Raw genomic sequence first — 115,291 nt, 5'->3', positions numbered from 1 at the left:
ATGTATCTCCCCCAAGTTGAATAATGCAAAGTAAGTTTGAATTTAGAAATAATTTGAGTTGGGATCAAATATCCTCTGAATCCTACATATCTGAGGTTAGAAAAAGCCAAATCATTTGAAAAGAATAAGTGCTGGGTAAATTCTTACTTCATTGAATAAGTTTTCCCTTGAGAAGCCCCCTCCCCCATCTTGGCCCCTTCTTGTTTACCTATCTCATACACAGCCTTCAGAATTGACCAGGTGTCATCCCCCAAGTCAATTAGGTTTCACCCTTCTGTGCTGACATAGCTTCCCACACATATCTCTAACCCCTAGTAAGCTGTAAGCTCTTTGGTTTCAGGTTTAGGTCTTTACTGTGTATCTTCAAAAGCAGATGCAACGTGAGGTTTTATAGAATGACAACACAAATGCCATCACATTCCCGATGGCTGCTTATCTTTGTACCATCATGATCAAGATTCTGCAGCCACATAACAAAGTCAAAAGAATAAAATAGGTGAAACTTGTATGGATTATAGGATTTCTGAGTAGAGTAAACGAGAACGATCCCCGGTTGCGTTTGCATCATTTGCCAATGAATAAATTTTTCTTCTAACAGTTTAAGCCAATAGCTTCAATGGTTTAATGAATATAAAAGGAACTAAAAAAGATCAGTGTGTTCCCATAGATTGACTCAAAGCTTGGCTCTAAAAGACACACGTAATAGAAGAATAGTAGATAAGGTTGAATGACCTAAGCTAAGAGTGATCTCAGGACCAGACACAGTGATGGGCAAAGATAAGAAACAAGTTCCAGTTGTGTTCAAGCACAACTGGTTAGGAGACATTGTGCAAGGCATAAGAAGTATCATTGGTTGGCAGATCACAGAAGTTTAGAGCCAGAGGGAACTTTGGAAATGATCTGGTCCAACCTCTTTGTAGGAATGCACTCCATGGAGGGAAAATGACTTCCCCCAGACCACATGTGGTCTGTGACAGAACCAAGGCTACCAATACCATCTTCCGGTTCCCCACTTTGTACTCATTCCATTACAACATTGTCTCCCGTTTCCTCAGATGTTGACTTTTTAAAATAACATTTAATGTTTTGTTTTGTTTTTTAAATCTTGGAATGTCCTACCCTGGTCCTCCAACTGCTTTCTTCCAAGGCTAAAAAATAGATGCTCTTGAACAGATGGATGCTCCATAGTCTAGCTGGCAATCAAGAGAAAGCTTTCCTGCTTATAAAATGGAGGCTCTGAGCATGTCTCCTACTTTTTGATCCAAAGGGATGACTCAGAGGAGATATAAGTGAGACAGATATAAAATGAAAACGTAAGCACGCACACCTTTCATCCCCAGGGTATCCAGGGTTGCCTCTCAGAGTTTACAAAGTGGGTCACGTAGGTGGAGAAACCGCTGTACTACCAAATATGGCCACATGGTGTCAGGCTTTTCCAACCAACTAATGACTACCTTCGTAACGGATGGAGTACAATAGTGAGTCAAGGATTAGCACAGAGTCAAATTTTAAGTCCCGACATATTGGTGAGAAGTGACTCTTCCCATCAATCACTTTTCCACTTTTCTTAGTTAGCCAAAGGCATTAGAATCCTGAAGTTACGGAAACCAATAAACAGAAAGAAGTGCCTCAAAAAATATAAGGAATTTGAAAGTGGGTCACGTCCAGTTTTTGCAAGCCATATATATATCCATGGGGAAGAGGGTAGAGCGATTTTCAAAGCGTAAAATGACCTCTCAGACACTGTTCTCCTTCTTGATTCTGGGTCTCTGGAATTTTGAAACTGAATATTGCAAATTAGAAGCTCTTGAGTGAAAAAATGTTGTACTTCATTTTAAAAAATTCCATTGATTGGCTTTGAGCAACAACAACAACAAAAAAAAAACAGAAACAAAATCTATCCAGTGTCATTACACTAAAGTTAACTTCCAAGTTCGGATTGAGAAAGCACATCTGCTTCAGTCCTCCTTCACCTTAACAATCAAACCACAAACTTACCTAATTGATCCTGGAAGAAAGAACAAAGAAAAGATAAATTCTAACAGAGAATGTTAAACTTCAGTTCTTTCCTAAATATGTTTATGTTCCATTCTCTCTGCTTTTTACTACTTTCAGTAGTGCAATTATTGGCAAAATCAAGGAAGTCTCTTTTTCAATTCAACTTTTAAGGAGCTGACTGATGTTACAAATCCAGTAAACTACCAATGATTTCAGTTTTAGGTTAAGTTGCCATCTTGAAAGAGTATAATTGCCGATTGAAGTTTTCATATAACCATGCTTACCTGTTTTTGTCACATTTCAGTGATTGGTGAATAAGGGTCGTGGAAAAATGGGATTGTTCTGAGAGTGAACCGTAGGTCTCAGAAACACTGTTCTTCACATTGCGAAATGGCCGGCTCTCCTGGTTTCAGGTTTCTTTTTATTGAACACTTGTCAAACACCTGAAGGCCCTCACTTTTGGTTTCTTGTCTATGTGAAGATGGCAGAATTATGGCAATTTGTCACATACATCTTATTTGCCCCATCTAAAGTTGAAATAGGCTAGCAATGTAAATTATCATTTTACCATTGAAGCAAATGCAACCACGAACAGTGATTTGGCTGGTCTGTCCTTGAGCTAGGATCACCCATGAGCACACTTGGTCTCAAAATCTGAGCCCTGGACAGGACTTTAAAGACCCTCGCATACAGTGGGGCTCTACTCCTGTGTGGAGAGGTCTCCAGAGTTGAAGGTCCCATTCCTACATTGAACAGTTCTCAGTTCTTCCTTCGCTGCTTTGTTTTGCAATTGTCCACCTCATTTTATGGAATGCAAGTTTTATAGCGATTTCTTTAAAATTTCACCTATTCTTCCTTGGAGGTAAATTGTGAATCGGGTCATTTTCTATCATATTCTTTCTCAGGCCTAGAGACTGTCCATTGTCTGTCTAGTTTTCCTGTGATGAGAATAGCACTTGAGTTGTCACCAAGAGTTCCATGTTGTGTACACGTGCTATCTGGGGCACAATTGGGAGAAGATTTCTGTATATTAATCACTGTGGATGATAGAAAGATGTGCACTTTATTTGTGCTGATAGAAGAAAAAGGCAACCTAGAGCAATACCACTATTACAGTAGCTTCTAAAGTACCGTATTCCGTGAATCAGTTAATCATTGATAGCTTGTTATTTGGAAGGTTGAGATAACTAATTTGTCTTTCATAGATAACTAACTGTACAAGAACAGTTTGAAATATGGAACGGGAAAATGAAGTCCATGTTCTCCTTGTTTAGTTAACTCTTAGGTATCATACCAGAATTTATGTTCAAGGGGGGAAATGCTATTATTTAACCCCTGCCACCTTTTTTGAGAGATGTGTTGTTTATTTTTTGCCTTACCATGCTTCCACTATTGGCCATTTATAAAGCATTCATCTTCCATCCAGAGGCTTTGTCCCATCCTGACTGTCACCCAGTGTCAGAGTGTGATTTTGGTTAGGAGGATTCTAGAGGATTCTCAAGGAGAAGACAGCAGTGGTTGCTAGAGATGGGAATCTGATACCCAGCACGCCCTCAGCAAATCCATCACCCATGTTCCAAGCTGTGTATTACCCACCACCAAACTCATTTCAGCTTATCTCCTGACCTAGCTCAGGTGCTCTCCTCACTGACCACGACAGGTCTGATTGTCCACTGAAGTAAAGGAACCCATCTACTCTGTCTTCTCCTATTCTGGGTTTCTTCTTAGATCTTTACCCAGATGTAGTCCAAATTCCACATTTCCCTGAATTCCTCTTTTGTTCTCTTCATCTAGTTCCAGTTAGCTCATTATGATGCTTTAGAACATTCTCTAGCCTGCTTTTCCTAAATGTGCTCTTACTTACAGCCAGCGACCCACCAGGCAAACAACACTGGAGAGAGTGGACTGATCTCATAGACAGATGGAAGAGGGCAGGGCCGCTGGTATGCAGTTCCATGGGTTCATTAATTAAAGTAATTTGGGGGAAAGGCCTACCATCATTTCCAAGCAGTAAAAAGTTGCCTTTTTAATACGAGATGCATGAATGCTAAAGACAGGCTTGAAGTTGCGTATCAATAAAATATCAGCCAGCCCCTTTGGCATTCCCCTAGAAGACCTTCCCAGGACGTTTAGGGGCAGGTGTGTCTGATTTGCTCCTAGGTTGACCCACACTCAGTTATTCTCTGATTCTCAGCCCTGGCCACCACACCAGCCCTGCCATGACTACAGGGTCCACTTCTTGTTTCTCATCACCACCTGAGTCTCCTGGGCATGGCCTCCGGTTAGACAGCTGCTCCTGCACGCAAGCACCACTTTAGATGTTCTTATAGGCATTTCCTGTCCTCCACTGTCCCTTCCTGCCCCCAGTATAAAGATTCTGTGAGCAGCTGCTCCATCAGGTGAGTTACAAATGTGCTTTCTTATCATCCCAGGTGTCTGGCAGATATATGCACATACACACGCCCACACATATGTTACAGACAAACGTTCTCTCAAAGACTCACAGTCTAAACGCACAAGGAACAATGGACCTCTTCATAACTGCACCGTCAGCTAATAAACACCCAGTGAAGCTTTGCAATACCACCCATTGAGGCATGATTGTGCTTTTGCATGTGCTTCCGTCCTCCTTGTCAGGATGTATCCTCAGGGAGGGTTTATTTCTCTGTTGAGAATAATTTAACACGTTTGGAATCAGCCAGGCCTGGATTTGGATCAGAGCTCTGTTGCTGGTCGTCACTGTGACTATGGCCTCATTTTCTTACCTATAAAATGGGAATACTGACAACTGCCTCTTAGAATGGTTACGAAAATTAAAGAGTTGATATATGCGAAGCTCTTAACATAGGACTTTGTTCAAAGTAAAACTTAATGCTGTTTTGAAATAGAACTAAACCCCTTTAGAAATGAGAGATGAGGTAGTGGTGGGAATAACTCACATATTCCTTCTATCTGTCCATTTATTCAGCAAGTGCTTTGGGGACATATATTAAGTTTTCAGCACAGACCTGAGGCCTAAAGCCACTCCACATGAATAAGACACATTCTCTGTGTGCAAGCTGATGGTTTACAGACAGTAATAAAATCATTTATTGAGTGCCTACTGTGTTTGATTCATTGGAACATAAGAAATCACATGCATGTAATTTACACAGAAGCAATAAGAGGTAGCTACTACTGTTATTCCCATTTTAGATGAGGAAACTGAGTCTCAAAGGGTCACTCATCCAAGATCACATAGCAAATCAGTGGTTGATCCTGGATTCAAACCCAAGTATTTCTGGCCCAGTGTCCACACTCTTCCAAGGGGATATATGTACAAGGTGCTCTGGGAGCTCATAGGGCAGAACCTCTCTGGGTCTTGAAGCTCAGAGTCAGCTTCCTGAAGGAAGTGGCGTCTAAACAGGACTCTGGAGGATAAGTAGGAATTAGAAAGATGAACGGGAGGAGAGAGAACGTGAAAGATATTCAAGGAAAGAAAACAATATTTTCAAGGTCCTGGAAATGTGCAAAAGCATAGCACCATTTACATAAATTGCTCAATAGGACTGGAATGTAGCGAGTAAAGAACACTGGTGAGAAATGAAGGAGTAGAAAGAGACCTTTCCACGAAGGTCATTGCAAAGCAGACAAGGGAGTCTGATCTCCACCCCGAAAGCAGTAGAGAAACTTCATCATTGGAAGTTGGGAAGAAACATGAGCAGAGAGGATCACTGGGGATGCAGAAAGGGAAGCAAAGGAAGGGTTGAAAGGAAGCATAACTGTTTGTGGGTGCAGGGAGAGTAATTAGGGGTGATAAGTAATGCATGGAAGGAGTTAGGGGGCCTGGATGGAGTAACATCAATGGGGACATAGAGCAATGGACCCACTGGAGCAACGTGGAGAAGGGAAAGCAAAAGGACTTCGTAATTGATCAAATGTGGCAACTAATATTTATCTTTGAAGCATGTGCCTAAAGCCTCTCATAGCCCCGTGTTTTTTTTTCTCAAACTCCCACTACTCCCCCTCCTAATGCAGTATGGGAAGGGAAAATAAAAGAGTGATAGTATGGTAGTATTTCTGGGACTTCTAGATATAGAAGAAACAATGAAATATTAATTTATGACAAATGATGGTGCTCAAGCCAGAATGTCCAGTGGACCCTCTCCCGTTTGGAAGGATGAGGGGAGAGCTCAGCCATGCGGCGTCCCTCAGCAGAGGAGCTGGATGGGGACGGACCAAGGGGATTTCCCCCTGTCCTGTCACCAGCCGCACTGGTCTCTACAACCACGGCGAGCCTGGGATCTCCCCAAAGTCAGAGGCTGGTGCGGCTGGCTCCCCAGGGGCACTAGAAGCTGCACTTCAGCTACCTAGGGCTGAGGAGCAGAAGGTTGTGCCCAGAGCACGTCAGCAGCAGCAGTAAGTCAAGAATCACAGCTTACAGGGAGCGAGGGAGAGTTGGGGTTGAAGATGCAACCAAGTTGTCCAATTGGGCAACTGGAGAGAAGAGAAACTGAGGAACAGGATAGGAAGGAGAAGCCGCTTCAACTTTGGGTGTGCTGCATTTCAGATAGTCCATCAGTTGGTTGGCTGCACAGAACTAAAACCCAACTACAGCAGCTTAGTCGAGTAGAGGTTTGTTTTCCTCAAGTAACAAGAAGCCCCTAAAAGGCAACTTAGGACTTGTACAGCTGCTCAAGGAGGTCACTCAGGAACCAGGATCCTTCAGGTGTCCTGCTCCACTGCCCTCACCTGTGGCTTTCGTCCTCGCCATCGTAACTTGGATCCTGTACTTACATACATTTTTCCTGACTCTCCTGAGGAAGAAAGCTTGGAAATGTGAAAAGGAAAAGACACATGCCAACAGACTCTGCCCCTTTTCAATCAGGAAACATTTCCCAGAAACCCCACGCCATCGGTTTCTACTTGATCAAAACTAGGTCACATGACCACCCCAACCTGCAAGAGTCCCATAGATGAGTATTTCTAACCCTGAACAAATTGGGGCCCTATGAGCAAGGAAGAAGAGATCAGACATTGGATAAGCAACTGACAGCATCTGCAAGGGCACTTAGGCAATACCTATTCAGCACCCCAATGTTGGCTACAGGAATGCAGGCCAACCTGCTGGAGATATTTCTGATACATGAGTCAGAAGCTGGAGACAGAACTTACCCCTAGAACAAGTTAAGTCATTGACTCTCTGGGATCACATCCTTACTCTTGCTTGTGTATGCAGTTGTTGTCTCAAACTCTTCAAAATCTTTTGAGACAGGCTGCCTATTATACTATTATATTGCACCTCTTAGAAATGTACATGAGTGTATTAAAGGCTCTGAGAAATTTTCAATAAAACCCTGTTTGCCTATATTTAACCCTGCATTTCTCCGACATTCCCCAGACCATGCTTTGGAAATGCTGGTCTAGGCCCATAACTTGAGATCATCTATTTCAGTTCTTCTTGGTCATGTGTTTCACTAAGAATTAAGCTGTTGTCAGGGTATAAGAATCATGAGATCTCCACCCCATATAATAGTACCTACGAGGCCAGTTTCCTGGGTGTGCAACCTGTGCAGTCACACAAGGCCTCGTGCTTAGCAGTGCCCCACACTTGAGTTAATACTCAGCTTTGCTGCCTTGAAATTAATGTTTGAACAAGGGGCTTTATATTTTCATTTTGTATTGAGCTCAGCAAGCTATGTAGCTGGTCGCAAGCAAACAAGGTAAAGACCAGATATATACGATTCATATTTTTAGCTTTTTCCTATTTCAGAAGCAGTCTCCTGCTAGTTTAAATCCATTTGCCCTTCTTGCTGACATGCATTTAATTTATATGAAAATGCTAAAATAGAGAAGTGTTCTCATTTCAACACTCTTCCCCCACTCCTTTTTTGGCGGGAAGAGAGACATGCCAAGTTAGTATCAAATGCAGTGAAAAAAGAAATTAGCTTCACTTTATTATTATAAATGGATATGAAAAGGAATTTAAAGGAAACCTTTTTTAAACACTAAAATAAAGCCACTAGCCTTTGAGTGTTTTGAGGAAGGTAATCATGTTTCATTAATTCATGTATGTGCAAGGTGTAACACAGTACATGGTCTATAGTAGGTACCCGGTTGTCCAATTGATTGAAATAGTGGTTGATGAGTGAATAAATTTGACAAACCTCACCCATGTTAAAAAAAAACTCTCTAGGCAGCCAGAGCCAAGACCCAGGCACCCACTAAAGACTCTGATGGATCCCAAGATCTAGTTTTCTACTGCCAATCAATCTGTCAATTTTCTTTGGGAATTCTGGAACTTAAGCATATGCCAAAGTAGGAACTAGTCGCATGAGTACACACACACACACACACACACACACACACACACACACACACACACAGAGCAACCACCAGTCTAACTGGTCCTCCATATTGAAGGAAATACCGAAAAACTGGAACAAAACTCACATAATCAGAGCTAGGTTGGAGAGCTTCTCAATTAGAACTTTTGAAATCTCTGAATATTGACAAGAATGATATAATGGTATAAACAGACATGCCCACAAGTCTAACCAAGAAACAAAAATAGTAAGGAAGCTTACTTCCTCAATCTTAGCTCCAGGCAAATATGCGGTTTTTAATTTATTTTTGCCCTGTTCTACCACTTTCAGCCTAAAATGTATTTATACCAATGATCCCTATTATTACAACCCCCATAAAGAAAGGCAACAAGACATCACAGGAAAAATAATAAAATAAAAATTGGTGTCTTCCACAAATTGGTCACAAATTGGTCACACACAAATTGGTGTGTGAGTCAGTATACCTCTCTGCCTAGGATAATCCACGTCTAACTTTCTTTGACTTTGAAAAGCTTAAACAGGGTCTTGGTGTTACCAATCCTTCTGAGTTGGAACCCAAACCAAGGTTCTTCTGCCCAGTGCCGTTAGCACCAATAGAACACTGAGTTCCTAAAGCAGAGCCGAAACTTTATTCTTTGATCAGGAATGGAGAAGGGTGAGCGCATGCACTAATGGCACCTTCTTCCCCACAGGGAAGGAGTGTTCTGTATTTATAGGCTGTGGCGTGGAGGCATTAAGTTCTTTTTTAGGCATGTATAGTTATCCTTCTGTCGCACTCAGCCCTTTTGCTCATGGTACTCTTTGCCCACAAAGCCGCATTGCCATCTTGGTTTTTGCACTGGGTACTTTGGTCTTTGCACTCAGCCCTTTTCATTTTGTGATCCAGAATCCTTTTCATGTCTCCTAAGCAAACATAGCTAATGATATAGTTTAGGTTTTGAGAAATATTAGCGTGTTCTAGATAATAGCCCGGTGACATTGGGAGCAGTATTGAAAAAATAAAGTTACCTTTAGGAAGCAAGAACCAGGCTTTCATTGCTTTAAAAGAGGAGTGTTAAGCCAAAAAGAAAAGCAAAAGAAAAGCAACACAATGTATGTATTAGCAGAAAGAGGGAAGGAGATTCTTTGTCATTATTTGTCATGCAAAATGGCAATATCTTGATAAGGAGCCAACAGGGATTGACCTCTTCATTAAAAGGAAGGAGTTGGCATTTAGATTCCTTTTGTGAATCAGCAACTGGGTATTATATGTCTTTACTCTCTCCACAGCAACCACCACAGTGAGGTGTTGGAAATTGGTGTGTTCAGTAGTATCTGTTAGTTATTTGATGGGTGAGTGGGTGAGTTGGTTGGTGGATTTAAATTCAGCAATTTCCTCTTTTCTTCATCAGAGTCAGAGCAGCCTTTTTCTCTTTCTCCCGGTCTCTACCACAGATGCCTTACCCTGGCGCTGGCCTCAATACCATCTGAACCAGAATGCACGTTCTCCCATTAGTACAAAGGGCCATTCTCCTCCAGAAGGTGAATTTGGGTCGAAGCTTCCAGTTGTGTCACTAGAGTGTAAGCTCCCATGTCTTCTTTATCTTAACCCTGGACCCCCAAGATTGCCACCCTGGCCCCCCTCAGCCTGTCCCTCCCTGGCCACATTCAATAAATATTTACGTTGTTGGATTGGTGGATTTTAAGCAAATTACCCTTTTCAGTCCTGCATTTGAAAACAAATGTTTGCCAAAAGTGTTCAATGTCTTTAGCTAACTGTATTTACCTCTTTAATAAATCTTGTTTGTATGTCCTTAATATTGACGCCCACATTTAGTTTCCAGTCCAGTGAAACAATCCGTCATAGTTCCTGAAAAAGTCGCCCAATTTTCCTAGCTTTTTAGTTTTTCGTTTTATTTTCTCATTGAAAATGATTTAAAAAAAATTAATGAATATATAATTCTTTCTAAATTAAAATGTAATTTACATTCTGTGGTTAGAAACATGTGCCTCTTTTAGGCTTCCTTCTCTTCCTGTGTGAACAACCAGACGCATTGTGCCAGATTTATCTCAAAGCAAAGAGAACACCAGTGGTCATTTGAAGCATCTTTATTTCCCACAGTCCATTTCAGACAAGATCTCTTCACCAGTTCCTTCTTTCAAAAGTTTAAGAGAGCACAAGTCTCGAGGGAAAAAAAAAAACACAATACACAGTATAGCTTTCTGTCTGAGAGTTAGAGAAAACAGGCAAAGGTTAAGAAAAATAGAAAGAAATTTAACTCGTTCCATTTTATTGAAAGCAATTTCCAAGTAACTTATGTGTTATGAAGATAACTTTATCCAAGCATTTATTTAACAGTTAATTAGCAGCATCTCGTAAAAGATTTTGCAGCCTAGAAAACACAAGGCCATAATACTAGCTAATAATATCAAACTGATGAGCAAAGACACAGCTCCTACGTTTTCAGCTGATGATGTGGCAAAGATCATGAAATTCTGCAGAACTCAATCTAGAGTGAGTTATAAATTGCACAAATACCAGCTAATGGATAATGAGATTCTATTCTAATGTTGATAATGTGCAATGTAAGTGTTTCCTGTTTCTTAAATAGGATACCTTTGACCATTTAAACAAGTCTTTAGCACCAAGCATCCACACGCATGAGTATATTTAAAAAGCTATTTTGTGTATGCCGCTTGGAGGCAATGAGAAAGTGCTTCTCAATGGGACACGCGTAAGAGGAGACATCAATGTCATATTAATAGTAAGAGCACGCTGAGTTAATAGTGCATTGATGACTTATTTTTATTGTCCCCTTCTCACCACGCTTGTGTGACTCGGTGATGTAATATTTGCAAGAAAACACAAAGCCAAACTAGCACAATTACTGTGGCATCATTTTCTTATATAAAAATGTGCTTGCCTTTTATTGGAAACATGTTTTATCTTTGAGGACATCATTTGACCTTTTCAAAAATATCTTGTGTCCAATACATCAACCCCCTACCCTAAACTCTCCCCATATCTCCTTATTCTCCCCTTTTATTCAGCCCTAAGTTCCAACTTTGATGTACTCAAAAATCCAATAAACCCCTGAAAACACTGAGTATTGTCTAAATCTCCCTCTAACATAGGCTATGCCCCATCTTCTTACTTTACCCTTTGAGCAAAGGCTCAAAGCCAAGTGGAGTTTGAGTAAAGATGTCGGGGTGCTTTCATCTATCTAAGAACTTGAGATTGGCAATCTTTACCCACCACGTACTCTGTGCCCTTCAATGCCGGACTCAGGGAGATTAAAAAATACATGAGACATAATCCTGCCTTTATAATGTGGAGAGGAGACAAATGTAACCTGCACTTATTAAATACTTACTCCGTGCTAAGAATTGCCAGTCACAGACAAAACCAAAATATGGAAGACACAAAGCTTGTCCTCAGGAATTTACAGTATAGAACAAGAGGATAGACATACAAAGAAATTAGGGCATCAAAGTGCTCTAGGCTCTGTGGCACAAGTATAAGCAAAATGCTGACAGCACACCCACAGAAAGTACCAGAAGGAGATTCAGAAAAGGAAGATCACACAGGTGGGAATGGTGCAGAAGTTTCCAAGAATAGGATTTTAGCTTTCAGCGTTTCCTTTGAATGCTCATTTCAGGAACTCATTAGAAAATATTCCTAAAGAATACCGCTTCCAGGGTATTCCTTGGTGACTTCTGCATTTTGTACTGTAATTTATTCGGATTTCCACTTAATTGTAACTTTCAAGAAACTTGACCAGACTTCCCCAAATAGAGTAGCCTCATAGTCACTCTTTTTTATGTAACTTTTGCCTAACATTTGTCAAAATTGACTGCTTTTTCTTACGGTTTTATATGCTGTCTATAAGCTCAAAGACACCCAGGACTTTGGTGCCTGCTGTATCCCCAGTGCCTGGATGTTGCCTAACAGCTGCCAAACGGTTTGTCCCCCCCCCCCCCCCCCCCCTCCCCCCCCCCCCCTCCCCCCCCCCCCCCCCCCCCCCCCCCCCCCCCGCCCCGCGCGCTCTTCCCAGGATTTCACAAGGGAGTGCCTCAGCAAACTGAAGCCCGATGGAGAGATATCGGAACAGCTCCTTTGAGGGAAAGTATCAGCAAACTGTGACCCGATGGAATTATATCGGTCCCTCCCCTTCAATGGATTCCTTGGAGATGGGCGTGTGTGAAGGCAAAGTTCAGGCTGGAACACAATGGGAACTTTCGGAGAGACAGCCAGCAGGCTACGTAACACACAGATCTTGAGATTAACAATCATTACCTCTTTAGAAGTTTACCAATAAAAACTACACGTTGGCTCGATTCGGGGTTCAGTCCCTTGAGACTGTTCCCCTTGGCTCCGCGGTTGTATTCTATTCAAGGCTACTGTCTTTTCTTAACCCTGTGCCGCCCTTCTTCCCCACAACCCACGTCGTGCTGGACACGACACCTGGAACATGGAAGGTACTCACTAATATTTTTGAATAGAAAAAGGGTTAATTCACAGGATTTTTCTCAAACCAGTCTTGTGGCCAGGCCACTTTCCCTTTCTCGAATCTTCCCATTCCACCCACTTTTCCCCCAACCCTGTTAGCTCTGGATCAATAGCCAATATTGTTCCACCGGGAAATAAGTTTCACAGAATGCTCATTGCACCCTCACAAATGCCCTCTCAGTGCGCCCTGATGCCCGAGACAAGGGTTACAGTCAGATCCAAGGCCCATGTCAACCCTGAAACTTGAGCTAAGTCTGCACAAATATCAAATCATGATAACATAATTCTTAATCAACAAATAATATCAACTGTGTAAGAAAATGAATGAGATAGAGAAGTGTGGTCTTTTAGCTATAAGTTTGTGGGCTTTCAGTTCAAATTTCAGGAGGATTTAAAATTTTGCAGGATGTATTTTGCTCATTTCCTAATATTTCATATCAAACAGAAGGACTGCCATTCTCAGAGGGAAAATGGCACAATTATATTTGATAGCCAAGTGAAAAATGTACCCTGACTATTATTTAGGCCTAACTAACAGCTAATAATAGTGATCCAAATTAGATGTTTTCTCTACTTTAAAAGCTTCTTTCTAAACAATAGTTCTTTGAAATGCGTAATCTTTTACCATGCCTTGGATTGTGTTCATTTCTTCAATTCAATTCCCCAAATATTGACTGAGTGCTTCCAAGTATTGGGCTGGTGGCGAGGAATGTTGGAAAGATGAATAGGAATCCCGGCATCCCGAAACCCAGTATCTTACCCTGTGTTCTAGGACATTTTTATGCAACATCCCATATTTAAAAGGAGCATGCGCTTTTCATTTCGTGTTGTCAGTATTCAAACTGGAAACAAGGTCAGAGAAAGCTGCCCTGATGTCACAGAAGCACGTTACCAGTGCGGGTTCACCCAGCCCCCCAAATTGTTGTTGTGGTTTGAGTTTTCCTGGTTGCCTCCTCTATGGGAAAATTAGCAGAGCATCTGTTGCATTGAGCTCAAAAATAAAAGCGTCCTCTGCTCTTCTAAAAGATATCCACAGAAGGCTGAAAATTAAAATCAACAGAGGACTGCAGATTGTTCAAATTAGTCTACATTAAAGCCAGAAGTACAGCCAGTCATTTAGCTGTTAAATTAGACTGCTGCTGATTTGAGAGGACACTTGATTGAATGACATGTGTTAACAAACCCAGGAAAAGGTGCTAAGGAAGCCACAGGGAAGCAAGGACTGCATAGCAGATGGACAATTGGATTTGAACAGAAGGAGAGAAATGGAAATTTTAGGTTAAGTTTTTTAAAAAGATAGTAATAACCCATATTTCTACAGATATACTTTTTTTTCTTTCTGAAAGTTTTCTACATCCTTCTTTTTCAGTTTGCTTTTCAAAAGAAGGAACAGAGGTTGCTATTAAACGGTAGATGATACAGATTAAGAATTCAGTAGGTAAGAAAGCTGGATGTTTTCCATAAATCTCAGAAAGCACTGTGTTGCGTCACATGTTGAGTTATACCCATTGGCATTTTGTAAGACACTAAACCCCAATATGGGCCAATGAAATTAGTCAATTCCTATAGCCCATTTCGAGTATGTTGAGATACAAAATAAAAAGTATTCATTCACTTCCAATTGGAACTTATCTAGGTGATGAACCTTACCATTTTAAGAACCCAAACTTTTTAATTTGAAACTATTTGTTGAATAAATGCTATACATTAGATCCCCAAAATTTATTTAGCTTATAACTGGAAGATTGTAACGGTTGACCAATATCTCTTCATTTCTCCCACTCCACACCCTTGGCACTCACCATTCTACTCTCGGCAAGAATTCTCTCACTTATTTGCGGATTCTAAAGAAAAGAATAAGTGAATGAACTAATCAGAAACAGTTTGGGAGACAATGAGGAAAAACTGAGGGTTGCTAGATGGGCGGGAGGGGTGGGGGGTGGGGGGGAGGGTGAGGGGATTGGAGGGCAGTCGGTGACCACAGGATGGCCACGGGGTTTGAAAATTAATCTGGGGAACGTAATTTGGTGGTTACCAGAGCGTAAGGGGGTTGGGGGGTGGGGGATGAGGGTGAGGGGGATCAAATGTATGGTGATGGAAGGGGAGCTGACTCTGGGTGGTGAACACACAGTGTGATTTATGGATGATGTGATACAGAATTGCACACCTGAAATCTATGTAATTTTACTAACAATTGTCACCCCAATAAATTAAAAATAAATTAATGAAAAAAAAAAAAAAGAATTCTCAAGCCCATCTCTGTCAGCCATATTCATCCAAGCCTTCCCTTCTACCTCAGGCTCCCAAGGAATTTTTTTGTATTAAAGTTTATTGGGGTGACAATGGTTAGTAAAGTTACATAGGTTTCAAGTGTACAATTCTGTGCTACATCATCTGTATATCACACTGTGTGTTCACCACCCAGAGTCAGTTCTCTTACAATCACCATATATTTGCTATAAGAAAGTGCCACTTTCTTAGAACTGCATTAGTGTTCAATGTCCCAGTGTCTCCCTGTGATGAAGCAGTGCTGGAGCGTACAACTTGGGCCTCCCTGCTAAAGCCTGAAATAATACCACTTTCTAACCAGAGGCAAGGTGCAGCATCATAGTGATCTGCACCTTTAGATGTGAATGTAGAGAAAAGAGAGACTTGTCTGGCCCTGAATCTACTTAGCCAAGTGCATAGAAGCTCAGACCTGGAGGCAACGAGGCAGAGAGGCAGGGAGAAGGCAGAATCACCCCTCAGCTGTCATATTGCATCAATTCCATGTGTTCATTACATGTGATAGTTTTCCAAGGCTCCATCTAAAGGGAGATGTTTCATAATCGTATGATTTGGGGTGTACCAAATCATTGTCATTAAGGTTTATGACAACCTAGTCATTCCCCAGTCATACATTAATTTTATAATATATGAACAATGGAATAGACTCCTCTGGGCAATTTATCTTCTTTTAACCCAGTACTGTAATGTTTTGGCTTCATTGCTTTCTAAAATGTTTCAAATGTGGTAGAACAATTTTATGTAAATATATATTTATATTTTCATATTGAGTCCTTTAGTCCTCTAGGTGACTATCAAATTGTCTATTTTGTTATAACGTCCATTGATAATGCATCAATGATGCATAAACCTATGTACTATATTTAGTTAGGAATTATTGTCTTCCTTATTTAAAATTCTCAGCTGGGAATATTATGTCTGTCCATTTATTTTTGTCCTCTTTTATTTTTCATGTTAGGGTTTTATGATTTTTTTTTAAATGTTATATATATGTCCTGAGTTAATTCTCAGTAATTCAACATTTGCACATACAAAAAAAACGGAATCTTTCATTTTCATTTTATATTTTAGCATATGGCACTCACATGTACAAATAATAAATGTAGCATATTTATACATAAAATTGGAATGTATTACCTCTGATTATTTTTGATTCTTTTGGTCATAAAACCTACAAAATTCAAATGTTTATTTTTTTTTTTGTTTCCTTTACTTTTAATTATTTTTCCTCCTCAACTATTATCAGAACTTTTGAATGATAATAGGCTTTCTTTCTGTCTAACAAGACTCTCTGATGCTAAATTAATCATTTTTTTCATTTCTGCAAATTTTAACATCTGCAGTTTTTAAGATCAAGTGGAAAGAACAACATGTGATTAAGACATTTAAATGCTAAATTGAGTAGCAGTGTTTCATTTTTTTTTAACGAGTTAGAAAAAGATCTCTTAAAGAATAACTATTTGAAACATACTACAGGAATCACTGAATTTGGGGGGTTCATTAACTACCTTCTCTTTACCTGAAGTTTTCAAGAATAATACAGCCTGTGAATAGGGGGTGGAGAGGAGAGGCATTCTGATAGTCAGGGCTGATTATATCCAGCAGGTGAGTATGTGGCAGAAATTCAGCCTCCTGACTCTCTCCCTAGTACCTGTTTTTTTTTTTGTTTTTGTTTTAGTTTTTTTCCAAAGAGAAGAGGATAATCAATGAGTGTAGTTCTATCATCAACTGGTTAAGGAATAGGATCTGGTTTCTAGCATAACTGCTTGAAAACCACAATCTTATATTTTATTTGTTTATTTGTTTGTTATTCCACTATCAGTCACTTATAGCAGGCACAAAATAAAACAGGCACCCAATCTACAGCGATTTCCCAGCAGCCATGTTTCCACCCCTTCCTTGGCCACAGGGCTGTGCACTTGAGCCATACTGGGCCAATCCCCACACCTTAACCCTGGCCGCAAGACATTGGCACATAACCTAAGCCATGGCAATCAAAATCTTTCCCCACAATGCATCAAAATGGGGTTGGAGGCAGAAAGCGCCACGTCCTGACCGTGGCAGAGCTATTAGAACTCGAGTCTGGCACCCCCAGTGCCACATCCACGGCCACAGAAAAGGAGCTGGTTTGACAGAACAAAGCCAACACACAGAGATAGGTGGGAATGGGAGAACCCAGGCCCAGAGGAAGTCCTGGCGGTATGCTTTCTTCTGATTCCTGTCATTCTCCTGCTTGAGCCTCACCCTTCCCAAGGTCAGAATTTCAAGCCAATAAAGTCCTCATTTGCTTAAACAAACTTGGAACTCTTTCATTTATGGCCCAAAGAGTACTGAATTGTACAGCCAAAGGTCAAGTTTCAACTCATCTGTTTCCGGAGTTGATCTCTAACCAGCAGTAATTGTATTATCTTTAAAGACAACTGCAACTCTTTTCTCATTTCTCATAGACTCTGCCAGGTAACAGTGGTTAAATGCATGGACTCTTGAGTCAGAAGGTCCTGGACAAATCTCAGCTTGAGGGTTTACTAGCTAGAAGGTTAAAAACTCAGTGGTGACATCTGGAGAAAGTGGTCTATTTAAAGGGATTCTATTTAATGGGTAGAATCCTTTTTGTGGGCTACTTGTAGGTTAGCATATCACAGAGCTTAAGAATGTCACAAGTTAAAGGGCTCTCATAGCATTGTCTCCAGAAAACATTCCTATTCTGTCATTCAGGGCCATCATTCTTTAGCTTTTCCTTCCTTGCCTGTTCCTTCTTACATTGTCTTGTAAATGATCCAAGAAGCAACCACCAAGAGACAGACTAACACAGAGGCCACGGCAGCCAACAGAAGACACAAACCGGAGTGAAATAAATTAAAAGCAGAAAATAGATAAGTTTCTTCGGACAATTAGAGTTTCCAAGGAAAGAAATGTATTCAGATCTTTTCTGACATTAACTACCTTTTTGATAGTTGCCTCTATGTCGTCTTAGAGGCTTTCAGAGGAGAATATGAAAATTAATTCATGAACTACTTCCAAACTGTGAAAGCCAAGAACTCCCTCCTGCATAAGGTGCCTCTATGGTTAAGGTTTACAGATAAGCGGGTGTTGGTTGTACATTGCTGGCAGTAAATACTGCCTTATCAGTTAATGCATTATCAGCATCATCCTGACAATTCTGTGTGTTCATTACATGTGACTTTTTCAAGGCTCCATCTAAAAGGAGATGTGTCATAATCCTACTGATCTGGGGTGTACCAAATCACTGTCATTAAGGTTTATGATGACTGAGTCATTTCCCAGAAAGGGGACACCTTTGACCTAAAGCTATTCATCCAGAAAAGCTAGTCTTGAGAACCGGGAGGTGATTTTGTTTTGTTTGTTAAACAATTATCAAAAAATGATGACAAAAAAAATTAAAATTTTTGTTGTGACCATTAGAGTAAGAACACAAACCCAAAAAGATCACGTAATATTTGAAAATAAATAGAAAGGAAAAATGTTTTCTAAAAGATATCTAACTCAGCATATTATCTAAACTATACACACTTGAGTTAGTAATAAGAAAAATGTACAAAGGAAATTCTTATAAAACACATTCTCCTCACCATTTAGATATTCTAATGTTGTGATTGGAAAACAAGTAAAAAAATCTAATCATTTAAAAAATTAACAGGGAAATATTGTACCTTTTCTCTCTTTCTCCTGTTCCTGCCCGTGTATGCCTTTCCTAAGCGTCTGGGAGGCCTCTGCATGCTATGTATACATGGGTGGCTGAAAAGGGAGCAGGGAGAGAATCTCAAGATATTTCTTTGGAAACTGCGATGGGCATTAGCTCTGGGACAGAAGGGCTTACTAATTTGAGAACCTGGAACCTGGGCCTTAAGTCCAGAGCAGTTAAAAGCCGAAACAAAGATAGGTCTGAGGCCTGAGGCCAAGTTCTTGGATTTGCAGGTCAAATAAGTTCCTTGGTGAAGCAAACTGCTCAGTTTGAGGAACACAATTTCCTTTTTGTTTGTTCTGGGGATAGAGGTTTCATTTGGTTTGGTTCTGCTTGTTAATTTACCACCTTAATGATTTAATATAGGTTCTATATAGGTTGTCCTTGAAGGGTAGACCAGATGTACAATCACACACAAGCCCGAGGCATGGCTGGGCATTCAGTGAGGTGGCACACTCTGCCGGCAGCATGACAACTACACAGCAGAGTGGAATAAGCACAAGTTGAAGGCCAGATTGACCTAATTCTAAACATTTCTAAATATTTCTCATCTGCCAAATAAGGATAATATCACCTATCACAAGGGGCTATTTTGAGAATTAAATATATAAAACACCTCACTCAGAGTCTAGAATTGAGTACAGCACGCACCCCTCCTAAAAATATTAGCTCACTTCTTCCGACCAAGAAGGTTAGTTTCCTTCTTCTGATCTTACTGATCTCCAAGGTCCCAAAAGTTTATGCACTGTCCCCAAACCCATGGCCTGTTTCTACCACCTGGGTTGGTTTGAAATGGGTGTTTAAATGAACAATGATCAATGATATGTTTCTATAACAGTTTTTCCCAGCCATCTGAGACCTCTGAAAAAAATTCCCTATAATCAGTCACTCGAATGACTTCAAGCACTTAATTTCTAATGTAAAGTACATCTGAGCACTAATGCTAATGTTATAAAAAGCTTCTAGCTTAATGGCTTTAGCAGTCAGACTTGACTTCCATGCTGAAATTTGGTTTTATGTTAAAATTCTAGGTGCCAAAGGATGACTATTGGTCCTTCCTGCAGCCCACGTTCTTATTTAAATATGATTCATGATAATAAAGATAATTTGAATGGAACCCTATTCGTTCCAGACCCTAAGCAGTAGTATCTGTAGAGATACAGGAATTTTAAGATCATTTTGAGCCCTAAGATCAAATAGTGTTCAATCTCTCCTTGATATTTAAAGAAGCAGGTGAACTCATCAACATTCCCAGGTACCAATAGGCCCAAGAGAGTGAATGAAAAAGTTCAGGTGCTTCCATCAGTATTTAACTACTAGAGAGTGACTTTGCCTATGAAATAAGCTATGATTAAAATCTATGCAAAATGTGAATTTTATTTGAAATAACACAATACTACATGTCTTAATAAAGTCTTTCTTTATATATGCAAAATTTAAAGTAGAGTGAAACATCTCAAATTTAAAATTCTTCAAGAATCTCATAATTTTACAGCTAGTGGCCCATATAAATTGAAAACTGTGATTATGCTAAAACCACAGGCAGTGCCACTTCAGCTGGTTTCTAGAAATACCCATTGTCCCTTGTCAGTCAAAACCGGTAGATACAAATGGCATCACCAACTTACAATCATAGAGCTCACAAATATACATAACTTGACACCATGCGGGTATGGCTGGCATGGAACCATGGAATGATGGTTCCATGGGAAAAGGTCTTTAGAGCATCAAATCCAGTCTCCTCACGTTACAGGGTTGGAACATTCCACGGAAGGGACCTATTCTCCGCCTTGAAACAATGCTGAACATTCTTGAACTTCTATATAAAACTTCTATGGATCTTATGTCTATACAAAAACCTCTACATGAGTGTTCATAGCAAAAAAACACAGATGTCCTGCGGTGTGAATCATTTAATCACGAGTAAATGATTAAACAAACTGTGGTGTATTCATACCATGGAATACTACGCCACAATCAAAAAGGAAAAATTATTGTATATACCACAACCTGGATGAATCTACAGATAATTATGCTGAGTTCAAAAAAAAAAAGCAACCCCCCAAAGGTTCTCTACTGTATGGTTCCACTAATATAACATTTTTAAAATGACAAAGAAATAGAGAACAGATTAATGGCTGCCAGGGGTTAAATAGGAAGTAGGAACAAGAAAGAAATGAATGTGCCTATATGAAAGCAACTTGTTGGATTTTTGTGGTGACTGTGACATTGTACTATGATTTTGCAAGTTCCAATTGAGGGAAACTAAGGAAAGGGTACATGGGATCTCTCTGTATTATTTCTTATGTTTTAGGTGAAATCCATGATGAAGAATCTTTTTCAATTTCATTTGCTGGCAGTATTGTTGAGTTAATCTTCAAAATGCATGCAGTTAACAGGGGAAAGAACAATTGATGACTTAATTTCTAAATTTAAAAACTGCCATTTAAATGAATTACAATGAAATGGTCTAATTGCATGTGAGTCTACAATGATCTCAAATTAAATTTGAATTTAAAAAATTGAATGGTGTGAGCCTGTCATTACAAGATAGACAGTACTTGTGGTCAATAAGATTTAAGCTTTCAAGTAACAATTAGAATTTTGGAAAATCTGTTTATGCCACCATGAGCGTCAAGTTCCCAAGACTGAAAGACTTTTTTATGACATCAGTGGTGGTATTAACTAATGGTATGTTTTGATACTGTATAATGAAATGCACCTAAAGTTGTAAGAGATGCATAACCCAGTGAGCCAATATGTTATAAATAAGCAATGCACAATATGACAAATCACACATAGCCGAAAGATTCATTCAAAATATAAGCTAGACCAATGGAATTACTGAACGGAATACAAAAGTTTATTGATGTGGTTTCAGATTCCAATTGCAACGAACCTTTACGAAATTACCATTTGTCAGCTTTTAACAAAGTCTTCCAAAAATAATATCCACAATTACCTGAAGAGCTATTCAAATGTATCTTCCTTTTTCATCTACGTATCTGTATGAGGTTAGATTTTTTTCATATCCTTCATCTAAAATAATATATCACAACAGACTGCAGACATACATATGAGAATTCAACTATTTTATATTAAGCTAGACATTCAAAATTTGCAAAAATGTGTAAAACAACATTTCTCCTTTTGCTGAATTTTCTTTTGCTTGGAAATATAGTTTGTTTTTCATTGAAAAGTATTATTTATGCTAACATGAATGGACATTATTTTTAATGATTAATAAAGGCACAGTTATAAATTTTTCTGGTTTGAATTTCTAGTAAGATAAGTATTGATAAATGTCATGTTCATAAGCAAAGCTCTTTGGGCACTGAATAATTTTTAAGAGTGTAAAGGTCCCCAAGACCTAAAACTTTGAGAACCACTGTTCTAGAAGTTTAAAGTTTTCTTGTTGGTCGTAGTTGTGGGTTCAGACAAATTCTAAACCAAGTTCATATTCCAAAAGATTTATGTAAGGAAACAAGACAGTAGCCCGTTTTGGAGGGAGGGGCACATGTCCCCAGAGAGAAAGGGAGATATCCTGCTGACCTTCCCTCCATTGGGACAGGACAGCGTGGAAATGGTGAAGTTGCACGTGCAAGATCATGGCCACTGGATGCTTCCAATGGGCTTCTAGGAAATCACCTGTGAGGTCACTACCCTTAGCCTCCAAATAAAGGGTAATTTGGAAAGCTACCTCTAGGTGTTGCACTCCTTTTATAGACAACATACTTCTGGAGGAGCCTAAATTGCTTCCCCTTCATTTGTTTGTTTGTCTGTTTTTGCTTCCCCTCTGGTAAAAAAAAAAAAAAAAAAAAAAAAAAAAAAAAAGCCACACAAATAACATTTCACCAATTGGACTTTTACCAAAATAATGATTTACTATAGTATATCCAGCTATTTGCAGAGAAGACCATTTATAGGAGAATGAGGTGACTGGAATACATTTTAGGTGAAATCCATGATGAAGAATCCTTTTCAATTTCATTTGCTGGCAGTATTGTTGAGTTAATCTTCAAAATGCATGCTGCTAAAAGGGGAAAGAACAATTGATGACTTAATTTCTAAATTTAAAAACTGCCATTTATATGAATTACAATGAAACGGTCTAATTTTTTAAATGAAATGCCATCGGCAGTCGCCTGGCATCCCTCCCAACTGGCAGGCAGCTCCGGCCCGTCTCCAGGAAGACGCAGTGGACTGTTGGACTCCTGTGATTCAGATGCTGAACATTCGGGTAAGCGTACTCTTCAGCCTCAGAAAGAAGGTCACACTGATTTCAGATCTAAACTAGACCTGGAGATTCTGTTATCAGAGAGCCAACTGTAGAAATGCCTAGACTAGGGAGAATGTAAGTTGATCCCCTGCTCTTGGGGTTGTTTAAATGACCCAGAGGCAAAACAGTTCTGCTGTAATATTATGGTGTGTGTGTGTGTGTGTGTGTGTGTGTGTGTGTCCACTTAATGGCCTACCATGTCCCTGATACCTTAATAGTTTCCTCCTCTCGTGACTTAACTAGCTTCTTTCTCCCCTTGTTTTATCATTTTCTTTAATTCCTTCCGAGTTTTACTTTAGTCAGCTCTTATAATATTTCCAGAGGAATATCCTGGCAATTGCATTCACCCAAATAATTGATCCTCTCCTCCCTAAACATTCCTCCATCTTCCCCAATCCAACACTCAGATTCATCAGTCCTGGCCCAGGAGACCGTGCCTGCAGGCACAGCTTCCATCAGGTCGACCTACTGGGTCCTGTATTGGCAGATCTGTTCCTTTTATTATGAGGCATAAAATAAGCTGCAAATAGCTGTCTAAAAACAAAGCAACCTGTATACATTTTAAGTACTTTTCTAGCAAGCTTGTGAGGTAACAGATCCATTGCCTTGTGATTAGCTTTAAACATCTTCCTGATGTTGAGGAAATATGACAGCAGTGTATGAGAATAAAACTATTTGCTTTCTGCTCATTATCATTGTCCATCTTTTGACTAACTTTGCAAACAATTTTAGTATCTCAGTACTGTGCTGTCCACTTCAAAAAAATTATAACCTTAATATACAGTACGTCTTGAATAATCATTTTGCTTAAGAAGGTATACTCTTGCTATAGCTAATTGTTAATATTTTTATTTTCAGAGATATTCTAATTGGGCATGTCTTTCTTTAGTTTTACCAGTAATTTTCAGAGACCCTATTGTGAATGAAACAGAACTGGAAAACTTTTAAAGCTTCCCTTTTTAGCAATGTTCAGATATTATGCCATTTTCTTTGTGCTATGTTGTGAGTTAGACATGAATCTACATACGAAACTTTATGCTCTCTCTTATTGGGGTACATAGTAGATGTTGGGACCCATTGCTTAGTCCTGCCCTTCAAAGTGAAGGCTCTCATACAGGATGTGCCCTCCTCCCAAAATGCACTTGCTCAATTTTCTGCTCCCTCTTGAGGGCAGCCCCAGTGCAATGGCTGTTGATGTGGGGAGTACCCACTTGACTCCATTCAGGGCACATCTAAGGGGCCATCCCAGCTCCTGAGATTGCAGTAGTTTGGGCTGAGGCCTCAGCTGCAATCACATCCAAGTCCAGCCTCGCCCTGTGCCCAGTCTAGCTTCCCTCACTCCAGTACAGCTGTTCCCAAGAGCACTTCCCGGTAAACCTCCTGCATGCCAGTATCCCTGTCCAAGTCGGCTACCCAGGAACCCCATCTAAGACATGGTACTTTCAAGAGTCTATTGCCATTTTACAAACCTTCTGAGGCAAGACTTTAAATCCTCTATTTGAAAAATCTTGCCTTAGAGTTAGTTACTGAACACGAAGCCAGAATTAGTTGGAAACTTCCTCAATGAAAAAGGCCCAAATATGCTTGCACCCCCTTTTTACAAGACCGAGCTCAACCATCACCCAAAGACTTTTAGAAGAAAAATACATACAGGTCACCTCTCCCCTTACGAGGAAGGTTGGAACTTATAGGCAAAATCAGTTTTGCTTTTCAAGAAGGTCACAGGCCCTCACCCCAGAAAAAAACATACAACCACACACAAAATCTGGATACAATTGTAGGAGGATAATGAACTTCTCCTGTAAAGCCTCCATGGACCCCCATTTAAGAACCATTGATTTACAGTGAAAAGTAACAGGAACTTGTCGTCTTCAAGCAGTTGTCCCCACCATAGGGAATGAAGAGAACAATGATTTTTGTTAAGTATATTTTTAAAATCTGAATTCTTCACATGATTTCATCAATAGGTTTTGAATAACCAAGTGTCAGACTCAACTTACATTTTCCAGAGTCATATCTGCCATATTTGAACTTGTCTTTGCCCGATATCTCTTCCGGGTACAATAGACGCTGACAAGGGTGACTATCAGCATGACAGCAAACACAGCCGCAGTGGAAGATGCGGCAATGACAATGGTATCTCGAGTTGAACCTCTCTTTTCACACTTTTCTCCCATGTACCACCAGTCTTCCCCCGACGGACACCTACACATTCAGAATGTGACTCGGAGTTAGGAGCTCATATTTAAATCTGAAAATCTTCACCCTTCAAGGTGCGGGTTAACATTCAGATCATTGACATCTGGTACCCAAACCAGCAGCTCCAAGGTGGGAAAGGAAGGTAGTGTAAGGAATGGAGAGACTTTAGTTCTTAGGGTCCCGGTCACAGCACCTTAGCCAAGCTCTTCTCAGAACTTAAGTATCTCCATCTAAAACAGGGGGACAGTTACACTCAACCACATCAGACTATTGTGAGGACTTAATTAAGATATGTAACTCATGAGGACTTTTTCAGGCAATTTGAATATAATGTGCTATTTTTTCATAAATAATTGTATTGTCCTTATAGCTATCCAAAATCCCACATGAAGAACAAAAAATAAATTAAAATGCTTTTGAGATGAGAATGAACTGATTTCACTTCTGTGAAATATCAGTATGTAATCCTACATTGTGGGAATGATAAAATTTCAAATAAAAGAATGCGGAGGTCTCATCCAAGTGACCCCTTACCTGCACTCAGCTTTGCCATCTTGGACAGTGCAGATGCCATCATTCTCACATTTGAAGTTTGTGCAAACGTCACTGCCGTTGGGTTTGGCAGCAGTTGGAGTTGGCAGCAGTTGTGTAGAATTAAGGTGGGATATGTCTAAGGACGACGGGTAGAACATGGGTGGAAATCACTGTTTGCTTTAACAAGTATTTGATCTTTGAATTTCAAAATGCTCGGGTTTCGGGTTTGTGAAAAATTCAGGTAAACTTTCCTTTTCTTTTAATTTTAATTTTTCAATTACAGTTGACATACAATATTATATTAGTCTCAGGTGTACAACATAGTGATTAGACATTTATATACCTGAGTACGAAGTGATCACCCCAATAAGTCTAACACTCATCTCACACCATATACAGTTACCTCAATATTATTGACAATATTCCCATGAATATTTTGTAACTGCCAATTTGTAATTCTTAATCTCTTCACCTTGTTAACCCATCCCCGTAAGCCCCCTCCTATCTGGCAACCGTCAGTCTGTTCTCTGTGTCACAGGTTTGTTCCTGTTTTATTTGTTTGTTGTATTTTTTAGATTCCACATATAAGTGAAATCATATGATATTTATCTTTCTCTGTCTGACTTATTTCACTTAGCATAATAAATTCAGGTAATCTTGAAGCATAGTCCAGCAACATTTAGAGGCAATGAAATAATAAATATTAATAGCTTGAAATCTAGATGTAGAGGGAAGCTGGGTCAGCCTGTGGGGTTACAACAAAACCATGTGCTTGCCTGGGCCTGGGCTTGCCTGAATTCTAAGGGGCCCAAGCTTTTGTTGCTGTTAACCTAAAAGCAAAAAACCTTTCTTTCAAAGTAAGAGGCCACAAGCTCTTGAGATCAAAAGAATAGCTATTGGGGAAGCATGGATTCAGGAAGAAGCCCAAATAATGTTCCAAATAGGAGCCAAAGGCAAGGGGAATTTATGAGAAAGGGTAGGGGGGGAAATTCTATCAATAGAAGGAAGGCATTTCTATTGTGCAGATAACATAACATAGTGATGTTAGTTCTAAGAAAGTTTTTACTTTTCAGTCCAGTAGTCATAATACCTGCATTCTCGTTATCTCTACAACTAGTTCTTTGGACGCAAGGTTGCTTTAGGCCCAGTCTAAAGGTTATTTTGTCCCGTTTTAACATTCCAAAGGATTGATGAATAAGACCCACAAGACAATTCTTCTGAAATGGCAGTTCCAATTGCATTTTAAAGTGTCTCCATTTATTATTATTATTATTTTTCTTTTTTTTTTAACGTTACCAATCCTCAAGGGGGAAGCAAGAAAACTAAAGTGCAGATTGCAAGGCAGCTCAGGGGCTCACCCAAAGTTATGAGTCCCTTGCTTGGTGGAGTAGTAGGTGGATATTTGACACCAGACACCAGGCCCCTGACATCCAGGGTTCTGTTCTTTGCAGTGTTTTCTGTTGCTTCTTATCCAAAGAAGGTCAAACAGAATCGATGAATATGTGACTTTTTCTCTGCTACATCAATTGTTTTCTCCCTTGACAAAAGCTTTCCTGAATAATTTTTCTAAGAACTATCATTTAGATTTACTCTAATTGACATTGAAATCAAAATTTCGTGGGTTTTAATTGCACCACTGTTCATCACAAACAAGATTCTAATTTATTGAGATACGAATGGGTCTTTAATAGTAAATGAGTTAAAATCCTACCACATAAAACATGGAAACCACCAGTATTCCTGGAAAATGTATTTTTTGGCTGCCATGGCTAAGAAACTTTAAAAGAAAGTAAGTTGTTATTACTGCCAAGAGATGTGTGTGTGTGTGTGTGTGTGTGTGTGTGTGTGTGTGTGTGTGTTTGATGAAAGAGACAATAAAGACAATCAATTTTCAGTTTAATTTCATGTGCTTGTGTGATATTTTTATTTCTGAAACTCTAGTCTATAATTCTAAGGTATAATGGCTATACTTTAACTTATTTCTAAAGAAATTTTCCAGCTTGAAGTTTTCCACTATTACTCCATGTAGTGGTAATTAAATTCTTTATCTTGGAACCTCACTGTTTCCATTTAAATTATTTTCATATTGTTAATGATTCATACCAGCAAAAAAAATCCCACTCAGGCCCATTTCCTCCCACATCTCTAATACACCTAAAAATGGAACCATAAGAACACAGTAAATAATCAGTGGCTACAACAATAACAAAGTAGCTTATATAAAACTATTTTTATTGACATACCTTCCACTGTCAGCAGGATATAAACATCATCTCCTTTTATAAAATCTCTGCTTTTCAGCCTTGCATGGGTTATAAAGGCACTGGTTCCATAGCCTCGACCTCTTCTAAACTGAGTCCCGTTAGGGAAAAAAGCCACTTCTCCCACTTTGGAAGGATTGTCCCAAAAATAGTTTCCATTCTCTGAAAAAGCAATTTATATTAATGGATCATGTTTAGCATCGTCATAGCTTTTGGTCGTAGGAAAGAATAGGCAATGGGAAACACAATTAGGATGGAGCTCACAATAATTAAATGATACTGTTGACCTGTGGTGGTGACCTGGCAAGTCTCTAGAGCTTGTGCATTGATAATGTCCTAAAGGAAACAAGATGGCCGGGCAGGGAGGCCCATATTCTGGAGTATGAGTGGAGAGGTACCAAAAGTTTCCTAGATGGTATAGAAACACCCCTGCCCATTAGAATCATTCCTTGGAGGCCTTCTGAGGTACAGATAGTTGTTTTAACTGAGTTAAATCAATATGTTGCTGAGAGAGTTTTTAATATTAGCATAGAACAATTTATCTTGTTAACTGAATTATTCACCTAACAGAGCAAAGTCCTTCAAAAGTAGAAGACAGAGAGAAGCACTGCTTCAGAATAAGGTGATGACCCACCCAATGTCATTCAGGAAGGAAAATTTTGGGGAAAAAAAAAAAGTAAAGAAATTCTGAACATCAAGTACCTACAACCCTTTTCATGAATACTATCTTTTTTCCTACCAGTTTTTTTTTTTTTACTATGTCACGTAGGACCATTTTTTTCATATATAGAATTCAGATTTGGCAATAATATTCACCTTGCCATAATTCCATTGTTTTCCCTTTATTGGGTTTCCAGAGGGCAAAGGATTATTAAAATTAGATGTGATCATTGCTTTCTGGGTGCTGCTCCTTTCTGAGACTGGACGATGCAGGATTATGTCACCATTAGCAATAATTATAATAATTAGCAGAATAATATATAATAATTAGCAGAACTCTTTAATAAAAAGTTATAATCCATTCCCAACCCTTCCCAACACTACAGAGTGCTGGCTCAATGTCTTCCTTCTGATCAAAAACCATCTGCCATTACAAGAGCTAACTTGGTTTTGACAATGCCAGTGGCAAGATCAGTGTAGCATGGAATAGGAGAACGCAATAGCTGAGGTCCTCTCCATACCAGGCCTTTCCCCAAGCTTTCATGCTTGATCTGTAGTGATTCTCCTAATCAACCAGTGAGGTTATTATTACTGCCCCAGTTTTACTGATGAGGACACTAGGACTCCAAGAGATTATTTGCTCAAAGTCTGTTGTTTAGCTAAAGAGAAGCAAGCCTTGGATTTGAACCCAGGCATGTCAGATTTTAAAACCAACACTCCTGGCACAAAACTGGAAATTCAGGTATGGTCATCAATTCCCTGGAATACAATCAATATCTTCTCTATTTTTCAGCATCCTGGCTGGCATTCCTGACAGTTTCCTGCCTGGGAAACTCTCCACAACTGCTGAAGTCCTTCTGCAAAATATCTTCCGTCCCTAAGATTTGGGGCTCAAAAATCTCTAGATACTTAACTGTGCAGTCTCTCATCCCCAAATCATCCGTCCCTCCAAGAACAATGATCGTGTATTAGCAATAAAGAAAATGAGTCACAAACCGGTGGTCATAAATGGGTCTGTAGTTACACTCCGCTGGTTGGACATACGCTGTCGAATGTCAGGATTTTGATCCAAGAGTGTCATCGTGGCTTGTTGCCAAGGACATGGCCACTGTAATTGATCATCATTGGCTCCAGAGATCAAGTGGAAATATATTCCTGCATTAGTCAAATGGGATAGATTCAAGAAAATCTGAAAGGCATAACCTTTAGAAGAATAAAATGGAGGGCTATACAGAGTTCCATTTGGACTGCCAATGAACTGTGTGAAATTCCTTATACGCCATATATGATGAGGGCACCGTGTTTCCGAAAGATTGATGTCATCAATAGACAGGCCACCCAGTGATGTACCACCGCCTCTGACCCCTCCAAACACCACTCTGAATTTGTTGGTTACTTTCAGTGTTACGTAGTAAAGTTCCCAGCTCCCAATAGGTATATCTGCAAAAGAGACATTATTATTTCAAATAAAACAAAGGACTATGAATCACGTGCAAAATAACATGAGAGTTCTAACCTTCATGGATAAATGATCATCCTAGAGCTACTGAATGTGCCATGTGTCTCATTCCTCCAGCCCATGTTGATTTACTTCAAGGTATTTCTGTGGGGTTGGACGCCTCTCTGGAATATTTGGCTGTTTATCTAGTTGTTTCTCAGATAGCTCACCGTTTCCCAGAGATGGGTGAGCAGACAGCACCTCATGAGTACTCCATGCCCTATTTACGAGTGACCTTTCATGCTAAGTTAGCTGTATGTTAGCTAAACGGTCAACCAAGCCCAGTGTTCTACATTGTACCCAAGAATCCTGTGATACTCAGCCAAAACCTCCTTTAATATATTTATACTTTAATTGAAATACTTCTTTCACATGCAAGATTTTCAATCCACATTTTGGCAGTATTAAACAAAATCCACCAATCCCTAGAAAGCCTACATCCTACAATATTCCATCCTACAATTGTACTCCTTAGATCGTGACTCCTTAGCAGTGATTCAGTATTATCAATATGATCTAAAATTTAGTACCACTTCCTTTCTCCCCAACCTGCACTTCCCTCTCCACTATTTTCCCTGACCCCTAGCTAGCGGCACATGCTATACCATTCTGTCTTATCTTCCTATGTCACATACCCAAATAAGAAGCAGTACATTTAAATTTTTTAAGAATCCCCAGGTGGAGAAGAGCGCAGGAATTCATGTGAAAGTGGCAGTTAATACAATGATTTAAAATTTAAATATATTGGCACTTAATGCAAACCACAATTGCTTGAAAATAAGGTAGAAATACCTAAATTACAGAAAATGCTACTGTCCATGGATGGACTCTAGATTGAACAAAAGCCTTTCATGAGGGCTTTCATTATCAGTATTATCAGCTTAAATCCTGATTTAAGCAAGTTTCTTTCTTTTTTTTTTTTTATATTGGAGAACAGTGTGTTCTTCCAGGACCCACCAGCTGCACATCAAGTCGCAGGGTTTTTTTTGATTTTTTTGTTTTTTTCAATCCAGTTGACCACAGGCCCATGAGGGAATCGAACCGGCAACGTTGGTGTTATGAGCACTGCGCTCCAACCAACTGAGCCACCCGGTCGCCCAAGCAAGTTTCTTAAGTACCTTTTGTGATATTGTCTATCAGGGATAATGCTACAGATTGCTATTGGAAAGGAATATCTATATCTATACTGTATTTTATTTATATTATATTGTATTATATTGTACTACATTGTATTATTATATTACATTATATAATTACATATAAGGGATATGTATAGTATGTGATGTGTATATATTATACACTCACACATATATGTATGTGCATATATAAACAGATTAAGAACCTCACTGGAGGTATTTACAAAGGAAAGTATCATCGTTTTTCAGATTGTTTCTCATAGTTAAATGGGGGACTGTGGAAATGGCATGACATGTAGCATAATGTAGATCGATTTTACAGTAGGTTAGGTTTTACTCAATTAATTCAAACCAAGAGGTCAGTATGTGGAGCAGACAGCAACATAGTTGCCAGCTCACAGCCCCTCGTCCTCAGGGAACCTTCTTAACCATCTCCGGTGGTCAACATGACCCACCTCTCTGACCCATGACAGAAATGAAGGTAGGCTCTCGATCATAGCATTGCTCTCTCTCCACTCAGGAACTGTTCCAGAAGTTACATTTAACCCAAGTCATAAAAATTGGAACCCTTCACTGGGACTTATGTTTCAGCTAGAAATTAGAGGAAGAGCTCCCTTTGCAGTCTGATGGCACGTTTGGTAAGATGTAAGCTGGGAAGTGAAACAGCCAAAGCACCAGTCTGATGGACAAAGCCCATCTGAGAGGACACAGCCCATCCAGGGAAGGTGCAGTCCCTTCTGAGGCCAGGTCCTCCTTTATTCCACAATTTAGTCGCATTGAGCCAGTAACTGTTCCCATTTTTCCTATGCAAGTTTGCATTGCATTTTTATTACTTGCCAAGAACTGACCTTCTCAGTGCCAGAGACTGATCTACAGCTTCTTAAATGAGTGTCATGTATTAGAGCACACAGAGGACCCTCATTTTATTAATAGCTTCCTTACTACAGCATAAAACAAGGGGGTTCAAGTTCCAAGTTGGAAAGTAACGAGCCCAGAGCCCCTACCCTGTTGTAAGTTGTTGCGTGAAACAGTTAAGACTGCCTCGCTCTGAACCAAAAGAGGAAGAATGTGGATATTGTACCTTTTATTTCTTTCACGAGGGTTAAAGTACCATTCACATTGTCTGCAGAATACTCCCTGACGTAGATGTTCAGTTGGTCATTTATACTTCCACTGTTATATAAATAAAATTGCAAGCACTGAAATCCTCTTTTCGGGTACAGCGTTCTACTTTCTAGCACTGCTGTGTCCCCCACATTTACAGAACTACTGTCGAAATGCATGAAGAAACCAGAACCTGTTAAGAGGACAAAAGCAAAATGGAGAGAAAGCAGATACTGGTTATAGGAAAGCTGTCATGGGTACACTACAGTTCCACTTACTTCTCTTTGTATGCAAAGCTCTGTGTTGTGCACTTAAATATGTCTGTATGGGCACTTAAATATGGTTCTAGGAGCATGCAGTTTATGGAAGACAACATCAGGCCACCTTTTTCTTACTATAGATGTTAGTTTTCAAAAATGGAAAAAGTGCCACCTACTTGATCTAGTCTCTCTCTCTCTTTTTCCCCTCCCTCCTTTTTTCTTCCCTCTTTCTGTCCTATGTAGGACCACTACCCAGTATCCAAATCTGCATTTAAAAACGAAAAATATTTTTATTGAAATGTGTTTGACATACACAATGTGTAGATTTAAGGTGCACAACATGCTAATTTGATACATTTACAGACTGCAATATGATTGCCATTGTAGCGAAAACTAGCACCTCTATCACATTATATAATCATTGTTTCTTTTTAGTAGTTGGAATAATTAAGTTCTTGTCTCTTAGCAAGTTTGATGATTATAATACAATACTGCTGTCTATATTCATTATGCTGTACATTAAATCTCTAGAGCTTATTTACTACTTGTTGCAAGTTTGTACCCTTACACATCTGTCCTATCCTCTCATGCTCCTCCCCGCCCCCACCCCCACACAAAAAAGAAAAGGAAAAGCACCTCTTCACTATTAGAGACCTTACTCCCTGCTTAGACCATCTGAGCTGTCAAGCAATGGCCCAATGGCCCTGGATTCTGAAGCCTAGGTTTACATATTTGCTGCCAGAAATGAGCAAATAAATAAAAACGTGGCTCTGGTAACCAAATACATGTCTATTAATGCAAACAAAATTATAATGGAAAAGGTAGAGGCTTCATGGAGCCCCTCTCCAACTCATAGGAAGAAAAGCAAACTCAGAGAGGAAAAGCAAAGAAATTTACCATAGCCATATAAGGCACAGAATCCATTCCTTAGTAGCCACCTAAGGGTTATCATGAATAAATCTGATAGAAATTGGAGATAAAATCCCAGGCTTTTACAGCAAAGAGAAAGGCTAGAACTACCGAGTGTAAGTGAAATCTAGAAGTGTCTCCCTCTTGTTACCTTTGCACTGGCCCATGTTGGAGTGGTCGCTGTCGGGCCCCCTGGGCACCTGTGACAGCCGCCTCCAGTCAGCGTTATCCCCTGAACTTTGAATCAGACCACACACATTCTCTTGTTCAAAATCGCACGAGTCCATAAAACTCAAGGAAGAGGCTACAAAGACATAGAACAATTATTGACACTCAGACAACATGATAACATAAGTAATAAAAACTGAGATTTTCTAAGAAGTACCCAGAATACCACGTTGGCATTAAATGCTTCTGGGTGATGGCGGTGGCTTGGAAATCTCTTGCTATCTGCAGAACCAAGACATCGGTCAACTCTGTAGATCTGAATAAGCTGCCTGCCCCAAGTCTTTTTTATTAAATTATATAATTATACGAACCTGAGTCTACACGCTCTAGTTATTCAGAGGAGTAAGCCACCACCTAGACTATTTGATCGCATTTATATTACAAATGTACACCTCATTTTGACTGAAAGAATTTTGAATATCAAGTTGGTCCACATTTGAATTAGTAACAGCTTCAAAAACCTGTGTGGGGCATGTTCCTTGTAAGACCCAATTTATTGTTAGATCTGAAAGCTAGGCCATGTGAGAAGAAAAATGCTGCTTCCAAGTTGTAGATTAGGATCTGGGTGCTATTTTAATTTTATTATGAATATCAAGCTTCTATAATTTCAGAACACTCAGCAATGCTCAGCAAAATTTTTCCCTATGTAGCAGAGAGAAACAGAAGTCATTTCAAAAAACCTGTCACATACAGCAGTTATACAGTCGATTCAACTTTAAGAGATCGTAGTCACTGAAATCCATCCGTTGGCCGATGACATCCATGAAGTCTGAGATTCTAGTTACAATTGTTGGCTCTGTTCCATTTTGGAAGGCCGTTTTACTGTAATGCATGACTGAAGTGTAATCATAGGGGACATTCAAAGAGTCCGAGACTTGGTCATCATAGGTGTTAAAATTGTGCTCTTTGCCTAGATGATAAATTATAAAAAAAAAAAAAAATGTAATCACTTGACGTTCACAAAATTCAACTATTTTTACTCCAAATACTGTTAATTTAGAAATGGAGACTGCAATAAACATAGTGCAACCTTTGCAATTGATCTACAGGAGTTCAGCGGTTGTTTCATCTATTCCTGTCTTAAAATATAATATTCAAGCTTCGAATTATGAAACCAGCCGTCATGCAGAACGTATCTAAGTTTTCATTACAGCCCAAATTTGGACATTAGCATTTGGCCTCAGGTTCTAAGAACTGTTCATGGAAAGGAGAATTCTAAAAAGTGTTTGTTGCTGAAACAGTCAAGGTCATTGGCAAACGATGATGGCAGGGTGGGTGCGTCTACAGAAGATGGAGATGAAAGTAAGAGGACCTTGGGAGCTATGGTGGGATGAGACCTGAGAATGATAATGTGGAGACATTAGAAAGGATTGACATAGTCAGGGGTTTCGTGGTTCCTGGAATATGAGTAGATGTATTTAAAATGAATACATTTAGAGAAGATATGAGGCTGCTTAGCGTCTTAGTAACAGGCAACTGATTGCTACTTGAAATTGGATGATTTGGTGAACTCGTTGAGATAGATCTGATCTCCAAAGCATATAGATGTGGTATCAAATCTAGGCAGAGGTTTCAACCAAAAATAAGATTTTGGGAATTCTAAAGAATGAGAGTAGGAAGTAAAGCTAAATACTTCTCTTGCTTTAGAAATCTTTTAGTTTGCGGCTGTGCCTCACCCCAGTTGAGGTCCCTAGACACTGGGGGTGGGGTGGTAAGGAGCAAGCTGTGATGTTGAAATTGTGATGCCAGGGAGCCTGAGTACAGAGCAGTCTTCACAGAGCTTCCCATGACAGCAATGCTGTTCTCTCCACCATACCCTATGGAGGCAGGACACCTGGAACGCTAAGTGTCACTGTGGAAAAAAATGTGGAAAACACGAGGCCTAGTTGGATGTGGTATTAAGACCTTTCTGAGTTGGAGCACAAAGTCACAAGAAGTTCAGACTGTCCAACTACTGTAGTGTTTCCCAATGTGTGCTCCAGGGAAAGATAAACCCAGATAGTCCACAAAAAGAAAACACAAAACAACCACGATCAGGTCACTTTGGGAAAGGCTCTCTCTTGGAGATTTACAACTCACGTTACTCTAACAAAGACTAAGTGTAAATTCAATTTCTTTTAACCTAGAATTTCCCAAACTCATTTGACCACCCATTCCTTTCCACACAACACCCGTGAGCATATTATGGGGCAGCACTCCATGAAAGATGCTTTAGAAAACACTCATTTCTAAGGTCACATCCAGCTCAAATGCATGAGGGTTCACGGAGAGTCTGCCCCAACAACCTTCAGCCACTTCGCGTTGAGTTAAAGCTAAATGAAAAGAGACATCAAAACATCAAAATTTTTCCTTGATTAACAGTGGGCACACATGGCAGGAGAGGGTATAATGCTTAGAAACTCAGTCTTTAACTAACTAAAAACATAAGGAAACAAGAGAAATATACCTGACTGAATTCTGTCCCAGATTATCCTGACATAATCATCCCGGTCAGAACGCGACTGCTCGTGCCAGAATCCCAGCGCATGGAGAAACTCGTGTTGAATCGTTGCTATTCTGTCACAGTTTGCCCCAATGGAGAGTTCTTGCCTCCCAACATGCTGATTTCCCACTGACGACCAGCAGCTTTACAGGAGAAAGAAGAGAGGGTGTTATAATAATACCGGTTGAGGGCTCAGGGCAAAATCCCCAATGATTAATCCACTTAGTTATCCACTTAGATCCTTCACAATGGAAAGATCTGGACAGAGTGCATTTCTCTCATAACCACGGTGAGGTATGAAAAACCTTCCAGACAAGATTGTCTTTGGAGAACTTGCCCTGACACCAAATATAACATAGGAGCAAGCCATCCCCAAGTCAGCCTCGTCATGAGTTTTCCTAGAAGTTTCCAAGTCTTTCTGATGGTCCTTGCTATGCTGATGACCATTAATAAAGATGTTATAGGTACAGCAACCACTCAGAATTGCTGAGCTCCAGACCACACTGTCACCTTAACTCGAGTAGCAAGAGTCATTCGGTAAAAATAAATTTAAATACACACACATACGCACACACACGTGTTTTACTTGAAGGGGGACATAAGGAGTATGTAAACTACAAATGAGTTGAAGTTCACAAAATTGCAGAATGGGTAGCATCAATCCCACCTTCCTTATCTAAAGAAATTTGTAGTCTGCTTGTATGTAGGAAAATATTGTTTTATGCCTACAGAAACTAGATCTAGCTGTCTTTTATTCTCCAACAAACAGCGAAGGAAGCCCCTGCTCCCTTTCAAGGTCAGAGCCAAGGGCAATTGCTGTGATACAATGCCCCAGACCAACAGTGCTCATTCGCACCTTTAGAAGACAAACTCTTCATCTTACCCACTGCCCTTGAACACGGATATGTAGTTAGCTTCCCCATTCCAAGGCTTGAAGTCAATGCAGGTTTTTAGGCGATAGCGTTCAAATGCATTCAGAATCACTCCCTTAGCATTCATTTCTGAAGGAAGGAAACAAATAAAAATATGCTTTTTAAAATAATCAACATTGACCAATTCACCATGAAAACAGTCTATGCATTACATTGTTCATCATGAGCTAGTTCCTCATGAATATTTAATGTTTTATCTTAATAATATTTACTATTCAGTACCAATTAAGGACAATAAGTCTTCACTTTAACATTGTCAGTTGGTTCTGTGTATATTTGTGTATATTCTATGTTATATTTGGTGTCAGGGCAAGTATTTTGTGTATGATGAAACCAATTTTACCATCGGCTAATTGATATAAACAAGAGTTAAGTTCTTATAGCACCTCATCAATGTTATAACAAAACAACATTGAACAAAACTGCATTATTCCAGGAACTGCTGTATCATATATACCTATTTGATTATTCTTCAGAGTCCTTATTTTGTGCCATATCTCTTTCTCTGGAGCCATTAGAGGTGCATTACCTCAGAGGGCATTGGATTACAGGAAAACAAAATGAACAAACACCGTAGTACACTTCATCTGAAAAGTTACAATATGTATTTAAAACCTTGCAGTGGAGATTTTAATCTGAGGACCTTGAGATTGGAGCGTCCATGAATATGCTGAAACAGTATGCAAAGTATCTATATCTATCTATACCTGCAAAGTCCATTTTCAGGGGAGAGTGTTCATAAGATTCACAAGTGAGTTCAGGGCCCTAAACAGAGTTAAGAACCATGGCTTTGGAGTTAAGAATGATGCTGAGGTTAGATAGACATGGAACTCAAAGAAGGCAGAGGCATGAAAGCAACAAAAGACATGGAGGAAAAAATGTTCAGAGGGAATGAACTGTACCAGATGCAAGTGGAGAGACCATCACAAATGGGGTCAGGTCCTGATGAAGTGAAGGATGGTGGCTGTGGGGAGGTGGGAGACACTAGTGCAGAGTGGAAAGCACTTGAACTTTGAAGCTAGACACACCCAAAGTTCTCCCCCATCCGCACCACTTACTTTGATGTGTAACCTTTGCCAATTTAATTCACCTTCGGAGCTTTGGTGTTATCGTTATTTACGTGGAGAAACAAAATCAACTTTGCAGAGATATTGTGAGGAAAAGAACAGAAAGTAGAGGTGAAGTTCCAAGTAAAATGAGCGTGTATCAAGTATTCATTTCCGTTCTCCCCTTTACATGACCTTTACACAGACATTTGAAAACGATGACAGTCATGCACCCAATAATAACCTTTCGGTCAATGGTGGACCACACATACGATGGCAGTCCCATAAAACTATCATGGAGCTGAGAAATGCCTAGCGCCTAGTGACCCTGCTGTCTAATCTGTAGCGCAACGCATTACTCACGACTTGTGGTGATGCTGGTGTAAACAAACCTCCCCTCCCAGTCGTATAAAAGTACAGCACACACAACTATTTACAGTACGTGATACTTGATAATGATAATAAATGACTGTGATTGGTTTATAGACTCACTATACTATATTTTTTATTATTATTTTAGAGTGTACTCTTTCTACTTAGAAAAAATTTCTGCTGTAAAACAGTATGCCGTGTTACTCTGGTAGTGGCCTCAAACATCTCGTGTTTATCATGTCTCCTGATTGCATCATTTTCTCTTGTGTTTGATTTAATCTTTGTTGTTCTATACAGTAAGATGCTCGCAGGCTTGTGGCCTATATATACCATATAGCACCACAAACATGTGAGTAATGCATCGAGTACAATTAGACAGCAACAACATCACCAGGTGATAGGAATTTTTCAGTTCCATCATAATTTTATGGGACCACCATTGTGTATGCACTCCATCATTGACATCATTATGCAGTTCATGATCATATGTATATATGTGTATATATTATATATAGACAGATATTTATATATCTATCTATATCTATATCTATATATCTATCTATATCTATATCTATGTGTGTGTGTGTATGTGTGTGTGTTTATATATATATATATATATATATATATATATATATATATATATACACATATATATACATACCAGGGATGCCAAAAAAATGTATATAAGTGGACACTTTGGTCAACGTTGTTCAAGCAGGATTTCGCCATAATCAGAAGTGTCTGGACACTAATGGTCACCACTTTGAGCACCTCTTGTAATTGCAGACGTCAAATGTGATTTATGTTCATCTTTTGTTATAGTATATACTGCTATTACAATTTTAATACAGTTTTTCGCTTTCTTAAAATGTGTATCCTTTTTTTGGTATCCTTCATGTTCATATATATATATATATATGTGTGTGTGTGTGTGTGTGTGTGTGTGTGTTATATTATATATATATATGTATTAGATATAATACATATGTATTATATATAATATATATGTTTCTTTTAAACACAAAAGTATTTTTAAGTTTGTAGTCAAAAAAATTTAAACCAGAAATATATTTAAAATCTATCAGACTCCCCCTCAATTTCTAAAGTCAATGAACATCTTTCTCTTCTCACATTACATGGCTTTTTGAACTTCTAACCCTGTTAACTACTCTTGCCTTGGCTTTTTCAACCCTACTCCTATCTGTGTTTCTGGCCAACCTTCCCTTCTCGACTTTTTTCAGATTCTCCATCTCTCCCAATTCCCAACAGTTGCTCTCCCAGGCTAAGTTCCATTCTTGGCCACCTTCTCACTCAGTACAATCTTCTTGGATCATTAAATGCGATCCATTATCTGTGGAGTACCTGTTACACGCAGGCACTGTGAAAGATGATCATACGTACCCACAGCTTTAACCATTCCCTACATCCTAGTAACTCCCAAATATTTCTCTATCTGGAAGGACCAGGCTATCCACCAACACTTTATATGACATTTCTACCACAGTGAGCTTCACGCATTTCAAATTCTGCATTCCAAAGACTAATTTCCACCATACCTCTCTATCCCACCCACTTCAAGACATAGTCTTTATTTTTATTAAAGGCAATACCCAGTTGCCTCAGACTGACTCCTGGTCACCAGCATTCCTTTACCTAGATTCACCTTCTTCTCGACCTCTTGCTGTCAATCACCAAATCTCTCTTAGATTTATCCGTTCTTGTCTATCCTTACTGAGAGTCTTGGTTCAAAAACTCTTCTGTCCTTCCCTGAATGTCTTCCAAAGTCTCCTGGCTGATATTCCTACTTTCTTTTTGCCCTACTAATGATGCATCTTCTATACTACAACCAAAGTGATAACAATCTTCTTCCTTCCACATTAAAACTTTTTGTAGCTCTACATTTCCATCAGTAAACACACCAAGTTCTTTATCATGAGAAAGACTCAAGTCCTTCCCAATCTGGATCCAGCCTACCTATTCAACCTCATTATTTCCCCACTTCCAATCTACATTCCAGCTAAGGGTTTTCTCCCTTCCGCATGGCTTCGCACACAGTGATCCATTTGCATGGAGCACCGTTCCTTTGCTATCAGACACCACATGAGACCACATGGTGCCGTTTTGCACATTAGAAGAGGCACCTCATCTGGGAAAGTGCTGCAAGTGTTGCCTTGGCAGGTGGGTGAATAGCATTTCATGCCAAGAAATGGATGTCTCTTAATAAACAGGGTGAAAACTTGATTTCGGTCCCATGTGTCCCACTTCCCTGGCACCTATGTATGGTGTACAACTTGTACAACCTCCATGGCAGCCCTGCTGTGTAGTGCCACCTGCTCCCTAAGGCTTATGCCTTTATATCTAAGCAGAGTTAAATGCCCCTCCAATGTGCTCCCATAGCACTTTGAATATACCATTAATCATAATGTTTATTCCATTCTATTATAGTTAGCTTTTGGCTTATCTGAATCTCCACTGAAATGTATGATCTTTCAGGAAAAGTTTCCCAAACAACAGTTCCGAAACTGATGCTGGTCAGTGATGCTATTTTCTCTAGTCCAGAAATAAAACAAGGACCATGTTTAGAGTTTCTCATCACAATTAGATTAATTGTATAGAAAAGCTGTCCTTAGTTTTGGATTACATGCTTCTGACTTTTTAGTATTAAAACATCATTTATTTTATGAAAAGGTGGTGATAAAAGACAGTGGGTTCTTTTGTTGTTTAAGCTCCTGACTTGGCAAAATAAAATGTTGGTAAAGCAACGCCAATCCCTAAAGTTTAGTTTGTTGGGTTGTTTTGTTTTTACTCATATGTAAAATTTGAACCTATGGGAAACCATTGCTTTAAAAGAAAGACTCACTCCCTAATCTTTATGTCCCTAGAACGGAATAAATAATCCAGCACAGAGTAGGCGCTCCATAAATGTTGGTTGAATTAACTCCTTTATTGGTCAAAATTCAGCAAATATTTCAGACAATATCACTTAGGTTCTTTTCATTGTTCACTTTGCTTATTTTTTTAAGTAACTGTATATAGCCACACAAAGCAATAAACAAACAAACAAAACCCTTAAACACCATACAAGCCTACCCTTGGACATACTGTAATCATGTTCTGTCAGGAACACACATTAGTTATGGGTACTCCAAGGTATATACTAACCCAAGCTATCTTCTAGAACATATGGAATGGTATGTGGCCATCTATATTTTTCTTCAATGATGGAATTTCTATCTTGCATCTGTCAAAAATAAATGTGAAAAGGGGTAATTAAATAAATCAAGCAAACACTTTATGAAGCGATCATAGAAATAAATCAAGTGTAAAGCTGTCTAGCCAACCTACAGAAATTGCCTGTGTGTGTACACACATGTGCACGTACATGTGTACCTCTACTTTTATTGTATTAAAACAGAGTTTCTGGGAGGAAATCACTAACTTCTATCATTACTTATGTTGATAGAGTTGGAGAAGGAATCATGCAAAACCATGTAAAGAATGATTATTGGAAAATTGAACTATACATATTGGTAGATTTATAAACTAGTCTCCTATATAAGAGATTGAAAATATACAAGAAAGAAATGATAGCAAAACCTCAATAATCTTGATCTCACAATATCAGAAAAAGTCACACATGAGCTAGGCCAAAGTTTTCAAACAATTTTAAAGGATTTGTAGCTTTTATAATAAAGAACTAACAATATTTCGTTACTCTATTCATCCAGTCAACAAAATGAACACTGTTGTAGAGAATAGGGATTCTCTGATAAGAAAACTACTCAGGTTTTTACCTTCCTGTAGCTAATATCTAGTGGAGGAGACAAACATTGATTTGAAGTTTATGCTGGAGATAGAAATGACAAAACTTGCTGATGGACTGGATGGCAAAGTGAAGAAAAGAGAAGAAGAAAAAGTGACTACTTTTTACTTCTTCATTGGCCCGGGGTGAGGGAGTGGTGAAGACTTTACTATAAGGAACGACTGGGGAGGAACAATTTGTATGGAAGAGCAGAGTTCATAGGACACCTTAGATTTGAGGTCTCTTGTTGTAGACATTCAAATGGAAGTGACAAATTAGCATCTGGATAGACCAGTCTGGATCTCAGCAAAAGGATGGACTGGAGTTATATGTTTGGAGACATCAGCAGAGAGATGACACCTAAAGCCCTGGCAAAAGATAAGATCCAGAAGAAGAGAGTTCAGATAGAAGAGCAGGCCCAGGACTAAACCTCAGACCCTGCAGCTCTAGTTCTTGAGTTGAGGTTTGCAGAGGGGATGTGAGTGATGTCAGTAGGTGCTTATGATAGCGAACGTTTAAGCTCCCTTAACGCTTTGTCGCGACGGTTGGATATATCCAAATGAATATTTCCACGCAGACTGCAGATGGAAACTTCCAGAAAGGAAGTTTAGGAAAGCAGATGTACATTTTTCTATATTTTTGTGTTTTTCAATAATGAATAACAATAGGAGATTTTTATACATAAAAATAATGTCATTTATATACAAAGTAGCTCAAATTGTTATTATTTAATGCACAAAATAGTCAAAATATCAACTTTCTGGTTTTTGTGTGGATTTCTGACACATTTTGAAAAAAACTTGAAATCAATTAATGCAGCAAAATTAAACTACATGTAAGGTACCTCTGCGTCATCTGTGTGCCATGATGGCTAGTGAAGAATCAGTATTCTTTATGAGTAGGTTTGGGAAGACCTTTTCTTAACAACACTATTTTTAACTGTCAGGGTAGAAGTCACAAAATCTATCGCTTATGGTAAAAGACCTGATTCATTGAAGACATTTACGAATTCAGTTTAACTTTGCTTCAACCAGATTGACTAGTGAGGTTTTTATTTAAAAATGAAAACATCCTATTTTTCCAATAATTAAAATAAAAAAGATCAATAAGACCAATGCATCTATTGTGAGTGATGTGGCTTTAACCACACAGAAGTCTGAGTGATGGAGGATGACAGTATTATGTGAGTCCCTTACAGTACAATGTATTCATTGAATAAATGTGTCACTATGACTCTGTGTCCTTAAAGATAGTTGGGCATAACTTAGCCCATGCCAACCAACCATTCTTAGACTTTCTGTATTTTAGCTTGCAGTAATTAATAGAAGATTCATCCTTGCATTATTTCAACTCACCCGATCAAGTCTGATGTCTCCCTCAAAAAGATCCATTCCCAAATCTAAAAGGAAAGATAAAAATTCATGTTAGCAAATTGGATTCAAACTCCCCACTTAATAAATAATGTAAAAAATATATCTACAAACCTTCATTGATATCAAATATATCCTGGTCAAGCCCACCATCTACATCTTTAAAATAACAAAGAAAAACACATTGAACATTATGTTTATGAAAGAAGTTAATCTTTATCAATTACCAAATTAGAAGTAAGCAAAGTTCTTTTGCCTCAATAAGTGACAACTAGGTTCTGATTCAATACATATACATTGATTGATTGATTTGTTGATTGATTCATTGACTGATTTGATTGATCAAGAACTTCTCATGAGCCAGACTTGAGGCTATGGGGCTTTTACATATGTGCTCCTGACCTATTCATGTCCCTTGAATGCCAAATGACTTCAAGAATAAGAAATTGATCACTCCATGTGTGATCAATTAAGCTGAATTTGGAGAGTAGGCTAGGTGAAGAGATTAAACAGAAAACAAATGTTTAAATTGGTCAAACCAGCCCAATCTACCCATATACCCGTGTTTCCCCAAAAATAAGACCGGGTTTTATATTAATTTTTGTTCCATTAGGGCTTATTTTCAGGGGATGTCTTATTTTTTTCATGCACAACAATCTACATTTATTCAAATACTGTCATGTCATCTTCTTCTGGAACATCGTCATAACGTACTAAATGCCTCCATCTGGCTGAGATCTTAATTGGGGCTTATTTTGGGGGTAGGTCTTATTTTCGAAGAAACATGGTATGTATATCCTTTACTGGTAGCATATCTTGGAACTCTCGAGCAAAATTCCTAATTTAAATGTTAATTTCTCTTTTAAGTTGCAAAGTGGTGGATAATATGGTCAAATGTCTAAGTGAGCAAGTGAATAACATGGACATCAGGTTTATCTGATTTGACACAAAATAGCAAAAATAATATGGGATGTCCATATGTTAGCCACCATGTTTGGCCTTTACTATACCACCATCTATGTTTCTGCTGCGTATGTGAAACCCTGACACAGGAATAAAACGTTCCTCAATAAATCAAAAGAAGCCAGTATCAAAGTATCAAAGTATCAAAGTATCAAAGTTCAATGCAATTATGCATATACTTAGCATTAAATGTGTCTTAAGTTTTTCTGTATGTTTTTCTCTTATCCACATAACTTTCTTTTACTATAACTTAGAGTAAATCTCAAAATAGACTCACCAAAATTTTCTGGAGTTGGCTGGGAAACAAACACATAAAAGAAAATATTATTACGATATAAATGGTCTCCTTGGTTCCCATTTATATCTATCCATTTGTGTGTGTAAGGGGGGGGAGTTCCATTAATATGGATAACTTGCTAACATATATCCAAGACAGTTATAGTGGAGACTAAGATAACTTTTTAAACTAAAGGGTCTTCTCATTTTATATAAAAAATGAAACTACCAGTTATATGGATTTGAAGGTGAAAGAAACAAAAAAACAACTTCACAGATTGAAAAAGCCAAATATAAGACTCTGGCCCTCAATAAGTGTTCACTTTAAACATGATTTTCTAAAGGATTCATGGAGCAATGTTTGAAAACCTAATAATTTATTTCAAGTGTTGAAATATTATTATACTTTATAACAATCATTTTTAAAAATTTTATTGAAGACCTCACTAATCATGGTTAATGTTCATATTTCTCTCAAGACTCTGCCTTCAAACACCATACCAAATGTTTCAGAAAAAAAACGCAATGAGTATACTTTCTGATTAAAAAAAAAAAAAAACAAAAGGAACCCAGACTACATAAACTACATGTTCAGTAAAAAAAATTAAGTAAACCTGAGAAATTTCTTAGTTTAGTCTAGTAAAAAGCCCATGGGACTGATAGTCAATAGATCTGGGTTATATTCCTGATTCCACCATCTAATAGCAAGTCAGTCCACCTTCCAAATACTCAGACCATCTGTAAGATGCATGGGTATTGTGAGGGCTTATGATGTCATGGGAAAGCACTTTTTAACCGATAATAAAATGTTCCACACATTTAAAGTACAATTTTATGTAAATACAGCTTACATATATAAATAGAATCATTTGGAACATTTGGCAAAGTGGTGGGAATGAGCTGGTTGGATGATTGATATCTTTTTGGATAACAACAAGTGCCATGGTTGTCCCATCCTTCAGCCCCAGGTAGGCACATAGTCACAGAGGACTGCCAAAGCACCTACTAAAAAAATTATCAAGTATGTTTTTATAATTACAGTTTTAATGTTATCAAACTATGTCTCTTGTTCTCAATGCTCTAGTTCCTGGTCACAGAATATCAGCTTCATATAAGAACAGTTACTTTAAAATCACAACTAAAGGTTTTCTCCCAGGCATCTGAAACCTCATTAGTAACCTTAGGTTGATTTGTGGTACAAACTACCTGTCACTCTAGAAGGATTGGTCTAAACTGATGAAGAGTCAGAAGAGAAATCTCATACCACAAAACTTTTTAAATATTTGCTATGCCTGTAACTGTCATCATTCACTCCATTCGTGTCTCGCATTACCGTAGCAGCAATATGATTTCATTCAGCACTAAAAATGGAATAATTTTCAAATTTCACATTTCCCATCTTATCAAAAGAAAACTTGTTACACAACAATGAAACCAGAAGAAAAACATAACTTTATGTCAATGTCTCTGACTCTCTCTGTCGGGGCTTTTTCTCACTCCCTCTACTCGTCCTGCCCCTTCTCGCCAAAAAGAAATGCTCATTTCATTAACACTTCAAAATTCATAAAAAACAAAAAGTGAACAATTTGTTCTTTAACAATCATTGTCAACTGCCCCCAATTTTTCTAATTGTTTTCCATAGATTGTTTCCTTACCAAGCTGGAAACCACGAGGAGCGAGGCAGAGAACAGAAACCAAGGTAGATACCATGAATCCATGTTGTCACTTCCAGTTAAAGGGTGCAAACTATGAAATTCAGAGTTGTGTTTACTTTCTAAAAGGCAAACATCATAACTGATAGCCTTTGGTCTCAATGATCCATCTTGCTCTTCAGCTTGTTGCTGTAGTAATCAAGGAGTTAAAGTCCGGTATCCTTAGCACAGCTCTGCAGAGTTTATTGGTTGGTTGCTTGGGTTTTTTTATTTGTTTGCTTTCTTTTGTTTTTTGCTGTGTCAGCATTCAATAGCTGAATGGCTTAGACCTATTAATAAGTTCTCTAATGTATACGTACACTATTTAATGTCACTTGAGGAGAAGAAAATATCAAATGAATTTTGAATTTCAATCTTTCAAACAGTAAACATGTGTGAAGTTCCTCCTACTCATCTAGCCCTGTGTGGCTTTCATGTGCCTAGTTGTATCCACAGCTTTTTATCGTTCATTCATTTAACCAAAATTTATTGAGTTACAAAATCCATTCATGTGCTAGAATAATGTGCATATTTGATATCCAGATTACGGTAGCAAAATAGCAACATATGTCACTCCTAAAATTTTCCATCAAGCAAACTCAGGTGGGACTTAGGGTAAAAACGCTAGGATTGGTTACTGGTTTTCTAATGAACTAATGTCACAATCCATCTCTCAATTCTGTCTCACTTTTTTCTTCTTTTCTTGGAATAATTTCTCTTTATAGACAACCCACTCTCTAACTCAGGTACCACAGTTTCACTCTCAACTTACTGTTTGAGATGCAGGTTAACTTTTTTGAAAAGTATTGTTGTCCACGGTATTTCTTTCCCTACTCAATGCTGGCCTTTGCCCCATTCTATACTAATAGAAAGGATATGAAAAGACATGTAGCATAGACAAAGGACATGGAAGGCTGTTTCATGAGGACAAGCAAGGCATTCCCACCATCTAAGGATGGGATGGAAGTTAAAAGCTGTAGTAACTGTGGACCAATTCCCTACTTGCTCCCTGAGATCCCCAAGACAGTTTGTGGGATCCAAACCCAAACAGGCCTATTTCCTGGCTAGAGCTAGGAAACAATACTCTACAGAAGAGTCTTGGGAGGAGGAGAGTAACTCCTGTGAGGCCAAGAGTGGAGCAGAAGTATCAGAGAAAGCCTCCCAGCCTGCAAAGCCATGTGGAGAGGGATACGAATGTGTCCATAGCAGAATGGATGGAATAACAACCAAGGAGCAGACAGAGAGACGGATGTTTCGGAGGGTGCTGTGAGGATAGATGGCATCGGATCAGATGGGGCCCTCCCAGGACCTTGGGCTGTTAAGCTCAGGTAGATGACTAAAGGTGCAATTAGTCTTCCTGATTGGCTTCCAAGTCAAGCCAATCCTGACTTGACTGCAATTAAATTTCTCCCACCTACGTGGATGGAGACCCAAAATAATAATTACAGTTACAGAAAAGTAAAGGTATTTATTATGCACATCCGTTTTCGTGAGCTGAGCTATGTAACAGAGACACCTGGCTGCATTCTATGTGTTGGGACAGGCAGCTCACATTCAAAGTGAGGAAATTGGAAGCAAAGGTTCTGAGGACTGCTGAAGTCTGTTTCCAACCCTAATTTCAGCATAAGGACAGAGCCTCGCTAGGAATCTCACGGACAATCATTGAGGCATGGCTGAAATCTAACTCCAAAACTGTGTTTTGACTACAATTAATGGACATCTTTTATATTTCCTTCTTTCTTAGGTTGTCAATGAAGGTCTTTAATGCAGAAGCTACATTTGGCTGGTCTAACATATACCCAGTTCCCCTTACTTGGAAAGGCCCCTCGGAAACCTTTCCAAGCCTCGTTATGACATACGGAGTCTGATCCCAGGAAACCGTCTCTGCCTCCAGTTGCTGGTCCCGCTTGGTCTTCATTTCTCCCAGGTAATCTCAGGAATAGGAAATCCAGTGCTTGAGAGTCTAGGACTTACGGATTGCTCTGAGAGCCCCCTGGAACCTCTTAGGAATGTGATTCTCAAAATTCCCATAGAATAGGAGTCCATTCTAGACCTGAGGGAAGCAGATCATGAGTGTAAAAAGCTTTCTAACAGTAGAGTGCAGAAATTGCAACCAAAGATCCAGAAGACTTCATATCTTTCCTCTTGTAATGTCCATTTCCTTCACCTGATTCTCCTCCCCCTACTCCCCCAAAAAAGCTTTTGTTAGTAATTTCATGAGTTTCCCAATACTTGCTCTTTATGAAATCTTACAAACAATTCTATAACATATTGGGGAGGTACATATATATTTGAATTTAAATGAACTTAAATGGATCTAGGAAAAGGAGGAAAATGAGGGTGTGGGGATGAAAGAAGTCGCTGGGCAGCGATGAGAACACAAATTCAACAGGGGCCCAGATAATTAAAGAGCAGACAAGTTCATAAGGTATCTGCATGGCCTGGGATTGAGCAGATTAAATCATGTTCTTTGCGCAGATTTTCTAAGCCTCTCCCCAGAATTACCATCTCTTACCTCGTTTTTCAAAATTGTGGTGTGTTACTGTATTGGAGTTCTCCAAAGAAGCAGAGCCAGTAGGATGGGTATGTAGATAGAGAAATTTATTTTAAGGAATTGGCTCAGAAGTGTTGAGGTTGGAAGTCCAAAATCTGTAGGGGAGAGTGGCAGGCTGGAGATCCAGAGAAAAGTTGATGTTGCAGCTTGGGTCCAAAAGCAGTCCTCTTCTGGGCACCTTATCTTTTTTTATTTTGTTTAAGGCCTTCAACTGATTAGATGGGGCCCACCTACACTAGGGAGGACAATCTGCTTTACTCAAAGTCTACTGATTTAAATATTAATCTCATATTTAAAAAAAATACATTCACGGTGACATTTAGACATGTGTTTGACCAAATATCTGAATACCATGGCCTAGTGAAGTTGACACATAAAATGAACCATCACAGTTACCTTTTTACTTCTATTTGTCAGACTCTTCATAATGACAGACTCTTCATAATCATCTATTTATGGGGTAGCTACTGGTCACACAGGAGGTGGCTATTGTTGCCACTTAACACAATTGTCTTGACAGTCAGCTACACTCCTGGCTGTAGACAAAGATACTATACATAGTCTTTTTTCTTCCTTCTGTTTTTCTGGGCTCCAGCTTTTAACTCACAGTCACCCTCAGCCTGGGCCACTTTAACCACAAGAATTATTGAGAAAGAAAAGATCGGATGTGTGATGGGATGTATGATTCATTCCTTTGTTGTCAGCTGTGACCAGGAAAGGTCTCCTAAGCATTCTGCTGTATGTGTTTGGCTCCTGTTCCTTCCTGTCACCTGTGCATTCCTCCATAGCAGTCCCCAAACTCTTGTGTCTTGCGACCCCATTTCATTATGAAAAATGACTGAAGATCCCCAAAGACATATTATTTTGAGTTCTCTATCAATAATGACTTGCCTAGAAATTAAAACTGAGAAAAATTTTAAATATTTATTAATTCGTTTAAAAATGCCAATTTGAAGGGAATATAGTCAACGGTATTGCAATAGCTACGTACGATCTCAGATGGGTTGTACACTTTGTGAGGGGTGTAAATGTCTAATCATTATGTTATTTTCTACACTTGAAACTAATAAAGTAAATAAAAATAAAAATGCCAATTTGAAATTGTACGTTAACACAAATAATATATTAATGAAAAATAAGTACATATTCAAAAACAAAAATAGTGTGAAGAGTGGCATTGTTTTACATTTTGGCAAATCTCTTAACGTCTGGCTTAACCGAAAATAGCTGGATTCTCAGATCTGCTGCTGCTTTCAACCCATTGCAATATGTTGCCACAATTAAAGTATATGAAGAAAATTCAGCCTCAAACAGAAATGTATTTGAAAAAAACAGGAGTATTTTAACAGCCTTTTTAGATTATTGTGGGTGTTCTTCTTAAATACTACACCTAAATTCGACAAGCTGTAGTTTCTTAAGCCACATCAATGAACTTGTCATACTCTGTAATATTAAAATCCATGGGTCTATCTTGCATTTTGAATCCTTTACCTATGTATGATTTGTGACATCATTCATTTGTCTTTTGGAAAATTTATATCAAGACAACTTGGCATTGAAATAAACCGTAAGGACTCAATGTGATCAGTGTTATATAAAAAAAAAAAAGGTCTGTGTGAACTGCCAAGATCAAGCAGTGAAATGCTTGCATATAGTCTCTATCTGGATTTAGGAGGCCAATTGAAAAGAGAAAATGGACTCTTGGGCCAGCCCAAGTGGACTAGACAACAGAGAGCCTGGTTTGGACAAGGTTTACTGGTCACCAAAATGCCTGATGAACTACGAGAGAGAGATGGAGCCTCACCATTCTGAACTGCGCAGCCTATGCCCTTAGATGGGGAAGAGAGTCAGGGCAATAGTGTCATGAGCACCAGATTTTCAGAACCCCACCACAGTGGTGAGGCGCAGGAGCAGAGGATCCCTCACCCATACATTGTGGGGACCTCGGGATATACAAAACTAATGCTCAGCTGTTCTATGACCAAGGACTTCTCCTTTGGCAGGTGCTGCTGCGGGTGCTGGGCCCTCCAGTTGCTGAGTTTACTCTGTGTGGCCAGAAGGGCAAGGTGTGCATGGACTAGGGGAGATGTGATTCATTGCAAAAGGGAAGAAACAACATTTGCTTCAAGCGTTACAATTCAAGTGTCATAATTTAAGCCACTGCTCAGTGTTTCCGTGGAGCTGGCGACCCAGATGAGAGTTCTGAAGGGTTATGCGTAGGCCTAGAACATGAAGGAACGCCTCACAGACACAGCAGATTGAGTCATTATTGTTTTCTTACAAAGCAGACAGGTCGCTGACCCACCTTCATTCGAGAAAGGAGAAAGGGAAAAAAGGATAATGAGCAATCATGGAAACAAGTGTCATCTTACATGTAGACTGGCGAATTTTACTATCAAGAATTAGACACTTCAGGTCTGAGGACTAGAAGCCAAGAATAACCTGCATATTTCACAGATTGGCCTTATGTGAAACGATTTAATTATCTTAGAAACTTCTGAGGATGGCTCTATCATAGATATGATCCTTTGCACTAATGTAGAAATTTCCCAATATGAGATTATGAACAAAGAAGATACCTTTACAGCATGGCGTCATTATTAAATGTATGTTTAAGTGGATGGATGGATGAGAAGGTAAGTTAGTGGTGGTATGGTCTGAAATGTGAACTTGAGAGTTAAAGATGAGATAAATTTTAGGAGGAAATTAAAATCTTTTAAAGTAGGGTACCTCAGGAGAGCTATCTGGAGGTCATTTGCCCAGAGAATGGAAAGCACAATTCGGAGTCATAGCACTGGACTTGAACTGGACATTGGAAATCACTTTGAAGATCTCAAATACTGAAGGGCACTTCCTTTCTGTCTGACTGACACTACATCAGGAGAGTTGGGGGCAGTGGTTCTGGGTGGAGAGATCCAGAGACTCAGCCTTAACATCTTTCAGGCTTGAGAGTCAGTTGGTATCTGTAATCCCCACACGTAATAATTCCTGAAAGTCGAGCATGCTTCACCCTCCATTGATCTTAAGCTGAGGTTCACAACCATGGGTAGAACGCAGGGGTTCTGTGAATTCAGTGGGGAAAATAGTTACAGCTCAATTTCATCAACCTCTAATTAAAATGTAGCATTTATTTCCATTGCAAAAATAAGCCACAAACCCTAATAGTAGTGTCAGAATCTATGACTGCCACCCAGAGAAACAACAAATATTTTCATATCAGAGCCCAGTTAAGTGTCGATATCTCAAAATATTGTTTATACTCATTGCTGCTTTGAATTATGGTAGTTATTTGGCCCACAGCTAGACCTTGTCATGTAATACATTAATACACACATGTATTACTATATCACAAATTTAGTCTTTTTGCTAACTGTATTTCAGTGCAATTGATTTCTTTTTTAACTCTACCTATTTTATTTTGTGCATTAAAACTTTATTCTGAGGAGGATCCACGAGCTTCACCAGACTAACAAAGGGGCCCGTGGCCCCAAAATGTTAGGGGAAGAGCTGCCTCTTTCCATTGTACCCCATCTTCCCTGGATGGACATCATACTGAATTCTCATGAAGGAATAGGCAATTTTTCACAACAGTTCCAGAAAGCAGCTCTAATCTTCAAGCCAGAGGACTGAGAGCTGTTTTCTCCATTAGGCACCATAGAAACAGGGCGTAGGGCCAATGAGCTTGAACAATGCTGTCTGCACAAATGCTGGAGACAGACCTGGGGGCGGGGGGGGGGGGCAGATTTTGCTGTAAACTAAAAATAAAGCTACAGATGTGCAATTAATAAATGTCTAATTAAATCTTGTACCAAATCTCGTATGTAAAACTCATCTGTCATTACATTTACTATTCATCAATATGTTCGCATTTGAAAAAAAATCTACAGATCAGATTTTCTCACTTTGCAAGAAATCTCAAGTAAACATGATTATGAAGCAAGGCAATAAAAAAATTAAAGTGACTTACAGCCATCTATTTCAAACGCAGAATTATAAAAATACACCCGATATTTTATGGGGGGGGGAACATATTTAGATAATGTGGAAAATCAGTACATTCTAGTATTTTGAAAGCATGTGGGATTGGAGTTCCAAATGAGAGGGTGATCCCAGGCCTTCAAAAGTCTCAAATCCGCGCTGACCTGAAGTTATACCGTGTCCTTTGGGCTCCCGTGAGAACAGCCTCAGAGGTTACATAGGTTCTGGGAAGACTCCCAACCACATCCCTTTTCCCTTCCTCTTATGGGCTTCCCCATCCTCCCGCGTCCCTCCCTTCACCCTCACTCCCCTGCCTGCCCTGCACCTCACCTTCTGAGAAAGATAAAAGAGCCCCAGTCTTAATGTTCCTTCAGCTCTTTGCAAATGGCCGTTTCAGGCTTCCTGAGAGGTTAGCGGGACTTTCCTCTGCCCAGATCTCTGAGTCTCTAATGGAGGGTGCCATGTCCTGTGCAAGTGGGGATTCTCAAGTCATCTCTCTTGGTTTTTCCTCTCGCTCCACCAGAAAATGCTGTGTGGCTGGTTTCCTGAAGGGAAAAAAAAAAAAGAGCCAGATAAGCCCATCTTTTTCACTTTGAGTAGTAGCAAGCCACACTGTGGGGAGAAATTGTCCGACCTGTTCTTCCTCCATCTGGATCTCGTTGGGCATTCACCTGTGGTAGGGCGGCAGGGGGTCATCTCTAGAGTTGAGAAGGAGAAAGATAAATAAAGATTTCAGATGAGCCTTCTTCTCTGTGCCCAGAACATGTACAAGAAATACAGAAGAAACTGACAGTAAGAGTCCACTCTGAAGAAAGGAACTGAAGCACAGGAGCAAGAAAAGGGCTTTTTGTTTGTTTGTTTAATTGTGGACCTTTTAGTTAGTTGGACGGACGAGTGTTTGCTTGGGGACCTGAAAGAGAAAATCTTTAAAAGTATTTGAAATTTGATAGGTGTATTTGAAAGCACCAAAGAAGCCAAGGAAAATTCAGAACTTTCATGTACTTTCTTATACTTACACTGAACTCTAAGACTAGTGTAAACAAAACACTGTCCTGAATCTGGACTTGGAAAGAACGTCTTCCTGGGAAGAAACTAGCATTCCTGATAAAATACATAAGCCCTTTACTGATGATGTTTAATGCGACTAAAATTAGTTCAAGGAATCTCGTTCTCTATCTAGCCATTTGAGTGCTCTCTGCCTGCTGCCAACCTGATCTTATTTATGGACTTGAACTTACAAGGATTATAAAAAACGTTCTCTTTTCCTATAAAATACCCCTACTGAGAATAAACCTTTGAATTAGCCTCCTAAGTCCTCTTCCTTTGCATGCGAGACTGTCGTAAAACTTTGGTATCTGCGCATAACTAAGTTGTCCTTGTGACTAAAAAAAAACCTGAAAAGTTTTCTTTAACATTAGCTTTATTGTTTTTATTTTAAAGTAAGGGGTTGGACATCATGATTGTTCCAGGGTTTAAGATCTCTAAGCCTGTGGGCTTCTGTATAATTACTTGATAAGCATATATGACTTCTATAAATTAATTCCATTAAAGATTGAAGGCAAATGAATTCTGCTTTTATCACAATTCCCATATAGTCTGTTAAGACACAATACTGCTAAGGTATAATTTTCCATAAAGTAAAATTATGCAACTACATATGTATACATATTAAAGATTTTAGTTAATTTATTAATACAGAAGCCTAAGATGTAAGAACCATTTCCACAAGAGTTTGAAGAACAGTCACATATATAGGCAATCAGGAATGCTAAAATGAGCTCAGGGATATGAGGAGGAATAAGCAAGAGAAAGTAAGGAGTGACCAGGGAGGCAAGAGAAGAACCAAGAGAGCGTGGTAGCCTCCAAAGCAAGTGGCGAAAAGGAGCAGGTGATCAACTGAGTCAGATGCTGCAGGTAGATCAAATAAGATGAGAGCTGAGAGCTGATGGCTGCGTTTAGCCAAGTGGAGGTTTTTGGCCACCTTGTTAAGAACAATCTTGGCAGACTAGAAGCAATAAAAGCCAAGCTGGAGTGAGTCAAACAAGAGTGGAATAGGGAAGTTAGAGACAATGAGTACAGACAACTCTTTGGAGATGTAAAAGGAAGAACAAAAAAATGGGATGTGAGTTAGAAGGCAGAATGGGATCAAGAGAGAATTTTGGTTTTGGTTTTGTTTGCACCGGAAGAAAGAATATCAGAATATAGGCTGATAAGAATGATCCAGTAGGAAGGAAATTTTTTTATCATGGACAGAGAGAGGGGACAATTGTTGAAACAATTAGTAGGTAGCCAGGATGAGATCTAGTACACAAGTGGGGAGATGGCACTCTGAAAAAACTCACTTTCATTCGTAGTAGACCAAGTACACAGGGCAGGTAGGTAGATGACGGTGAAAAGATTGTGGAAACTCTCTTATTTCAAATCTCTAATTTCTACATAAACGGGGTAAGAGTGTCAACTGAATAGATTTGGGGGGAGAAGATTAAGTAATACACATAAACACAGAGGAGGTATGTAATCAACGTTATCAACCAATCAATATTATTATATGTTAGTCTGGGTGATTTAATCTGCTCTCACGGTTTCAATGACCGCCTATCCTTAAGCTTCAGATTCAAAATTCAGCAATTCCTGCTGGACATCTCTCAAAATCAACAGACCTAGAACTCAGCTCATTCTGCTTCTCCCAGGGCAACTCTGTCTCCTGCAGGCTTATCACCGTTAAGAGTTCCTCCTTCTACCTCAGCACATCAACCAGAATACCAGTTTTCGATCTCCTCCTCTCCTTTATACTCACACCCGAGCCAAATCAAGTTTGGCTCATTTCTCCTCCTCAACATTTTGGGAACACTTTCTCTCCTCCCCACCCATGATCCCTACCACTCCCCCCCGTTTCGGACTCTCAAGCATCTCTTTCTTCCAGGTTTTGGTCTCCTGCCTGGCCCCTTCTGTCAACATAACCCCCTTTGAATCTCTCTTCCCCATGTACAGAGATAGCTGTTCAAAACACAAACACTACGACTATGTCAGTTTCTGGGGTAAACACTTCAGTGGCGTCCCAGAAGCTACAGCATAAAGTCCAGTCTATGCAGCATGGTACTTCCACGCTATGTTTACATCTTTAGCTGTATCTCCTGCCCCTTCAATCTGGTACTTTTTATACCAATCATACCAAGCCTTTGTGACTTCCCTGCACAACTTTCCCCCAAACAACATCACTCACACTGTTGAAGACCTCCATGCTAATGCCTGATTACCATTCAACTTGGCTTCCGCACTGTCTCCCCCGGGGAACTCTCTCTGATCCAGCTTGAGCTGAGTGCCCTTCGTCAGAGCTCTCACAACATCATATCCAAATGTTAGCATGTGATAGGTGCTCAATGAATTAGTTGATGAGCTACATCTAATTGACCAAATACGTTAGATGCCATCTTGAAGTCCTTTCCAGTGGGTACTACGATATTGCAGGGGGGGTAGTTTCTTTTGGAAATGTCTTATTGAGATATAGTTCACCCTTTTGAAGTATAGAAGTCAATGGCTTTAGTATATTTACAGACTTGTCTAACCATACCACAATCAGCTTTAGAATATTTCATCACCCCCAAAAGAAACCCTGTACCTTTTGTCACTCTCCACTTCTGCACAATCTCCCCAAATCCTTGGTAACCTTAATTTCTTTTCTGTCTCTCTGGATTTGCTCATTCTGGAATTTCCATGTAAATGGAATCATACAGTATGTGGTCTTTTGTGTCTGGCTTCTTTAAATTAGTATAATATTTTCAAAGTCTATCATGTCGTAGCATGGATCAGAACTTCATTTATTTTTATTGGCAAATAATATTTCATTGTATGAATATGCCACATTGTATTTATGCATTCATCACTTCGTGTACAGGTGATAAATCTATTGTTTGAACATTTATTTATGCATCATAGCTACAGATTGTATTTCATGGTGTTTTTTGTTTTGAAAACAAAATAAAACACCGTCTAAATCTCTCATCATACCCAAGCCAACACACACTGCATAATCTGCAGAGACCTTCGTGTCTCTGGGGTAAAGAACAGACTCTGAGCTTGGCTCCCAGGAGTCCTCACGCTCCGTACCATCTGCAGCTCAGTCTTATCTCCCACCACACCCTCCATGAACTTTTGGTCTGTCCACTCTCCTCCCAGCACACTTTCCTGACTACACCTTTCTGAGTCTGTTTCCTGGCACTGCGCTCCAAGAATGCTTCCACCTCCTGTTTTTATCTAGGTACGGCTCACCTTCCAAGGACCAGGTCAATGTCAGCCTCCTCCTTAACCTCAACAAAAAGATCTCTCCCTCCTGGGAAATTCTACAGAATTTATTTTTGCCGTATATCGTTGAACTCATTTTACCGACATGCAATCTTTTCCCACTAAGTTATAAGTTTTTTTAAAGCAGGATGATACAGTACCCTTTGCCCTATATTCATAGTTTTTAGCTTAGTGTGGGTCTGAGAAAAGGTGATTTTGCTAAAATGTAATTTTGGCTTCTTAGATACTTCACAAAAACTATATTTTATGTAGTATATAAATGGTTTACTATAAATAACATTTCCTTTTAATTACTACAGTAATTCGCTACATTCACGTGTTTCAGTGATTACCTTTTGGACTTTTGGAGGGCAGGCTGGATTTGTAATCAGTCTTTATTAAATTCCTACTGTATACAAGGTACTGGAAAAATGAGAGTTCAAACAGCATGTTTGTTCTCATAAACTTTGCCTTCTCGCAATCGCCTCCACGATACCCTTATTTTTCCCAGTGTTTCACAATCAAGTTAGAAGGCTTGGTATTCAAATCACCAGAAGGACGAGGACATGGTGATAGTTTGAATCAAAATTGGAGGCGGGATCCTGAGTTTCACTGATCTCTGGACACAGCAAGTTTATTCCAAGAAGGGGGAGAGAAGTCGGCGTTCTTGCTCCCTTGTGACTTTTTGCCCTCCTACACTGTGTTAAATAGTCTATGACTCCCTATGACTCCCCACTCTATGTTGAATTTTTGCTCTGCTGCTAAGTCTGCCCCTTTCTTTTCCTGGATACTTTATCTCTGTTTCCTTTCAGTCCGGTTCAGCAAGCACACATGGAGCACCTACTGTATTCGAGGCATGATGGAAAGCACTGGTTCCCTGATTTATCAGTATGTATTACGTTTTTATAATATATAAAATATGTTATATATAACGTATACGTGTATATATGTATATTTTTATAAGCAGAGTAAAGTAGCATTTAATAAGACGGTTAGGTTCCAAAGTAAATCCGTCAGGTGACAACCAAACAAAGTAAAATTACCCACCCCCACCCCCCAAGGAAGTGCTTAAATAGCCTATTAAAAAAGCACACTGTGCGCGGTACAAAGGAAGTCAGGCCCACCCGAGGAAACTGCCAACTCATGCTTGAAACGTCAGACTCAATGTGGGGCTTCCTGAGTGACACAAGCGTGCATTTGATGAGGTGTTGCTGTGTATGAGTGTGTACATTGTGTGCCTGTCCTTTTTTCCATGGGAAACAAAATTTTAAAGATGCGCACAGCAAGTGCTGCAAGTCTCCGTCTTTTTCTCCCTTTCCCGGTTCGATTCGCCCCATATTACCGGCTCTGTTTTCCATTCTGGCCATAGTCCAAACAGTTTGCTCTTTGAATGATCTCTCCGTAATAGCATAGTTCTAAGATGCCCCCTTGTGGCTGAGACACGTATGTGCTTTAACCAGCCTCGTGAATGAGTCGCGGGCCTCGCTACGTTTGTAATCCGATGCCATTCCTCATCCCTTCCGCATTTCCATCACTACCACTAACTCCGCCGGGCACTTAGGAGCAACATGTTACTCATGTGACAGGTAAAGAGGAGAACTATGTGCTTCCTTCCCCCAGAGCTGCCGGTTTTCCTGTCATAGACTCATGGAAACGGATTACAACTACTTTCTATATAATAAAGGTCCCAGGAGCTTAAATTAAAATCATGGTAGGGTTACACATTACTTTGGAGTTAGGCATAATGATAGTTTTCTCCCAAGTTACCATGTAATTTTTATGTTATAACCCCAGTTCCACGAGCAGTAACAAATTCCCTTCACAAGCATTTATCGAGCACCTACCTATTAGCCGTTACCCTGAGGATCTCCCAGCCTTGTGAGGAAACATACAGGACCACAGGACAATTGTAATGCAGTCCCGTTACATTGGGGATCTTTGTATATTGGGGGCCTTGGAAAGAGCCCTGGGGTCTCTGAAAAGGTCAGTGATGTCTTCACGGAAGAGCAGAGGCTGAGGCTTAAGCCAGAAGGTCCAGGGCTCAAGGTTGGGGGGAGGTTAGACATTGTAGGCAGAAGTGAGAGCCGCTCTGTTTGGGTGGGAAACACACACTCCACCACTCTGCGACTTTATTCCCAGAGTTTCACCAGCCCAAGCAGCACTCCAGGATCTGGCTTTTAACAGAATGTTTCAATATTCTTAGGAGAACTTTTTTTTTTTTTTTTGAACAAAATCTTACACTGAACCATAGGGTATTCCTGAGATACAGTTTGACCAACCACTGCAATAGCCAATGTTTGCTCTTCCTTTCCTTAATATAATGTTCCCATTTCAAGATTACTTATTCTAAAATAACACTAAGTCTTTCACAGCCCATGCATCCCTTGAAATTGGACTGGAGACTGGTTGACGCTGACGTCTCCAAGAAATCACTGAAAAATACATGTACCCAGTAGGGGAGAAACAAAAAGAGGAGAGGAAACGTCCTGCTTTCTCTTCTCCGGATGGTCAATGCCCACAAATTAGCTCAGAAACAGACAACCCATAGGCACCAAATGTTAAGGAGTTCAAGAGAGTAGAAACAGGCCACACATTGTAGCATGTTGTCCCTGTAGTCAATCTAGGGTTTCCAGGCGGGAATTCCTGCCTGTTCTCAGGAATTTTTTTCGCTTTTCCGTTCCCAAATCCCGAGAAAAGTTGGTCGGGAAATCGGGAAAATCAGCTCCTTGAACCCAGGTGGTTGGTAGAACGGGTAGTAATTCCCGCCCAGAAACCCTAGTCAATACATAATATCCGATGAAAATAAGAGATATGGTTTAAATGTATATAAATGTTGAGTGGTTAATAAATTGTAAATCCATTTAGAGCCATTACTGTATTAACAAACAGCACTGTATCTTTTCTCAATCACAAAAATCAGTGACTCATCCTGTAAAGGTCTGAGAAATTTTTTGAAGTTCGAAAGAAGTTTGCAATGCTGGAAAAGATTGGAACAGGTTTGCTTCTTTACCCGTTTTATGTGGTTAATGCCTACTTCTCCTTCAGATAAGGTTTCACCTGGGATCTTTTCTGTGACCTGTGACCTAATCGAATCCTGCTATTTTGTGCTCTCATAGCATCATGTAACTCTCCTCTGCAGAAATGATCACAGTTGCAATTTTACAATCATGTGTGTGTATGTATGCGTGTGTATCTGCATGCATGAATACTTAATGTTTGTCCCTCACTCACAACTGTAAAACGTCATATGGGCAGGGGCTATGTCTTCCTGCTCAACATTGTTTGTCCAGGGGATAGCACAGCTCCTGGCATACGCTAACCACTCATTAAATATAAATCACTTATTAAGTAAGTTCAATAAGCCAGAGTCCCTGAGTCTCAGTCTTGGGAGATAAATACAGGGAGAGCACGTCAAAAGCACCACCTCGGGCCTCGGTGGATAACAGATAACTCCAGAGACCTGGATCCAGAAGGTCTCTTTGGAGGGGAGACCCAGACACTGTAGAAGAAGGTAGAAGGTAGAAGAGGAAGGTAGAAGAAGGGGAATACGGAGCTCATTGGTGTCTCTGCCTGACAGCCAAACTCATGAGTAAGTTTCCCTTTTGTGGATAGCCAGTGTGTTGGAAAGAGCATTGGATTAAGAACTAGCGACGAGTGTCTAGTCCGGGATCTACCTACTGTCCAGCTGGTATTTAAGCTTGGATCAGTCACCTTACCTCATCTACCTCAACTCAGACTCCTGTAACATGGGAGTGGTATTTTCCCTGTCTACATCCCCATTGTGAGAATCAATCAAAACAATGGGCTCAATGGGTACGTTAAAATTATATAGAGTGCTTAATAAATATAAGGGTGATATATTAACTACTCTTTCATGATTCTCCTCTTCACCTTCTCCTAATTTATAATCCATGCTTTATCTTCCCTTTTTAAACCTTCAGGTGTTTTTCTCAAGTTTCTTTTCTGAAATGCTTTCTATAGTTTTTCTGGATATTACCTACCTGTTAGTTTTCATTGATCATACAGCTTAATAATCACCAAAAATGAACCCAATTTGTTAAAGGCCGCGTGGACTATCCAGCTCAACGTCTTAGTAGCTGAGTGAAGAGAGAACCAATACCATTTCTCCTTACTGCCACAAAACAGTTCAACAAACACTTATCGATTGCCCACCACGTTAGGCGCTGGGCAATAATACCAAGTGAATAGCATAGTCACAAGACTCAAAAATTTCCAAGCATATAGCAAGATGTGACCAAGAAAGAGCCGTCAGGTGCAAATAAGGTGAGAAGTGAGCTCTCAGATGAACAGATCAGACATAGCCAGACGGGGAAGGGGGTGACGGTGGAGGTGTCCTATGTGGAGGAAACAGCATGTGTGAAGACTCTCTGATGGGAAGAGGGTATGGCAACTTTGGAAGAATGCAATTTGTGGTCATACTGCACTGGTCTCCAGAAAGGACAGTGGTGCTAGGTGAGGCTGGGAAGCTGAGCCAGAAGCAAACCATGTGGGTCTGTAGGCCAAGTGAAGAACTTTTGTTGCATGACAACAATGAAAGTCATTGGATGATTTTAACCAGAAAATGATGAGAAATTCAAGGAGATTATACTAAGAGACACAAAGGCAGATTCAGGGAGACTGATGTAAGTCCAAAAATAGGGAAAATATCTTTGGGTAGTTGGCATGACAGTAAACAGGAAGGAAAGCAAAGAGGTTTAAGAAATATTTAGGAGATAAAATAAACAAGATGATAATGATCTGGGTACGTGGGGTAAGGAAAAGAGAAGTGCCAAGGATGACTCCAAGGCTTCTCTGGCTTAAACAAGTGTGGGAAGGTACTATGATTCTGAGTTTTGGCATACGGAGAACTAGGTGTGAGGAAAAGGTAGGTTTGGCCTTAGCTATCATGAGTTTGAGAGGACTGCAAGACAACAAGATGCTGAGCAAATAGTTGGATATGCAGGTCTGGTGCTCAGAGGAGAGGTGCAGATGAAAACCTGAGATTGATTAACGTAAAGATGGTACTTGAAACCTGTATGAATATGATCACCGGTGTACAAGGATGATAACCCTTGATGGGGATAAGACTGAGCACTGAAGAAGTCTAACATTTAAATGCCTACTTGAAGAACCAGCAAAGGAGGAGGACTAGAAAAGGAATCTAAGGAGAACAAGAAAGCAGAGTGCCCCACCTGCCAAGAAAAAAATACCATTTCAACACAATAAAATAAAGCAAGTACTAAGTAGCTGTGACACCTCCATCTAGGAAATAAGGAACGCTTCAGCATTAAGGTTCTTAGGATACAAACCCTGACTTCCATTTTTCCTACTCAGGAAAATAACACTTAACTAGAAAGAGTGGCATAAACATAGTTAATATAGAATCGAATCTCGAGATGCATGAATAGAACTAAACAGCTGCATCAGATAAATTCATATCTCTAGGTTCAGATAAATCACATCCCAGTATGATAAGGATGAGAGTGACAACCCCATGACAATGATAACTGTTTGCTGAGAACCTCCCATATTAAGGCTTCATATCCAATCTGCAGGCAGCATGAAAAGAATGAAAGGGATGCCTGTGTTCCAACGTACTCATGTTTTATTCCTTCTTTTCCTGCTCGGTGTCTGCCTGTGTTGACCAGCATCTCCATCCTCCAACCAGTTCACTGCAGTTTCTCTCTTCCCTCTTGTCTCAGCGTTTTTGAACTGACTACACATTAACTGCCCTCTGGCATCATTCACCTCAGTATTGTTTTTGGATCTGGGTTCACAGATAACCCAAGATGTACAGCCAAGGAGAACCCCACCCTGTCATATTCCCAAAGTGGGTTGAATATCAATCTATGATGATTATGGCAATAATCACCTTTAAATTTGCAATTTATCAAAGAACTACTGCAAATAATCCTTGAGGAATGATAAAGGCAAGAGGAGAGACGAGTAAAGTAGAAAGTTTCAGGTCTAGAATAACCAAGACACAAGCTACATTGAGTTCATGTGTACATTTCCATCACTGGATTAAATGATATGATGTCTCAAACCCAATTCAAAACTGTTATACAATAAATGTGCCCTTTCCTGTATTATAACTTTCACAAACCTCACATCAACTTCCTCCCTTATCATCATCTTAGGCCACATCACACATATAAGCAGTAGGCTCACAGACTTAATCACTATTTTCTTTTTGCTAAGCCATCATCTCCCCTGTAATCTGCATAAACTGCTGGAGTGCCGTAGCTTGTTAACTGAAGACAGTTTGGTCTTAAATTTCAAAAGGCAGGACACAATTTATACTCTTTTTCCTAATAAAAATAGTTAAAAAAAAAAAAAAAAGCCCACCCAAGTTGGAGAATCTTTTCAATAAATGAGGCTGGAGCAATTCGATATCCATAGGCAAAAAACAAACAAACAACAACAAATACTCAGTCTAAACCTCACACCTTAAACAAAAATTAATGGAGTATAGATTTAAGTGTAAAATGTAAAATTATGAAAAACTTTAAGGAGAAATCTTTTAAAAAATCTGCAAGACATAGGTCTAGGTGAGGAGTTCCTACATAAAACAGCAAAAGTATAACCTATAAAAGAAACATATCGATAAATTGGACTTCATCAAAATTAAAAAACTTTTACCTCTGTGAAAGACCCCTTTAAGAAAGAAAGAGAAACTACAGACTGGGAGAAAATATCGAAAACCATAGATCTGACATAGGACTTGGATCTAAAATGTATAAAGAATTCTCTAAACTCAACAGTAGAGAAACAAATAACCCAATTAGAAAATGGGCAAAAGATATGAACAGATATTTCAAAATGATTTGCCATTTCATGGCAAATAAGTACGTACATTAAAAGTTGTTCAACAGCATTAACCATTAGAGAAATATGAATTAAAACCACAATAATATATGATTAGATACCTATTGAATGGCTAAAATAAAATAAAAAATCAAACTATCAAATCCTGGTGAGGATGCAGAGAAACTGGATTCCTCATACATTGCTGATAAAATGTACAACCAATCTAGAAAACAGTTTGGCAATTTCTTGTAAAACTATACATACGTATCCACAAAACAACTACCAATTTAAGAAAATTTTAGTGTTATAATACTATTATCTAATATATAGTCAGCATTCAAATTTCACCAGTTGCCCAGTTAGTTTCTTTTATAAAACAATTTTTCCTGCTGTGGATCCACACATTCTCAACCATTTAGAAACCAGTGGTTTTCACCATGTACACAGGGTACATTTTTTAAGATGTATTTTATTTTTAGATACAATTGTAACTATAACACAAAGATGAATAAATAGGTATTTACAAAAGCTGAAATAAATAGTGACTCCAGCCTGTTTTTTTCAGGAGAAAAGAAATATTTTTTTTAAATGGCTGAAACCAAGTGCTTGCTACTTATCAGGCATTGTCTTCATCTTGACATTGACTCTATGAAGTAGGGCATTGCTAATCTCACTTACAAAGAAGGAACAGATTGCATTATGCAAACTAAATGATTTACCCAAGGTGATAGCTAATAAATGATGGGACCTGGTTTCAAACCTAAGGTGGAATAACTTAGAGCTCTATTAATTATTATGACATTCAAAAATTCCGTGAACTTAAATTTACATTACTTTTGGAGAAATCCACATCCCTTCAATCAGAGCTTGTTTATTATTCACTTAGACACAATTCTAATAAGCTTGGTTGTTTGGTTTCCAGATTGGTTGCAAGGTAGCAAAAGGCAAGATTGAATAGAATATCATCACAGACATAATTTTAAGAAATAGAAAGCAATCTGAATATGCAAAATAAGACAGCTATACACTGGAATGCATGAAACTATTAAAAATATCATAGAATCTTCAACATTTGAAAATGATAGTTAAACAAAACATAGGCTACAAAACATACCCATCTTAGTAAAACCTACAAAAAGTTAAACACATAAATATATATAAAGCATTGTCATAAACCAAAATTTTAATCATTACATTAGATGGCAAGTTTATATGTGTGTTTAGATGCTTTTCATTGCTTTTCAATTTCTCCATTGGGCAGTTATAACTTCTATAACTGAGAACACATACCCCTTTCTTTTTAAACCTTAGAGACAATGTTATGAATCTCAGTACCCTATCTATGCCTGGAATTTTTTATAGCTTAAAGCCAGAAGGCACATGAACAGAAGAGGCGATTAGCAAAAAGACTATAGAGAACTAGATTTTGAAGCGAAATTCAGTTCTACAATTGAGTAAAATACAATTGTCACAGGATCAGGAGTAAAATGACTGTGTTCACTTTCTGCTTCTGCTGCTCACTGGCTATTGTGACCATGAGCAATTCATCCAAATTCTCTTTAAGCTTCTATAAACAGAAAGACTATGAACTACATGAGTCACTGACTTTAACACTGCGTTCAAATGTCTTTTCCCCATTTTGACAAAATTCCTTCCTGGGCACCCAGCTGCTCTCAGGGAGACATAAGAAATATATTATTAAATCTTTGTCAAAAGAACTTAGGCTTCTGGGTAATTTCATTCACTGTTGGGCTGGTTTCCCCCATTTGAAAGCCCTGAAGTGATCATGAGAGATTTTCCTGAAGCACACGTGAGGGTCTAAGGGTAAATCCTTTAGAGAAAGATGGTAGATCCCTGTGAAGTTCACTGGGTTATAAGCCAAAGCAAGGTCAGTCGTTAAAGAGGAAAAAAACTAAGATATAATTGTGCACAAAAAATGTTAATCAAGTTTTCCTTGAAATTAAATTGGCATTTATTTAGTATTTGGGGGGAGGCGATTGAAATCTTGTCCTTTGGAGTGAATACTAAAAAAGGTAAATGAATGAGTAAATGATTAGTCAGTAGATCTGAATGGAGCATAGATCTATAATAAACCACACTCAAATTAATGCAGTATATGATATATATATATATATATATATATATATATATATCCTTTAAAAATAGGCACGAAATGTGATTAAGAATAAAAAAAATTGAAATGGATATTGATAATAAAATTGAAAATAAAAAAATGAAGAACCAGTTAAGAAAATAGGGTTCAAAAATGCAAAACTCAAAACCGTTATGGTGCAGATGCAGAAGATTGGCTGGGGCAGGTTCACTCTGATGCTCATCTCAACAAGTGAATACCTTTACTCAAACAGTGAAATCTTTTGTTTTAACATTTAACAATGCTTAAGTACAAGAATTTTTAAAATCCTGTATAATAGGTAATATGCACAAAGCACTTTCCTGCACAAAAAGGTGCAATGATTGTCTCAAAGAAATGTACTTGTGCAATTGCTGAGTTTTGAGCTTTTTCTATGGCACCACCATTTTTGCTTAAAAGAGCAACTGATGAACAAACTAAGTTTATTCAGACTTGCGTGTGTGGAGGAAATGAGCCCATCACTTCAGGGAAAAAATCATTTGTTGCCAATGACAAAATTTGAGGTTCTAAAAATAGAATTTTGGAAAAGCTGTGATCTTCTCAGCTTCCCACTTTCTAAAGTGGTAAGATCAGTGATGATATTAACAAACATGATTATTTGATTTAAAAAAATGTGTCAATATTTGGATTATCTAAGTAAATCACACTACCATCTTCCAACTATTACACAATGTTACAAAATCACGTATGGGTAAAAGATCCAAAGTGGAAGACAAATGGATTTTACTGTCACCAGTGTACAAAAAGTTTTGACCTGATTTCAGACTGCAACTTTTAAGAAGTTACCATTTGTTGAGTTTTGGTACAGTATCAAAATATTCTTTGATACTATACAAATATCCACAGCCATTTAAAAACAGGTTAATATATTCCTTTTTCCAACTACATTATCTGTGTGCAATTAGATTGCCTTCCTATCCTTCAATCAAAACAATCAATCGTAACAGATTCAATGCAGACGCAAATAAAAGTACCCAGCTGTCTTCCATTACGCCAGAGAGGAGAGATCTGTAAAAGTACCCAACGACGCCAATATTTTCATTGAAATATTTTTGAAGTTCTCATTAAAAATACTGTCATGTAATGACTTTATTATTCTACACGGAAACAGAAAAACAAAGGTGGAATAAAGTAATATTCTCAACACTCAACTTTGCAAAAAGGTCAGAACTATTTTAAACTTAAGTTCTTAAATAAACTAACCACTAGTCTAGATAATCATATATGTTATTCAAGTGATTTGCTAACATTGCAAATATAACAAGTTTTCTGCTAGACAGCAGTTTCTTCATGTTAATTATTGTCTAAGAAACAAGCATTTAAAAAATAAAATGAGTCATAATGTACCTATCATTAATACTACTGTATGGTATATTTCAAAGTCATCAAGAGTAGATCCTGAGTTCTCATGAAAGGAGAAGACTTTTTTTTTTAAGTCAAATAAATTTCTCATAATAAATCATGTGCAATCATTTGATCAAAAAGTATGATCATCGATTGACTATTCTTTATAAGGATTATTCTAAAAGATAGATTACTCTTTTAGAATTTCTCATTGTCTGGACTACTTGTACTTCTTGGAGAAAAAGATAACGTCTCAGATCTTCCTACAAAAGCTGAGGCTAGCAAAGACTAATAACCCTTTAGGTTCTATATTCTAAAAGGAAAACAGAAATGTTTTTCCAGACTTTCCTGGAAGGAATTTTTAAAGATACTGAAGAAATCTGAGATATAAACATAATTGATAGATTTGTATTGAATACACTGTAGTTCAGATAACAGGCTATTTCAAGAACTTTCTGTATTTCAATTTTCATAACCCAGAGAGGCTACGTATTTGTTCCAAACCACACAAGTTATCAACCTACAATGTCGTCAAATCCAGACTGTTTAGACAAACTAGGCTTGGTTATTTCAAATGCTTTCATTATCCCAGCAAAGATCTGTTTATTCCCTTCTTTATCTACTGCAGCTCTTTCATTTTCTATTGGTAGCATTAGACTCTATTCCCAGAAAAGGTAGTCCTTACATACTTACTAAACTCCTGTGTCCACAAAATGCCGACAAGAGAACATCTTATCCATAATTTACGAGCAATCAGGTAAGAGAAGTGGAAGGCCATTATACTCTTCACCTGTCTTTCCTCAGTTATTATGAGGGGAAGACCAGCCAGTTTTCAACTTTTACCTGGGTTTGGCACCCCCAGGTGCCAACATACATGAAAGAACCACTTGCAATACATCAAACACAAATTTCACAATTATTAAAAAGTTGCTTTAGAAGCTACTTCTTAGTAGCTTCTGTTCTGGACAAAAGACAAATTGCTGTGGGTAAGCTGTCGACTAAACTAAAAACTGACATAAAAATCTCAAAACAATGTTGAGCAAGTCGCCAGATGTAATTTTTACTGGGTGCCTCCATTTATATAAAGTATAAAAGCAGGCAAAGAATCAACAGTACTAGAAGTTAGTGGTGATGGTGAGGGACTTACAGGATTCTAGTACTTTCTTGTTCTGATCTCACATTACTCAGACTGTTGCTATTCATTTGGTGCACGTTCAGTATCATGTATCATTATTTTGTCCATTTAGACAGATGACTTTTCTTCCTCACATCTCATGTATTCTTTCTTCCTCTCCATAGCCTCCACAGAACGGCTATAATTCTTCTGATTACCACAGTCTCCTCCATGTTTACTCCCCTGCCTTGCTTAAATTCTGCAACAGTCATCTCCACCATTATACTCTTTACGAATTCCTACTACATAGGAAATTGTATGGAATATAGTTTAATACACGTTTGTCAATCAAGTACATAATGTAAAACAGGTGTTTATCTTCTTAATTTCAGTGTGTCAATTAAATACACAATGGAATACACATATTTATCTTCCTCATCAAATGAGTGTGGCTACTGTCATCTCTCTCGGCTCCAGGATTGGACAATTGCTGTTGGGGTTGGGGGATGCAGCCTGTAATATCCATTTTCTTCAGGTTCCTGCATCCTCTTTTAATCTCTTAATACAACTCATTTCTAGTCCCTATTTTTTTCAAAATTGTACAGCATAAGAAAATTCTATTGCACACTAAATGGTATCATGGAATGAGTACTTCATTCAGATTTCTATTATGAGTTTTATACCACATGTACTTACATGGTTTCTGGGTCAAACCTGTTATACAGAGGCTAAAACATCACCACCTCCACAAAGGGTTTATTCTTTGAGTAGCAGCCCTGAGGGCTTTCTATAGAAGTTGATTCACTAAAGATCGTAATGCTTATTGAAAAGCCCAACAGGTATATAACATTGTATTTGGTAATATACTGGTAATATATTCTTATAGCCCTTACATCTTACTGAAGGGTAACGTCTCCGTATAAAAGTGTTTAATAATCAGTTAACTATCTTTCTGCCTGGTTGCTAACAGGGCTTGAAAATCTTGGTGCATGTAACACTTGATAAAATAGATTAACATTTGAAATAAACGTAAAATAGGTTTATAAAGTTAAATCCAACATAGCATCAGCATGTGGTAGCCTTCTCCTATCCATTTTTAAGTGCAAAATAATAGGTTATCTCCTACATGTCTTCCAGAGTGAGTTATGAGAACTAAAAGTTATGTTTGCCTCTAGACAAAATTTTAATTAGACACACAAGTAGGAGAAAACCACTTTTAATTGAAAAATAAAGCAATACATCTCAAATAAGACTTTAACAACATAAGCTATAATTTGTTGAGGGAAATAGCTTTCCTAAGTGGTACTGTGAAATTTAGGTATCAGAGTATCAATACAGTTTCCCTCTTTTATCCTGACTCAGCTATAAGCATATTAAAAATAACGACTTTCTCATGAATTTAAACTGTAAATCTGTAAAGCCTTATCCCTATTCCTAATCCACTGACAAAAGGGTGGGAGATTTTAAACATTTCCAAAATGAGAAGCTCCTAAATAGCAAATAAAGTCAATATTTTCCTATGAAAAAGCTTATATGAAAGACACACAAGACTATTAATGTTATTTAACTAATCCACAAAACTTCAAAACACAATTTCATCAAAATGACCTCTACTACAATTTTCCTTTGAAGAAGTTCTCACACCCCAAAATGGTTTAACTTGACATACTGGAAGTATTAACTTTGAAAGAGAGTACTAAAGTTATTGCTTTAAACTGGAAAAACCTATGTTCAAAAGTCTCTATTTCAAGAGTTCCTTAAACAGCTATTCTTACAATTACACTCATGTAACTGCAGAGAAAATGTTCAAGCACATGGTAAACATCACTCTTCTGAATGACAGAACAAAGGCATTTGTTCATTAAGATGTATGGCTTTTTTGGTGATTATTACTACCCATAAATAGTGATAATAACTGATTGACTGAAAAAGGTTTTTATAAAACTCCACTTCCAAAATTAACATTTTTATTAAATCAAGTTAAAAAAATGTTCACTGTAGAAAAGTCAACAAGGGTTTTAAGAAAACCAAAATATACCTTTTATACAATATATGTATATATTAGCAGCAAACTACTTGAGATTTTTTTATGTTCCTTTAGTTATTTATTTTAAAGAAAGCATAAACAATGTATATTAGTATGGAATGTCAACTAATCCATCTTTCGTTCTATGATTTGGGCCTTCTAGTACATGTTATTTTATGATTCTCATTAACGAATGCTAACAAACCAGTTTGACTAAAAAGTAGTGAAACAGAGTGGCTGGTAGAATGTGTCTCACTACTTCTTAGTCATGCAGTATCTTTGAGAACAAATGAGCACCATATAAACAGTAATTGGGTGTGTGTAAACTCAATTTTTAAGGTATAACAGCAGCCAACTAAAACACTTTTAACATTTGACTATAACTTTTTAAAAATTTGATGATATACAAAATTTTAATCAAATCAGAAAAAACTTCAATCCCGTATTGCTTATCAATTTTTTAAATCTTAATAAAAATTCTGTATATAACCTGCAAACTGCATGCATGTGTGTATATATATATACACACACACAAAAGCGTATGTATATACATACTTTTAGCTTTGACTGAATGTCTCAACTGAGATGAAACCAAACTTCTCATTAAAATACATGTTAGAATATCCAACTGAATTACCAACTGAAAGTGTCTAATAAAAGTTTCATCTTAGCTAATCAGAAATACTGACTATTGAAACTTGTGGGGCCAAAGAGCTATAATTCAGCTTCATATAATTTAGGCTTACAACTTAGTCAGCCAAACAAACAAGATCTGAAATTACAAACTGCCCGCAAAAGAAATAAATTTTTCTCTTGATATTTCCTTCTAATAGCAAAAACAAAACAAATCTTTACATTGAACATTTTTAAACAGTTAAGATTATTAAAGAAATCTCACTAGTCTTCAAAAATACTAAATGGTATATAAATACCATGTTCTTACAGTTGAATTCTTCAGCTAGAATCTGTTTTAAAAAATTTCCTTTGGATTGCTTCATTTAGCACTTCAAGTCTCCATCCTGCAACTCTGATGACTGGCTCAGATTTGTTAGGATCATATCAATCACATCTTTCAGAACTTGCTACTATGTTACCTGTGTGCAATAACATCAATGGGAGAAACTGCACCAAATTTCAAAAGCAACATAAGGAAAAAATTCAAGAAAATGTAATATTAAAAAGATAAAGTACAACAGGGATTCCCTTTCACCATTACATTAATGAAATATAATCCTTTTAATGCTTTTAAAGATAATGTCCTAACTTGCATTTTTTAACTTATCAAGAGAATGAAATTTTTAGATGGCCCATCTTTATTTCTTTAATTAAAAACTAAAACAATAGACTGAATTACTTTTATTAATATATACATCAGGTTATTGAAAAGGTGACTTCACGTAGTTTTCTCCTGAAAGATGGCACTTGCAGGTACAAAGATGCAGAGATCGCTACAGCCTTCAGATGTTTACTTGAAAAGATTCTTCAACAGCAGTTTGATACTGGGTTTCCTCGTCTAGCTGAAGGTTCTGAAAAGTATAACATTAACATGTCAATAGGCAAAACATACTCCATTATTCAATATTTTGACCAACACACTACACATCTTGATACACACTACACATACTTGAAATAGTTTGTTACAACATATATTATCCTTTAAAATTTAAGATTTAAACAGCTGAACTTCAATAAAAAATTAAGTTCAATTGTAATCATTTAGGAATATTTGATAAACAACAGAGAGGAATAGCAGAGAATGAAATTTGAGAGTTATAGTGCCTTACGATTAAGCCATTAATTGAAAGTACAGTTAAGGGTAACCCACAATCATAGTGATAAATTTCGTGTCATATCTAGGTAAGAATGACAAATGTTTGAAGGTAAATTCATTTTAAAGAAAACAGCAGTTTTTGAATTAAAAGTTGAAAAACAGGTTCTTAACCATCACATGAAAACTAAAAACTACAGCTCACTCAATCTTAATTATATTACTACTCCTTAACTTTAAAAATTCTATTTGGTACCAGAGCGATAGTTTAAAAAAAAATTTAAGGAAAGATAAGTTAATTTTATTTGTCTGTAATTTTTGTAGCTATAAGACCCTGTGGAAAAATTTTTAAATCTCACTTATTTGTTACTGATAGTGTTAATCTGAATAACCCCAAAATAAAAAAAAAAAAATTAATGTAAAAAAAAAAATTCTATTAGCTATCAATTACATCATATGGGTTTGCTTTAAGATAGACTTCCTTTAGAAAATCTCAAATAATTAAATACTTATTTTTCTGTGGCAAGGTAAAACATCTGACAATTAGATCAAAAGTGGTATCCCAAATATATTTTTGTTTTTCCCAATACAGAGCTCTCCACAGTAACCTTACTTACAATGAGAATTTAAGAATACTCTACAATTACCTCATAAAAATGCTAACATAAGAGTAGACCTGAATTTTACATATATTTGAATCGTTATTTTGAAATAGCATGACTAAAACATGCAAATTCCACAAAATAAACATTTATCAAGAATGATGTAATTTCAACATTGGAAGGCAGAGAAAAATGTAAATTCTGTTCATGTCTTTGTCAGAATTGCATATGCCTATGCTTACCTAAACCTGAAAACAAGTATCAGCCATTTTTTTGTCAGAATTAATCTTAGTTTTAATTCCCTAAAGTTGAATGAAAATGCAATTTCACAATTAATAAAATAAGAGCCATCATCTAAAGAAACTATCATGACACATTTGGGAGGTAGAAATTAACCCCATGTTTTGCTTTGGGGATCCATTTTTATATTACATTAACTTTCCTCATTCACTCTAGTATTAAAAGCAGTCAGCTGAGGCCAGAATCTATCATTCAACCTGGCTTTACTTGATAATTAAGCACCCTCATTTTAAAAGAATGTATCTCACATGCTAGATATGAGATCTATTACAGTGAGTTTATAAGCAACCTACACTACATGAAAAATACATCCTACTTCATCTACTGTATCAATTTTACTTCTCTAGCAGTTAATTTTCCCTTATACAGTTTTCATGTAAATCATTATTTTGTTAATCTGAGGGTTTGCTCTTCCTCTATTATCTATCTTTCTAGTACAGGAGGAGGACAGTAAATTAAACTTTTACAACTTCCACAAACCAAAATTACCTATATTATTATAAAAACAATAGAACTTGCTCTGTAACCAGTACGATACCATAGGTTTCCTCAAAACTCAAGTCTAGATTGAAAAAGTTAATTTATTAAATATTTGAACAGTATTTTCTTAATTTTGAAGAATTCACTTACCACAAATTCTCCATAATCAAATTGATGTCTTTGATTTAGATGACTAACAAAATTTCTAGTGATCTGGCTAGGATCTCCCCACGGAAGAGACACACAAATAGGACACGTCTACAAGAAACAATGTTTTAAATGAAAAATAATAAAACATTGTAATATTGACGATATTAAAGCACAGGCTTATATTATTGAAAACACCTACATGGAAAGCATTTCTAAGGGTCAAATTCCATGAATAGATTATTTCCCAACCAAATTACCTTAGATAAATTACACTAATCTAACACAACACAATAAAAAGAGAGACCTTACACATTCTATTACTTAAATCTCCAATTACACAACTGTTTCAACAGAAACACATCCAGCCTTTAATAATACCAATTGCAATGGTAGTTATCATTAACCAGTATGTAATCTCATTTGAGCCACACAATAACTGTGACATAATTATTATAAGCTTTTTTCATTTACAAGTAAAATGTAAGTGTAGTAAACTTTTAAATTGTATCCTTAAGGTTTTAAATGAAGTACATCTTAAAAAGTGAATGGATGACATACTGAAATGAAACAAAAAGGAACTTTAGTAATTGGACTCTAGCCAAAGTTTATGCTATACTGAATATAATAATACAGAACAAAAATTTGCTAATGCAATATAAAACAAATAAAATCTCCTAAATATGAGGGTTTTCCAAGAAACATCTTTGGTACTGTATTTGCTTATGTAACAGTAACTGACCCTCTCCTCACGAGCAAAGTCAGCGGTGTCCCTTAGTGCAATGAGAGTTTTAAGGGCATCCTCAATAGTTATTGAGGATTCTTTCACAATTTTTCTAGTACATGCACTAAAACTGCTTAGAAAGATCTACAATTCTCATTTTATTTACAACATTTTTCTTCCATTCTTATTTCTGAAGAAAATATTTATATATCAAAATGTACAACTAAAAGGGAAGTATCTCTTCCAGCTCAGTTTCTCCTGTTTCATCCATAGCTGAAATCACTTACCTGTGAAACTCGTGTTCCAAATGAGAAGTTGTAGGATCATTAACATAAGGTTGGAATCCTGCACTCTGCACTATCTCCTTCATTTATCAAAAACGTCACACAACTTTCTTACAAAATGGCATCAAAAAGGTACATATGCATCAAAAAGAAAGTGATTCTTTTCCTTCCTTGCTATATGAACTTATATACTAGATTCTGCAAGGATACAATTAAAAATACCCACTGACTTTATTCTTTCTTACAGTAATTTTCACCTACAGCAGATCCACCTGACCAGATCGTGCTGACTGCATCCTACAGACCAAAAAGCTGAGAGGCTCCAGAAAGGTAGGTTTTGCCACTCCTCAGCAATGAGTCCCCAGTTTACCTTTCATTACTTCACTCTTCTCCAGACTATTCTCCTACATTATGAGCCTCACAATAAGCATCTCCCTTTTTATAAGTGAGTTACTAGAATTTTAAATGTTTCATTTTGCTTCATGATCACCATTTGCTGACAAAAATCTACCTTAATGCCCCATCGAAATTTAAATCAACTAATTTCCCCTGTTGTACACATGAAATGGAGCAGCATACTTTAAGCAGAAGACTGTCTTAAACACATGTACTTACCACAGGAACTATCTGAAATAGGTGATTACTGTTACAGTGATCCAGTAAACGCTGTCTGGTAAAATTCGATTCTTGACACAACGGACACTTAAAGGTAGGATGCCCAGAAGAACTATAAAATAATTTTAAATAAAGTATACTTAATTTGAAATCACAACATAGGAATAATGCTCTTCTATTTTTTGACCAATTACTCTGTTTCCTTTTTAAAAAGTTAGACTATTCAAAGATTCTCTAACTTTTAAAAACACTAATGTTTTCAACAAATAACCTACAACAAATGTTTCCAAACAATCTCAGGCTACAGTACTGTGTATCTCAGTAAATTTTTTCACAGTGCCTGTAAGCCAAAACAAAAACAAACCTTGCAGTTCCATGTAGTAAGGAGTTAGGTCCAAACAACTTAATTTAGTCATTCGTGTGAGGCCAACAGATGTCACTGTATGTACCTTGAAAGCTGTAATAATTCTAGTCTGGAAACCCTCTATCTACAAGCTTAATTTTGAAAAGACTTCCATCAATATATCTTCCATCTATCCCTGTGTCTAGGAATCTAACATGCAAAATTCCTAGGAAAAGTGTAAAACAAATGCATTGATCATCAGAATGATCAAGATCCCAAAACATTTTGGGTTTTAATATCACTAGGTTTTAATACCTCTGAATTTCAACCAGGGAGGGTTCTATTGACAATTCTACCTAAATTATGCATGGAAGGAACCTGACCACAATGAAAGAGGATAGCTAAAAACTCTTCTAATTTAATGTGATCCGTAAAACCAGCAACTGCCTCATTTACATCTAAACTACTAAATTCTAACATTATATCTGGTGATTTAACTGAATAAAAAAATTTTAATTTAAAAATCTATTATTATAAAGTGATAGATATTATTTACGAAAGTAGCAGAATTTCCAAAAGCTTACCTTGTATTCTCTTGATAAGTTTCTATGTTATCAGATGTGGATGTTTCACTCCTATTACTTAAGAAGCACAGGGTGGTAAAGTTACTATGTCAAATAATAAAGCACATTACAGATTCATTAACTTGAATTGCTGATGAAGAAGACTAGTCTGAATTTGTTTTAAAACCCTGAACATGACATAGTTCTGAACAATAAAATAATGATGACATTAAGTACTTTTCAAATAAATTCTGATAAGAAAACTGCTTATGTCCTTATTCATGTCCTTTAAAAATAATTTAAGCAGCTACAAAAATATAGAAAATACAGAATTTTGCAGAAATATCTTTAATCTACAGCATGATAACATTTCCCCAGGTCCTAATTTAGACTTTCAAATTAAGACTATCTCTAACTCTAACCAGGCTAGTAAGTTTTTTTGTTTTGTTTTGTTTTCATTTTTATTGGGGACTATTGGGGAACACTGTGTTTTTCCAGGACCCTCCAGCTCCAACTCTAGGCGTTGTTTTCAATCTAGTTGTGGAGGGCGCAGCTCACTGGCCCATGTGGGAACTGAACTGGCGATGTTATGAGCACTACACTCTAACCTCTAACCAGCGAACCAGCCACCCAGGCTAATAAGTTTTTAAATACTGGGATAGACTCAAGAATTTGCAAACTTTCTGATTTGTAACTATACATGGTTTAAAATTACGGCCTCCAAAATCGAGTAGGTTTAAGAAAACATTTGAATGTTCATTACGTTTATTTTCCAAACAGGAACAAGGCTCGCCAACATTTAACATATAAAACAACTTGACATCCTCATTCGGAGCCCATGCTGGAGTCATGTGTCATATGAAATATCAGAGGAATCCTGAGGGAAGAGTGGGCTTTCTGTACAGGGACTGTCACACATTACAGAATTTCATCAATGTGGTCAATTTTATAAAAACAAGGCCTTTCAATAGCAGAAATGTTAAAATAGAAATGAGATAAGTAGTAAACAAAAAAAATCCCTACCACACAGATTTGCTTATCTCAATACCCGAGTTAAAAGAGTTGCTAAACTTAAAAACCTGGTTATTGATTTTTCTTTTCCAAAACAACAAGCAGCACAGCCTCTCCCTCCCCTCCACATCCAAGGATTTCAAATCTGCAGACTCAACCAACCGTGAATTGAAAATATTTTGGGGAAAAAAATCCCAGGAAGTTTGAAAAAGCAAAACTTGAATTTGCCACACACTAAGCACTAAGCTGAATCCATGCAATGAAATGATGTGTCGGCAGTCTGTGCAGCCTATATGCAAATACTTTAGGTTGTATGCAAATACTATGCCATTTTAGGTAAGGAACTAGAGCATCCTCAGATTGTGGTGTCCAATGCGGGTCCTGGAACCAATCTCCCTATCAGATGCGCTTTCCTTTTTGAATTTTCTTTTTCTGGTTTGTTTTTCCTAATAAAGCTACCTTCAACAAGGTGTATTTAGTGTAAAGACACCCTTCCGATGATAGCTCCCTTCTGTGAAGATAACAATGTTATCTCTCCACACTTCTATGCCGGCCAAGCAGGAGACTATTAAACCACTATTTTGTACTTTTCTAACAGATATCATCCTGTCTCTTGAGGTAAAGATGGTATTTTAACAATGTGGAGACTAAAAACTTCTTTTTAAAAGAAACTCAAACTATAGTTTTGTTACAAAAACCAGTTATGTCACCTATTCTTTTTTAAATCTCACATCTATACATTTAAACTTCATAACAGATTTTTCCACTCTGTTTTAAAATTGTCTAAATAAACATAAAACCATTGGGTTTTATGCCTTTTAAAAATATTAATAACTTTTGATTGGTTTGTGGGAAGACATATAACATTATCAGGAAAGACGGGATTGAAAATTTAGTAATCTCAATCTCTGACATATTCCAATTTGATCTACATTTTTTTTTTTTTGTGCTAGGTAGGTATATTTTGCAACCATGATAGTTATCAAAACCAAGTATCAAATTAAAGTGACCTTAGATCCAAATCTTTGAATTACTATATCACAGTGTTAAACTAAATTTTAAAAATTTCAGAAAGCATAATCAACAATACTGTTTTCAGTAAAAGTGTTAACAAAACTTTAAGAATAAAAATATTTATATCATTAAGTAAAACAAAACTTATTTTTAAAGCAACTTTTTCACCTTTATTTCACTTAAATTTTGCATGTTTTATAATGTACATAAAGTATCAATACTGTAAAATACATGCAGAGTTTTTAAATAAACACATATACTGGGAGTACATGCTCAAATTGTTTTCACAGGTCAGGTATGAAATCACAAAACTTCTGATTTAATATCAAAGTTAATGTCTTTTTTAAAGGCTTTCTCCCTTTCACCTCCTACTACAATTCTCTATTTCCCATTATTACTTATTATCATCATTGTAGTCCTTCCTAATCATCCTGCATCATGCTTGGGCTACTACTGGTAGCCTACTTTACTCCAGAAATACATGAATGGGTTCAACAATAGAAAATCTATTACAGACAACATATTATCAATTAAAAGAAAAAAAAAAGCATGACCATTTTATTTGATACAGAGAAAATAGTCAATAAAATTCAATGTCCATAATGGAAACAAATACCAAAAAAAAAAAGCTTTGACCACCCACAATGCTTTTAAAAATATAAATATCTAGACTGTAGATAATCAATATCTGGGAATGAATCCAGATATATACATATATACACTTTTAACTCCATAAAATATTTTGATTTAAGTAGAACCATTTAATGGGGAAATCTTAAATTCAGGGTGATGGCATCAGGGAACAGATAAGAATAATCTATGTTATACTGTGAACTGTATTCTAAGAAAACACAGGCTCTACTCTGAGGTGGTCCTTTAAATTTGCTACAGAGAGGTCTTTATTAAGTAATGAATCTTCATAAGATGCCACCAAGGCCTATTCAGCTAACAACTATAGCAGATGGACCTACTCTTAATCAGCAATCTGTCTGCTCTCCAGTTACTTGACATATAGTAGAAACTTTAAATTCTCCAAAATAAAGTATTTATCAAAAGCTTAGCTGCTAGAAATAATCTTCATGGAGAACTGCCTGATTGTACACATCTTGTCCATTCTATCACCACACCTAGATTAAGCCAGAATATCAGAGAAAAGCCCCTGAAAGAAGAGTTTTAATAAATTGCAGTAAGTCATGTGACAGCCTATACTGGAGGTCTTTTTTCAATTTAATTTTTTTATTAGTTTCAGGTGTATAGAACAACATAATGATTAGGCATTTACACCCCTCACATGAAGGTCTTTGAAGTACAGCCCTATTTAACAAGAGGACATTTAGAATATACTTATTTCCCAGACTCCTTTCCAGCAAAATTGCCTTGACCGACTGCATCCCTTCCAACTGCCCTCTCCACACAGTTTTTTTCCTCCAAATTCTGGTTCTAGTTCCTCCCCTCCCGTTTTCAATAGACCTAGAGTATAGCACTGTACTTTGTGATTTCCTATAACCTTCTCACATAGTGTGCCCAATACCCTACTCTATGCAAACTGTCCCTTTACTAAATTCTCACACTACCTAATTCGAGCATCTTACCTGTTTTTTCCCAAGATCCTCACTATATTCTGGCTTCTTATAGTCCCTACCATTTTTTTAAAACTTCTTTTCCTTCCTTCACCAATTTCCTTACTAAAAATTCATATACAAACTCAATTTTTCCATTGCAATTAGAATTTTGCATTGGATATAAATATGAATAAGACTAGATCATTTTTTAAATCATTCTAGATTTTAAAAAATCATATAAATAAACAAGTATAATGAAGTATTAGAGGGCCTAGTTGGAACACAAAGAACAGTTCTATCAAGGAGAAGAAATTCCAGAGGTTAGGAAAGATTTCACCGAGTAGCTAATATTTGTTCTAAGTCTTTAAAGAGAAGAGAAAGTCCACCAGGTGGCAAAATGTGGGTTAGGGTGGTAGGGAAAAGGAGTACTACTGGTAAAAGTATGGCAGTGAGGGGAGGATGATGACAATGATTAAAAACTAACATTTACCAAACAAGGTACTATTCAATATGCTTTACCTGTATTATTAACCTATTTACTGACTCCCAACCCAATGAGGTGCTAATAGTATCTTCATCACACCACTTTTTAAAAACAGATGAGAAAACTGAGGTACTATTTCTTGCCAAAGTCATACAATTAGTAAGTAACAGAGTCTCAGACCTAGGACCGAGAGTCCAGCGCCAAGACTTCTTTTTAACAACTAAGTTATATTGCTTCTCAAGGATGGCAAAGATATAATGCAAATAATTCAACATGGTTAAGGCATATGATGTAATGATGGGAAGTCAAGAAAGGGAAAGGCTAAAAAGAAAAAGGCAAGTGTCAGATCGAAAAGAGCTTTAGAACAAGAAGTTTTGTCTTATAAACCAGTTGTGAGATTTTAGATGACAGAACCTCTTCAGAATCTTGACATCTCTCCAGAAAAATGCCTATAAACAAAAATTTGGCAATTTAGGTAGTTTAGAGCCCTTCCTGACCCATGGAACCCTGGATAAGAAACACTGTTGTGGGGCCATGGAAGTCACTGACAAGGTATAGGGAGAATGATGAAAGTACAGGGGGAAAGAAATCAAACTTGTACTGCTGCAGTATCACTTTAACAACTGTACATAAGACACACTAGAGCAGGACCACCACCTAAGGACTGTTACAATATCTCAAGTGAACGATAACGAGGGCTTGAGCTGGGGAAGTGGCAACAGGGATAGAAGACAAGCACCGGTGAGAAATACTGCTATTCGGAATCAATAGTACCTACGACCAATTGGATCTGAACACTTAAGAAGGCCTGTCTCCTGAGAAGAAAATTCAGTCCTTTAACAGGCAGTGATTGCACAAATCATACAGAGTAGGAACATGAGTAATTTCAATACAGAAGTACAATAAAAAACGCATACGAGATAAAGGAACCAGAGGAGATTAAAAAAAAAATTACAAGATATGAGTAAAAGAGACCAATTTCATCCAATAACACTAAGTCAAGTAAAATGAGAATGTAAAAGGATTTTGCAGACTAGACAATCAGAAAATTACTAAAGACCTTTACTAGAATAGTTTCAACTGAGAAGGAAATAGGGAAGAAGCCTGACTGTATAAGTAGTTAAATTACCCAAAATTAGCAACATGTGAAATGAAATGCTACTAAAATAAAATCTTAAAGAGTCTCTGCTCAACATTCTGTCTCCTAGGAGACTTTCTATAATTCTACCTATAATGCCTTTCCTTACACAATTGTATGTGTTCTTGCTATTGAGTTTTTAAAAATTGAACACTTCATTATTAGGTATACGTGCATGGGTGGTAATACAATAAAGAAAAGCAAAGGAATAACGTAAAGAAAAGGACAGTGGTTATCTCTGGGCATATGGAATTCAGCTGGGCATGGGCTCACAGGGAGATTCTAAGGTCCTGAAAATGTTCCATTTTTTTACCTGGGTTAGTGGGTAACTGGCTGTATCTATCACTATTTTTTAAACCCCATATTTATTTTGGCCATTGTTCTGTATAAAATACATTTCATTAAAATGTCTAATATACAGAAATCTGAGACAAGATACAAATTAAGCCAAAACCTAGTTTTTAAAAAATTGAGACTAAAATAGAACTAAGAATTTAATAATACCAGGTCTCACTTTTACATGACATTTTATTATCATTGTAAAAATCTCAAAGAATTTTAAGTAGAAAAACAAAAGACTCTAGTTTGCAAATACATCACTGAAAGTGATTTTCTCTAGTTTTTAAATAATTTCAGTTGCAAAAAAAAAATAGCCTTCAATTCTCAAGTCTATTTTTTATTAAAAAAGTGTAGATTTTCTGAAAATGATTTTTAAATAACGTAAGCTTAAATATATCATGCAGTTGATTTCCCAGTTGCAATCTTACATGTATCAAACAAACTTTTGAATACACAAATGATATAGTTCTCATATCATTCTACTTTAAAAACACAGACACACGCAACAAAAAACACCTTATCATATAATTCACAAAACAATTTCCATTTCATCTATAAAAATTATCTTTTTAAATATTGCTTACCTGTTCCCTACTGAATCTTGAGAGATCTGAAAGTTTGGAATGATAGCAGAAACACCATATTCATCTTGATACTTCTTACAAGATTTGTAATGATGTCTCATGCGATAGAATTTAATCTGTAAATTATTGATTGAAATGTAATGTGACTTTCAAATAAAAATAAGATGAGATATTGTCTATAAGCATAAAATGATAAAAACAGATTAACTAAATAGTCCATTTAAATAAGGTTTTTTTAAAAAAATAAATGATTCTTAAGTAGGAGTTGAAAATAGGTAATAAATGTCTGTCCATTAGACACAGAGACAATGGGGAAGGGTCCACCTCTCCGTAAACTCAATGCAAAAAAGTAACAAATAATTTTATACTTTAAACAATATTACTAATAATAGAAAAGAAATAAAAGTACCACGAGGCTGTCTTGTGGTATTGGACATTTCTTTATTCTTTATCTACTGCAACTTGGCAGTTAGAAAGCACTTTAAAAATTAGTTCCCAGGTTAACAACTGGAACATTTTCCAGTTTCCAGAGAAGAATAGAGCCAAAATCTCTCTTGTATTTTCCAGCTTCACCTCATTGCCCTGTCAGTTAACACCTCCCTCAAAAAGGTGGAAAAGTAAATCTGACTTGTGTGAATGCATGAGCTAGCAACTAGTTTTACTCACTGACTTTATTAGCTGTTTGAAAAAGTAGCTGCAATAAATCCATAAACACATGTATATATTCAAAGCCTAACCACCCTTTATCATTTCACTCCCTCTCCACATGACAGAACAGTAAAATCCAGATTGGAGAATTAATGCTAATTGTTTGCCAATACCTGACTTTCCCACTTGTTCCTTAAAGCTTAAGAAGACTTCTGAAAAATATTTTGTGATTTCTTAAACACATTAATAAACAAGAGGGCAACCAATGAGTTCCTTGACTACATAAATCCATTTAGCCCCTTTCTACGAGCAAAATTGCAATATCACCATCAGAAAAAATATGGGTTGAATTTGTACCAAAATGGGGTATGAGTTAAATGCCAGTTTGCTTATTTAGTTCATTTAGTAGGTAATAAATGATTACTTTGAGAAAAAACCATGCTAAATATTATGGTGAATTCAGAGACTATCTTTCAGTGTCTGTTCTCAATAAGTTTATTATCTAGGTCTATAGCCACAGATTTTTTTGTCATTTTCTACCCAATTTCCAACCTAAATAACTTCTTTTTCTTTAAAACAGCACCAAGAAATTTCAAACAGGATTTTCAGAGTAAACATCTGACTTTCAAAGAAGAGCTATGTCACCTTTACTCTACCTGTTTTGCACAGCATCTGCAGCTACCAGAAAACTTCCTCATGATATTTTCAAGGTCTAAGGCCCGTTCAGGACATGCTCTCTCTCTTCTAGTCACATTTCCACGACAGAGGGGACAATGTATTCCGCTTTCTCTCATTGCAGTCAGGAAACATTTTCTACAGAAACTAACCAAACATTTGTGACATGTTAACTACAGAAAAAAAAGCAGTCTTTTCATTAAACACAAATAAGCAGTTACGGATATGTATTCATGCTAAATGAATTAGGCTATTCACATGTACATAAATCTCAGAATTTTAAAAACTGTATGTGTATTTTTCAGTGTAAGAATAATAACAGGACTAGATAGAAAAATAAAAAACTACACTCAAGTCAGCTTTACATTTTTTAACATAATATATAAAAAGTCAATATTAATATTACAGAACATTATCAGAGGAGGCAGGGTACAAAGGAATGACTGGATCTTATCCTGACTGTGTCATTTAGCAGCTGTGTGATCTCAGGAAACACTTAACACCACACTAAATCTCCATTTCCTCCCCTTATAAAATGAAAGAATGTACCATATCAGCTTTTGTCTCAAAGTGATGTACTTCAAGATGTTCCACAGGATATATGTTCCACAGGTCTACTACAGAACAGCACACAAACTGATTTGGAAAATTCTAGGATAAACAAAGTTAATAAGGTTTCTCTACTAAGGAAAACATACGTGTTGCCTAAACTTATGTGGTCAGGAAATATGAATTTCCCACCACAGTGTGCAATGGAACGTAATTTGAGAAATATTTAAGAACCATTCCAGCTCTAAACATCTAAAGCCAACATTTTAAAAGACTTTATTAAAATATAGCTAACATACAATGTTATATTAATTTCAGGTAAACACCATAGTTACTCAACATTTATATACCTAAAGGAGTGATCACCATGATAAATTCAGCAACCATCTGACACTGTACCATGCTATCACAGTATTATTGACTATATTCCCCATGCTGTACATTACATCTCCATGACTCATTTGTTTTATACCTGGAAATTTGAACTTCTTATTCCCCATCACCTTTTCCTTCCCTTCTTAATTTTTCAATTACAGTTGACATTCAATACTATTTTATATTAATTTCAGGTATAAAGCATAGTGGTTAGGCATTTATATAATTTAAGAAGTGATTCCCCCTAACTACTCTAGTCCCACCTGGTTACTATACCTAGTTCTTACCATATTGACTATATTCCCTGTGCTTTACTTTACATCCCCACGACTATTTTGTAACTACCTATTAGTACTTCTTAATCCCTTCACCTTTTTCACCTTGCCCCCCAAACTTCCTCCCATTATCATCCCATATATCTAGTACCCATCTGACACCTACAGTTATTCAATATTGACTATATCCCTTATGCTATACCTTACATCCCATGACTTTGTAACAACCAATTTTTACTTCTTAATCCCTTTTGCCTTTTCATCCCCCAGGCCTCTCATCTAGCAACCATCAAAATGTTCTCTGCATCTAAGTTTGTTTCTGTTTTGTTTGTTCATTTGTTTTGTTCTTTAGATTCCACATATAAATGAAATCACATTGCACCTGTGTCTCTCTGTCTGACGTACTGCACTCAGCAAATATCCTCCAAGTGCATCCAGCTGCCACAGATGGCAAGAATCCATTCCCTTCCATGGCTCAGCAATATTCCATTGTATGTATGCACTAACCTCCTCTTTATCCATTCATCCACTGACGGACACACAGGCTGCCTCCACATCTTGGCCATTGTAAACCATGCTACAATGAACATATGAATGCACACATCTCCTCAAAGTAGTGTTTTGGGTTTCTTCGAGTAATTACCCAGAACTGGGATTCCTGGGTCCTTCTGTCTCATTATAGCCTTCGTTTTAAAGTCTATTTTGTCTAATAAGTTTTGCTAAGCCAGCATTTTTTATGTTTCTATTTTCATGAAATATCTTTTTCCTCTACTTTCAGTCCATGTGTCTTTTGATCTGAAGTGAGTCTCTTGTAGGCAGCATATGAAAGGGTCGTAGTTTCTTATCCATTCAGCCACCCTATCTTTTGATTGGAGCATTTAATCCATTTACATTGAACATAATTGTTGATAGATATGTAGTTATTGCCATATTATTATGTATATTTTTTCTTTTTTTTTTCATATTAAAGAAGTCCCTCTAACGTTTCTTGTAATACTGATTTAGTGGTAATGAATTCCTTTAAATTTTTCTTGTCTGGGAAGCTCTTTATCTGCCCTTCGATTCTAAATGATACTTTGCTAGGTAATCTTGCTGTAGGTCCTTGCTTTTCATCACTTTGAATATTTCATGCCAATCCCTTCTGGCCCACAAAGTTGCTGTTGAGAAATCAGCTGACAGTCTTAGAGGAGCTCCCTTGTACTTAATTTCTCTTGCTGTTTTTAAGATTCTGTCTTTAACCTTTGCCATTTTAATTATGATATGTCTTGGTGTGAGTCTCTTTAGGTTCATCTTGTTTAGGACTCTGTGCTTCCTGAGTTTGTATGTCTATTTCCTTCACCAGGTTATGGAAGTTTTCCATCATTATTTCTTCAAATAGGTTTTTAGTTCCTTGCTCTCTCTCTTCCTCTGGTTACCTCTATGATGTGAATGTTGGTACACTTGATGTTGTCCCAGAGGCCCTTTAAACTATCCTCATTTTTTTTTTGGGGGGGGAAGGGCGGTTCTTTTTTCTTTTTGCTGTTTTGATTGGGTGTTTTATGCTACTTACCTTATAAACTGCTGATTTGATCCTCTACTTCATCTAATTTTCTGTTTATTCCCTCTAATGTAGTCCTCATTTCAGTTATTATATTCTTTATATCTGACTGGTTCTTATGTTTTCTAACTCCATTTTTATGTTTCCTACTTCTTTGTTGATGTTTTCCCTGAGTTCCTTGAACATCCTTATAACCAGTGTTTTGAACTCTGCATCTGGTAGATTGGTTGTCTCCTTTTTTTTAGTTCTTTTTCTGGAGCTTTGTTCTGTTCTTTTATTTGGGACGTTTCTTTGTCTACCCATTTTGGCTGCCTCCCTATGTTTGTTTCTATGTATTAGGTAGGGCTGCTATGTCTCCCAGTGTTAGTAGAGTGGCCGGATGTAGTAGGTGTCCTGTGGTGCCCAGTGACCCAATCTCCCTGGTCACCTGAGCCAGAAGCTCCAGGTGTGTCTCGTGTGTGCCCTCCTGCTGTAATTGAGGGCAGAAGAATGAATAAACAAATTGTGGCATATTCACAAAATGAAAACTACAGTATACTATGATGAGAATGAATATGGATGTACATAATGTCGAGCTAAAGCCAGAGGCAGAAGAATACAAACTGCATGCTTCTACATTTGTAAAATAATACAAACTGAAGGTAAAACTGTATGGTTAAAAGTCAGGATAGTGGTACCCTGGAAGAGGTGGGATACACTCCTTGGAGAAGGGAGAATGAGAGGAGTTTCTGAAGTGCTGATAACTTTCTGCTACTTGATATGCGTGCTGAATACACCGGTATGCTTGGTTTGGTAAAAAAGTCCAAAGACGTCCACTGAGCTGGACATTTATGATGGGGCGCTTTTCTGTTACATATATTATACTTACATGAAAAAAAATAATTAGGAGTAAAAACAAGGGTAAATATGTTGAGGAGTAAAAACAAGCGTAAATATGTTAAAATTGTTATAATAGCTAAATTACCATGTAATCAGGGCTTAAAATAAAAAAAAAAATTAAAAAAGAATTGTTAGAAACCAGAGCTAAAAACATATGTCTGCAGAATGAGGCAATAACCAGTATGATTTTTAAAAGATCCACACCCACATAGATTCCAGGAAATTTTTAAATAATGATTTTTTTCAACTTTAACTTTCAGAGGGGGAATAAAATAATAGATGACTTACTAAGAAAAGAGAAATCAGATCAGCATCAAAATCATAAAGTAATAACAAACAGATGACAAAACAATAGAATGATGTATCCAAAGTTCTGAGGGAAAATGATTTACAGCCTAGCATTTCATCATCCGAATACTAAATCATTTGCTTTCTGCATTTTAGGCAATACTGAAAAATTCTGCATTCTGCAAAACTGCACACTAAAACTTACAGGGCTTGTGGGTGAAAAAATGGTTGTGGCAGAAAACCTGTGCATTCCTATCACCAGAGCACTGTTAACAAAAACCCAAACAATCGTGATAAAAATACAAAGACATTTAAGTTCCTAATAAATACTTGACTCTAAAATTTTAGAAAGGGGTCATGGGGTTATAAGGACTACAAGTTGAAGCTGGTAAATTTTGGAAATGTAAAATGCACAAAAGAAAAACCATGCAATAGCTATTCCAAGAGAGAGCTCATAGCCAAAGTGAACCAAGAAGAATGTAAGCTGAGCATTTTGTATAATAGTACAAAATATATATAGAAGTGGACACTTTGGTCAACGTTGTTCAAGCAGTAGTTCGCTGTAATCAGAAGTGTCTGGACGCTCATGGTAACCACTTTGGGCACCTCTTGCAATTGCAGAAGTCAAACGTGACTTGTAGTCATCTTTTGTTATCAGTATATAATGTATTACAGTTTTAATAACTTTTTCCTTTCTTAAAATGTGTATACATTTTTTTCGCACCCTCTATATAATTCTGTGGCTTGTTATTCAGCTGAGTTTTAATGTAATTTGCTTCATCTGACATTTGCTGACAGACCAAAACATCAACGTGCACATATAAACCAATCTGTTCTGATATAATCTGTTGCAGAACAAGAGTGTATCACTGTTCAGTCTTTAACCTTGTTTGTGATCTTTTCATACAGAAAACTTAAAATTTTTAATGTAAATATATCACTTTTTCCTAAAATTACAGTCCATGCTTTTGTAGTTTTAAGCCTTCCCCATCTCAAATTCAGAGATATTCCCCTGCATTTCTATCTAAAAAGTTTTGCTCATCAAAGTTTTTAATCCACTTAATATTTTTATGTATAGTATACAGTAGATATTTCATATGCAAAGCCATTACCCAAATACTATTCTACTGAACAAGCCACCTTTTTTCCCCACTGATTTGTGATGTCATATCTTTCAAAGATAAAATTTCTAATATATGTGTGGGACAATTTCTGGTGCCTCTAATATTTTCTACTGATCATTTATCTACTGCTGAACGAATCATACTATTTTAATTACTGTAACCTTGTAATATGCCATGATATCTCGTAGAGTTGGTTCTATCTCTATATTCTACTTTTTCTAAATTTTCTTAGTTATTCATGGTTATTAACTCATTAGAATTTTGTAATCAGTCTTTCAAGTTCTAAAATATCATGTTGAGATTTTATTGCAATTGCGTTAGCATTTTAAGAATTATATGGGGAAAGAGCTGGCATTTTAATTTTATTGAATCTTCCTCTCTATAAATATGTCATGTCTCTCCACTTATTCAGATCTCTTATGCTTTTCAATAGCTTTTTAATTTTCCCTATAGAAGCCTTGTACATTTTTCGATTTATTCTAATACTCTAAATTCTAAATACTTATACACTACTGTTTTATTGCTGTTATAAATAGGGTCTTTCTTCAGTTAAATATTTCCTCTGATTATCATTGGTAAAAAAGTTACTGATTTTTGTCTTTTGATCTTGTATCCAGAAACCTCTCTGCACTCTATTAGTTCTAATAGTTTGTCAGTTATTTCTCTTAGGTTTTGTGTGTAGTTTTATCATCTACAAATTATGACAATTTTATCTCTTTCTTTTCCATTTTTGTATATCTTACTTCATCATCTTTTCTCACAGAATTACCTAAAACCTGAAATATAAAATTAAATGGTAGAGGTGAGGGAAATATCCTCGTCTAGTTCCTGACTAGAAAAGCATGTAGGGTTTACTACTCAGTATATTTGCTACAGATGTGAGGAAAGCTACTCTTAATTAGGATAAAAGAAAATTCCATCCTATTCCTTATAAGCTATGACATTTTATAAAAGGCTGAATTCCATCAAATGCTTTCAGCATCTATTTAAATGATCATGTTTTTTTCTCCTTTAATCAGTGAATGTGATTTAATAGTTGAACATCCAGATTCTCTTTCTATTTTGAGGGTCTTCTCCATTATGTAACCTTCAGTGAAAATCAGTGCCTTTTAAAGAGGTAAATTTAAATATCCCATGATGATTGAGGGTCTGCCAATTCCTCCCTATAATTCTGTCAGTTTTCATTTGTATAAAGTTATATTGGTAGGTGCATGAAAGTTCATAATGTTCCTTTTAGTCAGATGAAATATCTCCCTCCCTTGTAATGGTATCTCAATTTTGTCTAATACAAATATTGCTATACCAGCTTTCTTTTGGATGACACAGAAATATAAGGATTCAGTAAGGTTAGCACTTTCAGACACTCTGCAAGACCCAGTTCTGCTATAATACAAGACATGATTCCTAAAAATCAATGCAAAACCATCCATTACAAACCACAGGGTTTATGGGAAAAACATGGTTGGGGGATAACGCTCAAATGTACACACCCAAAATAACACTGTATATTGGTTATAGATGTATTCATGTTTAAAGTTTAAATTTAGCCTGAAAAAACACACACACAACTCATTATAATAACTGTTTAAAAAAAAAGGTTTACCTTTATTTACGTTTTATATTCCCTGGGGTAAATATTGCAAGCAAATAAAATATTAACACTTTTCAATATGTACAGCATATTACCATTTGTGTAAAAAAAAAAAAGGGAGGGGAAAGGATGTATATTAATACCTGCTTACATATAGGCCCATAAAATGTCTGAAAGGATACCAAAGAAATCAATAATGATGTATACCAAGGAATTGTGGGGCAGAGGAGGACGCAGGGAGTGACCACAGGAATAAGAAAACTTTTCATTTTATACCTGTTTGTACTGTTTGATTTTTGAACCACGTGAATGTACTATAGACTTTTTAAATTAAAAAGTTAAAAATTTAAATTAAATTAAAAATTTTTTAATTAAAATATTTTAAATGTTAATAGTTAACTCTGAGTGACAGAACATGAACATCAATTTCTTTATGCTTTTCTCTATTAAAATTCTCGAAAAAGTCAACTAAAGGAAGGAAGGAATAGATATAAAATTAAGGAGATGTAAGGACAAGGTAAATTAGGAGAGTTCACTGAGTGAAAAAAGATGTTGCATAATGTGTATTATATGATCCTACATATACTTCTTAAAATAACTGTATGTTTATAAGTTCATGAAAAGAAGGGTTGGAAGAAAATCTGCCAACTCCATAACAAGGGTTATACCTCTTGCAAGGGGAACAGAAACATGAAGGGGGAACTTATCCTTTCCTACCGTTTTAATTTTTTTTTTACATTAAAATGTGTTGCCTTTATAACGTAAAATACTACATTTTTAAATTGATAATGTAATCATTTAAAAATATACTTACATAGTGCTTAAACCAGGTAGGAAATTGAGATCTTAATTATAATATGTAATAACAAAATCTAAAAAGTATTTCCAAAATAATCCAAGAAACGTAATTGTTTTTAAAGAATAAAGAATGTAAATGAGAAAGAAATTCAAAACCTTACCTAATTCATAAAAACATAACTCACTACAAAGGTAAATAGTTTTCAAAATTCCAAATACAGTGTCACTGTTCCAAAATATATCCAAGTATATGTATAGTCCGTTATCCAAATAGTTCGATTTATGAGCTACTTAAGCTTTTAATAAAAAAAATTTCACAAGCCCAGCCAGAAAAAAATTTACAGATTCAAAGTTTTACTTATAAGCATACACACAAAAGTCCTAAATCAAGGACAACGGTATAACAGAAAGGGTGTGAAATAGCTGTTTTTTTTTAAATCTTAAATCAAATCTTAGAAAATCAAACACAACTGTCCTTTAAAATAATTTTTCTATATGTAATTTCACTTTATATCAAAACACATAGACAATATACTTCAAAATAAACTACACGTAAATTTATTTACAATTTTTTTGTTAATATTGTTACCAACTATCTTAATGAGTGCCATTAAGGAAATTTCAAAAGTTCAACACCACGTCTAAAATATGTTAAAAATATAACCAAAAGGGATAATATGGCATACTCTAAATTACACAATATGGTTAATTTACACTACTGTTAGTTAAACGATAAATTAGTCTTTTAAAAAGCTTTTAAACATTTTCTTAAAGCAAAGAATTTATTTAGTGGAAAATTACTGTTTATTATTGACTGTGCTCCTTGAGGGATACACCTTTTTCCTTGGTGCCTGGCATATTAGTAAATGTTGAATTAATTTTTACTGAAAAGTTGAAACAAATACAATAATTTCTATTTAGTACTTACTTTCCAAAATATTGGCAATGGGTATAAAAAAATTTTAAGGCATAAAATATAAAAGCAAGAAATAAATATCACTGTATATAACAAAACAGTTTTGATATAAAAGCCTAAATTAACCCCAAAACTTATGTGTAACAAATTAATTGAACAGACTGTGTAATAAAAACTCTCCAAATACTAATAACAAATTAATTGAACAGACTGTGTAATAAAAACTCTCCAAATACTAATTACAGTACTATAGACTACTGATATTGCCAGAAACAATGAAAAACACTCATATAAGAAAATAAAAAAGTAATCAGGTTTAAAATTAACTTAGGACTTTACATTTATTCAAAATGTGAAGACATAAAGGAAGAAACAAAGATTTCTAGTTGAAATAAAAAGTAATAAATGCAAAATAGGGCTTTATTAAATAGATACTGAAACTTCTTAAAGACGATTGGCAAGAACGTATCTTAAGCACAAGTGATTAACAAAGATATGACAGAAATTTAATGGAGGAAAGACAGTTTTTAATAAATGATGCTAGAGCAATTGGACATGCATAGGCAAAAAAATGAAAATATAAGTGCCACCTCATATAAAAAAATTAAAAGATTAAAAATTAACTCAAAACAGATCATAAACTATAGTAAACTGAGTAACAGCCATCCAAAGACATACGAGTATTCACTTCCTAGTCCCAAGAACAAGTGAGTATCACCTTATATTGTAATACATCTGATTAAAGAGAGGGATTTGAAAATGAAGAAATAACCTGGGATTATCCAGGTGGATCTGAAGTGCCGTCACCAGTGTCTTTATAAGAGACGCAAAGGGAGATTTGACACAGACCCATGTGAAAATGGAAGCAGAGACTGGAGTGGGTGGCCCCCAGGGCCTCTGGAGGCCCTGCCAACAAACTGATTTCAGATTTCTGGCCTCCATAACTGTGAGAAAATAAATTTCTGTTGTTTTAAGCCATCAATTTTGTGGTAAATTGTTACAGCAGCCCTAAGAAACTAATACAGAGCTAAATGTAAAACATTAAACTATAAAATGTTTAGGAAAATATATATGAGGAAATATTCACAATACAGAGCTCCATAAAAGGAAAAACTGAAAAAGTAGACAGACTTCATAAAAATTAAAAACTTTTAATCTGCAAAACCACATACTGGAAAAAAGTATTTGTAAATCACATATCTAACAAAGGGTTAGTATCTGGAATATATAGTCTCAAAGATCAACAGTTAGCAATCAATCAATCCAAATAAAGCAAACAATCCAAATAAAATATATTTTACCTAAGAAGATATATAAATAGCAAATAAGTACACATAAAGATGTTCAACATCATTAGTCATTAGGAAAATACAAATTAAAATCACTAGATATCACTACACATCTATTGAAATAGTTAACATTTTTAACTAATCACAACACAAAATGCTGGTAAGGGTGCAAAGAAACTGGATCACTCATTCACTTGCTGGTGAGAATGGAAAATGGTAAAGACACTGGAAAACAGTTTGGCATTTTCTTAAAAGACAAAACATGCAATTACCATATGACACAATAATTGCATTCTTGGGCATTTATTCCAGAGAAACAAAGGCAAAAAACCTATATATACCGTGTTTCCCCGAAAATAAAACCTAGCCAGACAATCAGCTCTAATGCGTCTTTTGGAGCAAAAATTAACATAAGACCCAGTATGTTTATATTTATATTAATTATATTATATCGAATTACATTGTATTATACTGTATTATATATTATATTATATTATATTATATTATACCTGGTTTTATATTATAGTAAAATAAAACATGGTATATCATATATCATATCATATCATATCATATCATATCATATCATATCATACCCAGTCTTGTATTATAGGAAAATAAGACTGGGTCTTACATTAATTTTTTGCTCCAAATGATGCATTAGAGCTGATTGTCCGGCTAGGTCTTATTTTCAGGGAAACATGGTAAATATTCGTAGCAGTTTTATTTGTAATGGTCAAAAACTAGCGATTCCAATTGTCCTTCAGTGGGTGAATGGTTTATCAAAATGTGACACATCCACACCATGTGGTATAGCCTTACCATGTACAGATGCATACTACCCAATAAAAGGAAATAACAATTGATACAACAAACAACCTGAATCTGCAGAAAATTATGCTGAGTGAAAAAGAAATCCCCAAAGGTTATATAATATTGTTTGATTCCATTGATGTAACATTACATAATTCTTTTTTTCTTGGTAACAGCTCTGTTGAGATATAATTCACATACCATACAATTCACCAATTTAAAGTGTATAATTAAATGGTTTTTACTATATTTACAGAGTTGTACAATATATAAGATTCTTGAAATGACAAAATTATAGAAATAAAGAACAGTAGTGCTTGCCAAGGGTTAAGGAGGGGTGGGGGAGAAGTAGGTGTAGCTATAAAAGGATTATGTGAGGGATCTGTGTAGTGACAGAAACGTTCTGTATCTTTACTCTGTCGATATCCTGGTTATATTTATAAGATGTTTATCATTGGAAGAAACTGGGTCAGGGTACACACGATTTCTGTATTATTTCTTATAACTACATGTAAATCTACAATGATCTCAAAATAAAAAGTTTAACTTTAAAAAAAGTTATTTTAAAAAGAGCAAAAGTGATAAACCTACCCCACCAGATGTTTAAAAATTATGTCCATGTATTACAATGCATATTCACTTGATCAGAATGTGTTAAGTACTGACTACATAACAGACACTAGGTATAAAATGGAACAAAAGTGACAAAAATCCCTACCCTGATGGGACTTACACCATCATGTGCAAGTAAGTACTTGTTGCAGGTATGTGTGTATATACCATATCCTCAAAAAATGAATCATTTACTGCGCTAAAACAGCAAAAATAATTAAAGTCAAGACTCCCCAAACAGTCAAATTACTTTAAGAATTCAAATATACTAATAAGATTTTTAAAACAATGCAAAAGGAATGTCCTCTAAGAAATATTGAAGCAAACTGAATAAAAATGAAAAATTAAGATCCAAAGGCACACATCATATATCCCAGTAAATTCCAGGTAAGTCCAAAAAAAGGACCATTTTTTTTTTTAAAGATTCAACAAATAGGAAAAAAGTGAATTAACATTATAACTTTGGATAAGGGAATCAAATATCTCAAATCTGATCATATAAGATGTAATATACAAAAGGAAAGTAACTGAATAGGAAAGTAATGTAAAATAAGTGTAAGTAATAAATTATAATAGATTATGATTAAAACATAGCCATAAAAATGATCACAAATGTACCTACCCAGAGCACATTCTGAATAGTAAAATTATAAATTAGTATATAAAAATTTAATATGGAAAAATGCACACAGCTTACTAGCAACTAAAGAAATATTCGATTTTAAAGTGACTTCTAGACACCATTAGAGGTTGTATTAAACTAGCAAAAAATTGTTTTGAAAAAAGTTGGCAAAGATGATTGAATACAGATTCTTGTATAGTACTAATGGCATTTTGTAAGTTAGTTCAATTTTGTGGAAAGTAACATGACATTTACAAAAAGAGCAGTTATTATTTATTGAGTACTTAATATGTGCTAGGAACGGTTCCAGAACCTTTACATTCATTATTTTGAATTCTTACAAAAAGAAATGTTTTAAAAGTTTTTTTATTTATAAATGAGGAAACTAAGGCTTAAAAAACACAAAGTTAAGAAATCTTAAGAGGCTGAAAGCTAAAAGATGCTTCTCCATTAAAATACAATTCCTTACATGTTCCCTCTACCACAGGATCTTTGTCCAGAACTTCCCTCTCACCCAGAAAATTCTATACACAAACACAACCCTCTACAAATTAACACCTACATATCACTGAAATCTAAGCAACAGTATCACTTCCTGGAGTCTTTGACTACCTACTCATCCACCCATCAACCCACCCTAGATTTGGTCCCCTTCTTAAACACTCTCAGAACGTATGCATTTGTAATTGCACAGCTATCTGAGTATCTATTTGAATTAAAATATGTCTCACCAACACCACTCCAAGAGAGCAGGGACCATATCTATCTCTTAATCACTTTATGTCCAGCACTGTAACACAGAGCTGGGCACCTAATAGGCATTCATTAATATTTGTTAAAGCAATAAATAACGATTTACCTTAATCTAATCCAAAAACTATTAAATCTCTTAACCCAAAGATATAATCCATAGTCCTCAAATAAAAACCATTCCATGTACAAAACACTCTGCTAAAGCTGTAATCATCCTTGTTTGACAAAGCTGACAAATTCCCCTGTATATTACCCTTTGACTTGTGAGAATTTATATTGCAGGAAAAACACATGTGAAATGGTATTTATACAAGTTTAATCACTGAGGCATTATTCATAACAGCAAAAAATTAGAAACAACCTGAATGTTCATCAATATGAAATTGGTTAAATAATGATATATCAAACAATGGAATACTAGAACACTAAATACGTTCCATGAGGTCAGGGATTTTTATATGGTTTGCTAAATGCTACAGTCCTAGTATCTAGTATTGGCACATAATGATTAGCAGACATTTGGTCCTGTCCAAAACATCCATGGAGGGAGACATTTGGTTCATGTAAAATGTCCCTGAAATCTGGTCCTATCAAAAATGTCTATGAGCATATTTGGTCCATGCCAAATGGTCCTTGATATTTGGTCCTGCCAAAAATACGTTCATGGTGAGCCCATTAACATTTACTCATACTTTTGGTTTATAGGATTAATACATAAAAAACACTATGTTTTATTGGTCCAATAACTGTATTGTAATTATATTACCGATAATAACCCTTCTTACCTCTACAGCCTAGCTGGTAATGGTACATTGGGTTAGGTAGATAGGATGGCATAGACGACTCCATGGACGTTTTGGACAGGACCAAATGTCCTGCAAGATACATAACAGACAGGCAATACTGGTTGAATGAATGAATGAAAACTGCAACCAAAAAAGAAAGAATAAGGAGGCCCTTTATTTATGTACTGATATAAAATTATCTCCAAGACAGTAACATGAAATTACAAGGTACAAAAGAATGCATAGAGTATATTGTTCTTTGTATGAAAAACAAGAAAAAAACTTGTTTATATACAACCTTGTTTATATACATCATCTCTGGAAGAATACGTAAGGTAACAGTGATTGTGGGAGACAGTCATATTATTCTCTTTATACCTTTAAAATTGTGAATTATAGTATTCTTCATTCACAATACTTCCTTTGGTGTTAAATATCTGGACCAAAAAAGTTGAAAGATTCCTTTCTATTCACAATGATAATCTATCTTTTTGTGTATATGCTCACCGTCTAGCCATCTCAATGACCAGATCGACTGCCAGTATTGCAGTGCTTGTGTTCAAGTAACCCTTATTTTACTTACTAATGGCCTCAAAGCCATTCACATACCTTTTATTACAGTATACTGTTATAATTGTTCTATTTTATTATTAGTTATTGTTGTTAATCTCTTATTGTGCCTAATTTACAAACTAAATTTTATCATCAATATGTATATATAAGAAAAAAACAGCATATATAGTTAGGTACTATCTGCAATTACAAGCATCCACTGTAGGGGAATGTATCCCCCACTGATAAAGGAGGGCTATTACACTGAGACTACATATGGTAATATTAACCAAGGTACAAATTAGGAGAAGACTGTGTGAAGTCACTTAGTTTGAATTTTGTTCAGTGAGGATTCACTCCGCAACATAAGAGTAGCATACTTCCCTTCACCACTGCTGTTAACCATGGCCTTGTGACTTGCTTCGGTCAATGGACTATGATAGGCAGAGGCTAGAAATACTCACATGCTTGCTCACTTGGGCTTGCCTCTTACACTTCTGCATGAGAAAACCATGCCCTAGGTGGTTTACTGACTCCAAAAGGATGACAGACATGTAGAGCAGGACTGAAAGCAACCTGCAGCCTGGAACCAAGCCCAGAGGAGACAGCCTACGTCAGTCAAACCACAGTTGATCTGTAGACTTATGAGCAACACATGCCAATGCTGTATGTCAAAAAATTTTTAAATCTAGCTTTTTGTGTCAGATGCTATAGTTATTAAATTAATGATGTAATTTTATATTTTTATGTTTTTTTAAAACTAAAACACATAACAATATTATTCACAAACATTACTTCATCTGTTCTTTGCAATAACCCTGTGAAATAGGTAACTATGTTTCTACCCGTTTTATGGACAAGAAAACAGGATAAAAGGAATTAAATGACTTCACGAAGCTGTGGTCTCCCCATACAAACTCATTCATTCCTTTACTCAATACTAAATGCACGTAGTAGGCTCAGATAAGTTAAAGTACATCTGGGTTACTGCATGTATAGAGCTTAGTCTAACCTGTGAGAATGACATTAGTCAAATCATCTGATTCCAAAAATGTTGATTATAAACTGTGATAAGAGGTATAAAGGCATGTTATTCACGTCCTCTATTTCCAACTCTATGTTCCTTCCTTTGTAGGACCAAACACGTGTCCTCAGATACAAAGTTTATTTCTCATCTCCCTTTGGCTGGACCATTTCAATTTGCTAGACAGCTTATTTCAAAACAATTTAGAAAGGGGAAAGAAAAAAAAAGGTGCAAGACAAGATTACTAAAACTTTTCAGGCATCAAAGGATCCTGTTATCCTCCTTTAGGATAATGCATTACCCTGAAACAACTTAAAAGGTTATGTTTAAGTTTCTCTCAACTTGAAACTAGCAGATACTGGATGAATTTCTGTTCTTACCCATTCTCCTAACAATAGGCTGACTGACACATGTTGAGAGAAAAAAACAACATTCCCATCCATCGTGCTCCCATTTTAGTATTAATTAATTTAAAATCTGGCACCTTTTATCTTCATAGTCTATAATCAAAACCATTCCTCAAAATAACTTAAACTTTAAAAAAGTTAGACATCTTAAATTGGTCTTGAGGACTTCAAATTAAGTTTGTTACATAATTAAATAGCATAGCATTTTTTTAATTATACCATTTTATAAATAACTATTTGTCAAAAGGATTTGAATAAAGTCTTAAAAACCTTATAAAAAAAGATGCTCTGGAGCAGCCATTTACTAAATCGGCAAGCAACCACATAAGCCTGGCTTTCAGAATTATAACAAATTTGTAGAAAGAAGAAATTTTAAAAGTACAGATGCTCAAACAAGATACCAATAAAGTTGTTAAAATTATAAGAAATATAAACTGAAAATTCAGGGACTAGATAATCCCAAGCAGGTTAATAGAGAATCACACAAACCTGTGCTTAATGAGCAGAGGAAGCTGATTTGTATTAGCTTATTTTAAAAGATGCCTCCTTACAGAGATGCCCAAAAGGAAAAGGATTAGATTTCCATTTTTAAGAGTCTGGCAAGGCACCAATTTGTACTTGTTATTATATGTAATTTGCATTGTAATGGAGCTTACTTCTAACAACTACTTGAGTTATTTATTTCCTTGACCATTCAGAAAGAGGAAGAAAAGAGGTCTGGTTCAAAGAGCCTTTGAAGATTACAAAAGAAAAAACCAAAAGAGATAAATATACCTTATTACTATGCCAGCCTGTACCTTCTTCTGAAAGCTTAGTTTGAATACCTGCTCAACTTTAATATCCCTAATTCATCTTTACATGTTTTTCAAAATATGACATCTGACCTAAGCATCTGACACTGCTAACTACTGTTTCCTTAAAATTTTTCTGTTTCCACTGTCACAATCCGTCCTGGTTTTCTTCCTATCCTGTCCATTCCTTCTCTGGCTTCACTTTTCTCCATTCTATATTTAAAAACGTATTCTCCAGCACTTTGTCCAATCTAGGCCCTGTGCTATCCTTCAATTCCTATACCTCTTTTTGTGGCTATATCCATACTCACAGTTTTAGCTCCATGTATTCCAAATTTACATATACATACCTAACTACTGGACATACAATCATCACATCTCACATGATATCCTTAAAATGTCAGAAATCTTTCTCTCCAGTACCACAATCATTACCTTGGTTCAGGTTCTAATCATTTCTCTCTTTGACACAGCAAAAAATTGACCTCTTCACTAGTCTTACCACCAACAAATTGGACCCTACTACTAAAGTAAACTTTCTAAACTTGAAATGTGACCATGCTGCTCCCTGACCAAAAATTACTGAATTGGTCTCTATGGCTTCCAGGAAAAAGTTTTGGCTTACACAGTAAGTTCCTGCCAATATCGCTGCGTTCATCTCCACTACACTCACCCTTTGGCTCCAGTCAAACTTTGTAGTCTAGATACAGGCATCCTCTGTAACCCCTCCTTGCCTCTACATATGCTATAAACCTAATCCGGGTATTATCCAACAAACCCTGAATACCAACTGTGACCTAAAGTATTATTTTATACAGGAAATCTCCACTATATTCATAGGCTGATTTAGATACCTGCTCTCAATGCTCACATAAAATTTTCTATCTAAATCTTTCATATCAATCACATTCGTGTATAGGTCTTCTCCATTAGACTACCATATTTCCCCAAAAATAAGACGTAGTTGGACCATTGCGTCTTTTGGAGCAAAAATTAATGTAAGACCCAGTCTGATATTATATTATATTATATTATATTATATTATATTATATTATACCAGGTCTTATATTAATTTTTGCTCCAAAAGACGCATTAGCGCTAATGGTCCAACTATGTCTTATTTTCAGGGAAATATGGTATTAACAGTCTTCAGAGAAAAAGCACTTCGTATTCTCTGTACCTGACATACAGAAAGCATCCAACAACTGCCACTTAAAGGAATGAATGGTGATTAAATGGGAATTAATATTTGGTGAAGTTACTCTAACGACAATGAACTTGTTCCTTTGACTAGAATAGTGGGCAAATCCTTTGTTGTTGTTGAAATGATAATGAAAACTTTTTATTTTCTAATAGACCCAGTGCCAAAGTGACCCAAAGCCCATATATCACCTCATTTCTCACTGCCCATGAATCAAAAATTGATTTTGTAGCTAACTATAAATTTGTTAAAGGCCCAGGTTTGTCCTTTGTGAAAAGGGAAGAGCAAATGACATTTTAAACTAGATTGTTTAAAACAGAATTCTATTTATTTCCCCACCAAACTTCTTCCAGGCAATTAAGACCCTGTTCCACCATAATCAGCCCTTTCCAAATAAAACTTTTTCCCCTTCTGCCTTCTTTAATTCATTGTCCAACCAGAACCTAGAGCAACTGTGTGGGTTGGAGGGAGGGGCAAAAGAGGAATAGGGGAGGGTGATAGAACAGCATGCATTCCTCTTATCAACAATCTGCTCTATATTTCATTCCCTTTCCATATATAGTCTGGTCACATCCAAACCCAAGGAGTTGATTTGAGGAAAGTCCTTAACAATCAACTCCACTCTCTTTTCCATAGCCTTGAGGTCAAGCCAAATTCGTCTGACTTTAAATGCCCCCCCAAAGGAGATGGTCTAAAGCAAACTGCTTGGAATTATGAGGGGAGCTAGAGATTACAGTGAGTTCTATGATCTATGAGGTCAATGACCCAAAGAGTAACTAAAATGATTTTGTCCAGAAAAAATTTACTTCCTCTCACTTTGCCCTCCTTCAGGTCCCTTCCTTCCACCCACTACCAGCACAAGCACAGGAAAGGCAACAAGTTATGATAACGAATACTGACAGATTAAGGGCTAAAAAGCATACACTGTGCCCTAGACATCTCAAAATATATTTCTAACAATCGACCCATTTGTTGCACCAAATAATAAAAGAATGTCATTCATCTCCCTTAAACAACAAAAACACAACTGGCATAACTTCTATCATGAAAAGCTACATACTCTTGGAATTAGGTAGACAGTAAAGATTGGGGATCAGAGTTAGAAAAGTAGGTATCAAGAAACAATTATAACGAAATTTCTAATTAACCCCAAATTCAATCAGCTCTTTACAAAATTATAGAAACTTCCTCCCCCCCCAAAAAAAAGTAGAATCAAGAAATACGTTTAGAAACTTGTTTGATTCTTCTCAGCTATTTATGAGCATACAGATTTCAAGCCTGTGTGTATTCTTTTGAAATAAAGATTTTCAAGCCTCACCTGCCAGAAATTCTTTTGTAAGTTTGGAATGGAGCCTGGGAATTGGTATGTTTACTTAAAAAGTTCCCCAGAGACTCTAATATATTTACTTAAAAAGTTCCCCAGGGACCCCAATCAGCAGCCAGGTTTATCACAAGTGTTATATACCTTTACAAGATGGGCTCCTTCCAACCTTGACACTCCAGCAATCTGTAAAATTATTGAAGATCTTCCTATAAACATGGCAAATCAAACCGCAGAACACCTCACCTAATCCCTGTTATCTCCCTCACCCCTGGAGTTACTGCCTTATTTTCAATTGATTCCTAACAACAGTCTGTCTTCCCTTCTCATCTCCACCCTTGTAGTAACCAAGTAATAAGCAGAAGTATATAAAACAAAGGAAAATTATCACTTCAATACCCGGAAATCCTGTCAGTTCTAACATGAGTAGAAAACCCATTCTAGATCTTTCTAACATGTACTGAATTTTAATCGAAACAAAATACTGTCAAGGGTGGTCTGTGAAGCAGGATGGAAAGGTAAGTTAGATAAGAGCCCTTGGATCTGGAAAGGATGGACTAAGATTCTGAAAAGAAGGGGAAACTTTAAAGCAGGGCAGGTCACGGAGTGGAGCAAGCGGGCCCGTGCAGGCACCTCAGCGGGTTTTGACACTCGACACCCAGCCTTCATTCAGGTTGCTAGGAAACAAAAAGGCTCCACGTTCCCCGAGATTCCACCCGGGCCTGGAGGAGAGGAGAGGGGCCTCCGGGGCCTGAAGACGCCACAGGGAAGGGCGTGGGCACTGCCCTGGGGACGCAAAAACGAGGGACACCCGGGGACCAGTAGCTCGGGCTGAGGGGCCGGGCGCAGGAAGCGGGCCCCGAGCTCGGGGGGAGGGCGGTCCCGGGCTCTGACGGACAGGGAACGTGCCCTCTGCGCAGAGCAGCGCGCCGGCAGGCCGCGGCGGGCTCGGGTACCTCCAGGCCGCGGCCAAGGGTCCCGGACAGAATGCGGGCCTAAACGACCACCCGGCTCCGGGCGGAAGAGGGGGCATCTACTTACACGTGCTGACAGGCCGCGGTCCGCACCGGCGTTTTGAGCACCTCCTGACAGACGGGGCAGTAGAAATCATCTTCGGTGTAGGAAGTGGCCGCGGAGAGATCCTCGGCCATGGCGGGGTGGGGAATCAAGGCGGCGGTAGCCGCCGAGGTGGCGGTGGCGGTGGCGGCCCGAGGCCCGACTCCCTGCGCGCACCCGGAGGGGGAGGGGAACCTCGTCAGGAAGCGGCTCGCGCCAGGGGGGGCGGGGACCGGGCGGGGCGGGGCCGAACGCCGAGACGCTACGGCCGCACGCGCCGGACGAGGGTCGGTCCCCAGGGCTGCTCCTCCCATTGGGGCGGGACGCGAAGGCAGTGCCAGGCGGGAGGCAGCGGTGGAGAAAGCAGCGATTGGCTTCACTTTCGCTTCTACAGAGGTTTGGAGCATGCGCGGCGCCGCCCTCCTGGCCTGGGAAGGGCGGCCGCAGCCCGCCCCCAGGCCTCCAGCCGAGGCCGTGCCAGTACCCGGCTCCTGGACGCGGAGCCGCCCCTACCTCTTTACTTCGCCTCCCGTCTCCCTTTCCCCTGCTTTTTGGCTCCCCTTGCCCACCTTTACCCCACGTCCCTGGCCAACACAGTCGTCTGGCTCCCCGCCGCAACCCACTCTTTCGCGCGGCTGCCTACCCCGCCGCTTGGCAGATGCTCACTTGGGATCTCCGGAGCCTCACGGCTGATGGAGCAGTTTCCCGGCGCGTGTTGATGGAGAGGTGGCCCTCACCGGCCTCGTGCTTGTCTGGCCGCTGCTGCCTTCGCAGCCGAGGCCGGGAGGGGAGTGGCGGACGGAGTGCCACCGGGCTCATGAGCCCGAAATGGTGCCGGGCCCGGGGCTCACGGGGCACCGGGATCCCACAGCTCCCTCCAGCAGCTCTCCTGTGGCATTGCTCTATCTGCTGCCTGCCCGGCAGGTCACCGAACCCTGGAAGGCGGTGGAGTGAGAAAGGGCGGCCTCCGTAGCAACCGGCTCGTGCCGCCTTCAGCGGGTTGTGACATAAACAGCTGGGGGCCTACATGTACCCCCCCCAGCCACCGTACTGCAAGGACTTCATTACTCACCGCTATCAAATATATTAGGTTTTTCAGGAATTTTCCTCCAAAAATACTATTTCCTAATGTTAAAGATTTGGTCCTTACGATTTGCCCTTGTCAGAATGTTTTGATTAAGTCAAGATGTGTTATGAAGCAAGTATTATAATATCCGTTATGGGATTATAATCGTTTGGGGGGGGGGAATTAAAAATAAGCTCCCATGAGAGGGTTTCATTTTTCGCCCTTAACAATGTGACTGGCAGTCACGTTTGTCGATGGTCTTCCATCCACACCTTTGTTTTGTTCGGTTTTTGATAGCTTTAAAGAAAAATGATGTAGAAGCATAGATCTAGCTATTTCACCAATGTTATTCTCTAAATGTTTTTATTTTTTAATGAGGCTTTCATTCGCAGATATATCCACCTAACCGATAAATCTCTAAGATGCTATCACACGTGAAAGGAGCTAAGGAAAATCTGAAACATCATAAAGCATCCTCAGTTAGCTTCAGGGGAAAAAAAAGGTTTCATTAGCATGTGGTGTTGAAGCTCTCCACCATGGTCTAAATAAGTCATAAATAGAAGTCACTGAAGGGACTAGTTAATTCAATTCTGTCGTTTATTGTCTAACATTGTTCTTGGCACTATGTTAGATGTTATGCAGGTGTTACGAACTTCGCTCTAAGCTAATTTATACTTTTGGATGTCTTATCAAAATGTAAGGACAAAAAAAATTGGTATTTGCCAAAGTATTAAATTTTTCATTAACAGTGAGTATAATGAGGATAGGAAGTGAAATGATTGGATGTGTGTGGACTCAGAGAAAAGCTTATAGAGGAAAGGTGTCTTAATGTACATCTTAAAATGATGATGCCTGGAATAATACTTAATTTTTTTATCCAATGAACAGCTAATCCCCGGTATCATTTTGCATTTGTGTTCCCTTTCCTTCCTAGCAAGAACAGTGGAAACAGAGCAGGAAAGTTAATTTTAGCTTCAGGTTTCCTGAAGCTAAAGAGCACTTGATGGGAGGGGCAACAACTAGCAGTAGTCCAGGTGCTTTCAAATTTACTTATAAAATAGTTCTTAGATTACAAATTTCACCCTTTTGATAATATATTTCCAGTCATATTTCACTTATTTTGAACACTTTTGGAAGTAAAGTATATTTTCTAGTTAATAGAGTGTTTCTCTTTACTAATTGGGAATCCTTAACCAGAACATTCATTTTGCATAATAGCTTTAATTTTATTCACTCTGTCTCTGTAGTGGCAGCCTTACTAATGCCCTAATCCAAACGTGTCTTATTACTTCCTCATATATTCTGAGAAGTCATTTGGCATACATGTAAGCATAAAGTTGCCAGTATGTGGAAACCCATAAAAATAAGTGGGTATCAGTAGAATGTAGTTTAAAAAATAAACCATAATTGTCAAACAACACAATCTTCTGTCTTGGCAGCAATTCATTTGAAAAACTACTTGATATTTTTATGGCAATGTCATAGATTTACTCAAAATACATTCAGTCATGTAAGTAAAATGCTCTCAGCCTCTGGACAATAGGAGAAAAACCCTAAAGGTTAGATCAATTTGATAAACTTAGTCTGTTGTAATAACATAAACAGTTCCATTAAGTTTAGATTAAAGCACCTTATCTCTTAATAGTCCATCTCTCTCAGTCTACCCGCACCAAATGGCAGCCTGGAGGATAGAAGGGAGGACAAGGGATAGCTAACATTAACTTGAGATACTACTGGGGAATCCTGCAATACTACTGGGGGTCCTGAGATTTGCAATGTCTCCTTTGAATTCTTGCTAGACTTTTCTGCAGTGGGGCAATTTTTGGCTGCTCCTTGAGATGCTACAAATCCTGGGCATTCTACTGCGGGTACCTTCTAGTGAAGATTGCTCTGGCCTATCAGCTGGGTCAAGGGTTTGTGGTGTGCCCTGGTTGATTCAGCCTTACTAACACTGTAGAACCCTCTGAATCTCTGCCACAGTCATCTGCTAGTTCCTTGACCCTCAGTATGGCAGGGAGCTTAGCAGAGCTTAGCAGGCCCTCATACTCTCAACGCAGCTACTGTGTTTCCCCGAAAATAAGACCTAGCCAGACAGTCAACTGTAATGCGTCTTTTGGAGCAAAAATTAATATAAGACCTGGTCTGATTTTGTTATAAGACTGAGTCTTATAGTAATATAATATAATACAATATAATAAGACCCAGTCTTATTTTACCATAAGACTGGGTCTTATATTAATTTTTGTTCCAGAAGATGCATTAGAGCTGATTGTCCAGCTAGGTCTTATTTTGGGGGAAACATGGTACTGCCCATAGCATCTCTTGGGGTCCTTGCCTCTGCCATTCTGGGAGGGAGCCTCATTCTACATAAACATTCTATGTCACTGGATTTACATGAAGTGTTGACTGGTAGGTTGGTTCTGAACAGCCTATAAGGCCACGGGCTTCTATTAATAGCTCTTTAACCCTAGCACTCCCCTCAACCTATCTAACATACCATTCTCCTACTCTGTCTCTCTTTTCTACTAACATTCCCTTGGACTGGAAAGAATGGACTTTTCCCCTTGCCACTTACTGCTGATTAGGCCCTCCATATGCAAAACTCTAATCAAGTCCAGTAGGCGGTAATTAACACCCTAAAGGGATAAATAAGTGAATTTAGAAAGTTAATTTCTTCCTTGACAAAGCTTGGCTTTGTCTTAATACAGAGCCTGGAAAGCCTGTTTTGTTGGTAAAGTGGTTGCCTTTGAAGAAGTGAACTGGGAAACTGGGGGATGGGATGGAAGGGAGGCTCATGTTTCACTGTCTACCCTTTGGTGTCTTTTTAAATTGGTACCTTGTGCAGTGTTGACAGTTTCAGCTGGTTCGTACCAGTACAGCTCTATTAATCCTTTTCAGTCTTGCCTTTTCTGATTGGTCAATAGTCTGTCCTGAATGACCAGTTGTTAATTTGATTCCAGTTGTTAAATATTTTCAACAGCCTCACTCCTGACCATGTACATAAATAACCTATTTACGGAAGGCATATAATTTAATTGTCCAAACCTATTTTGGAAATGTTCTTTAAAAAAAAATGAGCAACATTCTTTTCATTCCTGTTGAATTAATCTTAATTTCTTCTTTTCCTCACTTCATCCCCACACACACACAGGCAGATGGATGCCTCATGCTGAGTAAGAAGGCGATCAAATGAATAGAAGTATGAGAGAGAAACAATAACAGGTACCATGTTCCTATCAAACATTCAGAAAGCCTGCGCCCATCCCCCACTCTAACAAATAATGATCATTATTCAGGTATCTTCTCTCTTTTTTTCCAGCTATATACTTCAGGAGGCAACATCCATTCCCAGCTCACGGGGGGGAAACCATGATAAAATTGGGCCAGTCTGGATGAGCCATTTCCGTTTCTTTCCAGTGGTTTAGGCATCAGTATGTAGTTCCGTTATGACCAAGGAGGTATGAGGGGAATTCTTCTGAGGACTTTAGCAAGTATTTTGCTGATCAAAAACCAGACAAACAGGAATAAACAATTCCATGCTCTTAATACATCCAGATGTTTTCCTGTCTATCTGTGCTGGCTGGAACTCTGCAACCATCATGAAACCATGAAAATAATATGCCTATGTACTAAGATGGCAGAGCTGAAAGACGGAAAGAATGTAGGTCCTTGATGTAGTTGAGTCACATTTAATCTAATCTGCCCTACTTCTTATCTGTTAATCCCTTCGCGTTTAAGCCATTCTCAGTTGACTCTTCTGTTATTTGTAGCTCAAAGTGTCTAAACTGAGCATTTGCTTCTAGACCCTCAGATCCATTTCCCCACTAGTCCCCTGTTCTGCTGTTTGTTGCTGTACATAGCTCACTCTTACAAACTGCTCCCCATTATTCCTTGCCAACATCTAGCTAATCAGCCAATGGGAAGCACTGGTGAGAGACTGGAAGAAGCCAAGGTATTTCTCCCTCTCAGACATTGTGATTTATAATAAGAAATATATATTTGATCTTTGTCCCAGTTTTTGGCACAGAGCTCCTAAAACCTTTGTAATTTCCTATGTGTTGAGAGCAGTACAGGTGTCAAATGATAATGGGGTGACTTTTGGAAAGGCCTTAGCTCACCTGAGGATGAGGGCCGGTTGCCAAGAAGCAGCAACCAAGTGACGAAAGGGTTGGAACATTAAGTTCCACCCTTGGACCTCCGGGAAGAGAAAGGGAATGGAGGTTGAATTCAATCAAAAAAGACCAATGATCTAATCAATAATGCCTGTGTAATGAAGCCTCCATAGAAACTTAGACAGGGTCCAGAGAACTTCCAGGTTGGTGAACATGTGGAGATTGAAGAGACTGGTGTGCTCAGAAAGCAAGGAAGCTTTGTGCCCTTTTCCCCATGCCTTGCCCTACTCATCTCTTCATCTTGCTGTTCCTGAGTTACATTCCTTTGTAGTAAACCAGTAATCTAGTGGGTAAACTAGTGGTTTCCTGCATTTTGTAAGCATCCTCGCAAATAAATCAAACCTGAGAAGGGGGTAATGAGAACCTTTGATCTATAGCCAATCAGTCAGAAGCACAGGTGACAACTAGGACTTCCAGTTGGTATCTGAAGATGACGGTTGGGGTGGGGGGCAGTCTTGTAGGACTGAACCCTAAACCTGTGGTATCGGATGCTATCTCCAGGTAGTGTCAGAATCAAGTTGAATTGTAGGACACCGAGCTGGTATCCGAGAATTGCTTGGTGTGTGGGAAATACCATTCCACAAACACAGTGGGATTGGGTGACAGAATTTTACCCCCCACGCCCCTCTGCTTCTGTCAGTGGCTTCATTTCTTTCATGGTTTCAGCTTCTGGGAGACTGCCTTTCCCTCTGTGGTCCCAGTTCCTGCTGGCCCGTCCTTGCCTTTTCTCTGTGGCTTCTGTATTTGCCTCACTGTCACACTTGGTCTTTCAGCAATTCCAACATCCTCTTTTGAACTACTTATTAAGAGTTCTACTTTCCTAACTTGACCCTAACCCATTTTCCTAACTGAATTAACACTTTAGAAAGAGAGGAGAAGGCAAAGGAGAAACACTGCAAAAGTGGTTCTTCCAAAGAGCAGAAACTGAGTTACTTTCTGTTGTGGGCTTAAATTCTTTCCTCACAACTTTGCAAATTAGCACAAATGGAAACCCAAAAGTGAGATTAAATTAAGTGTAGAAAATAAAATAATTTATCCTTTTTAATCTACCCCAGTTTGGGACAGTAAAATTTCAACTCCTTCATAAATGTCATTATGAATATGCATTTTCATGCTATTTAATTTCATATCAGCGGTATATTTATGTACTACTGTAGAGCTATCATTTTTAATAACATTCCTATGAGTAGTCCCTGTGGCCCTATTTATTCTGTGGCATCCAGCCTCCATGTTACAATTGATTAGAATAGAGGTGTGTATAGTCCCAACTTGTGCCAGTCATGCTCTCTCCCAAGAACGTGGAATTCAAATCCCTATATTCTAGTCAGTCTCTGTTAAGTGCCTCAGTTTGGAAGGTATGTTAACACAAGCTACACAAGCTGTGGGACAGCCGCCTTCTCCCTTGCCCGAGCAGAGAAAGCCAATCCGCAGAGAGAGGGCAAACCAACAAGGAAACAGACATTCCGAATGCAGTTCATGTTTTGCTGAACGAGCTACGCTGTCCTAAGAGGCAGAGCCATAGACTGGACCAGAAATAGCACTAGATTTCAACAAATCAACTCACATTCCAACTTTTGTTTGATGATATTGTTTTTTTTTTAATCTCCGAGAGAAAGATATAAATTTGAAAATAAAAGATCGCTCACCCTTTCTTTCTCTCTCCTTCTTTCTCCTTTTCTCCCTTTCTACCTCCTCCTCATTTTTTCTTTTTCCTTTTGTTCTTTCCTTCACACATTTATTGACATCCTCTGGGCATTGTCCTGGGCTCATAGCCAGGATAAATGCAACTGTAATAAAATTAACTCCAGTATAACAGTGGAAGCAAAAGCCTGACACCAATTTCCAAAAGCAAACAAAGCCTAATTTTTAGGGAAATAGCAGAGCCCTCCAGCACATATACACCCTTCTTTCTGTATGTAAAATTCAATTATTCCAACCATTCCTCCTTCAATACATATGCATTTACTAGTTCCTCAAAAGGAGACAATCAAAATTCCCTTCCAGCTATGCTTCTAGAAATAATGTCATGAGGCTCCTATTTTTCCAATTCAGTATTTCTTAGTTCTTCCTTTAGTTGAGTCTTAATCTGGTCCACTTTTAACGTCTCACGATCCTGCAGCCTTAGACTAAATCATAAATGTGATTCATATCGACCACCTCTTATGTACCACAGTCCAGAGCAAATGCAACTATTTTACAATGAAAACTTCCATTTAGAACATGGAGAAAGGAGAAGAAACCATAGGACAAGTACCATCTGCTGCTGGACATAGTTAATGAAGCAAAGAAGAGAACTACTGAGTCTAATGGGCATCGTTTAGTTGACTTGGCAGTGGTGAAAATTCTATTGTCAAGTAATCTGGCTTTCTGATATTGCCTGTTGGGATCATTTCTATTGCCAGGGGAACATGTAAAAGTACGTCAGAGTAGCCAGGCCTGTTTGGGGAGAGAGAATTGTAAACTGTCATTTGCAATTCGGTTTTTGTTAAAGGTATTGGTGTGCAAAAATGGTCTGAGGCTTAATAAGGAATGAGGACATTCTGCCCCATGGATTTTAATGAATCACAGGCCTATTATACAGTCTACGTTTTTGCTGGTGCTACAATTCTAATAAAACCTTAGTCACCTATCAGTTTCATTTTAGAGGAATTTGCTAAAAGTAAACACCAAAAACTTGGTCAGGTCAGCAGGGCTGTTAAATTGAAAAGCCAAGGCTGGGCTACACTCATAGATTTTGTTTGTCAGCAGGAACTCTGGGGGCAACACATACCCAGCTTACTCTGTTTGACAAACTTTGTCTTTGGACAGTATGAATGAAGGAAGCCGGCTGGGTTGGCAGAGAGCTTTTCTTTGTCTTCTAGAATATCATCCATCCCAGAATAAATTCCAGTTCAGTGTACATTGCAATAGAAGTGTCGTCCCGTTTGTCAGGAAGGGAGACAGTGTGAGGTACTGTGGGGTGACTCAGGGAGCCAGGGTACTCTAAATCCTCTGTTAATTCCTTCCCATTCTGGTTGCCAGGATCTCACACTCTCTCAGTCAGCATTTCAGTCTTATACACAGAAAGAGAACTGAATCAGAGAACTAGACTTCCACACTTCAGTCCAGCAAATGATTACTTACTTGATTTGGACCTCAGCATTCTCAATTCCCAGCTCTTATTTTTCTCTATCCACACCCAGTAAAATCTAGATGGGAAGCATGCAAATTTCTTGTTGGTACTGAGGAAAAATCAACATAATCTGATGTATCAGTCTGGGTCCAATCAGGAAAGAGAAATGTGAATAGACACAGTAATTTGACTGAGAACATTTAATATCAAGAATTTTTAACTCTAATAGGGGATTGACATAAGAAGTGGAGAACTTTAAAAAATGTAGGGTTGAGTGCTCACTTGCTATACTAAAATTGGAACAATATAGAGAAGATTAGGATGGTCCCTGTACAAGGATGAAACACAAATTCGTGAAATGTTTCATATTTAAAAAAACAAACAAAAGGAATATAGTATCGAGATAAGAGTGCCCAAAGAAGGACTACTACCGCCACCACTAGGGCTGAGATCCAGATCTTGCTAGAGAAGTCCCAGCGTGGCTCACTGATGGCAGAGAAGTCATTGTGGTGCCAGGCTGTGGAACTTGCTGGAAATCTGTCCTCTAGCATGGCAGGGAAAGCTATTTGTTCACAAAGAAGTATCTCATGGGAGGTATTCTGCTACAATGCCATCCAGAGGGATGCTGAAGGAAGCTTCTGTCTGCAGAGGGCTGATGACCACAGTCCCAGGCAGAAGCTGGGCTGGCCCAGGGAGCTACAGGAAGCAAGCACACCAGAACTGGGAAACAAAACCCTTTTCCTGTTGCAATTTCTCTCTAGTGCCCTCTATTTACTATCTAGTGCCCAAAATTTACTATTGTACCAGCCGGCAAAGGAAAAATATTGAAAGGGCCCACAATCATTTTCACAAAGCAGGCAAAAAAAGAAAAAAAAAAAGGTAAATTTGGAGCTGAGAATGGATAGATTAAAAATTGGCATACCGATGCTGACTCATTGTTGACATTTTGCCAAGTCCTCTAAAGCCTCCATGGCCATATACCTTGAGTCCAAAGGACTAAAGAAAATAGCTTAGACAATTGTTTTACATCTACGTACAAATCTTAAGTTCTCACCCTACAATGCAGGAATCTTTACTGTTCCAAGCCCAACCTAGCCACGGATCAGCTAGTTCTCCAATTTCTCTTACGATCTAAAATAATGATCTCACTTCTGGTACTGATTTTTATATCAGTTAGGACTCTTAAATTACAGAACCCAACTTGATCTAGGATACAGAGATACTGCATGGAATCCACATTAGTCAAATTTCTTTTGATTCAAGTGATAGAAATGCAAGTTAATAGCGTGAGCAATAAATAGAATTTTTCAGCTCATATCATTCCAGTGGTAAAGCTAAGATAATAAATATTTGAAACCAGAGGCTCAAAAGATATCATCAGCATTTAGTTTCTCACTTTCTCTTGGCTCGGCTTTGCTTGGGTTGACTTTAGCCTCTGGAAAAGTCTTCCCTCCTGGTGATTCCCAAATGGTAAATTATTTGTGCACCAGATATTCAGTGTGAAAAAACAATAGCCTTACCAACAAGAACTGCTTTCTCTTCCTAAGAGTTTTTTCAAAAATCCTTTAAGTAATACTAGTCCAGATTGGTGACTCAAATTAATAAATATCTAAGAGAATGTACAACCACTGCACACAGGGAAAAAAGAAGCAAACAAAGCTGTGTGCTTTAAACGTCATCGGAAGTCTTGAGAGAGACCAGTGGGCAGAAAAAATAGCAACAGGGAGGAGAGTTGTTCAGTCTCTATATTTAAATACTTTATTTTTGAAACCTAAAGGGTTTGCCAGTGCGATGATACTTCTTTCTTAAACTTCACCGTCAATTATAATTTCCCAAACTAGATGGCATTGAAATATATATACACCATGGCATTTGGTTTACCCACATACCTATTTTGTTTGTTTATTGTAGTAAAAACCATATAACGTTCACCATTTTAACAATTTTTAAGAGTACAGCAGTTTTATGAACTATGAACCTTGTTATGCAACATGTCTCAAACTTTGTCATCTTGCAGAACTGAAACTCTGTGTCTATCGAACAACTCCTTTTTCCCCCTCGCTCTGGCCCCTGGCAACCACCATTCTATTTTCTGTTTCGAAGAGTTTGACTAGTTTATATATATATTTTTAATTAGAGAATTATTGTTTCTCTATTTAAGGTAGTTTTAAAATCAGCATGTCTCAAGGCTAAAATTTTTGTAGAACACACCCTTAAAATACTGTCAAAAGATAGTATGGGTTTACATGTAAGACTTTGACTTTTGCATACATTTTTACAAATACGTCAAAGGGACAAAGTGAAATACAGTTAGAGGTATATCAAAATATAGTGGATATAAGAACTAAGCATTTTCTTCATTTTATCTGATTACCTGGGTTAGCTAACTTTATCTGGCTACTTACGTTAACTGTAGCAAATTACTACACTGTATAACCTGGAGCAAATTAAACTCAGCAACTGTAATATATAATGTACAGTTGTCCTTCAGAATGTCCATACCTCTGATATTACTGAATGAAGACAAACTATTACTGCTTCTCCTAGAAGAGTTATGCCTCTGGACTGAATCACTACTTTAGAACTCTGTCTAGGGGAGAGGTTGTCAGTAGTTTGGTTCACTTGACAGGTGTATCTCTAAAGTGAAGAGATTCACCTAGCTTGAAGATCTTATTAAGAACATCTTGTGTATACTTCTCAAACTATAATTTGTTCACTAATTTATACATCAGGTATTTATTGAGGGCCTATAGGTGCATAGCACTGTGCTAAGTTCTGGGGAAACAATAATTAGTAAGTTCAGACACAGTGCTGCTCTCTTTATTACAATTTTGCTTCCCAGATAGTCTGCAAGTGAGAAAAGAATATGTAGAGGAGCTAACGTGAGTGTTCTGATCCACTTGGCAGCCATTCATTTTTTTCATTCAACAAACATGTTGCTGTGGACTGAATGTTTGTGTGCCTCCAAACTTCCTGTTGAAACCCCAATCCCCAATATGGTGTTATTTAGAGACAGGGCCTATGTTACCCGTGCAACCACTT

The 115,291-nt window shown here is 37.5% G+C and overlaps 2 protein-coding genes and 1 non-coding gene across 4 annotated transcripts; 1 reads left to right on the top strand and 2 right to left on the bottom strand.

Moving 5' to 3' along the window:
* Positions 1-21,771: 21,771 nt before the first annotated feature.
* On the bottom strand, positions 21,772-46,846 carry MEP1B (meprin A subunit beta). Of its 2 annotated transcripts, none has more exons than XM_033135555.1 (15): positions 46,769-46,846; positions 45,115-45,133; positions 43,989-44,033; positions 43,860-43,903; positions 41,865-41,943; positions 37,236-37,353; positions 36,317-36,495; positions 34,562-34,780; positions 33,794-33,946; positions 32,451-32,666; positions 29,732-30,175; positions 28,058-28,237; positions 25,815-25,950; positions 25,082-25,286; positions 21,772-22,832 (listed from the first exon to the last, which is right to left on the bottom strand). In XM_033135555.1, exons 1-15 carry the CDS (start codon positions 46,829-46,831, stop codon positions 22,821-22,823), a joined length of 2,112 nt encoding a protein of 703 aa, XP_032991446.1. In that variant the 5' UTR covers positions 46,832-46,846; the 3' UTR covers positions 21,772-22,820. The 2 variants fall into 2 exon arrangements, with proteins under 2 accessions (XP_032991446.1, XP_032991445.1); XM_033135554.1 differs by having other exon boundaries at positions 21,777-22,835.
* An 18,157-nt stretch (positions 46,847-65,003) lies between these two features.
* RNF138 (ring finger protein 138) lies at positions 65,004-104,451 on the bottom strand. Its single transcript, XM_033087478.1, has 7 exons — positions 103,885-104,451; positions 84,326-84,491; positions 83,022-83,137; positions 76,911-76,967; positions 75,984-76,095; positions 74,364-74,471; positions 65,004-72,589 (listed from the first exon to the last, which is right to left on the bottom strand). The coding sequence occupies exons 1-7, from the start codon at positions 104,304-104,306 to the stop codon at positions 72,521-72,523; spliced, it is 1,050 nt and encodes a 349-aa protein (XP_032943369.1). The 5' UTR covers positions 104,307-104,451; the 3' UTR covers positions 65,004-72,520.
* Positions 104,452-112,520: 8,069 nt separating this feature from the next.
* Positions 112,521-112,622, top strand: LOC117012005 (U6 spliceosomal RNA). The gene has a single exon (XR_004421087.1). It is a non-coding gene; the product is annotated as a U6 spliceosomal RNA (small nuclear RNA).
* Positions 112,623-115,291: the final 2,669 nt, after the last annotated feature.

Source organism: Rhinolophus ferrumequinum, chromosome 19 (assembly GCF_004115265.2).
Source record: "Rhinolophus ferrumequinum isolate MPI-CBG mRhiFer1 chromosome 19, mRhiFer1_v1.p, whole genome shotgun sequence".
NCBI lineage: Eukaryota > Metazoa > Chordata > Mammalia > Chiroptera > Rhinolophidae > Rhinolophus > Rhinolophus ferrumequinum.
The sequence above is the reverse complement of the archived record's forward strand: the minus strand, read 5'-3'. Positions and strand labels throughout refer to the sequence as shown.

Bases quoted from the DNA above. Each gene is read 5' to 3' on its own strand.
- MEP1B (XM_033135554.1), bottom strand. From the start codon at position 46,831: ATGGATTCATGGTATCTACCTTGGTTTCTGTTCTCTGCCTCGCTCCTC. The intron at 30,176-32,450 runs GTACAATATCCA...TCTCTTTTGCAG, and splicing joins CCTCGTGAAAGAAATAAAAG to ATATACCTATTGGGAGCTGG. The intron at 25,287-25,814 runs GTAAGGGGTCAC...CTGAATGTGTAG, and splicing joins GATGGCAAAGCTGAGTGCAG to GTGTCCGTCGGGGGAAGACT.
- RNF138 (XM_033087478.1), bottom strand. From the start codon at position 104,306: ATGCTCCAAACCTCTGTAGAAGCGAAAGTGAAGCCAATCGCTGCTTTC. The intron at 74,472-75,983 runs GTAAGTACATGT...TGTTTCTTGTAG, and splicing joins TATTTCAGATAGTTCCTGTG to ACGTGTCCTATTTGTGTGTC. The intron at 72,590-74,363 runs GTAAGTGAATTC...TATACTTTTCAG, and splicing joins TTGATTATGGAGAATTTGTG to AACCTTCAGCTAGACGAGGA.